The 144,179-nt window shown below is 40.8% G+C and overlaps 2 protein-coding genes and 3 long non-coding RNA genes across 11 annotated transcripts in view; 3 read left to right on the forward strand and 2 right to left on the reverse strand.

The window, feature by feature from the left end:
- Positions 1 to 7,668, reverse strand: part of LOC311580524 — a 228,725-nt gene extending 221,057 nt beyond the window's left edge. Inside the window, exon 1 of the long non-coding RNA XR_014773490.1 lies at positions 7,413 to 7,668. This is a non-coding gene — a long non-coding RNA (uncharacterized lncRNA). The remainder of the gene's footprint in view (positions 1 to 7,412) is intronic.
- A 15,136-nt stretch (positions 7,669 to 22,804) lies between these two features.
- Positions 22,805 to 46,071, reverse strand: ZIC4 (Zic family member 4). 6 transcript variants are annotated; one of them, XM_084754413.1, is made up of 7 exons: positions 45,974 to 46,071; positions 44,114 to 44,181; positions 43,155 to 43,220; positions 42,258 to 43,077; positions 39,258 to 39,342; positions 32,574 to 33,191; positions 26,469 to 28,073 (listed from the first exon to the last, which is right to left on the reverse strand). In XM_084754413.1, exons 4-7 carry the CDS (start codon positions 42,567 to 42,569, stop codon positions 27,640 to 27,642), a joined length of 1,449 nt encoding a protein of 482 aa, XP_084610539.1. In that variant the 5' UTR covers positions 42,570 to 43,077; positions 43,155 to 43,220; positions 44,114 to 44,181; positions 45,974 to 46,071; the 3' UTR covers positions 26,469 to 27,639. The 6 variants fall into 6 exon arrangements, with proteins under 6 accessions (XP_084610541.1, XP_084610539.1, XP_084610540.1 ...); XM_084754415.1 differs by lacking the exons at positions 44,114 to 44,181; positions 45,974 to 46,071 and adding an exon at positions 22,805 to 25,457 and having other exon boundaries at positions 27,755 to 28,073; positions 43,155 to 43,786; XM_084754414.1 differs by lacking the exons at positions 44,114 to 44,181; positions 45,974 to 46,071 and having other exon boundaries at positions 42,258 to 42,957; positions 43,155 to 43,787.
- LOC311581878 lies at positions 29,679 to 31,234 on the forward strand. The gene is made up of 2 exons (XR_014773913.1): positions 29,679 to 29,960; positions 30,629 to 31,234. It is a non-coding gene; the product is annotated as an uncharacterized lncRNA (long non-coding RNA).
- Positions 46,072 to 46,451: 380 nt separating the features above from the next.
- ZIC1 (Zic family member 1) lies at positions 46,452 to 53,919 on the forward strand. The gene is made up of 3 exons (XM_084754418.1): positions 46,452 to 47,933; positions 49,396 to 49,559; positions 50,248 to 53,919. The coding sequence occupies exons 1-3, from the start codon at positions 46,952 to 46,954 to the stop codon at positions 50,443 to 50,445; spliced, it is 1,344 nt and encodes a 447-aa protein (XP_084610544.1). The 5' UTR covers positions 46,452 to 46,951; the 3' UTR covers positions 50,446 to 53,919.
- A 161-nt stretch (positions 53,920 to 54,080) lies between these two features.
- LOC311581727 lies at positions 54,081 to 110,525 on the forward strand. Of its 2 annotated transcripts, XR_014773867.1 has the most exons (7): positions 54,081 to 57,806; positions 58,242 to 58,307; positions 59,950 to 60,156; positions 102,691 to 102,810; positions 104,045 to 104,064; positions 106,402 to 106,461; positions 109,298 to 110,525. It is a non-coding gene; the product is annotated as an uncharacterized lncRNA (long non-coding RNA). The 2 variants fall into 2 exon arrangements; XR_014773866.1 differs by having other exon boundaries at positions 54,081 to 58,307.
- Positions 110,526 to 144,179: the final 33,654 nt, after the last annotated feature.

Raw genomic sequence — 144,179 nt, forward strand, 5'->3', positions numbered from 1 at the left:
GAGTTATTTTAAATTTTAGATAACTGCCTTCATTTTCTAACATAAAGTCTACACTGCTACTTATCAAGACAGTGGTAATGCTGATGGTCCCCTAAAACCTATCAGTATCTAAATTTTCCAAGCTCTAAAACGCAGCTAACAAGATATGCTGGCAAATAGACATTTGGATAGATGATACACTTTTTCAAATCAAGGTAAAGTAGCTACATAGTGCTGGGAATAGACCTCAGGGCTTTGCACATGTTAGCTCTGTCATTTTAATAGCAAGATTGTATAAGAAGCATATTGAAGCAGATGAGTTTTTCTTCATGCTTATTAGGACAGCATGCTTATTTGTGGTATGAAGAGAGAGGAAAAGAGTTGGCAGGTGGAACTGTTGGCAGGAATTTGTGAACATAGTGTGTTTGCAAGCCCATACCAACTTCTCAGCACTCTCATCCGCTGATCCTAGTCTACAAAGGCTAGCTAGAAATATCTACCTTGGTGGTTGACAAAAGCGTTCTGGAAATGCACGTGACTATTATCAGCCCTGGGGATTTAAAATGAAAAATGTATATTGCTATGTAAACAAATATAAAATAGGATGTTTTTTTGTCTAATAGCATGAGTTCTTATATACTCTCTAATTTTTTTAATATGCCATAGACAGACACATTATTTAAGAAAGCTCACATTTTCTTTGTCTTGTTTTCTTTATATATTTGCTTTACAGCCCTAAATTGGGAAAACCATTCTCTAAACACTTGGCAGAAGGTTAAATTGCTGGAAGCTTTCAGCTCACCTTCTAGTGCAGCAAGAATTGAAGTTTTATTGGGTTCTCTTCATAGGCAGGTGGAAAGGAACAAGAAGTAACCATGGTAACAACTATTCAGTCTGGAAGAGGTAGTTCTGTAGAGCCTGTTTTGTTTTTTAACAGCAAAAACTAAATATCAAATCCTCTAAAGCACACACATGTACACACACACACACACACACACACACACACACACACACACACACACACACCAATGCTCATAAACAATACATCTATGCAGGATGACCACCACTTTAATGATTCAAGGCCCACTTTCTCCAGTTTGAAATCCATTAGTGTCATTTATGAAGGTTCAGGAAAATAAATCTCCTCTTTCTTACTCCTTTCTGTCTCACAGAACATGCCCTAATCTTGAAGATGAATTTGTAATTTTCAGTCTCGTGTACCAAACACTCATCAAGATATAGATAAACATTCAAAATAATTTCCAGTGTTTACAGCCAGATCTGATCAAGCCAGTGTCAACCTCTTCTTAAACTTTCAGGTCTTTGGATCTCCCTGTCTTTTAAATGCACAATTAAGATCACTTCATACTGCTACCATCGCCTTGATTGCTTCAAAATCCCCATCCCCAGAATAGGAACTGTGGCTACTACGCAGAAATGTATAAGACATGTCAGCTCAACCTTTCTGTGCTTTTGCTTTCATTGTCTTTAGTACACTTTAGTACAGTGAGCACTTTCGAAACTGGCCAAATCAGAGCAGCACCCATTTAAAAAGGAGCATCCCTTTCACCTGTGAGTCTCACCTACAGACGTCCAGAGACAAATCTGAAACAAGAGACAAGGTGAAATCCTGCAAAGCTGAGGGCCAGAACACAGACTCCCCATCTGCTGCTAACCCAGCCCAACAGGCTGTGACTATGAGAAAGGGAGAGGCAGCTAAGAGAGATCTAGAACTGGGGAGGAAATCCTGACAAACACCCTCACACCCGCCCCCCCCCCAAAAAAAAGAATCTGTAAGGAAGAAAGCATCAGAGGCAAGATGCCAGATGGGTTATAAATTCTTCTAAACCAATGGATAGAGTGGCTTAAATGCCACCTGGGAAAGGTGTGCAGAGGTGGGGGAGGGGGTAGTAAAGATTGGAGCAGAGCTGTTTGTGAGGGATTTCGGGATTGTGAACTTGAAGGTGTCAGAACTAAAGGAAAGGGGATACCTGGAGGTATTTAAGAGATGTAAAGGCTATACCTGATATGGAGAATGATAAAGGCGGACCTTTGGGGCTGAAACTTGAGGGTGTGGGGACAAAAAGGTGAGTAGGCAATGTATAAGAGGGGTGAGAGAAGTGAGAAAAATGGGGTAGGCCAGGGAGATCTGCGGAGTTCTGGTGGAGGAGTTGAGAGGAAAGGAAGGGGTCCAAAGTAGGAGAGGAGAGGAAAAGTTTATGACAGGAGGGAGTATGGAAGGCGGGTGAGGTTCGAGCCAGTAAGAGGACAGAAGGTGGTGGAGTGGGGGAAGGGAACCTACAGAAAGGTGAGAAACAAATGAAATGGGGACGTGATCTTCGGGAGCTAAGCTTTAGTAGTTTAGGAACCTGGTTAGGGAACCTTCCTCTGTACCAGCAAACCTTTAGATAAATCAGACAACAGCCCAGCCTGACTTTTTTTTTTTTTTCCGGTGCCTGACAAACTTACCCTCTCTGCATAGACAGACTTTTATTGATGACAGATTAGGCCAAGGCTAGTGACATTCCCCCATTGTCAGACTAAGGGGCTCCTGAACTGTCAGGTGCCTAGGGATGCCAAGCCTCTAACCAGGGGAAAGTGCTGGTCCTGCACTTCCTCTAAAGCCCGCCTTGCTGCTTTCCCGTCTTTAATTCTGAATTCATGACTTCTATACCAAATTGTTTTAAAGCATCTCCCTACCCTTGACTGGAACAGCTCCTAGCCTGAATTTTTATAAGACTTAGGTTTAGGATTAATTTCTACACACTGAAACCTTAACTCTCCATTTCGCTATGGAATCCATCCCTACCCGGCATCAGGGTCCCGGCTCCAAAGTCTCTGCCACAAATAATTAGGGGGCAGATAAAGAATGCAATACATAGTGGGAAATGATACACAGTAGATTTGGTCAGAGTCTGGGAATCAAAACGGGAGTGTCAAGAACTCTTCCTCTGTACGGAAAAAGCATAAACCAGTCACGTATCAGGGACTGCGTGTACATTTACGCATAAATAAGTCACCTGAGAATGACGTGTCTGGGCAATTTCAACTCAGGGGCAGTAATTGACAGTTAAATTCCTATGCCCTCAAAACATCTCAGAGTATAGGGAATTCGTTCTTTTATAAACTTCATTATTTTTCTTTTTAAAACGTGCAACTAGAAAAGCATCACACATCGAAATTAACCAAACCCAAAGTCTGTATGTCTCAATGAACTTCCATACAGTTAGAATAGTCATTCTGAACCTGTGCTGTTCAATAAAAGTGTGGGGTTATTAGGACAACCAAAGCCACACACATCAAAATTTTAAGGGTGATGTTCCTTTGAGGAAATGCAATGGAAAGAATTAGAGGGTTTCCTCTAGTCTTTCCTAGCCCTGAAGCCTAACTTGACTACCTATGGAAATGTCACATGTCATGGCAGGTACAAGTCATTTTATAATAAAGCCAATAAGGAAACCATTAATGTGGAGGGTAACATATGCTATGTAATTATCTAACATATACTGCACTTTGTTTTCAGTAAATATAAACACTGTAACTTTTAGCAACAGTGACTTCATATGCAAATAAATTTTGGCAGAGAATCAGCAAATATTTAAGTCTTAAAAATAAACTGTCTTATTAAAGTTTACTTAATATGAACTTAAATATTATCTTTTTAACTCTAAGAGGAATAAAGTTAGTATACCCAAATGCTTTTTAAAATAATACTTGCCACTTTTCTTTCCCATGATAGCCACTGCTCATATGAATAACAATTTTCTAAATCATATTGCCTACATCTATATCAATACAGTATTAAGAGTTAATTTTATTTTCTCTTTGGTCAGAAAAAAATGCACTAGACCTACATGCCTAACAGCATCGACTTGACCATCTCTCGTATTCAATTTGAGTCACCATAATTGAATAACTAAATGAATGAATGGATTAAGTATTTGAATTATTGATGGCTAGGATGTGTGTAAAATATTTTAGATAGTACAAAGATATTTTCTAAATTAATGCATTGCATCAAGATATTTCTACATCAAACTAAACAAATCAAAAATTTGTATTCAAAAATTAATTTATAGCAATTAAATACTTTTAAGTTCATAAATCACAGATTATGGATTTTAGCTTCATTCATTTTTAAATCCAAACAAATATTATCCACCACAAGCACAGAACCATAGAAACAAAGGCTGGAAACACATTGTTACTTTGTTTTCTTCATATCACTGTGGACTATGAAGCCTTAACATGTGCAGTTTGGAAGATGTTGAAACATGTGTATGTCAGAGAGAGAGAGAGAGAGAGAGAGAGAGAGAGAGAGAGAGAGAGAGAGATATGATCATTTTACTTTAAATTAAAATAATTTTAAGAAACAGTTAACTGCCAGTGTGTATGGTGGCATATGCATGCGTTTGATTCCAGTGCTCAGGAGGCAGAGGCAGGCAAATCTCTGTGAGTTCAAGATGAGCCTGATCTACATAGTGCCAGCCAAGGCTGCACAATGAGACCCTGTTTCAGAAAGAACCATTTATTTAAAAAAAAGGAAGGAAGGAAGGAAAAGAAACAGTTAACATTATTATTCAAGTAATCAAATGGACAGTCACCACTAAAAACAAAGTATATTTGGCTAGCTGCATTTCTAATTCTGACCCAAAATATAGAGGCTACCATTTATTTCTGCCCAGGAAACTTAATGACCGATTTCGAAGAGGAATGTACCTGTTGGGTTGCTAATTAGATAACAGGAGTAAACTAAAAGAAAATTCAGATCTGTTAATTAAGATGTATTCCGATCCTCGAGTGGGGAGGGGATTCTTTGGTGAGATTATTGAGAAATGAAGGTGGTCTCCTTAATTTTCTTCTGGATCAATTATATGTATTTTTCTTTTAAGCTCCCTGGTACTAGTTCTAAACATGCTACCATTAGCATTTCGGGGTGGTTGTCTTTAGCCTTTGCTGCTTTTGTGTGCTTCCTGCATTGGATCTAGAATGTGCTTTATGTTCTTTTGCTCTGAACTGTAGCCCAATAGAAAGGAGAATTCTTCCCCAGAGATCGGTTTAAAAAAAAAAAAAAGATATGCGAGGAAGGGCTGGCTAGCACTCGTTCTCCACCTAAAGGCAATTAAAGCAAACTTAAATGATCTTGGGAAGATTTCAAGAGACAGAAGTGGATATTGGGAGCATTCCCAGAATGCAAGCCAGTTAGTTCACTGACTTAGATGAACCCCCTCTTCTGAAGGAGGAACACCTCCTGAAGAAATATTAAACACTGTCTTGTCTTTTCTTAAGCTGTACTCCTGGTCTCATCCATCAGTTTTACTTGCCCTCAAAACTGATCCCTACAATTTGTACAGTTACCCATAACTACAGGAATGTAGAAATTAATGAGCCAGTTTAAAAGCCAAGGCTAAGGAAAGTTTGTTAATTATTTATTTGTTCCATATTTATTTTGTTGGGTCTAAGTGCAAGAAACAGAAACTCTGTCTTCTAAATCACTTCAAATCTACAGACTGAAGTTTAGAAGAGGATCTAAGTTAATTGTAGATATTTGTAAGGTGCTTTTTTTTTTTTTTTTTTTTTTTTTTTTTTTTTTTCTTTCTGTTAGAGTATTTTGGTATTTATAAAAGAAAGTGTTCAGACCCAGAAGCCTCAGGAACTGGAGAACTTCCCAAGTCCACTGGATTTGTGGGACTTCAAAAGCCTTTTCTCTGCCTAAGCTCAGTCAAATTCCCCAGCTAGTATCCCAAGCTCCCCGCTAAATACTGCTGTGCTAGGCAAGAGTCCCTCCCAAGGTTGTCCGCAGAGTTCCTCTCTCCTCTTCACCACCTCCCATCTTTGATGAAAAGTCTCTAAGGATGGCGTTCCTCTACCCATGTGACCAAACTGTTCACTCTTCAAATACAAACTTTCGTGCACTGTCAGTTTTATTTCAGGTTCATACTGACCATTTTTCAGGGAAGGATGAGAGAGAGAGAGAGAGAGAGAGAGAGAGAGAGAGAGAGAGAGAGAGGGAGAGAGAATCTCAGATGGGTATAGTCTATTTACCCAGCAACTAGCAATCATCCGACATTAATTTATAGGTTTATTACAAATACCTAAATTTACAAGCCCGCGCTGGGTCGTGTGTGGCGGGGAGCATCTATCTGGTGAATAGGCGGTGTCACACGGTAGCATGCTCCCTTGTCAGGCCTGATTGTGTTTTAGGCAAACATTTGCGCACACATAAAGGCAAAGGTCAGGGACTGTTCGGCCCCAGTGTGCGCCAATTCACCCAGCGAACCAATGCGCAGAAGTTGCATTTTATGCGCTGATCCCGCCAGGCTGAGGCGCAGGCGTCCCTGTCGCTACTAAACAAAATCGCCTCTGATCAGTTAGCTTGTCGATTTTTCTCTGTCTCCCTATTCAACTTCTTGGGCTTCCTTGGGAATACAACTCACAAACACTTGTTTGTCAACATCTGGATCGACTCTGCCCAACCACTGGTGCAGCCCTTGTTTGTTCAACATTTCTGGATAAGAGAAACTGATGTTAAACAACCCAGTTTACCACTGTAAACCTTTGCAGAAAGCTGACTTAAAGGAAAGCCCACTCCAAAATCTGAATATGCATACGTTGTACACACAGCAAACCAACTACTGTATTTAGATCACAGACCTGACTCCCAAAGCTGTGCACGGTGGGGCAGAAGTACAGGTGACTGCGTTTAGGTACTGCAGGTCTATGGAATCCTGCAGCGCCGAGAGCTGCCTTTGGGGCCACTTTGAAAGTAAAGGGCATCTCTTTCTGTAAAATACGTTTTCCATTCTAACATGTTTGTACCACCTCTCACGGATCACACCTAGTTGTTTTTCCCAGGCCCTAGAAATAGGATACAAATGATTTTAGAGTGGATGTCAACTTGAGTAACTCGGAAGAGAAATAGTTTCAGTGTTAAACAAACGCGAACCCAGGCTCCAACCCACAGGGCTTTGCATCAATAATAATCTGGCGAGAGCCAATGGCTGTTTTTCCAAATAGTCCATTTAAAGGAAGAGGCTTTTCCCCTGATAAACCAGAGTCGCAGCTGTGCGTGCTCACGAGCAAATAGTTTACACGTGCAAAATTCATTCCTACAAGTCAGGCGAGCCACAGGCTCAGCTGTGGAACAGCACTTGCCTGAGGCTAGAGCGTCCACAACTTGTTGCCTCTGTGGCTCCACCAAACACTGGACATCGGGGGTTTGGTGGGCCTCTGGGACTTGTTGACAGGGCTACAAAAATAAAAGGAAGGGTCACCCACAAAATCCGGGTAAAGTCGCAGGAGACAGTCGCCTCTGGAGGAAGAACCTCCTCGTAATTGCTCTCTAATCTCTACAAACAACAAGGAAACTCTGCTCACGTGCGATTCTACTGCATCTTAAAGCCAAAAGGAAAACAGAAGGAAAGGCGACTTACCCCGACCTGCCACAACGCTACATTTTGAGTGGCCTTTAAACACTTTGAGTCTTCCTTTCGGGCTGCAGACTTTCTTTCCTTTTGTCAAAACCAGCTATCAAACTCAAACTAAGTGCTATTAAAAGAGAAAAAGAAAAAGAAAAAAAAAAAGACAGAAAAAGGAAAAAAATCTAAAAGAAGAAAATAAAACCAGCTTCTATTAACTTGTGTTTCTAGCTACACTTTGTTTCAAATACTTCTTTCTCGCCTTACCAAATTTCTCCAAACACCACCTGGGAAGCTTCTCAAGCTTAAAGTTTGTGTGGTTTGTGCAAGCAAGTGTGCTAGTGTGTGAGAGTGAGTGCGGGTGTGGGACGTTAACTGCTTTAAAAAAGACATCGTTGCCTGTTGAAGGCCAAGCAATAAAAAAAAAAAAAACGTGGCCCCCATCTTTTGGGTGTGGAGACTTTTACATGCGACTCTCATTTCATTTAACTTTTTTCCCCCCAGAGCTGAGAAAAGCTGCTAGCTTACTCTCAGTGGACTTTGCTCGTTATTCATCTGCTGAGTCGCCTCAGAGGCACAAAAGCAGATCCAAGGCGTTATGAAAAATGGCCTGAGCTCGGAGAATGTCACAGTGGTCGGCGTATTATTTTAGCCTTCTTAAAAAAAAAAAAAAACTCAGGGAAAGTTTGCTTTTGATGAATTCAATAAAAGCAAAGCTGCAACGGAAGAGATTTTCAGCTAAAATTATACAGCATGGGGCAAAGCTTAGAGCAGCCAGATGGCCAAAAGTAGAGGGGTCCTCTCAGTTTCAAAACCCAGATCGAGAATTCCCTGGGTTGAGCCTCTTAGTTTATTTAATCCCATGTGTATCTTTAAATTTAGAGAGAGAGAGACAGAGAGAGAGAGAGAGAGAGAGAGACCCCCTTGCTCCCCTCGCTCCCTCCTTTCCCCTTCATTTTTTGTTCCCCTCCAGGCTCCCCATGGCAGATGTACTGGTTGCCTTGGAATTTGTAGGAGTCACTTCTCAATTTCTCCCTTGATTGTGGAGTTAAACTTTTGAGTAGCTAGCCTGGAGCACTGCTAACTCCAAAGGCAGTAAAGGGGTTCACTGAAGGTCATAGCTAGGGTCTAGGTGTAAATTCCTCAAACATCTGACATGGCAAGGAAGCTGCAGCTTTTAAATTCAATGAACAATACTTTCATTTTTAAAAAAATGATTTTTTTTAAAAGCCCTTCAGCTGTCATGGAAATGGTTTACCTTTCTGTACTACCCTGGGGAAACCTTTCATCATGGGTTTCAGCGTCAGCCCCAGAGTGCTGGATGCATTTTCCGGGTGCGTTTATTTGTATCCACCCCTTACAACTTTCTTAAGGACCCCAGTTGTAAAATTAGCATGTATTCTACTGTAGTCAAGCCCTTCCCCCTCGGGAGAAAGAAAATGTGAGGCACGGAGTGGTGGTTCAGTGAAGTGCAAGAGTCAGAAGTTTGCTTTTGGACTCGAAGCCGAAAGCTGGACACAGTCCTGAGGGCATTTCTTCTAGGGAAGGAATCATCCCAAATCAAGTGCCTAGCACCGCCCCACACTCAGCACACAGTGTAAGGAGGTTGAAAGAAGTCTTCACAGTTTAGCTTCCACCTCCAGGGAGGCTTCCAGGAAGGCATCCTCAACCGACTTTAATCTTTAGTTTAAGTCTATCAAGAAACAAGCAGGAAGAGGAGAACCTTCAGCCCAGGCCTGAATCCAGAGAATCACCATCCCCCCCCCCACCCCACGCCCCAACCCCCAACCCCCAATCCCCACCCCCACCCCGTTAAGGCCAAATTGAAAGAAGGGGGATGGGAGCAGTGTGGCAAGGACAGAGCAATTGAGGGAAGGAGAGAATGCCACTTGGGGGCTCTTGGCTTTCCAGAGCCAGGGGTTGGGGGTGAGGGCGTTAAGTGGAAGCCCTGAGCCTCAGTCTTTCCTCGGAGAGAAAGAACAGTGGGCCACACGCTTGGCGCTGCTCTGTTGCAGGGTCCTGCTCTGCCACTTCCGCACTGAGTAAGCCCTCGCCATGTCCCACTTCTCACCCTTCTCTTCCGTTTCCTCAGCTGTAGCTACGTAAGAAATATAATCTCTATATCAAATGAGGGTGCATGTTTGGTTTCTTTTCAATGAAACGGTGAGAACGGTGTATTTTGAAAGCACACTGTAAGCACTTTGCATTAGGGGTATCGAGTCTGTCTAGGATGATGGCGTCCTCCAGACCCTGCAGCTTCCGCTATGCGGATTCAAACTCCAGAAACCCGACAGAGATTTCTTCAGTCTTGTTGCCCCTCAAGCTTCGAGGCTCTTTTCCTGAGAGCAGGACCCACTCACTCCCCCACCTTCCTTTACCAGTAATAACAGCCAAAGACTTGAGTTACCCATATTTTTGTCCCCAATTGTTAAACAGACACTGAGAGAGACCTTCAAAGCTAAGTTTGAAAAGACTTAAAAAAAAAAAAATAGACTGAGCGATCTCTTCAAACTTTGGAAAGTAAAGTGAACAGCCTCTGTCTCTAATCCAAGGAGGAAGAAGAGGCATCTGAAAGTGAGCTCCTGGTTCCTATACTGACACTATCTCTATACCCTTCCCCGCGCACACACCCCCAAGTGTCTTTGTGTTGTAATAGTCCTGAGAATGAAACCCAGGGCCCACCGGTGCTGCATAAGCCTCTACCACTAAGCTTTTGGCTTGCCCCCCAGCTTAATTATTATTTTGCAGAGGATGCTGGGAGAAAACCTTTTCTCTGAGACAAGCTGCCATCAGCATGTTGGGTGAAGGCCCCAGGATGATAATCTAAACCCCCAGATATTATCTTCTGTAAGAAGTTCAAAATCCCGGACACCCCTGAAATATATAGCCAAACCCAGTGCCCTAGCGCCTTAAGAGGTGATCTGTGGCGCACATCAAGATGCCTTGGTGCTACAGGTCCTGGCTGCGGTGGTCTCCGCGGTGCTGTGTGCTGGGGGACACAGAACCGCTAAATCACTGAGCTACTATCCTCCCCGATTTGCGAAGTTCAGGGTCTCCACCCGATCTGAGGAGGGCTAGGCTTTGTCAATATTTTCATTCCTGGGTCCACACAAAGACTCCAGAGCAGTTTTTTTCCCCTGAGACTCCAAACCGAGCTATGCCTAATGGAAAAGGAACAAGAACCGTGGTCCCAAAGGAAGCAGGACAAAGAATCTAAACCCAGCTAAAGCTGGCTCTGGCACCCGCCTAGGCACTGGAGTCAAGTGCTGCTGGGTTTTGATTCACCCCACCCCCCACCCTCCACCCCACCCCCACCCCCGCTGCCAAGGCTCTGGAGCCTTCCAGAAACAATTTTTTTCCAGACGCTCTCACCTGGAATACTTCAACATCAAAGAATGAAATGGGATAGAGAGGGAAAATCCCAGATAGAATTTCCTGTCTTGGTCATTTGTAGTTAAAGAAAATTTACAGGTGACTATGAAGTTATCTTGTAGTTTAAATTCAGAAAGCCAAACTACTCCTGCTCCCCGAGACGATGTGTGTTGGATTTGGATGGAACAACAAATCTTTGATTTCTGGGCTGAAGGTTTCTTAGGAATATAATGACTGGGTTCTTTCTGCACTGGACAATCTTAAGGAAACTCTACATGTAGCAACAGCACCAGTTCAGGGAGTGGTGCTGAAAGCAGTTGATTTGCCTCAGCTTTTGCAGCACCCCATTTTACAGCCCTACCAGCCCCCAATAATTTATGTAGGACAAATCTTAGCCCCCCCACTCCCAAGCAGCTGCCTCTCTCTTAATTTTTATTTGCCGCTAGCTTTCTGTCTTAGGGAGTATCAATCACAAAGAACTTGGGTGTTAGGGGGTGAAGTCTCCACCTAAGGTGGGCCCCTGGTATTAATTGTCCCAATAAACTGAGATATAGTGTGCATAATGCAATGGTGCAATATGGCATATTCCACGTGTATGACTTAATTAAGCCATTTGCAGCTTGATGCTGCAAGTCAACGGGTGTGCAAGTGGATTAACAATTGCTGGCTCCCTTATCCTCAGGATGGCGCATAATTACTTTACTAGCAGTACACATCAATTTTTGATGATTGCAGAAGCCATGCTAGCTTCACCAAGAAGTTTCTTAAATAACTCTCCATTGTGTGTTTTTTTTAAAAGTAGCGCTTGGAAATATTTTTAAGTCATTCCCAATATTTCCATAGATTTTCACTGTCACTTTTCATAAACCATTGAATTCCTCATGCGTTATTTTATAAAGAGGCCGAGGCAAAATTGTAATTCCCTGTTTGATGAGGAAATTGGCAAGATCCCCATCCCTTCTTGTCATTCACCTGGACAATGCTATGTTCAAAGCAAAGGTGAAATAAAATGAAGAAAGTGTCCCTTATAAAGAAAATCTTATGGGTTGAGGGGGCAGCCACTTTAAAAAACGCACTTTCTGCAGCCCTCACTGTCCACATATGTCTACATATCTTGTTCCCTTTAAAATATAATTGAAAAGGACTGGAAGCATCCTGAAACTTTGAGTCACTGCCCCACCTATACCAACACAGAGAACGCCCTGAGTGATGAGTGCTTCTCAAGGACCTGCCTAAAGGAAAGCAGGGTGGTGTGCGGTGGCCCAGTGGGAGTTGTGTGTGCTAACATGGGTTGATGAAATCTGAAAAAAGACTAATAAAATTACGCAACTTGATGACAAAGACATGTGACACCCCTACTTCTTAGACTCTTTGTCCTTTATTTAGAGTCAGATGGCATTAAAGCTCCAACTCTTCTCCACTCTGGCTGGGATGGCTGGCAATGATATGCATTTGTTCCATGTGATTTACTACTTGAATCTTAAGTCAAAGCTGATCGTTTGACCTCTCTGCATTGAACTATATTCATCATCTATAATTTTATTAAAAAGCTGAATGACCATCAATCACAATGAAGGCATGGTGAGCCAATGTTTTTTTTTTCCTGAGAACTATGTTAACTTCATGGACCTATGATGCTTCTATGGTCTTTTTTTTTTTTTTTCCCTGTCTTTTCAATTTAATTAGATCCAGAGCAGAATGTGATGGCCTCTTGATTTAAGCACAGTTTTAGGGAATGCCCCAGCCTTTTTGATTCAAGAAATGGAATGACAAATGACAAACTGTATCTCAGCCTATCTAAAAATCGTACAAGATTCCATCAAGTAACATTGGATTAGGCCTTCTTGCCCCTGTTTCTAACCATGTCCTGTAGGTCATTTGACATCACTGCTCTTCGGAGGCTCCTTATGTCAGAGCATTGTGAAGTAGCAAAACAAGAATAAGTCATACCTCATTAGAACATTAAGGGCAGGTAAATTTTTCAAGTGGTCTTTGACATTGAACTTAACCTTAATTCTTCAAAAGAAAGGCTGAAGGGTCCCTGTTTGGAAGGGTCCCTTGTCAGAATAGATTTGTTCTCCTACCTGAAGCAGGTGACATTTCTGCAAAGACATCTGAATGGCAGCGGGAGTGGAGGACAAATCTAATAAAGCCTAATAAAGCCTGAGCATTGAAATGTCATTAAACTTACCAAGATGAGACTCAAAATCACCAAAAAGGTAAATGTCTTCATTAGTCTGATCTCTGAAGACTGTCGAACATTTCATTAATTTATAATTTATGATTGTTTGACAAATATTGAAAAGTATGTAAATATGAGTGGGATAATGTCTTTTCTGCGGGAGATGAGGAAATGACCCAAACTGTACGTGCCTGCAAGATTACACACAGGACCCAGCTCTCTGCTGTCAAACTGTGCCGCCCCTTCAGCCAACATATTGTGCAAGTGACAAGTGAAATAGTGCAGATAAACCAATGGCTTAAAACGTAATAAAGACAACAGCCATTTGCATTTTTTACATTTTATTACAAAGGTAATTTACTATGACACATTTCTGAATGTAATTTATGAAAACATGTTAAAGCAATTACATCGTGTATACAGCTCTCAGAGCTACAGACTTCAGATAAATAATGACATTATAGATCTTCAGAGATTTTCACTATTAAAAACATATCATAAAAGAGAAACCTTTATTTCAAAAACAGATTCTACATAAGAAGACGTCATTAAAATTTAAACTTAAGAATAAAATCTTGAAAAACAATATAAAATAGATGAATAATATTCTTTGTTGGAGTTGTGAAATTAAATCTTCATGGTGACAACTTACTCATTTCATAGGGTTTATTATCATTGTAGTTTTTCTTTCCTGAAGCCAGTATTAAGTGCAAAGTATTAAAGACTTCCTTGGTGGGAGATGCCAGAGGAATGTGTGTTCTTTCTCAGGACTCTGAGACCATTCTTTCTCTTTGGTAAGTCACAGCTTTTGAAAAGTAAAAGAAAATGTCATTTCCTGATGGCCTGTACTACCTGAGTCAATCCTTTGAGCACACCAACCTGTCAGGAGTTATCAAAATGACAGGATGTTCTATGAAGGGAAAGATAAGAAAAGTTTACATAATAAAGCATAAAATAAAAATTAGAGATATTTCCCTCCTTCTCTTACTACCCATACCTTAATTTATTCTGTGACATCATCGTCATATATTCTAAGCCTCCGGGTGCATGGTTAGTTATTTTTATATCCAGCCTTCAACTGTTTCATTGTTGTTGTTGTGTTTTGCTTTTATTGACTTTTTGAGGGGTTTTCATTTGTGTGTGTGTGTGTGTATGTGTGTGTGTGTAGGTGCAGAACTTTCTTTGAATGTGTTATCTTCAAAATGTATTCATAGTGCCAGTCTGAAATGGGTCCTGCTCTTGCTTATGAGGAAATATTCTGCATTTATTCCACAATTATCAAAGAATTTGCAAGGTTGAAGCTGCATCTTCACCTGCACCATCCCCAAAGAAGGCTCAACCACTGTGACAAGTTTATAGCCGCAATCCACAGACAGTCAAACTAAACAAACAGGCCACAGACATAACTTAGGGCCTACTTTGTGATCTGGAACAGGCAGTGGCAATTCCCAGTGCACTCCCTCAACTCAGAGATCCTGCTAACCCACACAGACTGGCCTCCAAAGCTTCAACTTCCTTCCCAGTCTGAATACCCTCAAGTAGCCTTTGCCAAAAGTAGACTATCACTAAAAAATGGTACAGTTGTCTGCCTTTTGAGGAGGCCAGCATTTTCTGAAAGGAGGCAACAGTAGACGGGTACCTGTTCCATTTGGCTTTCCGACAGATATCTGATGGTCAATCAAAGGGAATACACTAACACTCCTATCATCTTCAGACAAAGACAGCCGTCCTGTCCCTCCAAAGATTGTGTATATCAATTTTGGGTAAACAGGTCACTCAAGATTAGAATTTTAACACTGACCTCACCTTTAGGAACATGGATGCCTTCATCCTCTGTCCCAGCCTAGTTCCAAGTCTAAGTCCTGTGGGAAATTAGTCTTGGAGGTTTCCCTTTAGCCTCCAGACCTGGACTAGGCAAGGGGGTGGGCTGTTAGTTTTAAGCAAGGTTAAGTTGGCCCTTTGCTCCAGCCTTTTGTCTCTTCTGGAGTGTGTTTAGGGGTTGCATATGCTTTTGTGTTGCAAACAGCAAGCAGGGTCCCCAGGAGTCTTCCACCCCATGCTTGGTTGTGAACTCTGGTTTCCCTAGACAACTGCTGCCAACAGGAGGGACTCCCTCCCAGCTCCAGCTTAGTGCAGAGGGAAGTTGGAACACTCCAGGGCTCAAGTAAAGTTCTCTACTTCTCGAGGAAGAAAGGGAAAGACAGAGGAAGGGGAAGAAAGAAGAGGTTTAATTATCCATTTCACAAGTGGTAAACTACTTATACGTGAGGTCTATGAAAAAAACATGCAATATGAGAGAGAGAAAGAGAGAGAGTGTTGATTAGTTGATTCATCAATTCCAATGTGCAAGCACCCCCCCAATCAACAAGGAAACCACAAACAAACAAACAAAAAATCAAATTGGTTGCTACTTAGTTCTCTGAACACACATTGGGTTTCTATCTGCACAGACATCATTGCAAGGATTTACATTATATGCAAGTACCAACTTTTTATGTGCCATCTTTTTATTCCTTCTCCTCTGCTTCCTACACTTTTCTCTCCAGATAGTCAAATGACTTTAAAAGAAGGCAAAGGAGGAGAAAATACTCAACCGTTGCCACCCAAGAAATGATAAATAGCATCACATAGCTAATCGCTGGCGGGCGTGCTTATCAATTCATAATCATTTATTCTTGGTGATGTATGGCCCTTACTCTTAAATCTGAAAAGCTTCTATTTGAAGGTGTGAATAGCTTTCCCCCTTTCTTGCAGTAAACCTTCCTACATTAGCAGTGATTGATCTCATGTACAATTCGTCCCAGAGTGCTATTTTACAGGGGGAACACTGGCTTTTGGAGATTAACTGGGGAGTCTGTTACATATTAATGAAGCCTAGAGATATGCTAACGTTTTGGTAATTTAGTTATTTGTGTCTATAGCCATCGTCGTTATTTTCTTTTAGACCCCTGCGGTTGCTATCCATCGAATTAAAAAGTGGTCCTTAGAATTATTTTATCTGCTGGCAACTAAACGCCCTTTAATGTGGAAAACAAATGTTGACTTCTTTCTTGAAGGATTCATGCTTCCTGGCCAGGCGGCAATGGCAATGTACGCTAAACTGTATTAGTGGGAGACGTTACTTTTCATTCTGGGAGATTGCACTAAAGTAATAACTCACTAGAGGAAAGAAAAGAAGCCCAAAATCTTTACTCATGATAAATAAATAAATAAATAAATAAATAAATAAATAAATAAATAAAGGATTTAATCTAGATTTAGATAAGAGGGGTGAGTGAAACCCCTGATACTAAACGTATTCTAGCAAGAGGTTTCTCTGGTCTCCAGGATCTTGGGAAAACTAAGTTGGTCCGGTGTTAGGAGTCGGGCTGAAGAGGGAGGAGCAATAGGGTTGCCCACTGATCTACAGCGTAACAATTAATATGCCGCCAAATGAGCCGACGACAACGTCATTAATGCGTGTGTGCCCCCGTATAGATGTTGAATGACTTCCAATCCCAAAGAGAAGCAGCATCTCACGAGGAGATTGCTTTGTGACGCAGAATAAAACGCTAATCTGTTTTTCCTGCTAAGAATTTTCTGGGGGCTGTTCTTAGACTACTTTCTGGATTTCCAGGGGGAAAAAATATCCCGGGGAAAAAAAAAAGAGGAAGGTTTGTCTGAGGGTAGGGGACAGGAAGGAAGCCTCCCCCCCCCCCAAGCTCCGTGGGACGCAGAATGGCAGCTGGTTGAAGAAAAGGGCTAGAAGGGCAGAAAAGGTTATGAAACCAGTGGTCAGAGTGGAGTGAGAGTGTCCATGCCTGCTTTAAGAAGGAAAAAAATGAATTGCTCCTTTCTATTTCTACAAAGTCTGTGGACCCTGCTGAGTTAGGAAAGACCTAGAACTTCTGCGGAGGAAAGACAGCCCCACGGCTCTAGCAAAGGTGGATAGCTTGTACTCCTGGCCTGTCCACTCCGGGTCCTGGGGTCCTAGTCTTCACACTCTTTTTCCTCCTCTTACTCCTCCCACCCTGTTCCCTTCCAAAAAAGCCCAAAGCCCAGATCTGGAGTTTTGGACCACTGGGGCCTTCCAGCAATTGCAAGAACCTGCAGGAAGCACTGAAGAGAGACAGCGACAGTTAGACTGGGCGCGCCCCTTTTGTTTTCGGGGCGCGATTTATGTTCTTTATAAAGATGGGGGTTTGGAAAAATAGAAAGGGCCTTGAAAACGTTGTTACAATGAAAAAGGGACAAATTAGAAGACATTTTTCGGTGATCAAAGGCGAGAAGGAGAGCGCGCATGGGCATTCACAAAGCTTGACTTATTCACTCCCCTCTTTTGCACGCAGGGGCAACAAGCGTGTCCCCCATTGACAAGGAGCCCTATTCAGACTGCAGGTGCGAAGTGGGCCAGCGCGCCCGGCCACATTATGTCAAGGTTGTTGGAGATTAGTGTTCGGCCTTAATAACTAAAGCGCTTGATTTACATTGGAAAAAAAAGCCCCTTCAGCCGTGAAAACAAAATCGTTGAACGCGTGATCATTGCGAGGGCAGCTGATATCCTAATACTTGCATTGTTCTCGGTAGTGCCCAGGAGCGTCCTGGCCTCCTTCGGAAGGGCAAGGCCTCTGAGTTGCTGGCCCTGGACCAGGTCACCAGTCAGAGCTCCTGCCTGGGCAGGCCAGGCGAAAAGGCCGGCTATGGTGTTTCACCGGGGCCAGAACGAGGGAGAGAGTCCACGTGTGGGCTCTGGACTTTCGTAAAGCTCGGTACAAAGTGGACCCTCTGATGCAAATTAGGACCTTAAATAGTCTAGAGTCCTCCTAAAAGGCTTGGGGGGAGAAGGGGCGGGGCTCCAGCTTCACTGTCCAGAGAAGCTTGAAGAATTTTCCTCCAAGTGCTGTAGTAAGGACGGTTTTATTTAGAGGTGGAGTCAGTTAGCTTTGTGGTGACTGGGACAGAAGGAGCCAGGCACACCTACGGAGTGAGTGGAACTGGCCCCCAAGAAGGCTATGAAGTTTTGTGCAGACTTGCCTTTCTGTAAGAAAAACCTCAAGCAGAAAGCTCCTCAGCTGCTGCCTGGGCTTCTGTAACTTCTTTTTGATTTGTTCCCCACAGGATGGAGGAGGAGTCCACCTTGGCCATGGCACAGGGTGCCCTGTGTGGTTATTTCAGGGCAGATTCCATTAACCCACCTATTCTCGGTGCCTCCCACATAGTCTCCTCCCCCACCCATGAGAAGGGACCCAGAGAACAAGAGACCTGTAGTAAGGACCCAAGAGCAGGCATTTCAATCTAGACACATATCCGTTCTAACTGTCTATCTTTTGTGAAAGTCAAGCTACTTACGGCAATTTCCATAAGATCTGTCTGTGGGGACAAGGTGAGAAAGCTGTTAACTATTGTCTGGCCTTGAAAAGGTCGTAAGTCAGGGCCTCAGTGGCTGACCTGTCAGTGGAAGGTATAAAGGCTTTATTCATGCAGTCGTGGCAGTGCTCTCAGCTCTCACAAAAGTGTTTTTATGATTCAATTTTTCTTACCTCTTTTCTTAATTAAAAAGCCGAACCATTAGAACAGCACCTGCATCATGTCCTGACAGTGCCTGCATACTAATCCTGGAGCCTTTACAAGCAGTAATTATAACATAAAATCAGAGGTTGAATAAAACAGAAGGATTTTGCTCCCAAAGCCCAGCTAATCCCCTTTTAAAAGGGTCTGGTGAAATAATTCAGAACAGTTTCCGGAAGTTGGATTACCACTCCTTTTAAACAAAAAACAAAAAACTTTTTACAATGAAATGATATTTCACACTTAAAGGAGGCTGATTTTCCACAACAGTATTTTAGTTGAAAGAAAGTTGGCAGGCTTTTGAGAGCAATAGGAAACATTTCACTACTGATTTCTTACTCGCTAGACACAGCACCAGAATGCGTAGGGGGAGTTTTTTTTTTATAATATATTTGAAACATGTTTGTCAGGTGAAAGTGTCCATAGTGTGAGTAGCAATTACTTAGATGCATCAGAGAACTCTGCTTGTTGTTGTTATGTGTCTGTTTTTAATCTCAGAGGAAATAAATAAATGAAGCAGATGTACTTTTTATGGCAAAACCAAAATTCTCGTACTATTTTTTCAAACTTAAATTAATACATTGATGAGTACAAAACCTGGATGACTTTTAAACCGTGAGTAAATCCCTGGAAAGGCCAAACAAGGGACTTCACACTGTTTGTAGTTTCTTACTGGTTTTAGAAAAAACTGCCTGCCACCTCATCTGACTAACTTGAGGGTCCCAGGGCCAGTTAATCAAAAACAGTGGAAAACTCACCCATCCTACTGATAAGTTACAGACTTCACCTGGTGAGGTGGTAGATTAGCTTTCTCCCTGCTCTGTCACTAAAATTCTGTTTTCTTTTCATAGATGTTTCCCAAGGCTGTCTATCCATTGTAAGGTCAGAGCCATGTATTTCACTGTTACGTTTAGTTTGAATTGATTTATATTGTAACTTTACATTTCGGGTCTCATAAATGAGGGAAAAAAATAGGTGATACAAGTTTCAAAATCTATTGTACTGGACAAATTTACATTAAATTAACTTCCACCCTGAGGCATTTTCCTTTCTAATTTCTCTTTCAGAAAGCTACTTTGGATATTTGGGAAATCATTGGACTGTTGAGAGGGGCAAAACCTCCCTCCAATTGTCTAGTGAATTTCTCTTTTCTTAGGTGGTTCTTGAGTCTGAGCTCAATAACTTTCCGAGAAAATTCTCCTTTATTCTCCTCTCTGTCGATATTTGGGTGAAAAAGGCAGGCTGTCTGGACAACCAGACAAGAGGCCAAAGACAAGCAGAAAATAGTACTTTAGAGCAACTGGTCACTGGGTAGCTGAGATGCTGCCCATTTTTCCTGCGATGAAGATTGAGTAAAAAACAAATTATGATTGATAAAAAAAATGTGCTCATGCCTTATTGGCAAGAATATATTTGTGTCTGACTTTTGTCTCCAACTGACCTGTCCTCAGCTGGCCTCTCACTTCCCACTTGCATTTTCTCAGCCCCTCACAAAGTCTGGAGGAGCCCACATGGGATGCACAAAGACCTGCAGAGACTTACAATTTAAAAAATCACCACCTGGGCGCACGGGGCCATGGAGTTCAGTACAATGCCAAAGTCTTAACAAGCCATAAGAGTGACATTAAAATTATCAAGTTCTTCAGCTTTATTCTATACTAAAAGAAAAAGCTGTTCTCATTAATTTTTCTTATTCTTAGTCCTTTAAAAGATTATGTCTCTGCTTTAGTGCTTGCTGGGTTATTCCAGTATCTGAATTCTCTGAAAAGCCAAATTATAGTAGCCCCAGAATTCTAATCAATTCTCAGGGATGCCTAAGTATGGCACATTGTGTCATGAGGCTTAGGATAGCTAAGACTTCCACATTGTATAGAAACGTCCCCAAATAGCTATCTAATTCCATGAGGAACTATGGGACACTTGTGCAAAATGGAGTGAAAAAAAAAAAGCTACAGCTATAACTACCATTTATCTCCAAATGTTTCAGGGATTACCTTATTTAACAATCAAGCTTACTAAAGATGACACAGTATTAGGGAAAAAAAAACCTACTGAAAGATACTGGTCTGATTGTTTTTAAAGATACTGGAATTGAATCAGAGTGAATCTGTATCATTCATAAGGGCTAGTAAGCAACGAACAGACAGCCTCTTCTCTCTTAATATCACTAGGCTGCCAACAGAATCTGGGCCTGGTGCTCTCCTGTGGAATAACGAGAGGGAAGGCTGCGTTGGTGCAGAGAGGGATGTCATGACCATAATATGCCCCTAAGTTGCTTTAGCCATTTGTCACTGCAAAGTTGGTAACTGCCCTAGAAAATAAATGAAGTAGTTCTAGAGTGAGGCTTGCCAGGAACACCTGGAGACCAGAGAGTTCAATACTTGAACAGAGGCTGTACCGTTCTACTTTTCATGAAAAATAAAGAGATAGGTAGGTAGGTAGGTAGGTAGTAGGTAGACAGACAGATAGATGATAGATAGATAGATAGATAGATAGATAGATAGATCATAGATAGATAGATAGATAGATAGATAGATAAGTCATAGATAGATAGATAGATAGATAGATAGATAAGTCATAGATAGATAGATAGATAGATAGATAGATAGATAGATAGATAGATAAGTCATAGATAGATAGATATAGATGGGCAGATAGATAGATTTTTAACAAAGCTAAAATGAAGTAGTAATTCTCCCAGTAGCCTGGAGCTAAGTTCCTCTTTTCTCTGCTCCTACCCTCAGTTTTTTTGCTGGGACCAGGAAGTTTCAAAGGCAGGACTTTTCTTCTCCAAAAACCTTCTGGAGGATATCAAAGGCAGCCACCTTCCAAACATCCTCCTTCCTTTCCACTCTGCGCAGTGGCTCTGGCACAGAACAGGCAATGCTTTACCAGTCTGCTGCTACCCTGGGTAGGATAGGAAGGTATAGGTTGCATGAGTTAGGATCTCCTCTCCAGGCCTGGTTGGAAAACCCTAGAGTCTTGGAGGACCCCTGGCTCCCAAGACATAGTAGATACAGGACCTGGAGAGAGGGGATGTTGTTTCATCCCTAATCCTTTTCTAGGCCATACTGATTTTTCTTCTTGAGTTTTCTTTCGCAAAGAGGCCAGGGAGCCAAAGCAACAGAAGAGATACCTGTAATCTGTGCCTAAACCAGTGGACTGAGAGTTTCCTGGACAGAAACCAGAGGGGGCAGTGCCCAAGTATCTCCTCCTTTCCACTGCTTACCTATTCTACAAAATCTTTATTCTCTTGGAGGCTGCCCTTTCACCTTTCACAAATGCCTGTCTTCTTCTTCTTCTTCTTCTTTTTTTTTTTTTTTTTTTTTTTTTTTTAGTTCTGGCTCCTCTCCCTCTAGGAAGACAGTCCTTGAGGTACAAGTCCGTTGTCTAAGGTGTTCTGGAAAGAGACCCTACCATTCTCACCCTAGTCTCTATCATGGTCTCACTCCACCCAATGTTTTTACCCCAGCCACGATCATCTGCCCCAACTTCTCAGCCATTAGAAAGGAACCAGACATACATCTTCAGGCTGTGACATCTGTGAAGGGTTTGGAGTCCAGAAATGGCCCCGGCAAATGATTGATCTGGTGATTAAGATGATTCTGATGCGTTTGTGTAAGTCCTCCAGCAGCAAGCCAGACAAATACAAATGGAGTATGCTAAAATTCACCAAAAATCCCAAGAGCCAGTCATTGGGTGGTGAGCCTTTCAACCTTAATGTTGGGAACCTTCACATACACCTCAGGGGATCTCTGCCCACCTGAGATTCCTCAGCAAGGCCTCTCCCTGTGCAGGCTGCTCTGCCTAAGGTCCTGTGATGCCTAAACTGCTCCATGGCAGTTTAGGCTGGGTTTGGAGCCAATTCACTCTTTCTTTTTCTAAGTTTGTCCACTTCTTCCCAGTTCTCAGGATGAAGAGCTGCAGGAAGGCATCCTTACCAGACAGACCACTCAGCATCCATTTATCTTTTCTCTTCTGAAATGTAAATCAGTCGTTGCCATTGGTGTCCTTGGGGTTAGAGTGTAGCCAGAGAGGTCTGTCCTCTGATCATTGTTTTCTCAGGTCCCTTATTTTTTGCTATCTCAAGTGGCTAGGCCCCAAAGATAATCTTGCCACACCATGAAGAAAGTTAGGAAGAGGACGGACTGACTACAGGCTACAAGAGAGCCCCAAATCCCTCCTAAGGTTATGAAGAAGCAATAACTGGACACTGGGAGTTCAAGAAGAAAAGAAAACACCAACTCATTTATTTCCAAATAACACAACAAATAGAAGGTACATGCACACAAAGTCTTTTGGGGGAAAATTTTATTTTATTTGACTTTCATGTACATATTTTCACGAAGATTATGCCTCAGCTTTCAACTTTGTATTTATTCAAAAATCACTACTGAATACACACAACTTTTTTCTTTCAAATTAGTTCATAATTTTACTGCTGTTAAGGGGGGGGGATCTTTAAATCACAGTGTAGATAGGCAAGGTACCAATAATCTAAGGGTTGACTCAGACTTGTGTGTATGTTAGTCGGGGGTTATAGGAGATTTCCCTGACTTTATAACTCACTTTCACTGCAATCATTACATTTCCCCCCATAAATTAGCAATACAAACAGACATATGGAGAGTCAAGTAAGCAAACAACATCAATATAAGAGACTTTTGCAGCAAGTATAACCAATTACATGAGTACAACTTGGGGAAAAGTTCTTCACAAATCATTTAGTTAACACACAGAGTAGGGTGATGGGCACATCTTTTTTTTTTTTCCAAATCACCTTTCAATCTACAGTAGGAGGTTGAGAAACTCCCCCACCCCCAAACAGGGACAAAGTTTCTTTTTCTAGGCACACACTATAAGATGAAGAAGCACACACAGGGAAAAGGGCTGGCACGTGCATGCACTTTTTGGTCACTATCTTGTAAACCAAACCTTCAGAACTCTGAGATAATCAAGGGGAAAAAAAAGGAAAACATTAGAACAATTCTCTCCTTTATGCTACCATCCTTTAGATTAATGACATAAATGGTGATTGCTGATTGCCGCTAGTGGTGAGGAAAAACAATGGGTCTATTTATAGCAGAAGTTTCTTTGAAAACGGGAAAACTTTTAACATTACTTGTTTTCATTCAGGTGTACGTTCCAGAGAATTCATCTAGTAAGTAAACCTGGGTAGAGGGAATGCAGGCCAGGAAAGAAAGCACAGCCACAGGAGCACAGACTTGGGAGATTTACCCTCTGTCTCTGTCCTTGTATTACCTAATGCACTAGTTTTGGTGCAAAGGGCCCTCCAACATCTGAACATATCACCCAGAACTGAGATTACACAATGATTTTTTCCCCCTTAGCAAAACTTATTCCTAAAGTTATCTGCTGGTGGAGTGTAGGGATTTTTGTTGTTGTTGTTGTTGTTGTTGTTTAAGAAGTTTGATTTTTTTTTTTTATCTCTTTAGCAATGGTTTGAAACCAATGGGGGCAAAGTGAGTTTGACAGAGAGGAGAACAAATCGCTGACAAAGAACCTTTTACATTTCACCAGCGTTGTTAGGACGACGAGCAGGAATGTCTCAGATAATAACTCCCACTTCAAAGATTTCTCAGCTCAATAGAAGGCAGACCATCCTGTTTATTCAACCACAAGGACAGGCACTAAAGAAGACTCTACTGTTTGATTTTTTTTCCACCATGTTTATTTTTCCCCTATTCACCAGGGTACTTGGATAAAATAAACAACAAGACAATTAAGGGAACATGGACTTCTAACTTTGCTGCCATCTCCTCATCCCCTTGGCCTTGGGCTTTTCAGTTTGTACCCAAAGCCAGCCCAGACCTAAGGAGAGATACTACACAGTCGTTATATCAGAGAAAAAGTTTAAGGGACTTCAAGACTTCTAGGGTGAGGAAGCAGTAGGGCACCTCTGGGAAACCCAGTGAAACTAGCTGTCCCTGAGGCATAGTAGTTAGCAGCTCCCATACTTTCCCAGATTGGCCACCTTCATCTTAAGTCCCCATTCAACTCAGTGTTGCAGACAACTGAGCTAGGGATGGATGCTCCTTTGGTAAGCTTCTCAGGATGCCCTAATCATTTACTCTGCCTCTGGAGCCTATGGGCGCTGTCAACATTCTCCGAGTCCGGCTCCTCCTCCCTCTCTTGAAAGAATCCCGGGTGCCAAAGCCCGCTACCTCCTGGTGCAGGGTGAACCCCTAAACACTGGCAAGCCAGGTCCTGGGAGGAAGTATATACTGGAGAGCACAGTGACAGTATTAAATGGCGTGAAAGCAAAGGTCAACGCAAATGTATCTTAATAGAGTGTCCGCAGTGAAGTGTGCCGCCTTTGAAGCGGCCGCTCCCCGCGCGCATTTCCATGGCGAGCCTAACGCGGCATGCTGATGCACCGTCAAACTCACACTTTCAACCCCAAAACGCGACTCTTTGAACAACCCGAGCTTGATTGGACCTTTCTCCTTTTCTTTTCCTTCTTACAAACCATTTCCTCGCCTTTAGAAACTCGCCATCAAACCCAAATACGCCCTCTGATCACCGCAGAAAGCAGAAACAAAGAGGGCTGAGCGGCGATTCAAGCGGCCCTTTTCTTCCCTCGCGTTATTATCCATTTTTATTATGATCGGGAACAAGTGCCCATTCGCGTGGGTTTTGTTTACCGGAAATTAAATGAAAATGATTTAGTCCGCGTCAAACAAAAATATATACTTGTATACACAAGAAAAAAGGCCTGTTAGACGTAAATATTATGTCCTTAATGAAAAGCCTGGACGGGCTCCAGGCTTGGCCTTTCAGGATTTCAGTGAGACTTGCCCATTGCCATAGAAATCCTAACTTACCATGAAGATGCACCGTGGCGAAGAAACACTGCTTTGTGAGAGAGCCCTTTGATGTCGCAGGCGCAAGATGCGAGCGCTCAGCTGCGCAGGGCAAGATTACCTTGCAAGCAACATCTGTAACAAGCAAATGAAAAATTAAAGGCGATTAGTGATCGGCCAAACATTTTTTTTTATTTCGTTTCGTTATTTCGGACTGGGGTGGAAGGCAAAACGAGGTGTTTTGAAACAGAAGAAAAGAAAGGAGTCCTATATGAGGAGGAGCAGTTGTGAAATAGCAGCAGAGGCATCAAGTCCCTCAAATGTTCTATGTACAATGACAGAGACCTTAGTGCTCGCCCGCCCGTGGGAACAAGTTCTTTGCTTCTCCGTGTGGGCCAGGCTGCCTCTGGGCCAGGTTGTAACTCAACAAACAACAGGTTTACTGGAGATGCATTGGGAAAGTTCTGGGGTTTTAGTAGTAGCAAGAAAAAACCCCATTCTGGCCAAGATGGTTACTGTATTGGATAGAAGCTGTGGGGGTCTGTGGAACAGGAGTGAGACTTTTTTTTTTTAAACCAAATCCTGAGAAGGGGTAGTCTAAGACAATACAACAGGGTTCTCACGTTAAGCATTGCTAGTCCAGCTTTTATTGTATTCAATGTGTCTATTTTTGGTGGCACGGGGGATAATCCCAGAGCTTCATGGGAAGTGAGCAAGACTCTACCACAGAGTTACACCCCACCCCCACCCCAGATTCGGGGCTCAGGTTGTAAAGCTGAGTTTCTAGAGGCTTCCTCCCAGACAGAAACATTTCCCCTCTTCTACATATTTCCTTCAATTTTTTTTTTTTTTTTTTTTTTGGTAAGAACTGGACAGGCCTGACAATACTCCCCCTTTCTCCTTTTCGTTGCCATTCTCTTTCTTTTGTTTGTTTTCCTTTCTTTAAATCTCAGCTAGGATTTTGAGGCAGTTCCCTCCTCCATTTAGAGAGTTGCAGGCTAGGAGGAAGGCTTGTGTTTTTCCCCCTTCACAATAACTGCAGAGGCCTTGCTCTTCACCTCCAGTGACATCTGGAACACCTCGCTCCCCCCACCCCCCACCCCCTACCCCCCCCACCCCATCCCCCACCCACCCTCAGGTCTTCATATCCAGCACATGGAATACTTTCTCCTCTTCAGACCCACTAGGTGTTTGGCTGTATAATTACTTGTTACTGTCCTTCATTTCTCACATGCCCACAAACTTTTAAAACAAGGCTAACACTGCCATTTATTATTATTATTTTTTTTGACAAAAAGCTATTAGAGAATTGGTGCTGTTGTCTAAGGCACATCCTGGACTGCAGAGATCCTGATTCAAGATGCCATCAGCCAGCTCTGGGTCCCCTGCTTGAGTACCTAGGAGGTTCTATGATGGTTACCTAAACAGATGGGGGTTGGGTGAAAGGGTCCCGGAAGCTTCACAACTCAGAAGTCTTGAAAGCCTTCTAACGCCCCTTTGTCTATGCTTCCTATTGTTTTGGACTTACTCCCCACTGCAAGTATGGAGTTTGGGGTCTGACTGAGCTGACTTATCTATGTGCTCTGATAGGCATTGGGGTTGAAGGTATGTAACATCCCAAGAGAAGGGGACAGAATCCCCTTATTTATCTTCCTTATAAAGTGATTGGAAAAATGCAGGACTTCCGTGTGTTTCTTTGTTGGTAGTATTTGCTTATTTTGTTGTTGTTGGTGGTGGTGGTGGTTTTTTTTTTCAAGATTAGCTAAGGAACAGGCCAGCGTATGGGGGCAAAGGAAAAGATAAATAGTCTGCAAGAAAATGATTGTGGAATTCTGTCTGCCACCTCCTGGGCTCTGAACTCCCCTGGTTGGGATTGATGAGCGAGGGGGAGGGAAGGAAAAGGAGTCTGTGACTGGCATCAGTGGAGGCAATGGCCCAGGCCTCAAGGAAAATCTTTTCCACCCTCCCACACCCACTGGGAAAATTTATGGCTTTACTTTTGCCACCTGCAGTTGACAGAAGTGTGAATAAATTATAATAAGTTTTTGGTTTTTGTTGTTGTTATTGTTGTTTTGTTTTTGTCTGTCTCTTTATCCCGGACATTGGTTTCATGGGCAAAGGGGGTGCAGGATATGACTGTAGAAGGACTTCATTTATAGAGATCTAGTATCAGTATATTCAATAACTTTTAATGGTGGTCTATCTATTTGCTTGTCCTTCTACAATCCCTCCCTTTGTTCCTTGCCTACTCCTTGAAGCCTCAGTGGCCAGGCCTAAACTCTCGAAGTAGGCAAAAACCAGAGCAGCACTCTGGAAATCAGCCCTGATTCAGAAGGCGGCGGTGGCTGCGACTGGGCCCAAAGGTGTCGTCTGGCTGGGGTGGGGGCGCTGCAGAGTCAGCCACCACTGGCCCAGCGCCGGAGCACACGTACCATTCTCTCATGTCTGTGCCACGCACAACCACCGCCGCTGAGCAGGCTACCGGGGGCTCACGGCCGCTTTCTAAGGAGGGCGACGTGAGAGCAGACTGTATAGCCGAGTCGTAGGCAGAGCCGGGTGGCGGCGGCGAGCGACCATGAACTTTCATGTGCTTTCGCAGAGAGCTGGGGTGCGTGTAGCACTTGTCACACCCGCGCACCTTGCACATATAAGGCTTATCGCTCGTGTGCACGTGCGAATGCTTCTTGCGGTCACTGCTGTTGGCGAAACGCCTCTCACAGCCCTCGAACTCACATCTGAAGGGCTTCTCACCTAGGGGAGGTAACACAGAGACGTTAGTAGGGTGTGGACTGCGCGTCCCAATCTCCGGATTGTACCCTTTCCATTGCTCTTTTGTTTTTAGCAAAAGACCCACAAAAGATTTTTAGAAATTACTTTCCTCTGTGCGTTAGGTCTAACACCCCTCCCCCAGCCCGTGTGGAAAAGAAGCCCATTCCCAAAGACGGCTCTCCTCTCCAACCCCCCGCCCCCGCCCGCCACCTCCGACTTGGGCCTCGGGATGGGGGGTGGGGGGGGGTAGAGCCGGAGGAGGAGCGACAGTGACTCCATCAGAGTAATTTCCATTCTTGAGAATCCTTATCCAGGCACGTTGTTTTCCTCCAACTTTTTTATCTGTGTGGAGACAGAAGCGCCTTTGCCCAAAGAACCGAGTTGATTGAAGAGCTCACAGTTGCTGGATTTGAAGTTCCTGCCCAAGCCATCTGTCTCTGCCCTAGTGAGCCTTGCCCAGCAATCCGCCGGACACATACTCCATCCTGCTCCAAAGTGTTTTCTACAGTAGGTTTTGTGCAAGTGCCAAAGCAGTGAGAGGATTTGAGAGACTGAGCAGCAAAAGTTCATGCCTGTGCGTAGTGTGGGAAGCATTTTGAGCAATGATTCACCCCGAAGGCTATTTTTCCAGGAAACAGAGCCCTTTCTCCTTTCCACTTCACCCACTGAGGGCAGATATACTGCAACATTCTTCAAATCTTGACCAATCTATCAGAAAATTTTCAAGATAGTGTTCGCCGATTGTAATATTTATGATACGGATCCAGCTGTGTCGCCGAGACCTTGTCCAGTGTAGCTTAGTGGGGGCCCTCTCAGCCCAAACTGACAATTTCAGGTCTAAGATCCTCCCCCAGACAATTCCCTGGCCGCCTGTTCCACCTTGCAGGCCAGGAAATCCTGATAAAGAAAAGTCTGCTCCGGCCAGGCGATCTTAAGTCTGTTGAAATCGCGGCCCTGAGTGTGACAAGCTTCGGGTGAGTGCCTGCTACCGCAGGTCGGGCTTCGCGGACCTCTGGGTGTCCCGCAGGTCTAGATGTGCAGGAAGGCCTGAGCGCTCACAAATCTAGGAATACAGGGGAGAAAATGACCCCCACCCCCATCCTGCCAGAACCCAGAATTCTAAGTCTCCGGCTGAGCTGAGGTTGTTTCGAATAGCAAAGGGGGGAGTTATTTGTGCTTTAAGGAACTGAAGGTCTTGCGGGGTGACCAGGGGTGCAAGAACCTCCCTAGCTTCTGACTCGTGAGCGCGAAGACCTGCTGTTGGCTTTGCGATTGCTTCTCCCGCCCGTTTACAGGCAAGGCTTCCTGGTAAAACTAACAAAGCCCCTATTCCGCGACGGCGGCGTTGGCGCTCAGGTTGGGACAGAGGTTTGCAAGTAACCTGCCACGGGCAAACCCGGGTGAACCCGTTTCTTTCGCACTGCCCACAGATAGCGCCCACCCTTGCTGGAGCAGGACTGGTACACTAGGGTCCTCAGGAAGATGTTGCCCGCTGCCATTTTCACAGGACAAGGCACAGTCTTATGAAAAAATTAGAGGAAATGTATAACGAACAAATCGGTGTCCCCCATTTGTCCCCGGATTTCTCCTCTTTGATTCCACCAACGTTTACAAAACCCAGATTTCCCTCCCTCCCTCCTTCCCTCCTCTTCATAAAATAACTTGCATCTTTTTCAGTTGAAACTTAGAAAAGAAAATAAGCCTTTGTGGTGGTGAGGGAATAGAATTTGAGGATAAAATTCCCTCACCGGAGTCTGGGGGGGCGTAGTGGGGGGGAATTCTGCTGCCACATATCCCATCCCAATGTTTCATCATACGAACTAGAAAAGTATTACTCTCCAGATGAGAAACAAGAGAAGAAAAAAGCAGGTACGGAAACGCTTCAGTACTGGGGGTGGGGTGGGGGTAGGGGGCGAGGAGCAGGCCCCTAGAAGGCCAGGCGCAGCCGGGCCCTAGCGATCCCCAGCTACAGGAGGCGCCTTGGCCTCTGCGCTCCAGGGTCCTCCCACCCCCGCCACTCCGCCGCCCCTCGCCCTCCCCCTCCCCCTACGTCCCAGGGCGACGCCCTGGGTGGGAGGGTAGACCCCGCGGCGTCGTGCTGGGCCAGCCTCCTGCGGGACTACTGGAGTCTGGACTGCGCCGCCGAGGCCGCGAACCTCCGGCCCTAAGTCGGGGCCCTGGCCCTGCCTCTGGTCCCTGGCTCCGGCGGCCCCAGAGCGCGCAAGGTCTCCGTCCGCGCGGGCGCAAAGTTGGCCGGCCTACGGGCTGCCGGGCCAGCGCCATTTTCTCGCACTTGTGGCTGGGTCTCTTTCCGCGATGACTCCGCCCCGGAGCGGCCTGGGCGCCGGCCTGCAACCTACCCCCACCCCCCACGCCCCCCACCACGAAAGCTGACTGACTGCGGGGAAAGGTGGGGAAGAGCCCAGGGCAGGGGTTCCGGGAGGCGCGCCAGTTTGGGAGGTTGGCCAGGCGCGCGCTCCTGGCCTGCACCTCCCTCGCCGCCCGCCGCACCATTGTTTCCCCGGTCTCTGTCACAGCCGCAGAGTGAAACCTTTCTTCACCCGCCGCCTCCAGAGCCAGGCCTGGGAGTCACATTCGGGAGAATCTCAGCTAAGAAATCGGCTCCTGATCGCCGCTTCTGCGACTCGAGGAAATGAAACGCCATTAATATTTGAAAAGGCAATTATTTTCCTGTTGAATCGAAAACTGTCTTCATGAATAATTTGTAGAGAGTTCTATTGCCATTTGAGAAACATTTTGTTGCTGCTTTGCCTCCTCCTTTTCTTGCCATTACTTAGGAGATTTGAGGGAGACACCGGAACAGGGGCAGCTCTTGATTTTGTTTTGTTTCTTTTTTTCTTTTCTTTCTTTCTCTCTCTCTCTCTCTCTCTCTCTCTTTCTTTCTTTTTAACCCAAGCTGTAACGAATCAGGACAGAGACTGAAAAGAACGCTCAGAATTCTGTCTTGAGTCCATGTAAACCTGAGAGCCAGCCAAGCACACTTCTGCTTCTCTGATGTAGGTCGATTACGCTACGAATTTAACCAGTTTCTGCTTCACAGACTTCAAACAGTGGGCCGGCAAAGAGCAGTATAAGTTTGTTTGCTTCAAAATCCCTGCCATTAAAGATGAGTTCTTTCTCAAGCCCCGGACTGTGAATCCACCTTTCAGGTGCTGGCAGGCAGCCCCTGGAGCAGCAAGTCGGAGGGCTAGAATTATGCTCTTACTTGTTTCTCTGTCCCTGGGGGATATAACTCGAGGGGACAGAGAAAGAGGAGCAAATGGGTAAGAGAGTGGGGAAGATCTCAGACCATACGCTAGAAAACCATACAAGACGATTGCTGATTTGCTAGAGAGAAAAAGAACAAGATCCAAAGTGGATTTCGGTCTTTCCTCAGCCTGTGCCAGTGGTCTATCCCTAAACCTCATGGAAAGGGCAGTTTGGGGCAAGGTTTAAGCACACTTCTTCCCAGGTGCTGCAGCTATCAGGCACTTTGACATTTAAAACGGTTGCTGTTCTAACCAGAATGGTAGAAAGGATATAGCCTGCGGAACTGGAGTACCAAGCTGGAATTCTTCTGGTCTCAGCATCATTCTTCCCTTTTCCCGCCTCCAAGGTGGGGGAGGGGAGAAGACGCTGACTTCTTAAACTTCAAGCAAGGGGATGGGGGCGGGGGGGGGGAGTAAGGAGAGTCAAACGGTGGCTGCTAAACTAATTAATGTAACTTCACAGGCTGTTCTGGAAGTGTGAAAACTTTCTTCTTGCAATTGTATTAATTAGATGCTTCTGGCCAGAAGAGTTAGCTCGCAGGTTCCTTCACTGGGCTCCTTCTCTTTCCGTTAACTAGAGATAACAGATGTGGTTGACACATGTCCCTATTTCACTTAACAGCTCGGTAAATGACATTTAAGGCAGTGGGCCCCGTTGGGTCTCCACTAAAATAAGAACAGGGATTTAAAAAAAAAAAGTCCCTTCTGTGGAGCCAACAATACAAAAAAAAAAAAAAAAAAAAAAAAAAGCTCAAAAGTAAGCCACCACGTTTCAGGTGATGGGGAGGCTAAAAAGGAGAAAAGTTTCCAAAAGTGATCTGTAAATGTGAGACAACTGTTCCCATTTCCTTTAAGATTTTGGGGCAAGTCATGCTGTTTAAAAAAAAAAAAAGTCTTAAAACCAAACTCCAGATTCAGTGCCCAGGGTTCAATTTTCAAATCCTAAACCTAAATCAAATCAGATCTGTAAGCTAGGAGCGCCCACATGTTTACCAACAGGCATGGCAGAACTCTGGAGCCACTTCTGCCCAGACAGCCTCCTGAAGATGGCGAGTCTACAAGCAGAAGCTGTTAATTACCGTTTTCTAAATCTGCCTTGTGGAAAGGATAGCAAAATACCTCCCTCCTCCCCTCAGTTGGAACGTCAGGAAATTCAAACCCAAGGGTCTGTGTCCCATGGGATCTCACGAGACAGACAGCACTGAGTACTGACCTGTATGTGTTCGTTTGTGTATTTTGAGATTTTCTGATCTAGCAAAGACTTTCCCACACCCTGGGAAAGGACAAGGGAAGGGCTTCTCGCCCGTGTGCACGCGGATGTGATTTACAAGTTTGTATTTGGCTTTGAAGGGCTTGCCCTGCCGCGGACACTCCTCCCAGAAGCAAATATGGTTAGCCTGCTCTGGGCCACCGACGTGCTCCACGGTGACATGCGTGACCAGCTCGTGCATGGTGGTGAAAGTTTTGGAGCAGGGGCGCGGGGATAGCGCGCCTTCATCCCCCAGCCACTTGCAGATGAGCTCCTGTTTGATAGGCTGGCGCATGTAGCGGAAAAATGCTCCAGGGCCATGAGGTGCGGTGAGGTTCATGGTCAGGTTCATGCCTCCATAGCCGTGCAGGGCTGTGGCTGTTGCCAGAGTGTCGCTGCGGGCCGTAGGCCCCGGTGCAAAGGGTTCCGACCTCGCATACATCTCTCCAGGGAGCCCCAGACGCAGGAGTCCGTTCAAAGGACGGCTGTGGGAGGCCTGGGGAGGCTGCTCGTGAAGGCCCGGAAACACCGAGGGGTTCGAAGTAGCGGCGAGCTGGGGCCCATGGTGTCCACAGCTGCTACCTGTTGGCGAGACAAATAGCGTGTATGAGAACCGATGGGGTGGGCTTCGCACTTTCCCCGGCTCTCGAGGACAAGCCCTGCGCAGCGGCATCTAGGTTTTCTGGCGTCGGTGCTGGGATCTTCAGCCAGACCCGTACCCAGCACTGAACCCTGCGGACCAAGCAAAATCAAAAAGCCTCCGCCTTCGTCCGGTTGGGCTGCAGTTCTGCCGAGTCCCCTGCCGTGCCATGAGCTGGAGAGGGGTAGTGATAATGGGGTAGGTGGGAATTGAAGCCGGGCTGAATCTGTGGGTGCCCAGGGGCACGGCCTCTGCTGCAGAGGTGTAAGACCCGAATCTCAAGATTACTTTGTCCACCATCACCAAGGGGTGCTCCGGGCCAAAGATGGAGGTGATAGAAAGGGTCATTTCGGAGGTGGTGAAGTTGGAAGTGGCGGTGATTTTAAAGCATCCTTAGACATATATATTAATTTCAGGGTCCCACTGGGCCTAGAAAGGACCGCCTGCTGCAACTCGGTCTGGCAGCTGCCAATACTACTGCAGTCTGTCAGTGCAAAGAAAAGACAACCAGAAAAGGGGGAAAACTTATGCAAAGTGGTGGAGATTTTTTGTTTGTTTTGTTTTTCTTTAAGTCCTACCCCCCTTTTTTTTTTCTCCCCTGCCTTTAATGTCTCTGTGAAACCTGAGGCGCTATAGAGGCAGCAGCAGGGCGCTTAAGGAAATGAACGGATTCGGGCCGTGGCCCCAGGCCACCGTGAGAACAATCGCCAGTGTCGCCCATTGGCCGGTGGTCTAGCCCGACGTCAGTGATGACAGGCAGTCTCTCTCTCTCTCTCTCTCTCTCTCTCTCTCTCTCTCTCTCTCTCTCTCTCTCTCTCTCAATCTCTCTCTCTCTCTCTCTCTCTCTCTCTCTCTCTCTCTCCCTCTCTCTCTCCCCCTCTCCTCACCTCCTCCTCTCCCTCTCTCTTTGCCTTTGGCTCCCTCCCCCCAACTCCAATAGCATTTCACCCTTCTACTGCTCACGCGCTCTGACCTAGTCATGGATTCTTTTCTCTGTCCTATAACCCACCCACCTCACTCCGCCACCACCACCCCCTCCCCGGGGCTTCCAGAAAGCTGAGCTTTGCCACTTTGCTCCGGGGAGTGAGCAAGCAAGCGAGCAGTGTTAGTTTATACATCTACCCAGTACCATTGAGGGGGGACGCGGGGAAGGGGGAGGAGTTGAGCAGAGTCCCCACACGGTTGAGTATTCAGGCCCCTCAAAGTACTTGGGAAGTTTGTCTTTGAGCGGCAAAGGAGAGGGTCTGGATCAAGGCAGGAAAGTAGGCTGCAGACTGCCTGGGGCAGAGAAACTCCTAGGGTAGTGAACCTAGGGCCTAATTTTATTGTCTTTCAGTCTCTAACATTTCTCTCTCCACCCCCTACTCCCCGCCGCATCTTTCTCCCAACACCTTCCTCGCCCTACTCTCCTTTTCCCTAAACCTACCGCAGGGTGTCTGCTATACTTTGCTATTCTGTTCTGCTTCGCTCCTTTAGTCTCTAACGCTCCCTTCCCAATTACCCTTGCCTCCCCACCCCCACCCACCCCCCTTGGGTGACTGGCAGTGCTGGAGGTAGAACCCCAGCCTGACTGGAGAGATTGTGCCAGAGGAGGCTATGAAGAAGGGCAGAGGTCTTATTTCAAACTCACTCCAGGCTCTCCTGAAAGGGCTCCTTTCACCATAGCTCACATGTATCTACCCGAGGGAATTCTGGCTAAATAAATAAATAAATAAATAAATAAATAAATGGCTCCGGACAGACAAATACAAAAAATAGAAGGACTGGGTTCTTGCTCACGAGTCTATGGGCCAGGGGACTAGTCTGGGGGGGGGGGGCGGTTTCAGAATTCTGTGCCAGATGAAGGTTCCACGAATGGCAACTTCGATTGATTCCACTCTGTGTCCACTTGGTGCCAAAGCTTTAACCTTAGTCCTTGCTATCTTCAGGCCTCTACAGAATGGATGCCATAATTGACTGCACCCGTGGCCTTCGGTCTAGAGTTGCCACCATAGCCCATTGAGTAAGACCAGTTGAGGAGGATTTCAATTCCGGTTCAGAAACGTCTGTTGTGGGATCAGCGGCTTCCTGAGCCTAGCTCCTGACTCCTGATCCCCAAGACACAGAAACGTTTGGGTTTGTAAAAAAAAAAAAAAAAAAAAAAAAAAAAAGAGTTCTAAAGGTTGAGAAGGAAAAAAAAAAAGCATAGCTCTTTAAGAGAAGGGGCAAGTTTGAACAAACTGCACTGAACAGTAACTTAGAATTGGTGGAATTGACCCTCCTCAGGGATATTACATTCCACGCCTAGTAAATAAGGGTTTTTGCTTTATGTATTTTGTTTTATTTTGTTTTTGTTTTTTTAACAAGGTCTCATGTAGCCCAGGATGATCTAGAACTTGAATGAGTTTGAACTTCTGCTCCCACCCCCCCCCCTTCACGCCTTCATTTTCCAAGAGCTGAGTTCATAGATATTCACCACCACGTAAGAGTCAGTGATGCTAGCTAGAAAGGGAATCCAAGACTCCATGCATGCTGAACAAGGGACCTACTACATCCCTGCCCACTGAACAAGGCTCTAAAATTTTTAATAATTGACTTACTTTCTAAGACTTGGTACCATTCTTCATTCATCACTGCTTGGGGTGAGGGATTAATTTCTACAATAATTTCTCTAGCTTTGAATAGGCTGTATCTCTCTGTTCTGCATTAGGAAGGACTTAGGCAATTATAAATAGACTCTGTGAGCACAGGAGAACACACACACACACACACACACACACACACACACACACACACACACACGAGGGGAGACATTTGACTTCTGTCCCCTAAAAAGCCTTTCCTGATATTTAAAAAACTAGACTCTAGGAACTTATTTTCTTCCCTGCCTGTTTCTCCCTCTGAATGCTTCATTTCAATTCCATAGTCAGCCAGCCCTTTGATGAGAAATTCTTCTATGCAGTCCCCTAGCTTGTTTTCCCTTCCCTCATCTCTGGACAGCTACCAAATTTCAAGCCTGACCCCCCCCCCAAAAATGAAGCAAATATTCAGGTGAGTCTGAGCTGAACCCTGCCACCCAAAGGCCTCGGAACACAACATACAGGATAAGAGAAAACAAAAATATGTCCCTTCTTGTCCAACTATTTCTATCATCCAAACCTCAGAACTGAGATAGTAAATCTGTGCACAGGAATTAAAATTCCTTTCCTCTCACCTAAACCTAAGTTATGTACGATTAATTGTTCAGGGTATGTCAAATTCACAATCCACTTTAGCTTTGGTTAATTATTTGAATTGAACCAACGTGGGTTCTTAATATGCATACTGTGACCCACTCCCCCCATTAGAAGCTGTGAATAACAGTACAGGTTTTTGTTTGTTTGTTGTTTGCATTTTCAGCTATTTTCAGAACCATTTGGAAGTCTGGTGAGCATGCTGAACTCCTAACAGTCATGTGTTTGATTCTCATTTTCACAAGAGGAGAAAATGCTAACTTTCCATTAGCAGGCTGTAGAGGGAAAGATTTTAAAAAAGAAAATCCAAGTTTACAGAACTCCTGAACTGTAAGCACTGACCTATGTATCCAAAGGTTAGAAACAAAACAACAAAACAAAATACCCAGAGGTTTTTATACACACATCTTTCTAGAATACAGTCTGTCTGACTAACTTTGCCCTTGGAAAGGTATGAACATGTGTATGACTTTTTGTGCCAGCAGCAAAAGGGCAAACACATCTGATTCAGCCAAAATCACTGACAGTAGCCTGGCCCCATGGAGCGCCTTCCCAGATGCAGCCTTCCCTTGAAGCACTAAAAACATCTGGACCCATCCTGGGTAGACCTTTCTTGAGTAGCCAGGGGTCAGTTGACCTGCAGGTCACAGAGGCTGCCTGCTCCTTGCAAGGTTCTTGGAGCCATATGGCCCATACCTTGGTTGGCTAAACATAACAATGGGACCAGACATTCTTTTAAGGTCTATTTCCCCAGAGACAGAGATAGAGGGGAAAAAATGTTTTTGTATCCATTTATATTTACTGACATAGAACTTTGAGCAATTATGTGAGGCCATTCAAGGTGTATTTCTAAAATAAACTCCAAAGCAGCTTCAAGCTGATCAGAAATGACAAGCCCTAGAGCACCAATGTCCTAGAGGTGTATTTTAGTATTTCCAGAGGTCTTTTTGATGTCCTAGGATATAGACACCCCCAGTTTGAGAAACTGTCAATTGACCAGAAGTACTAATTTTCACTGGAGCTTGATTTGCTTTCAGGAGCTCCCTGCTTGGTTTGCAAAGAAATGGAGCATCCCAAGAGAAAGGGCACTAAAACTTTCATGAGAGCTCAAGCGAAGCAGATCCTATCAGTAGCCCCCAACATCCTTCCTTCTCTAGAGTCTCTGAATATTAATGCCCAGAATCATGACTTGAGCATATTTTGCTCACAATAGTCACTATCGTTAATGGCATAAACAAATGGTTTCTAGTTTACTTTCTAGAAATAGGGCAGTTGGTGGCTTTATCATCTGTCAGAGCTCCTTAGACCACTAGGTGAGACATCTGACCTCTCTTCTTGGAAAGGTGAAAGGAGGAAGACAAGGCATCAATAGCTGGGGCCATTTTTTTCTATTTTGATATTTAAGACAATGCTACATTGTGATTATCTATTCAGTTGAGGGAGTATGGTCCAGAGCCTGGCCAAGCAGCCTCTGTTGTCTGAATGGTCTACTTCTTCAGTTCTGCTTTTGCATCTTTGGCCATGATCGCCCTCAAAGTAAGGTGTGGATCTCTGAAGAAGTTATTCACTGACTTCAGGATTCCTGCAATGGAGGTATCTCAAGTCTTATGAAAAGAAATCACTTAAGCCCCAAAAGCCTGCCATATGTCCAGTCCCATATTATGCAAAGGAGATGGGGTCTGTTAGGATTTTTTTTTTAAAAAAAGGAAATATTTTCTAATTGTGGAAAATTTAGCTTTAATCATCATTAATGGAACTGAGAGTATGGAAAAATATACTTAGATGTAATATAATGTCTAAGAAATGCTTCTGTGAAATGACTTTTAACAAAATATTGGAGCAAATTGATAAAAGAACTTCCAAGGTAGCAGCATTAAGAGATCAAGACAACTGAATTCATATAATAGTTGCATCTCTCTTTTGACTTCTGTCATAAAATCATCCCAAATAGTAGAATAGAGTCATTTCCTAACTTACTTAACTTTTGTTTAAAAAAAAAACTTGTCTTGCATAACAATAAGAGAACATCTTTGGAGAAAACATGGAATTGTATCGTTGAAATGAGAAAAAAAATTTAAAAGATGCCTGAAAGGGGGGGGAGTCAACCTTAAATCCTATGCTTATTCTAAATGAAATATGAAATTAAGTTCTTCACAATGAAGGTATTTCTGGCAGAGTGGTTGTCAGTCACTCTTGGTTCAGACACCACATTGTGAGAACATAGTCTGTGCCACATTGCAGAAGGCTGGTGGCCCTGGTAAAGGTGGTGCATATCATGTAAACCCCATCGTCAAGATCAAAGTGCGCTTCTTTCATGGAAGCCAATACATGTCAAACCTCATCCCAATCAAATTGTCTGGAAATGAATTCAAGATGAATGTGTCATAGAATAATGTGACAGTGGAATTGCAGAAGGTCAAGGGTGGTTGTTTCAATGATCGAGTACTCAAATATTAATTCTAGAACACCCAGATGAAGTAAGCGTTGTGGACTAATCCTCGGGGCTGCTGGTGGGATGTTGTGTCATTGATTTGTGTGCAAATGTATCAAACACCAAGGTGCTATTCTAAGTTTCATTTGAACTCTACAGATGTGCCCAAACTCACATCCCACTATAACCAAAAGAGAAGCAATCAAATATGCTTTATACATAAACACACACACACACACACACACACACACAGAGAGAGAGAGAGAGAGAGAGAGAGAGAGAGAGAGAGAGAGAGAGAGAGAGAGAGAGAGAACCCAATCTTCACCAAATCTCTATAAATACTAAGATTTTTTTTTACTACTCACTTGATTCTTTCAGGGTGTTTCTGTAAAGCCGTAATCGTTTCCTCATCACCAAGGAAGTCTTGTATTTCATTTTCTGAGTTTGAGCCTGCTTGAGAAGAGAAGGATTGAGTAAAACAATACCATACACATTTCTATGGCAAGCATCTGTGACCTGAGTAATGTGAAAGAAAGATGTTAGTCTGAAAACAATCCTTTAGCCAGTCTTTGGTCATTCTCAAATTTGGAGACACAAGAAAAAAGATTGCCGGGGACTACTCACATTTCTTGTAAAATTATATGGGTTGGTAATAAAAACATTGAAAATTTCTAATTTCACAGCTAGAATTTTTAATCACTCATTTCTCTACCTTTTAGGTAGAAGTGCTCATTCAATGTTCAAAAATCTGTGGCTTCTAAAATTCAAAATTTTTGTTCCAGAAAATCCCATTATTTCTTTAAGTTAGTTATTTACATTTGATGAAGCGTGTCAGGGAGGGTCCTGTACTCTCAAGGGGTGTGCAATCATGCTTAGTTATGTTGTTGGAAAAAGACATTTTCAGATTTTCAAATTCTGTTCTTTCGTTAGTAGTGAATAGTCCTTTAACCTCACGTGTCCCTTCCCCTACTCCAGATCCACTTGAGAACTGTTACTGGTTCATTTTTTTCAAAGCTAATATTCAATCTACCAGATTAAAAATGTACCATGTTGTTGTTGTTGTTGTTGTTGCTGCTGCTGCTGCTGCTGCTGCTATTTGGTGGGAAGTTTTCCTGTTTTTATAGTTGAAAAGTTTAGAAATAATGCCTCTCTCTCAAAATTGCTTTTCAGAGGCTGGAGCTACTAAGCATCCGGCAAACATAAATCCTTGAAAGCATTCTGAGGACCTCTGCAGCTGTCAGGCAAGGCTGAAGGCAGTAGAGCAGCCAAACAGCAATCCACCTAGTGTTGACTCTAAATTTGGTGAGGAAGGACAAACAGTCATTGAAAAAGGTCTCAGGCTGGACAAACACAGCAAGACCTCAGTCAATGGGATGTCTGCCTGTCTTGACACTCTAGCCCACAGAACAAGTGCCTATTTAACTTGTTGACCCACGGGGCTAAACCCAAGTAGGGCTGCAGTATCACAGGGGCGCTCTAATTTCTTACGTTCCCCACACCTCTAACTCAGACCCAAAAGTTTTCATCCTTTCTTTTTTCTTTTCCAGGCACAGGCCTGAGTATACTCACCTCTTCCCAGAGGAAATTGTTTTCAATTCTTTCTAACAAAAACATCAAGATTCTTTCTTAAAGGTAACAAGCTCCTTCAAGGAGCACAGACCAAGAGAGAAGGGGGAGGGGGCAACTTTGCGTTCTTACAGAAGGGAAGTGAGCTGGGCGTCCTCACTCTGAATGTCCTCATGGCAGGATCTGGCACCCCAGTTCCTGGTTGGTTGGCAATCATAGAATTTACTTGTTTGCTTCTTAGGAAAGGGGGTATAAGTTTCCCCAGAAACTTCTCTCTTCCTACAGTGCTGGCACAGGTCAACTTCTAGAAGGTCTCAATTGCTTTTACCCTCATGCCCTATGTGCCTGTCCTTAGTGCACTACAAACGCTTCTATGGGCATGCAAGCAAATGCTTCAAAGGTTGGACCAAGTCAGACAAAAGGGACCTTAAATAGTTCGACAGGAGCTAAGTCATCCAGCCTGTGCAGGGAAACAGGGCCACCCTCTCTTTGGTTCAAAATTGAAACCACTTAGCCAGTGGTCTTGCTGAAAAGAACAGAATGAGGAGAGCATTTGGGAACTGTCTATGCACCCCCTGAATCTGAGGTCCTCAGAATAACAGGTCTGAAAAGCTCTTTGATTCCCCCCCCCTAAATTCTTGCCCCTGAGGCCTCCTCCATACCAAGTGGCTACCAACTCAATAAGAAGCACCCCAGGATATGTCAGAATCATACTTTATCCTGTACCTTGAGAGGAGAGGAAAGGGGTGGCAGGGAGCACCCTGATTGATAGTGACAAGAAGACAAGATGGTTGGTAGTGCAGAAGACACTATTTTTATTTGAGGTATCAGAGAGTCGGCCTCTTGTGAGGCCGACTTAGTCCACACACGCCTGTCTGAGGTCAGGGGTCAACCAAAGTTGGTGACTTCAGTTCCACACTGATTAACTATCAGGGTTGAATACTTGCGGGTGGGAGGGGGTTTGGGGAGGGGAGCTCAGTTCTGGCAGGCTCAGAGATACCAAGCCAAAGATGAAAGCCGTTGCTGGATTTTGCTCTAATCGATCGCCAGTTGCACTCCCACCTCCCTGGATACCTTCCACTAGCCCTGGAGCACCAGCGCCTGGGTTGTACGCGTCCCTTTTCTCACTCCTGTCCTCAAGAGGGGTAAAGATCGGAGCCCCCTAGCTCTAGGCAAGAAGGCTAGCAACCTTCGGATGCTCAGAGTCAAATCTAAACCAGTGGGGGTAATCTGCAGACAATCTGGCCTGGGCACGGTGGTAGCCTTACTTTAAATCCCTGCCCCAAAACACAGGAAGGGAAAAAAAAAGCAATGGCCCAGAATCAGAGGTTGGGGGTCACTGCCAACCTTTGACATCCAAAGGAAGTTTCTGTAGACTTTAATGAAGACCCAGAATGGCCCTCGCATGCCCCTGTCTTGATTTCTCAGAGTTCTCTGTTTCCCACCTGTCCCGGTAGGCCATTGTCAACTCCAAACTTTTTAGACTTCTAACTAAGCAGTTCTTTTACACCCAAATCGGTTCCCTTTTCTCTTGCTGGTAATTTGGTATATGCTCCTGGGTCTAGGTTTCGGCCTGCTCCCCAGAGCTAACCGCACCCCCCCCCATCCACATCCTGGAGAAAGAAAGCCAACTCGCCAACCCATGGCCCGCTGTGCACACAGAGCAGATCCTAGAGTTAGAGTCTTGAACCAGGACCAGGATTAGGACAGACAAGCATCCGGGGCCCGAGGAGGACCAAGACGGCATCCTCAGTGAGTATCCGGAGAAGTTCTATGGTGTACCCTCCCGCAGCACTAACTTGATTCTTTATCCCGCGCTCGCGAGGGTAAGCCGAAGCCCTCCCTTGCCATCCTTGCCGGAGGGAACAGCAGAAAGGCTGCCTGCAAAGACCCCCCTTCGGTGGACACCCTCTTGGTTTCCGCCACGAACAAGAAGGGCAAAACTTGGTCAGTTTTGTTCTTCTTGTGCCCACGGTCGGCACACTCAGGCAATTTACAAAAAAGAGGAGCGAAGACAAGAGGGCAACAAGCTGTTTTTGGTGCCATTGCCAGTAGGAGCCCCATCTGTCTTTCTTGCACCCACTCCTCCGGGAAGGAAAGAAAGGACTCATCCTCAACGCTGCCCCTCCCCACCCCCTTTAGAATCAGTGGGGTGGGGCCTGTACAGCGGTGTGTGTGTGTGTGTGTGTGTGTGTGTGTGTGTGTGTGTGTGTGTGAAGGTAGAGATGGAGGGGAAAAAAAAATCTGACTGGGCCAATTCTCCCAGCGTGGTTTGGGTGCCTTAAGGCCCCTATAAGGACATTTACTACAAGGCCGCTGGGGATACAGATCTTCCCCGTCTGACCCCCCTGGTTTCAAGCACTTACCCTGCTCCACCTGTTGCCAGGATCACCTCATTTCTGCACATCACTTTGGGGTGGATGAAGGGGGACCAGAAACCCCTCTAAGCCTCTTTTGTGGTTCCACCGAGGCGGTCATCCTTCATTTCTCCTTCTCCGGCTTTCGGGGAAGCGGTTGGGGAATGTATGATGAAGCAGAAATGAGCCGTCAGGATGATATTTTAATGGCTTATATGTCACGTTGGTGCATGTGGCTTTGAACTGGAGCCGCTTGCGTTTCCTGCAGAGAGCGCCGCAAATCCCACTTGATAACTTCTACAACCCACAACTTTTTCCCCCTCTCACATTTGCTCTTACCTTGTATATTTGGATGAGTTTCCTAAAATTACCCTCTGTCAATGTTCCCGGTGGATTTTCCACAGACTGGAGGAGAGAAGCCTGACTTTCTTTTCTGAAGAATTATTTTCCCTCCCCTCTCCCAACAGCCACCCTTCCCTCAGGTCCCCTCCCTATTTTTTTTTTTAAGCAGTCAAGGTGGGCTCAATATTTGTTCTCCCTGGTGAAAGAGCAGCACAGCCTCTAGGGAAAATATCTCCTAGAATATACGATTTTAATAATTCTAGGATCCAACGTCCCTTTGTTGGAGCAAAAAAACCTGAACCGGTCTGGTATATCATTTCCCCCCCGGAAAATATATGATAGGTCAAAAAGAAAGTAGCCCTTAACACTGTCTGCTCCAAATGTTTCTGTCACTCCTTAAGGAGTCCACTCAGATTAAGTGAGAAGGGCTGGACCACTGAACGCAGACTTGTTGCTGGGGGCAGAACAGTCTTTATCTTATCTTTTCTTTCTTTCTTTCTTTTTTCTTTTCTTTATATTCCCTAGCCCCACAAGCACAGATACTCAGCACAGTCTCTTCAGATAAAGGGAAATCATAGTCATCTACAAACTGACTTCAGAGCCAGAAGAAGTGTGTGTGTGTGTGTGTGTGTGTGTGTGTGTGTGTGTGTGTGTGTGTGTGTTGTAAAGGACAGTCCAGTTCACTGTATCCAAACCAGAATCTAGTTGGGGGGGGGGGTGGCGGGGGACTAAGGAAAAACAAAACAGAAAGGAGGCTAGAAATAGCCAGTACTGATCAGCATTCCTGCAGTCCTAGAAAGCTAGCTGGCACACACACACACACACACACACACACACACACACACACACACACGGGGGGGGGGGGGAGAGAGAGAGAGAGAGAGAGAGAGAGAGAGAGAGAGAGAGAGAGAGGTCGTATTTTCTTTTTGCTTGGAGAACTGGTTAAGTTTTCTAACCGGACATCACGTGAAAGGATGAGTTGAAGGTCCCTTTGTCTCGAAAGGAGTTTAGAGCCTTGATTCAGCTGCAAAGAAGCCAAATGAAGTTAGAAACAAAGGGCAAATTGAAGGATTCCGACTCTTGGCTTTTTGTGTTTTCCTTACTAGAAAATAATTAGACCTAATGAATATGCAGGCGCTAAGGCTAAATCCTGGGCCAAGCTGATGGGCTTAAAACTGAGCTAAGTAGAAACGCAACCTCCATCGCCCCGGGCTCCACATCCCCGTGCATTTTTTGAAATGTATAAATGTCGCTCGCTTTAATTGATTGAGTTACAGGGATTTTCCCCCCTGCTTTTGGGTGCCATACTCCTCTACCTTTCAACAATCATTTTAATATATAGTCAATGGTTCTTTGTGGATGGGACAAAAAGCAACTACGCGCAGTTGTTGAATAGACTTTGCGCTGGGCAAAGGCAGGTTAATCGAGGGCCGCATCGCGAAAACAAGCGAGTGTTGTATGTTTGCACGGAATCCAAATGTCTGCATTTTCCTAACTAAATCAAAGGGAGTGTTATTTCTTTTTCTGCTCACTCATCTGAAGGTAAGTAAATTTTCTCTGGCGATCAAAAGCCTGGTCGGCAACAAAGACCGCGCCCCGCTTTTTCCACCGTCTTGTTGTGGCAAGTTGCGGAATTTCAATAACTGTGACAAGGGTGACTGATTTGTGAACTGGAAAAGGTTTGAATGTCACAAAATTTACATTGGTCCTATCTACCAGGGATTTAAATACAAAAAAAAAAAAAAGTATTTCGAGATCTCTTGGGAGCTTTGGGAGATCCAGAGGAACAATGGCTCGTTGGGAAATTTACAGTTTTACCTGAATGAAAGGGCCCCGGGGATGGGAATTGGAGGGCAGAGTGAGTGGGTTGGGGGGGTAGGAGGCAACGCAGACAACGGATGGGCCCCGGAGAGAGAGGAGAGAGAGGAGGGAGAGAGAGAGAGAGAGAGAGAGGGAGGAGGGGTAAGGGAAATAATGCAACTAGGTTTCCAAACTACCATTAAAAACAAAAAACAAACAAACAAAACCCAATCCGACAAACCTCACGAACCGGGAAAAGTTTAAGAGCTCCATCCACCTGTGTTTGGGTGTGAGTGGGCGCGCAGGAAGGAAGTCTGGGAAACTGAGGCTATGGGAGACACCAAGAAATAACGTTTCTAGAGAAAAGAGAGTGGAGTGCTCTCACTCGCTCCCGAATCTTAAATTATAAACAGGAGTAGAGCCCCATCAGAAAGGAAGCGAACTTCAAAAGGAGCAAATAACAAAAGCTTCCTTTGCTGCCCCTGAAGGGAGGGGATGGGGAGGGTAGGAGAAAAGAAAGTTGCTGAGTCGGGACATTCTGGAAGTGCCTTTGGGGTGTTTCTGGGCTAGTCCCCGACTGCTGTTCTCCGGGACGCCGGGGGTCTCTGGTCTATAACCGCTCAGTGGAGGTTTGAAGGAGAGTGTCAGAGGGATGTGGAGGGGAAGAGGGAAAGAAGAGGGAGAGGGAAAAGGGGGAGGGAAAGAGAAAGAGGAAGGGGGAGAGTGGGAGGCATTAAAAAGGGGGAGAGAGGGGGGAATTTAGAAGAAGAGGGGGGAAACCAGGAGAGGGAGGGGTAGGAGACATGAGGGAGGGGAGGGAAGGGGGAAAGACAGAAGGGCGGAGGAAGGGAGGGAGGGAGGAAGAGGGGGGGCTATGGACTATGTGAGGGAAAAGGAATCATTGCATTTTTTTTTCCTTCCGTGAGAAGAGGGGGAAAAATTTGCCAGGGGGGAAAAAAGTTGCTACTCCTGGCAGCCCTGTTAGTCAAAAGGGGATGTCAAGCGCTTTACAATACCTGGGATTGATGAGGCGGGCGGGCCAATGAGCAGCGCGCGGCGCCACCGCGCGCCCTTCGTTGGCGCGGCGGCCCCAGGCGGGGTGTGTGGGGGGATTGCCGCCTCACCAATCCTCGCCCGCGTCGGTTGCACGTGACGCCTCCCCCTGCTCCCATTCATCAAGGGGGGGGGGGGGGAGACGGTGTCGTCCTTTCAATTCATTTATCTGCAGGAATGATTGCTGCTATCAGTCTCGCGCTCACCGCCCGGCTGAGGAGGTGAAAGTTTCTCCCCAGGAAGATAAACCGCAAAAGACAATATTGTGCATGATTTGCGCCTTTTCTTTGCTTTTTCTCTCCCACCCCCCGTTTTTTTTTCAAAAAGCAGAGAGGGGGGAAAAGGGAGAGTGAAGGAGAGAGGAGGAGAGCCTGAGAGAGAAAGACAGGAGAGGGAGAGCGAGAGAGAGAGAGAGAGAGAGAGAGAGAGAGAGAGAGAGAGAGAGAGAGAGAGAGAGAGACTAGTGGAGAAGTGAGGAGGGGCACGCTGCGCGCGGAGACAGGGCAAGCAGTGGCGGCTCTCGCGCTCACATTCCTCTATGCCACAAATCCGGGAAGAAGTTTTATTGGGGGGCTGAGATGTTCTATGCCTTTCCCCGGGCAGCCTTGACTCGAGGCCCACTCGGCAGAGACTGAGCGGCGAGAAAGTGAGAGCCGGGCCGGTGCGGTTCCAGCGGCAGGCGCCGGAGCCCGCCTTCTACCGGCCGGCAGTCATTCCGCTTGCCTTCCTTTGGCCGGGTGGGCGCCGGCTTGCGCCTCGCCGCTGCCTGCTGGCTAAGACTTCGTTAGGTGGGTCGACTCCCCCTCCCTCCTCCTCTTCTTCCTCCTCTTCCTCCGCCTCCCGTTCCTCCTCCTCCTCCTCCTCCTCCTCCTGATCTTCCCTCCTTGGCGGGCGAGGGTGGGGGGGGCGGGGGAGGCCGGGGCTTGCCCCGTGCAGCCACGATGCTCCTGGACGCCGGCCCCCAGTATCCCGCGATCGGTGTGACCACCTTTGGTGCATCCCGGCACCACTCGGCGGGCGACGTGGCCGAGCGAGACGTGGGCCTGGGTATCAACCCGTTCGCCGACGGCATGGGAGCCTTCAAGCTTAACCCCAGCTCGCACGAACTGGCCTCGGCCGGACAAACAGCCTTCACGTCGCAGGCTCCCGGCTACGCCGCTGCTGCGGCCCTAGGCCACCATCACCACCCGGGCCACGTCGGCTCCTACTCGAGCGCAGCATTCAATTCTACTCGGGACTTTCTGTTCCGCAACCGGGGCTTCGGCGACGCGGCGGCGGCAGCTAGCGCCCAGCACAGTCTCTTTGCAGCTTCAGCTGGCGGCTTCGGGGGCCCACACGGCCATACGGACGCCGCGGGCCACCTTCTTTTTTCTGGGCTTCACGAGCAGGCAGCGGGCCACGCTTCTCCCAACGTGGTCAACGGGCAGATGCGGCTAGGTTTCTCCGGGGACATGTACCCGCGGCCGGAGCAATACGGCCAGGTGACCAGCCCGCGATCCGAGCACTATGCCGCGCCACAGCTTCACGGCTACGGGCCCATGAACGTGAACATGGCTGCACATCACGGCGCTGGCGCCTTCTTCCGCTATATGCGCCAACCCATCAAGCAAGAGCTTATCTGTAAATGGATCGAGCCGGAGCAGCTGGCCAACCCCAAAAAGTCGTGCAACAAAACTTTCAGCACCATGCACGAGCTGGTCACACACGTCACGGTGGAGCACGTCGGCGGCCCAGAGCAGAGCAACCACATCTGCTTCTGGGAGGAGTGTCCGCGCGAGGGCAAGCCCTTCAAAGCCAAATACAAACTGGTCAACCACATCCGCGTGCACACGGGCGAAAAGCCTTTTCCCTGCCCGTTCCCTGGCTGCGGCAAGGTTTTCGCGCGTTCAGAAAACCTCAAGATACACAAAAGGACGCACACAGGTATGGAAACTAATGTAGGGCACTCTACCTCCCACCCGGGCCTGAGATTCGAATGTTGGGGGCTGAGACGCACAAGCTCGGCCTTGGTTGGGTCTGGGCCTCAGATTCCAAGAGACAGGCAGATCTGATTTTTAGTTTTTTAAGTATGGGAAAACAGAGAGCACGGACGAAAAAGATCCGAGCATACAGATTAAAAACAAAACCAAAACCAAAAATAAACAAACAAACAAACAAAAAAAAAAACAAGAAATAAAAAGAGGTGGAAACTGGGAAGCCGAGTCTGGCTTGGCCCAGCGCTTGAGAAGCTCGAATCCCGGAGAGGTGGCGCGCGTGGAGCAGCCGCGGAGGCGCCAGTTGCTCGGGCTACATACAAATCTAAAACTCTTTCTGGTGGCTATATTTTCTGGGACTTTGTTGAGTCCTTTCTACTGGGAAAAGGTGGAAGAAGTTGAGGTTGAGCTAAAGGATGCAGCAGCAAAATAGATAGAAATAGGCGGTAGGCGCAGTCAGAATAGGGAATGTAATTTGGATCCGAGGAGAACATTAGGTTTATGCAAATTTGAAGAGATACATTTTAGAAATCACTGGTTGGGATTGAGCTGTGTGGATAGTTGGTGAAAGGTGTAGAAATCCGGTCAGTTACCGTATATAGGGACTGTTCTTAAAATGCGGGGTCCCCGAGTTGGCCTTTAAAAACACTGACAAGTCGGAAGCTCAAAGAAGCAAAAACAACAGCAACAATAACAAAACAAGTACCAGGCAACTCAAGGCTTCGGGTAGGGGGCAGGCTGGAAATTATGGGCCACTTGGGGTTAAGAGTCAGGGCATCTGACCGCCCTCCGCAGTTGGTCATTGTCTGGTGGGACAGAACCCAACTTGAACTCTACGTTTAATGGTCTCGGGCAGGTAAGAACTTTCCGCATGGAAGCCCCCTCCCCCCCTTTCCAGATTACGCCAGAAAACGTGATGTGTGTAGGGGGTGGGGTGGAGTTGGGTGGAAGAGGCTACCAGGGGGTGCAGAGCGTCTGGGAGGGGAAAGAGCAAGGGGAAAGAGAATCAACCGGGTTCAAAAAACCTTAAACGAAGAGCTAAGCAGAAGCCGCTGGGTGACCTCTGTAAAGACCTGGGCAGAAAAACCAGCATCTAGAACTATTCTGGATTGAAAACAGACAAACAAACAAAAGTGCTCCTGCTTCTTCTAGTGATACTGCTATTACTACCATTACAAAGTAAAAATAAAATGTAGATATAATTGTCTCGGGTGTTAAAAAAAACATAGCTAAGTTATTCATAGTTTAACTACAGCTGCATGAATTTATGAAAGCCCCAGAGTTTAAGCTCGAAAGAGCCTACCCTTGGGCAGCCAGCATTTTTTAATTTACTAAAGTTTATCTATTACATTCTGAAAACAGCTACTGACTTATTGAAATAAGACCCATCTCTTTCTCAACTTTCACATTAGGGGAGAAGCCCTTCAAGTGCGAGTTCGAGGGCTGCGACCGGCGCTTCGCCAACAGCAGCGACCGCAAGAAGCACATGCACGTGCACACTAGCGACAAGCCCTACCTTTGCAAGATGTGCGATAAGTCCTACACGCACCCCAGCTCTCTGCGCAAACACATGAAGGTAACGCCGCGGTCTGGCCGCTCGCCTTCGAGCAGGAGTCCTTTCGGCGCTCGGGCCCGGGCCAGCCACCCTGGAGCGGCTTCTGGGCGGCCGCAGGAGCCGCGGAAGGCGGAGAGACAAACGGTTTCACTCTGTTGAGTGGAGCAGGGCAGAGGGAGCAGGGGAGGGAAAGATAGCAGCACCAGAGGCCAATTAAACTCACTGTTTCATAATGAAAGTAAAAATAAGTTAGGGGACTCCTAGGCCGCGCGGTTAGAGCTGGTGCGGTAAGCTCGGCCATTGCTCCCGGCAGCCAAGAGCAGGCAGGCGAGATGCGGTCCTGTGCACAGCTCTCAATATCTGCTTTCCTCAAAAGTGGGCAGGCAAACTTTAGGAAGCAAACTTTCCTAGACTCTGGCTTCAAAAGCAGCCTCCTCCTTCCCACCCCCCTCCCCCTTTTCTTTTGTGAGTACCTCGGGCACAGTTCCCCTCCTGGAGCGTGGCTGTGCAGGGCAAGGCCCGGAGAACCAAGCCCAAGTCCCATTGGTCCTGCCCGCGGAGAGTCTGGGAGATCCCTGGCTTTGAAAGAAGCGGGGAGGGGTAGGGGAGGGGGCGCGAGGCGGGAGGAGGGGGAGCACAGCCTCCATAGCCTTGGGTAGCCGCTGGGCCCACTCTTCATCTTCATTAAAACGCAACTTTATTCTCTCAGGTCCATGAGTCCTCTTCTCAGGGCTCACAGCCTTCACCCGCCGCCAGCTCCGGGTACGAGTCGTCCACGCCACCCACCATCGTGTCTCCCACCACAGACAACCCGACCACCAGCTCCATGTCGCCCTCTTCCTCCGCGGTCCACCACACAGCCGGCCACAGCGCTCTCTCTTCCAATTTTAACGAATGGTACGTTTAAAATCCGAAACAAAACATGCCAAACCTATTTAAGAGACTGAACACACACGTATACACAATATTATTGAAAGAATCCTGAAAACGAGAAACCCCTCGTCCCGATCCCGCAAACGTTGGTTGGTTTTGTTTTGCTTGTTTGTTTTTGTTTTTAAATCTGCCGGTAAAACTCCAGGACTGAGTAAAACAGAGGAAACAGCAAGCCTTACTTTTTTTTTTTTTTCAATTTTATTTCCCCCTCCCCCTTTGGAAAAGGCTTGGTAGCTGAAGGGCGGGAGGGGGTGGAAGAGAAGGCGGCTGCCTGACTGAACACCGCCAAAGGCCCTGAGGGGCAGTTTCTTGTTGGATCAGAACAAGCTCTCTGGGGCTGCAGCTTTTCTTTATCTTGTTTTGCTTTCTTGTAAATACAGAATTATTAGCTTAAATCTGTTCTGTTGGATTCTGTATATAGCTACACCTCGGTTGGAGTGGGTGGGTGGGATCGTGGCGTGGTGGTCTTTGCATTGGGGAGGGGAGGGCCGGTGGGAGGGGGGAGGGAAGGGGGGGTGGGCGTCCAAAAGCCAACTGTTTGTACTGAATGGCGAGAATGTTCTAGTAAGTGTGTACCAAAATGTGAACTACTTTGTACGATTACAGTCTCTACGTTGACCTAACAGAATATTGATATTAATGTGCTTTTTTTGTATAAAGTGCAAACATTTCGTCCCAAAGTCTGAGTGCTTTAGTGCAGTAAAAATGTTGTTTCATGTCCTGTCAATAATTCGTATAGTACGAGCCTGAATCTACGTGTCAAACTGTTCCATTTGTTTATGTAAAGTGATATTAAAAAAGATATAAACTATAGCTGTCCATTGCTTTTGGCAAAATATACAACCACACAATGTATATAATTCCTAGTTTCCATATTTATCCGCATGTAAAGGGCCCGGTTTATCCATGTTACAGCTATTCAATATTTATGGCTAGAAAAAAAAAACTCGTATGTACACTTTAGTTTCCAGAACTGTTTGGTAACCTTTCGTACCTTATTAAAGATTCTTAAATCTCAGTGATTGTGGTAGGAATTTCTTCTTCACATCCCCTCCCCCCAGCAACCTGTGCCAGCCTTAGTGCATCTTCCAGAAAGCTCTCCAGCTTCTCTTGCCTTCTTTTCTGTCATTGCAGGTCATATAAACTTGATAAATGAACGCTACCCTGCTGGCTTTCCGAGAGGGTGTAATTAGTATTTATATCAAAATTTATGAAACAAATTTTCGGCCTCGGTATAATTTAAATGACCTTTGCAGACATAGAATAACAACCATAAAAATAACGGAAATAGATTGCACAGACAACATCAATATTAATGTAAGCGAATTGTGAGAAGCTCGGGGGCTCTCTCTGTAGCCTTGCAAATGAACTTGCAGTCATTCAAGGGTTCAGCTGCCCCCCCAATTAAATCCCCTGATCTGAAACTGGATTGTAGATTTACAATATTATATTTTAAATTGCTGTCTTCAATTAAGCCATTATGGTCATAACTAATTTTCAGGATGCCGATGCATGCTTTTCCAGGCCTTCCATCTTTGTACAAAAGTAAATGTCCATAAAGCGTTTCACTTGTATTTTTTCAAACGTGATGCTAATTTAAATTAATTACTTCCTATGATATATTATTATTCCTATAATTTTACTACTGTCATTAGTTCTCTCAAAAATACATCTAGAAAAGAGAATTATTTTATGTAATGTGATCATCTTTCTATCTCTTTTATTTATTTCTCATTTACTTAAGAAATTTGTTCCATTGGCTGGCGTTGATACAGTAAATTTGTAAATGAGGAGACAATATAAAAAAATCTAAATTACTTGTGCTTAATGACTGTGGCAGAACGCCTTTTCTCTAAATCAGATTGTCTTTCTTGCAGTTTAGTTTGATAGATTTGCAAGCTATGCTGCCTCGGCAAAGTTAGGGTCTCTGGTAGGGATGCTGGTTTCTTTGTCTCTGGTTGTCGCTTGCATGATCGCCCCATTAGGCAGACAACGTAGCTAGAACTCACAAATCAGGCCCTTGGCTATGGCTGCAAGGGTGTGGGTGTGTTGGAAGTCAGAGGAAGCATCGCTCTGCTTCTCTACCATCCTCTGTATGTTCTGGAAGTTACAGGCCTAAGAAGGAGAACCTTCTAAGAGCTTTACATGTGTTTCACAGCCAGAGCAACTTAAGAAAGTATACCACTGGTTAATTAGAAAATAAAAATGTTATCCTGTTTAAAGCAACCGCTGGCTATTTGTATTTCTCATGTTTAGTCAACAAAGTCTTGTTTATAGATAAAAAAGACTTGGCTGCATTCATTTTTATCTTTTTTTTTTGTAAAAAAAATTGGGAATATTTATGTTTCACTGTAAAGAAAAAAAAGTTCTGTTTGTAGCAGCAGTATTGGCCTTTTATAAAAAGAGTGTCACCTTGCAAATTATGTTGAAATTTTAAAAAGTTGAATCCTAAGCAAGAGTTGCTGTTAACTCTACAAATTTGTGAGCTAAAACCCTGATCTCGGTAGGTTTGGAGATTTAAGACTGATGAGCAGTGTAGAATTTCAAGTGACACTGGACTTCGAGCCAAACTTTAAACACAGAATAAGGACTAGAGATAGCTCATTCTTCTAGGTAAAAGAGATCTCCCTCTCCTCCTTGTAAAGATGAGGTTTTTCTGGGTACCTGGTGTGACCATAATGATAGTTTTAAGAGCAATTTTGTGATTTTGTCAGAGCATTTAAGAAGACAGCATAGGAGTTTATCTTTGATTTGACTATTTCTAAATTACTAAAAGTTTACTTCAAATGTGAAATTCTGTCTGCTTGTTATGTGTGCAATGCTCCTTTGCTTTAATATCATAGTGCAATGATTAAATATCACACTATGGCATATGACTTATATAAACTATTTAAAATACATTTTAGAAGTATTTCTGTTTTCAAATTTCAAATATTCATGTAGATTTTAAAGTAAAATAATTTTATTACCATCTGAGAAGCCCTCTGTATGTATTTATGAATGATCTCACAGCAAAGAAAGTTTTATAGCAGAAGACAACATTTATGTCAGCCCCCCCCCTTTGCTTTGTTTTCCCCAATGCCCACCACAAAGAAAAAGTCATTAATGATGTAAGTTACCAAAATAATGCTTTAAACTAAAATGTAGTCTATTATTTTGCTGGCACCTTTAATGTCTGCTTCTTGAGATGTATTCTTTATACTTTTCTTCATGGGCTATTAGGTTTTGAAATACATGAATGTGAACAGAGAAATATATTGTTAGACTCTATTTAGCAGGAGCTGAAGATGCTGCAAATGGCTGGTTTCTATGTGTAGTTGTGGATTTTGATCTAGGGAGAAGGCCGTACTGGTTCATAGTGCATACATACTGCATTGTATTCTGGATCCAACCAAATGAATAGGACAGCTAACAAGTTATTAAAATGGTACTTTGTGTCAACAGAAAATGCCTGAGTACAAGCAATCATTTGAGAAATGAAGAGAAATGAGTTTGGGCTGTGTGTGTGTGTGTGTGTGTGTGTGTGTGTGTGTGTGTGTGTGCGCATTCAAAGAGCAAACATATAAACACACAAGCACCATTTATGTAGGGACTAAGTAATTCTCAAATATTTCAGATCCTTTGTTTTCTGCTTCAAAAGCTACCCCCAACTGCTTTAAGCAGTTGCAGCTGATGGTTTTGATTTTTTAAAGTCAAGCATTCAAGTTAACCTTTAAGAAGCAAACCACCTCCAAAAGAAATATGTAACCTTTCAATTGCCTTATATTTATTTATTTATTCATATATTTTTAACTGACAATGAAAATAGCACTAACCTTCTTTCCTGATGGGTTTGGCATTTAGACATTTTTATTTTTTGATTGTGAAGTTTTCTCAGAACTTTGAAAGGTTTGTCAATAACAGTGCACTCTCCAGCATCTTCCTCATCGCCCCAAATGTTTCTAAGGCCCCTAAATTGAAGCCAAGGTGTAATTAGTGCCCAGGCTATTAGTGAATCATCACTTATAGACTTGGTACCTGAACACATTACTGTCCAAGAAGTGACTTGGAGAAACTGTTGGCTCTTAAAGGTGGATTCAGTGTAAGCCATTCTGATGGGTAACTACATAGGACCTGGTATACTTAAAAGGATAGCACTGGCTTTATTCCGTTAGCTATTCCTGGTCTAGATGTAAAAACATCAGATTTTTATATATTTTCAGTTTCTGCTTCTCCTAGTTCTCCAATTTAAAATGCCAATCACTCCTCTTTAGGTACAGAGGCCTAGACTCCCAGTAACATCAATTGTAGTTCTCAGAACTGAGAATTCACACCAAGAATGTTTTTATGTTTTCATAAACATACACCATAAATGGTTTTTAAATAAACTTTCATAAGAATGTTTTTATGTTTTTATAAACATGGTCAGAGTTGATAGTATTCTTTACTTTTTGAATTCTTGAAAATAGAGCAAGCAGCAACAGCAAGACAGATCTTGGTTTTTGCCAGGCCAGTCATTAAAGGCCTGCCTAACTCATAATATTTTTTTCTTTTAATTTTTAAAGAACCTCACTAGCTGTAACACGTACCCACTTAAAATGGCTATAGAATGTAAGGTTGTTTGTTTGTTTTTTGGTGTGTGTGATCATGTAGAAGTCTTATTTACAAATGATAGTTACTAACTAATTTGAGGCAAGCAATAAAAATGTTAACTTATTGTATGGATTCAAGACTTTCAAAGTCTTGAAAATATGTTATTTTCATATTAATAATGTTGCTCTTCAATCTATCAGCAGCTGCTTGGCTTAGTTTCTTTGCCCCAGCAACAGGAAATACACTGTGCAAACTCGGGGCTGTTTTATCCTACAAGGTGGAATCGTCACCAGCTCCACACGAGGGGTTTCCGTATGATGAATTAGAGGTTGGTTTTTCAAGAAGAAAAAATAGAGTTTAGCTATCAGAAGAAAAAATGGAGTTTAGCTATCTAGCACGGAATCTATGTTTGCCAATGGTGATGTTAGAGACCTTGCTAGTCTGTACACTGAATTCTGAGAGTCTTCAATGGCCAAGGTGCTTCTCTGTAGCCGGCTCAGGAGAACACAGCAAGCTGAGAAAGTTATCCAGAGACGCACCCACCCACAGCACCAGCACAAGACAGCTCCTGAATATGGGCATGAACACACTGTAACCTTGCCTTCAACAACAGTAAACTCTCTATAAGGTATTAGAACCAGCAAACGTATAAAACAAAACGCTATCACCTGTTTATTTGTGCAACTATTTCCAATACAAGCCTCAAAAAATGTGGACGTAAACGCTGAGGAAAGCTCAGATCGCATGATTCTTTTTTTTTTTTTTTTAATTCTCCCTTCCGGAAAACTTTAAGCTTCTGAGAAAGAAACTGAACTTGTAAAAGAGGAGAAAAACAAGATTAAAAGATGGGATAGAGTTTGCTGACAGAAACATTTTTGCCTAGGAGGATATTTTGAAAGTATGAAAGTATGGAAACGGGCCTGGGGAATGAGTAGAGAGGACACTCTCTATTCAGCTAACCTTTCAGTTCTTGCTTAGAAGGTATGACCACACAAGACTGTGTGGGTAACCTAAGGGGCTCGCGGTGCCTCCGCCAGCTGGGAAGTGTTTCCAGCTCTCTTCCACACACACCCCCGCCCCCCTAGCCTCCAGCCGGACCAGCAGCGCGCATGCGCGGCATGCAGCCCAGGGTTCCACGTGCTAATGAATATGCATAGTGCCCCCGCCCTTGGCGAGCGGAGGAGGGAATCGCGGAAGCTCCCGCCTGTGAAAGTCTCTGGCCTGACTCCCAAAATAGTGCGGCGGGGAAGCCGCACGTGTTTGTTTTCAAACCGCGCTGGTTTAAGTGAGTTCACAATGCCAGCAGAGGCTCGGGCAACCTGCGGCCGCCACTACAAGAATTGAGTGGCTGGAGCGGTGCTGGGTTTTCCCCTTTCCCAAGGGCTGAAATGTTGGATTGCTTGGCTAGAGTGGGCCACACATCCTGTGCCCGGGCTCCTGGCTTACTCCCTGTTCACTCAGGGTTCCTCTATCTCCGATTCCTTCTAAAGCGGGTTCTGTCACTCTGGCAGTTCTCAGACACACGCCATTTCCACATTCCTCAGACACAAAGTCCTTTTGGGCTCAACTGGTCCCTAGGGCTCAGGATCGGCTTTTCAAGGGCCGGGAGATGGGAGGACTTCCCATTTTCCTTATTCAGAGCGGTTCCCCGTGTGTCGTGTCTATGTCTTTGCGTACCCCTCTAACCCTCCTCTAGCCTTTTGGCTTTCCCCCAAGAACCCAGTCCCCCTACCCCAATTTACTGCACTAGAAGGTATTTGCCTGAACAGCCACCGTAGGGTCTTTTACGAATCCCTCTCAAATACTAGTCAAGTTGTTGCAGTGCGACCTGCGACAGTCCCGTTGAGCTCAGGCGTGCTTCACGTGAGGATTTAGTGCACAGAACCGCTTGACCCAGAGACCAGGAAGTGTGGACTTCAGGTGCTGGGGAAGTGGTTTTCTCTCCTCGTGACGTTTGTGGAGTTCTGTACATTGTGTAGTATTTTAAGGCCTGTGGGTTATCTTCCGATCAATCGTATAACCTGTCTGACGCAGTGGCCAGCATTTCTTCACAAATAAATGGTTAGCGGCGGTCTCTGAGACAACTCTATCTTTTCATGGACTTATAGAATTACGCCTGTTAGGTGTTTTAATTAAAACCCTGTCCAATGATGGCAGAAATGGCCTCCAAGACCTCCAGTCCTCCTCTGAACCTCACTTTGAGCCGAACAGGTAGAGCCATTTTGTGGCGCTCACACTCTGTCAACAGTGAAAGTCACTGTCCAGTTCACAATGAAGTCTGCTTTAGGGCTAACACAACTTGTGTCGTTGATTCTTTCAGCTCGGGGCCATGACAGCCAAGCCCTCTTAGGCCTCGTACTTGACAGAGAGGTTTTGGATACGTCATTACCGGGACAAGGCCTTCCATCCTACAACGTAGCTTGCTTGGTAGCTCAATGCCATTTTCACTCAACCGATCTCGCAGCTCCATAATGGAGGTTGCATTTTGCTGTAGGCTCTTTGCATGCCTCTCCAGTCCTTGCTCCCCCATGAGGGTTAGGCCCACGGGGAAGCCTGTTCAAAGTCACTCACCCTGAACACTCAAAATAGTGGTTAGAACACAAAGGTTCGGTTAGTTCTTTCGAGGTGCTCACAGCTTCTGGTCGGTGCAGAATCCTTGAAACAGAAGCCATCCACTGGAGACTTGGGTTTTTCTGAGTTTGAATACCCAGGCCGGCTGAGAGCGACCCAGACTCCAGACTCGGACTCTAGCTAGTGATGAAGGTCTGTGAGTAGAAAGCTCAAAGCCAGCGTGTGTTCCTGCGTCTTTCCTCAAAGACCAAGGCCCAAAGAACCTTTTTCATTTGGCGCAGGCTGAAGGAAGGGAGGGGAGGGGGGGGATGGAGTTGGGAGGGGGGTAGGTACACTGTGGGGGATGGCGGGGGTCTCGGTTGAAAGCGGGACTCAGCTCGGCCGCCGCCTGGGAGCTGACACAGTGTAGCTGTGCTCTCCAGCCTGGAGCAGTAGAGGAGTCAGAGCCAGTGTCCGAGAGACTCAGGTTCCAGAAGGGCCAGCAGCTCCGTGCCAGGTCAAGTTCAGTCTACACTGGCGGCAGTTTGCGGGTGTGGGAGCTAGGAAAAGGGAGCCCCGACCTGCCTGCTGCTTTCTTTCCCTCACATTTGCGCCTTAGCCCCTTCCCAAATTGCTTGTCTCCGGTAGGAATGACTCTATTCACTCCGCTTCAATCAGCTGCCAAACCTGTCCGAAATCTAGACCCCAGATCTGGTAAGTCCAGTTTTTCCCGCGCCCCTAAACCACTTTCCCAGCCACGTTGGTTCACGGCAGCGAGTGCGCGCTCGTGACCCTAGGCGCGTTCCACCAAGTTGGGCGGTTTGGAGCACCATTCTCCACCGCCAGGCTGTCCCCACCCCCCCCTCCCCCACCCCCAGCGTAGCCCCAAGGGTTCTGGCTTCTATAGTGAGGCGTGAGATGCGAGTGTCAGCTTTGCGATCCTGGATCCTCTTCGGCCCTGTAGTCACCGTAGCTATCTTAAAAAAAGAAAAAAAAAAAAGAGAGAGAAAAGAGAAAAGAGGGAAAAGATGAAGAGAGAAAAAGAAAAAAAAAAGAAGAAAAGAAAAGAAAAAGAAAGAAAGCTTTCCTCAGGGGTGGGGTGGGGGTGGGGTAAGGCAATGGTACAGGAGACTTGCCTGACTTTCCCTAGACAGTTTTTAATCACAAAGGTGTCCAACAAAATTCACACATGTTTTTATTGGGATTCTGTGAAATTATCACTGTTAGTGTTTTAACATTTAACATGTGCGTCACTCATAGCTTCTCAAGTATACATGCCTCTTGGGGACATTTTTAACAATCGCTTTGTCCTCCCATACTGATTCCTTTCCTACAAGGAAGAAAAACTCGTAATTTAAAAAAAGTCAGCTGCGTTAGGACACATCGTTTACTAATGCGAAGAACGAGGTGAGGGATGGAGAAAAAAAAAAAAAAACCAGCCATGGTCTTTCTAGTGGGAGCTCCTGTGTGCACTATTACTGAAATGTGAGAGATGGATGGGGGTGGTGATGATCAGGGCGCTGGAAGGAAGGAGGCTTTTGAACTACTCTGCCCTGTTGCACAGGCCTGACCTTTGGCTGACACGGCCACGGAGCCGGCCGTTCGTTAACGAGGATTTGATACATTAGACATTCCAGCTGGGCGTGTAAACCCACGCTCTGAATCCAGATTTCGCTTAAATTAGTGTTCTAGGAAATGATCTTTCTAAGTCCTGAGGCTTAGCTGAGTGTCAGGCAGGGCCCTGAAAAGGGCAATGAAAGGATACCGGGTAAAAGGCACATTCCTAGCTCCTTAAATAAATAAATAACAAGAAGTAAAGCAAAATAAAAATCATTTTGAATAATTCCTGGAATCCTCCAGGGGTCCACTTTGAGGCAACCACTTATAAATAGGGCTGGTCTCATTCTAACGTGTTCGATCTGAGACATCTTCCCAGGCAACGCCAGAAAGCAGAGTTACAGTTACGGATACCCATAAGCTATGGCTATCTTAGGAGATATTAGTGTGTAACTATATATTCTCAGGAGATACCAGAGCGTAACCCAGGCAGCTAGACACATGGAGAAAATGTGACCATAGTTTTTTAAAAAGCCTTTTTTTTTTTTTTTACAAGTTGCACTCTCTTTAACTTGCTTCAACAACTTCGTGACGGGCCACGAAGTCCCAGAGAACCGTTAGCCTAATAGACTGAGCGTGCCCCTGGAGAAGTCTCAGGCCAGACCACTTGCTTGGTGGGCACCAAGGCTCTCTGGCATTTACAGACAGAAGTGTCTATTCATTTTACTAGAATCTCATCAACTCTGTTAGGGGGATGCCTGTCCAAGAAATGCTTTTCCTCCCCGCTTTCCATCAACAGATCCCGCCAGCGGATACTCATAATTGGGGGAAGAGATTCGCTCCTGCCGTAGTTCACGTACAAGACGGAAGCCAGTTGAAGCCAGGAAATGAAGTGGTAGAGCTCTGTCTGCTTGCCGACTTCCAACCACCCGCTTCTACGGCTGCCCGAAACCCTGCAGAGCCGCTCAGAGCCAGCTCTCAGCGCCCGGAGAGCAGTCTTTTCCAGGCAGGTTTTGCTGGAGCAGCTCAGGGCTGGTTCCAGAAACCAGAATTCACTACTGGAGAGAAAACAGTTAGCAGTATTCGGTTCAAGGAGTCTTTACCTCTGTTCCTCCACTCCTCCAGGTGTAGATGAAAAGACGGAAATTAAACGGAAAAAGGCAACTACTATCATTAAATATAAAACAAACAAAAATTTTAAAAGCAAGAACTCCTGGGGGGAAGAAACCATTCTTTCAAAACCGCGAGTTAAGAAATCCAGTCAGGACTGGCCTCTGATAGATTCAGAGTTTGTTTCGGCCCAGTATTGTCGGCTTAGATATCAGTCTTGTGTGTCTGGCAATATTTGGGTCCTACGTACCATGAAGGCCAAAGCTCCTTTGGGTAAAATATTTTTTTTCCCTATATTCTTAAGGAGTTTGCAGCTCTAGGGTCTCATAAACTCTGGCTTAGAGACTAGGCAGGCTAGGAAGGAGGCAAGCTCCTGGCTGGTTAGGTAGGAAGCCTAGTTCATTTTCGCCAGCCCTGGGTCCCAGCCACTTTCCAGTTCACTACTCCAGCCCGAAGTGCACTTGTACGTTATTTTCTCTTTAGGCCTATGTGTTTAAGTCAGTACAAACCGATGCTGACCCTCCTGAGACTAGAAAGAAGTAAAGTGGCCTGGCTTGGTTGGCTTTCTATGCTCCTCATCCCTCTGTGGCCTGGAAGGCTACCCTCACTTTTGTGTTTCCAGACAAGGTCTCAGTTTGTGTGCCGCTGGTAGTCCCCCCGGAGTAGCCAAACTCAGCTGTAACTTTTCTGGGGAACCACAAACTAAACTCCCTCTTACCTCCGGGGGTTAAAGGTGCCATTGCCCCAGGCCTCCCAGTACAATCCAGCCCCCCCCCTCCTTGTGGGGGAGGGGGCTGCTGGGGACCTGACGCAGGCAGAGTGGCCGCTGACGTCAGGGACTGTTGGCCACAGGACCCCAGCCTGGCCGCAGGAGCCGCGCTGGGGCCTCGTTAATTTTCCTCCCTGTACTGGGCATAGCAAAGAAAGCGCAGGCTGCTCTGGCCGCAGGTCTTATCCACCTTTTCCTTTGGGGGCATAGCGGGAAAGGAAAAAGAGGGAGATTAGTTTTTTTCAAAGCCTCGAAAACTTAACTTCTCACTTTACCCCCCTCATAAGTAGGGTTGAAACTCACTATCTACCTGATCTGAGGGCACGTCCTACCATTTCGCGATAAACCCAACATCTGAGACCTCAGCGTCTCTGTTAAACCCAGGCTCTCTGCCTCTTCTCTCCGGGTCCAGCTTCTTTGCCATTCGGCCAGAGCTTTAGCTGGATCGCCTACACTTTTATGGTTGATCAGTAAAAAGAATAGCCCCCTCCCGCTCCTCCAGAGACACAGCCAAGATAAACAGGCGAGCCTTACAGCCCGGCGTCAGGAATAAAACTCTCATTTGTAACATTCAAAGTAGTTTTTCTTTGTAAAAGCGCTTATAGGAGAAACTAGAAAAAAACAGAATTTTACACATGTTAAGCAGCAACTTGAAAAACTCCACCCTTTCTGGTCCTAGTACAGTTGCGTTTTCAACTTTGCAGTGGCGGTCACCGAGAGGGGATTCTCTCTTGGGCCTTTCCTCGAGGTAGGCAGGAGAAAGAAATCCATAATGCAGTTCCACAGGTGACAGTGACGGGATTTTCTGGAGAACCAACTAACTGAAATTAGAATAAAATATAAAAGCCCACTCCCCCAGCACACAGGAAAAGAAGCAATTTACAAATCCGAATGTTCTGAATATCATTTGCCATAACGAATTTCTTTGAAATTAGATAACTGAATGGAAAACTCATTTGGAAAATCTTGAATATAAAAGGGAAACTTACATGAATCTTTATGTATTGTTGAAAAATAGAGGGTCCTGACAATATAGAATCATCCTCATAATTAAGAATGTGAAATGAATTTACCCAGTACTCACTGGGTCAGAATACAAAGCCACTGTATTTATAGCAATGCCCAGAAAAGTACTATACAAGGCAAGTGACTCTAACACAGAGAAAGACAATAATCTGGGTTTTAATATTGTTTTGAAACTTTCACAGCAACTGTAAATTGGTTTTCCTTCAAAATTTTGATGATTTTATTACAAAATTAGTAAGTTACTTAGCCAGTAATTATATGGTGAGCACATGCATTGATCTACAGAAATATAATCAATTATTATTTTATAAAATGAAAATAACAGAACATTCATAAGATATATTTTTGAAGGAGGCTTTTGGCAAGTTTAAGTGGCCACATTAGTAAATATACAAAGTCCTACAAGCATGCTCTAAATGAAACAAATGTCTAGAACAGTGTACTTGAAATGCTAAAAAAAAGCTTTGAAAGAAACTTTATTTAGGGCAAATAATAATTGAGCAAAGGCTCCAGATGAAAACTATTTCCTTCAGTGATCATTGCATAATTTTATAGTTTGCAATACCTAATACCTAGACTTTTAATTAAAATTCCAAAGCCATGTTAACAGGATTGGGAAATACTTGGAGATGAGGACAGTAGTTCATCAGCATTCAGTAACTTTGGTGCCTTGTTGCTATTTTATGTACTTCTTTTATGTTCCATAAGCCTTTCCAGAGGGCTTTGCTATTTTTAGTGCAGTGGGCTGAAATTTATGGGCCTATTATATATTCCAGACTATGTGGGTAACATTATGGCTTGGGGAAAACTATGCTAAAAGTTAGCTAATATTATTAAGAGTTTTTAATCAATAATATTAGAGATATAAGGAAATAGTTTTATGAAAGTGATAAATTTCAAAGTCACTTTTGTTCTTGTTGCTGTCTCCAGTAAGGGATCTATATATGATTTGGAGTTGCAGTTTCTGACCTGGCAAAGCCGGTTGGTTCAGATGTTTCTCTGTGAACTTCAGTACTCTGGAGAAAATGACCTCTAGATTTTTATATGTCCCTCAAAACTGTGAGTTGGCTTACTACTGCTAAGTGAGTTAGAAGAAAAATAAGTCTAAACATAGAATTTGATTTATGAAACAAATTAAGTCAAGGTAAATGCTTAATCGATTCAAACATAAATACAGCTGACTGGCATTTCCATGTCACATACCACTTGTTCATACCCTTCATTTCTGAGAGTCACTTATCAGAAACATGAACATCATTAAACATGGAAAGACATAAAAAAATTGCTTCCCAGTTGGAAAGTAAAATAAAATACATTTCCAAAATGTTTTGTCTATATAAACTATAAGGCATACTATGGAAACTAGGGTCACGAATAGACGGGATATTAAAACTCGCATCCTCAAGGGTGCACATTGGCTAAAGCATTGATACGAAAATGGTTGCAAAATATATTTACTATACCTATTGAAGACTGTGAGATGCCACTTTGAAGAGAGAGAGAGAGAGAGAGAGAGAGAGAGAGAGAGAGAGAGAGAGAGAGGCACAACAGTTTTGCTGCATACTCTTTCATTTCTGGGTTAGTATGAGTATATATATTATAGTATTTAGTTTACAGATTCTGAAAACATTTCTTGTTACCTTCCTACTAGCTGACTGCACCTGAATGGATCAGTCCATCCATTAATTAATAAAACAAACAAGCTTTAAAGATAAAAATGGTCAAAACGATAGAGAGAATGACATCTCAGAAAAAGAGTCCAAACTCTGATGCCCCATACTTGACCACTTCCCCTTGGTGGGGAGGCCTGGTGGCACTCAGAGAAAGGATAAGCAGGCTACCAAGATGAGACGTGAAAGCCTATGACCATATAGTGGGGCAGGAGGTCCCCCTTAGTCACAGACATAGGGGAGGAGAATAGGGTGAAAGTGAGAGGGAGGGAGGAACAGGAGGATACCAGGAATGGGATAACAATTTAGATTTAATTTGAATAAATTAATTAAATACATTTTTAAAAAGATGCCAAATACTTTCTCCCCTCCAGGAATAAAATGGGAGAGGGAAGTAGGTTATAAGTATGATACTTTCCATAAGAAACACGTAAATAAAAATAAATAATACCTTTTTCATTCTCTTTGGGATATAATGGATACCATATGTTTTTGCTTTTCTTCCTTTGGTTCACTTCTCCCTTCCTTGCTTTTATTCTCATCTCCACCTCTTTCCATTTCCTGCACATTTGCTCTGGAACTACAGGCAATACACACTTTTGAAAAGGCCTTTCTCTGTGGGTGACAATGACATACTCAGTTTGCAGTGGAATCTTTGCCAGGATATCATCTGTTGGGAGCACTGTTGGAGTGCTCAGGTGAAGTAGGCTAGCACAAGCTCCCATGGATGGACTTAGGCAGTTTGAGTGTTAGACTTGGGGATGTTCTAAAGCTTTCAGATCTCTAAATTCTATTTTCACCATTGCGTCAGACCAACTAAAAACCCAGTTTTGACAATTCCTAGCAAATATTTGCGAAAGAATGCCCATCAGTGACGAGGATACCCACACCTGTAGAACTGTGCAGAATTGTGGAACATTATATTCTTCTGCTCCTGTTTTAAAACCTAAATAGAGATTCTTTTGTTATTGAGAACAACCCCTTTCTTGTTTTTATTATTGGTCTGTATTCGTTTTAAAGCGTTTCCTATAAAAGTGTCAGCATATTGACTTTTTTTATGTGTGTGAATTTCCAATTTGCTCTGAAATATTAAGGCATGATTTTCACATTCCTGAGATTGACTTGGTTCATTGACAGTGTTTCTTAGAATGATTTTAAGCTCTTTTTATCTAACAGTCACCTCATGAAACCAAGAAATAATTCACGCTCTTTGAAGCTGGCTGTACTTAATTTCTATGAAGTTCTAAATAGGACTCACCTATTCCTAATACAAGAAACAGAGAAAAACAGTTTAATATCCAGATCCTTGTTTTCCCTTCTCTGTTGGATTCTGGATTCACTGGGAGTGCTGCATGCAGCCCAGTTTGATCTCTACTGTCAAATAGCTCTTGGTATAAGAGACTTCTGGCAGGTGTGCCGTGTTTTTGAAGAACTGATTTTGTGAGTGTTTTAAATTATTTACGTGTCATGTGACTTATCCTATTTATTTATTTATTTATTTAAAAATGTATTTACATATTTTATTTTACGTGCACGGGCGGTGTTTTTCCTACATGTAGATCTGTGAACCACCTGTGTGCCTATGCCTATGGGACTGATTAGAGATGGTTGCAAGCTACTGTGGTGGTGCTGGGAATGGAACCCAGGTCTTCTAAAAAAAAAAAAAACCTAGTGATCTTACCACCAGAACCATTTCCCTACCTTATCTTCTCTTTAAAAAGAATACTTATGAACAAATGTCAATATATATGAAAGTAGAGAGAATAATGTAACAAAATATCATTCATTGGTAATATTTACCAACTTCTGGTCCATCTTTTATACTTCTGTGTTTATACTAGAGTGTTTATGCTTCCATTCAGTGCTCTACTTGAGGATTACTTCAATCATGTAATCTTAAATTTCATATTGTTTAAAATGAACATATTTGTTATTACCCGAACAGGCAGTTAATGTAAAACAGACTGTTTTTTGTGAAGACAATTTGTGTGTTTTTCAGAAACATTCCCATTTTGAGCTTCTAGATTCTTCTTCTTCTTTTTAAGCAAAGAACCACTTCCAGTACCAGAGACCTTATTAACCACTGGACTCAAGAATCATTGTGGTACTTCAAAGGAAAAGAATAATTTAGTTGATTCTCATCATAATAAAAATGGGAGCATAAGTCAGAGACTTTAATAGTACCCAGGGTCCAGTAGTCATAAAGGAATCAGAATTGTTCACCCAGTTTTAAAGTTTGAGATATGATGACTAAGCCTTTAAAAAAAAAACAGGAACATGTTCTGATATACAAAGAAGTATTGTATATGGAAAAACTTCTACTGAGGAACTGGTCGATTTCAGTATTCAAACATCTGTGGCAATATGTCAACTACCAATAAGATAGTAAACATGATTTTGTGTGATTCATATGTACTTTTAAAAACTGTTTAATTTTATTTATTTATTTATTTATTTATTTATTTATTTATTTATTTCCGTGGATTGCCATGTGCAGACCATAATGCACCCGTGGAGTTTAGAGGACAACTTGCTAGAGTTGGTTGGAACTGGGAATTGAACTGAGGTCTTCCACATGGCGGCATCCGGACCCTTACCTGTTGAGCTGCCTTGCTTTCCTCAATATTACGTTTCCTTAGATCACTAGGCTATCTAACACTGCATATTATGGCTACTCTTTAGAAAGAGAATATGTGATAGCTGTTGATTAAAATTAGAAATGGCGGGCCGCTCATTTTCTGGGTTGTGAAAGGTAGACCTTAGAAGTTGTGAGATAATTCTTGACACATGGTTCCTTCTCCCATAACCGAAATGCCTCTCACACTTCATTTAGAGCCTCTTCCTGGTGGAATATGAAAATGCATTAATCTTTTAAGCTATAATTCTTATAACTTTTGGGATCAAAGTACTTTTTTTTTCCAACCCTGGGATGTTGTTGTTAGATAACTTAAAAAAAAAAGCATTTTAATACTAAAGTGTGTGTGTGTGTGTGTGTGTGTGTGTGTGTGTGTGTGTGTGTGTGTGTGTACATCAGAGGACAACTTTTAGGAGTAAGTCCTTTTCTTTCATCATGACAGTGCTGGGGCTTGAACTCACAGCATCAGGTTTGGCAGCAGGCACCTTCATTGCCTGAGCCATCTAATCAGCCCCTTGTTTAATGTTCTTGAGCATTTGACTATACATTTTAGGCTAGCCTTGAGCTCATTTTGTAATCTAGGTTGCCTTGATCTCACAACTTCTGGGATTATAGGTATGTATCACCATGCCCAGTTTATCACAGACTTGAGTTTTAATAGTAAGCTTCAACGTTTCGTTTATGATATTCTTCTCATCTTCCAATTGGGTCTGAAATATCAGGAATGAGAACGCAAATCTTTTAAAATGGCAAAGTTATCTTTTCAAGGTTTGCCCTACTCACAACACTGACTTCTTAGTTCTTTTCCCTACATTCTAACCATGTTTTCCTGCCTAGAACCCTCATCTTGGCTAGAGAATGCCGTGGCCCTGGGTTCCTCCGTGAGATTTGGGCAGCAGAAACCTCTTAGTTTTTTAGTTTCTTGAAAGTATATTCTAGGAATGGAGGTATAACTCAGTGGTTTAGAACACTGGCTGCTCTTCCAGTTGACACAGGTTCAATTCCCAGAACCCACGTGGCAATTCATAACTGTCTGAAGTTCAAGTTCCAGTGGATCTGACTCCCTTGCACAGACATACATGCAGGCTAAACACTAGTGCACATTAGAAACAAATAAAGAGCTGGGTGGTGGTGGCAAACACCGTTGATCCCAGCATTCAGGAAGGAGAGGATGGTGGGTCTCTAAGTTCAAAGCCAGCCTAGACTACAGAGTGAGCTCCAGGACAGCCAAGACTACACAGGGAAACTCTATCTTGAAAACCAAAAGCAAACACATAAACCAATAAATCATAAAAATAATAAGCCTCAAGATTCTGACCCACCCAACCTGCTTCTTTTAATGTACTGAGAAAATAGGTCTATCTTCTCCTTGCATTGTGCCTGCTTTCACAAACCTTTGTCATAAAGTTATGTCTGAACATGCTAAGTTTGGAAGCTTAAAGTGACTGATCTTTGTAGTCAATGTGGGCTTCCTTTAGGTCTGAGTTTCTTAGACCATCTGTATCAGAAACATATAGGGGTGAATGGGAATGGGGAGTGGAGTGCTAAATATTCATGTTTCTGGATTTTACTTCAAGTGTAGTGAATCAGAATGTTCGAGTTAGGCATAGTAACTAGGCCTCTGCATTCTTAGCATAGGGAAATTTGAAAAAACATTGACTAAAATGCAGTAGGTGTCTAGATTTGTCTAGGTATCTTTTCTTTTTCCTTCTGTTTCTATTACTGAAACTTAAAGCTGAGAAATATGAGAATTCATATTTCTCCATGTCTGGAATCCTTAAAGGTCCACAGAAACAACCAGGCAATCAACTAAACAGCCAAAGGGCCATTTTTAAGCAAATAAAATTGCATTTCAAACACATCACTTAGAACCTCATTACAGGAAAACAGTCTTCTAGATTTGGCATTAGAATAGGAACTTGTTCATGATATTAGTAACAATAATGTAAATGAAAATGAATTTTAAAATGTTAAAACCTAACAAACTCATAGTTTATATTATAGCAGTGTACAATTGCTCACTGAATGCAGAACAAAGAAATTGAGAAACGTATTTCCAAAGGTTGTCCATATTGTGGATAACAGGAACATAAAACATTTCCAAAAAAAAAAAAAAAACAATTGAGAAAAATGTACCTGATTCAAATATGCTTTTTAAGTTATATAATTCTGACTGATCAAGGAGACTTAGGATATCTTTATATTTATGTAAAAATCATTGTTTTTTATGTATCTATTACTGACTCCATATATTCAACTTTATCATCTATTCATCACTTCCTTTGTATTTATCTATCTTTAATATGCAAATGTTATTAAATTAGAATCCAAGTTCCATGTGAGTGAAGGATGTTGTTCATTTTATTTATGAATTTTCTGGCCCAAACATGCTTGTTTCTATTATTATTATTATTATTATTATTATTATTATTATTATTATTATTGGTTTTTCAAGACAGGGTTTCTCTGTGTAGCCTTGGCTGTCCTGGACTCACTTTGTAGACCAGGCTGGCCTTGAATTCACAGCAATCCACCTGCCTCTGCCTCCTGAGTGCTGGGATTAAAGGCAAGGCATGCACCACCATGCCCAGAACACGGTTGTTTCTTGATGTATTTTCCTTGTATTTGTTGACTGATTTAATTAGCTGAATACAATTCATCAGCAAATATTTTCAAAAGAACATAAGTGTAATGGAGGTGTCACAGGTGTCAGAGATTCGTTGCGAATGGCTATGTGGACGCAAACTGCAGTATTAAAAGAATTTATTTTGAGGCTGGAGAGATGGCTCAGAGGTTAAGAGCACTGTCTGCTCTTCCAGAGGTCCTGAGTTCAATTCCCAGCAACCGCATGGTGACTCACAACCATCTACAATGAGATCTGGTGCCTTCTTCTGGCCTGCAGACACACATGCGGGCAGAATACTGTATACATAATAAATAAAATCTTAAAAAAGAAAAGAATTTATCTTAGTGTTGAATGTTACCACATTTAAAAGTATTTGTCATGGGCCCACATTTAGCCAATAGCTTGTGATAGTAATAATTGTGATGTCTTTTGTCTCAAAGATGTCTTTCTCTTTTAGATATAAGGCTTTTATGAAGGGCAACTTAAACCTATTTGAAAGGATTTTTGGATTAGATAGTTTCCCTTTTTAGAAATGATCTCTGTCTGCATATACAAGACAATGACACATACCGCTAGTGGTACACATTTGCTGTGTTTGAGGAGAGCTTCATTAGTAGCATAGCCTCCTTTAAATTTAATTTTTAAAATCTACGTGAGGAAAATTAATGTATTAGAAATTCATCTAGAAATACATTTAGTGACCGTTTGGCATGAACTTTCTGTGGAAAGATGTTAGCTATTTGTATATATAACAGTGTGATTTTTATTATCTGTATCCAAATGCTGTAGAATGGCAACACATGGGGTTTTATTTTCATGTTAAAACTTTCAACTCTTCCTTTACCTTTAAAAGAAATATCCATTAATGTTTTCTATATGTTAGCATGTCTTTTAGGATTGAGAGGCTGTCAAAGTCCCTTTATGGAGCTTGCCTTCTACTGACAACAACGAACTTTGGAAGGAAACATGAGAAAGCAAACTCTGGGTAGCTTTAGGTAGAAGTTATGTGTGGAAACTGAGCACAGCCATGAGAAAGAGAGGACCTTAGGCATGAATGGGCTGACGTAGCTAGCGGTGGCTTTTTATGAGGACAGGGTATTTAGCTAAGACTGACACAATCTGAAGAAACCAGGCAGGAAAAGAGCAAGGACTGAGTAAATCTAACTGTGGAAAAAGAAAGGTAGAAGCTTTCTTGACATGTTTTAGTTAAACAGTCAATTTATTAATCCAAAACAAATACTTGCTGAGAGTCTATTTTGTACCAGGTCCCCTGTATTTGAAGATGTTGACAAACAGAGAGCAAAATACCAGTTTTGAGTCCCAGATATCATAGAATTAATATTCTTGTGATACAAAGAAAAGAAGATGGAGGTGCAGGGAGAAGAAGGGATGGAGAGGAAAAAAGAAGAGCAAGGAAGAGGAGAGAATGAAGAGTAAAAGACAGGTAAAGTGTTAGACAATGGCAAATGAGTAACTAAGTGGTATCGAGTCATGTCATAGGCTTATTTTTGGTGGGCTATCTGAGCTTGAAGGACTAGAGAGTACCTTTCTGAATGACCAACCCATAGTAAAATAATAGGGTGACAACATGAGGCTTACACTTGTGTGACAATCCTTTAATAGTCCCAATTGTGGATTACAACATAGCAAACTAGACCAAGGAGAACATGTGACAAAGTAAAGCAGTCTTTGACTCTACTGTTTTTTCCCCAAACTCATTACTGTACATGTGAATAAAGGAAATAACATGTTTTATCGTTGGTAGCATATTTTCCATGGCTTTTCCCACCCCAGTTTTGGGATATTGAGACTGAAAACAACTGTTTTATAGATGGGAATGTAGGACAGAATTAAGAGCTTTTATTTGATATAGAATGGTTTAAATATTAACGAATCTCAAGATTAAATTATGCAGTATGCAAAATAATATCCATTTAAGCGACCTTACAATTGTCTTAGCCTTTTGTACCTTTTAATTAAAAACATGGCTCTACTATGGAGCATATATTATATTTTGCAATTTTAAAAAAATGCAAATATTTAAGTCAAGATTCTCAAACTACAAAGAATAGAGTTCTATTTAAATCCATTCAAGTTAAAGGTTGTTTCTTGAAAGGAAAGAGCATGAATAAAAAATAGTATACAGTTTCTAGGTGTTTTGCCATGAGAGGGCCCCTGAATTGTGGTCTCTGCATCTGCTCCTTTGGCGCTCCTGCTTTCCTGTCACATAGCTTTCTTTGCTCATTCATGGTCCGTCCTTCATTTACTGTCAATCATGACTCCATTATCCTTTCCATGCTTACGACTAAAACTAAACATGGCACTGTAATAATCAATTTCTCTATTTAATAAATATTAATTAAACTCATGGGAGATTAAACATGAATAAGTCAAACAAAATGCCTGCTAATGTGTACACTACACTCTAAGGGAACAAATATAAATCTAGTTAAGTTATATATAACATGATACCTGGAAAATCATAAAAATCTATGTAGACAATTGTGAAACTGAATAGGAAACAAACAGGAAGCTCTAGGGCAGCAGTAATCAACCCGTGGGTCACAACTCCTTTGAAAGTCAAATGATCCACTTACGGGGTTGTTCTTAGACTTCGGAAAATACAGCATCATGGTCTATAACAGTAGCAAAATTAGTTATGAATTAGCAATGAAAATAATTTTATGGTTGAGGGTCACCACCACAGGAGGAATTGTATTAAAGAGTCACAGCATTAAGGAAGGTTGAAACCTATAGTTCAAGGGATAGCTCAATGGAATGGGAACATTTGAGCTAAGATTTCTAAGAGGTCATTTAGAAAAAGGACTTTATACACAGACACATCAAAGTTGTGTGAACCTGAAGAAGAATGAACAAGGGGAAGGACAAGTCAGAAAAATTAAGGGATTTGGGCAGTTTGGAAATAGTTTGAGTATAAATATGAATCGTGCTACACAGTTTGATGTGTTGGGTCCTTGTTTCCAAGCTAATGGTACTATTCTAGGAGATGACCGATGGAAACATTAAGAAGTTGACGGACACAGTAGGTTACTGGGAGCATGTCTCTGACACATATAGCCGGTCTCCTGTTCCTTTCCCAATGCATCCGTGCTTCTGTGAATTAAGTCACCCCCGCCATGTGCTTTCACCGCCCTAATGTTCTTCCTCATCATCACAGGCACTGAGCTTTTTATTTGTTAGCCTGTATAGTCCAGTAGAGGTACCTTGTCCCATTATCGTCTCACTGTATAAAATTTTACTTTACATTTGCTTATTTTGTGGGTATGGGTGCTTTGCTTGTATGCATGTATGTGTACTATGTGTGCATCCAAAGAAATTAGAAACCAGCACCAGATCCCTCGAAACTGGAGTTACAGACTGTTGTGAGCTGCTGCTGTGAATTCAGCATCGTCTTTTGTAAGAGCAGCAAGTGCTCTTAACCACTGAAAAATTGTTCCATAACCTAAGTAATTACATTAATACCTATTATATATAATAGATGTTAGTATGGGATCTATATCTATATTTAGTATATATATGTATATATATATATATACATATATATATATATACATATATATACATATATACATACAAACCCACATATGGAAGCTTCTACAGTAGTAGGCAGGTTTTATCCTCTACCCTTTTTTTTTCCTCCTTTATTAATTTATTCTTGTTACATCTCAATGGTTATCCCATCCCTTGTATCCTCCCAATCTTCCCTCCCTCCCATTTTCCCCTTATTCCCCTCCCCTATGACTGTTCCTGAGGAGGATTACCTCCCCCTGTATATGCTCATAGGGTATCAAGTCTCTTCTTGGTAACCTGCTGTCCTTCCTCTGAGTGCCACCAGGTCTCCCCGTCCAGGGGACATGGTCAAAGGTGAGGCACCAGAGTATGTGAGAAGTAATATCCCACTCTCCACTCTACTGTGGAGAGTGTTCTGTCCATTGGCTAGATCTGGGTAGGGGCTTAAAGTTTACCACCTGTATTGTCCTTGGCTGGTGCCTTAGTCAATGTAATCCACCACATAAACAAAATGAAAATAAAAAACCACATGATCATCTCTTTGGATGCAGAGAAAGCATTTGATAAAATCCAACATCCATTCATGTTTAAAGTTTTAGAGAGATCGGGAATACAAGGCACTTTCCTCAACATAATAAAGGCTATATATAGGAAGCCAATAGCCAAAATCAAAGTAAATGGTGAGATACTCAAGGAAATTCCTCTAAAATCAGGAACAAGGCAAGGCTGCCCACTCTCTCCATATCTCTTCAATATAGTCCTCTACCCTTATTAATTCTCCCTGTATTCATTTTTCACTCCTATAACTGCCTCTAATTGAATGCTTTCTGTTCCATTATTCTCTGTTTAACCATTTATACCACTGTTTTCTATCTCCCTTCCTTGAAGCCTTCTGCCTCCACACCCCTTACTATTTTTTTGATCTCTATAGATATTTTAAAGAAACATACCTATCTGAAGATTCAAAGTTAATATCCATAAATGAGAGAAAACAGTTTATCTTTATCTTTCTAGCTCTGTGTTACCTCACTCAGGATGGCTGCTTTCATCTTCAGCTATTTACCAGAGAAATTCATACTTTCGTTTATTGTTTCTTTTTCTTGATAGCTGAATAGTATTACGTTATGTAAATATACTACATTTTCATCGTCCATTCATCAGTTGATGAGCATCTAGGCTATTATTAACAGCATAGTAATAGATAAGTATCCTTGTAGTGGAACTTTAGAATCTTTTGGCTACGTGCCCCAAAATGGTGGAGCTGTATCATGCAATGGAATTTTAATCCAGCAACATGGCTACCCTGGCAAGGGATTACATTCAAAGACCTAGGTCTGTGTGATCCAGCTGGAATGCAGACACACCTTTAATGTACACCTTTAATCCCTCTGATTGGAATACAAACCTTTAATCCCTCTGGATGCTATACCTTTAATCCCTGTAGCTGGAATACAGACATGCCTTTAGTGCATACCTTTAATCCCAAACAATGATGTCTAATTGAGGGGCATAAAAAGTGATGAATCAGAGAAAGATTTGACAGAACGAGTCAGAAGTAGATATGCCCAAATCTCAGGAGAACAGACAGGAAAGAGAGCAGAGCAGTTCAGTGAGAAGCTAGAAGAAGCCAGTTTGAATCAGTAAGCTTGGAGAGGAGATTTGAACCAGAACAGCTGGGTTGAAGCAGTCAGCCAGAGTTCATAAAGAACTAAAAAGGGTGAGCTTATTCAGCATTAAGTCTTGGAGGCTGAAAACATCCTAGGCCTAGGCTAGCAGATGAAGGCTTGAAGCTAAGGCCTTTAAGGTCCAGACTTGCAGAAGATTAAATTGTATGGATGCTAGAAGCTTCCAGGCCTAGGTCTAGGGATAGTTAGATAGAAATGCTCTGGGCTCAGGCCAAGCCATCTATTTGTAAAGTTGGTTAGGGCTCTCATCTCATTCCCTCATCTACAGAAATAAAGACATTTACAGGATCATGTGGTACAGCTACATGCTATGAGGACATTCCACGCTTATTCCCAAAGTGGATGTTTCAGTCTGTACTCCCACAGCAGTGAGTAAGTGTTCCCCTTTCCTGCTATACATGTCAGCATTCATTCATTTATTTGTTTTTTTAACCTTATTTATTCTGACCAGATTAAGATTAAATCTCAAAATAGTTTTAACTTGCATTTCCAGGATGGGCTAAAGATGTAGAAGATTAAAAAGTACTTTTTAGCCATGTATATTCCATCTTTTGAGAATTCTCTGTTTAGTTCCATGCCTCATTATTTTTCTTAGTTTTCTTGATGTTTGGTTTTAATTTTTTTTTTTTAGTACATTGTGTATTATAGATACTAACTTTCTGTCAGATGTGCAGCTGGGTAAGATTTTTGTCCCATTATATTGACTGCCTCTTCACTCAAGAGATGGTGTCCTTTGATGTACAGAAAACTTTAGTCTAAAGAGGTCACCCTTATTACTTGTGGATCTTAATGCCTGGGTGTCATATTCAGAAAGTCCTTTCCTATACCAATGAATTCAAGCATATCCTCTATTTTTCTCCTCTATCAGTTTCAAGGTATCAGGTCTAGGTTCTTTATCTATTATGAATTGAGTTTCTGAATTTAGCTATGATTTTCATTATTTATTGTCATCAACTGAGTTTGTATTTTTCCCCAAAATTTTGAAATGAATCATTATGCCATTTATTTGTACTTTTTATGGCTTATAATTGTAGGCAATTAGGACCGTAAATTTCCCTTGTAAGGATATTTTTTTTAACATTTCCCAGAGGTTTTGCTTTGTTATATTTTCACTTAGTTCCAAGAAATTTTTATTTTTTTTCTTTGATCCATTCATCACTCAGTAATGACTTTCTTAATATTCATCAGCCCATGTACTTACTAGAAATTTGTTTGCTGTCAACTTTAGTTTTAAATTGTATTATAGTGAGATGGGATACACAGAGTTATTTCAATCTTCTTGAATTTGTGAAGATTTCTAGGAAGTGGTTTATTTTTGAGAAACTCCTATGTGCTGCTGTGAATAATGTATGGTATATTATGTTTGTATGGTATATTATATAGATATTTGGTAAGTCCTTTTGATGTATTTTGTCATTTAATTATGATGTTTCTATGTTTAGTTTTATTCAGATGATCTGTCTAATGGAGAGAGGGTTTGAAATCACCTACTATTGATGGGTTGATGTTAGAATGTATCTTTATTTATTTATTTCAAAGAAAAAGTCATTTTTAATTTTTTACATTATATATATATATAAACTGCCTAGAAGATACACAAAACAATCAGGAATTATATTAATGTTACACTCATAGTGTGTTGGCTATTTGTATTTGGCAGCCTTGAAGAAAACATCTTTCCTATCTTGGTGCGTCTAAAATTCTGAATGTAAATCAATATCTATCATATCTTGTCACTATCAACTTAAAACAACTACCTAGACTAAAAACATTTTAACCCCTAAACAACTAAGCTTAGTTGTAAAACTAAACTATCTGGTCTTCAACCCCATCAGAGACTTGAGAAGGAATAAATTAATAAACTGAGTATACAGGGAGTGCAGGTTAGCAGCTTCCAAAATGAGAAGATGGCAGAGACAGTTTGCTACCTGAACAGTCACCCAAAACTCTCTATAATGTTGGCGCACCATCTTCAACCTTCTGGCCCTATGTCTCTGACAGACATATTTGTGAGGCAGGAGCTATTGAGGACTTGCTTATCCTGTCTTGGTAGAGTTTGTAGAATGTGCTTTTAATTTTAGTACTATTTTTTATTCCCCCAAGCCTCCATAGTGTGTGTGTGTGTGTGTGTGTGTGTGTGTGTGTGTGTGTGTGTGTGTGTGAAATTAGATGAACAATTTTTGGTGCATGTATAATTAGAATAAGAATGTCTTCCTTTAAAAAACCTCTTTCCTTGATTAGAATATAATGTCCTTTATCTCTTCTGATTAGCGTTAGTTTAAAGTCTATTATGTCAGATATTAGGACCTGGTCTCATTTGATTATTTTTGCACATCCTTTTACTCTAGGACTCTGCCTATCTTTAAAACTGTATTTTTTCTAGACAACATATAGATTTTGTTTCTTGTGTCTTTTTATTAGAGAACTGCGACCATTAATATTTATAGTATTATTGAAAAGTGTGAACCAATTGTAGTCATTGTGTTGTTTATTTCTGATGGTGTTGCTTATGTTCTCAATGACTATTTTTCAGTAATTAAAGATTTGTATTTCTTCATTTCTCTTTTCAGGCCAAAATATTACCTTCTATATTTTCTTTAGGTTTTGTTTGTTGGACATAAATATATTTTTAGACAGTTGTATTATTGAATGTTTTATTTTTCCTTTAATTATGTCAGATAGTTTTGCTGGATATAATAGTCTATGTTGGCTGCAGTGATCATTTAGGGATTAGAACGCATTGCTCTAGCCTCTTCTGGCTTTCAACATTTACATTGAGCTATTCTTTATTTATTTATTTTTATTTTTATTACTTTTATTTTTTATTTTTTTAATTTATTTTTATTTTTTTACATTGAGCTATTCTGACGTGCTTTTCTTTTTATGTAATTTATGTTTTATTCTCTTGTAGCCTCCATTACTCTATTCTGTATAATTAATGTTTTAACTATGTTTTGCTGTGGAGATTTTCTTTTCTGGTGTTATCTTTTTGGTATTCTGTGTGCTTCTTTCATCTGTATGGGTGTGTCTTTTCTGAGTTTCCTTTGGGGAAATTTTCTTCTATGATCTTGTTCAAGATCTGTTCTATGTCACTTGTCTGAGATTTTTCTCTCTAATCTAGTCCTATAATTTAAAGCTTTGGTCTTTTCATGTAATCTTACATATCCTGTTTCTTCTTTTCTTGTGTGTCTAAAAAACCTTTAATATTCTTTGCTTATTTCAAATAGAGACTCAATTTTATTTTCCAGTCCAGATATTCTCTCTCTAAGACTTTCCTTTGAGAGTTTCCAGTAACATTGAGTTATTGGATTTTAAAAATTGTTTTTATTTATATCAGTTTGCATATTTTTTCAGATTATGTTAGTCTTCTTATTAAATTATATCTTAAAATACTAGATTGTCATCATTAGTTCCATAAATCAGATGTTATAAAAGTTTTTTATTTGTTATTTTAGAATTGCATACAACATATTTTGCTTATATTTTTCCTTTGCTTCGATGTTTCCCAGATGCACCACCACTTCCCTCTTCTTCCAACTTTACATTCTTCCTCTCTTAAACCACACCCCCACAACACCCACCCACCCACCCACTCACCCAACCAACCAAAAAGCCACATGGACTCCGATTTATGTTGGGTATCTAGAATCAAACTTTCCTGGAGTGCGGTTCATACACCAAATGCCACTTCACTGAAGAAAACTGATTTTCAGCTATCAATTATGAATTACTCTTGGCTAAATGTGGAACTTTGTGTCATTCCCCTTCCTACCTGTTGAGACTTTTTTCTGGCTTGAACTTGTTTTGGTCTGCTTTCACAGTGTTTGTGAGTTTATCTGTTCTGGTTGTGTTCGGAAACTACTTTTCCCTTACCGTTATCTGTCATCTCTGCTTCTTCCAATCTTTCTAAGTCCTCGTCAGCGTAGATCCCTGACCTTTGAGGGGAGTGCTGTGATAAAGACATCCCACTTAGAGATGAGCACTCCAAATATTTCCTTCTCTGAGAATGGTCCCTTTGTCAGTCTCTGTGTTAATTACTATATCCTGAAAGAGGTAGCTTTTCTGATGAGGGATGCATTGGTCTATGGGTACAGCAAGATGTCAGGACTTCTTTTACTTTTATGCTCATTTAGCAGATTAATTGTAGTAGGTTTCCCCCTGGGGCCCATAGTCTATCTAGTCTCAGGTTCTTAACCTCAATAACAGTGTCTGGAATGGGTTCCAACATGACCAAAGTATATTGAATGCAAATGACTTAATTGTAAGACTTAAATATTGTAAGACGTAAATAAAACTTTAAAAAAGTTTTTTGTTCCATAACATTTGTGCCGCTGTTGTACCAGTGAGCATACATCACCAGGCAGACCATTATTGTAGTTTGCAGCATTTTGAACTCAGTGAGATTGACGATTAACCTTCTTCCTGGTAGCACGCATAGCATGTTACAGAACTATGAATGCTAGCCACTAAAGATGAAGCTTCCACTTGGGTACCACCTAGATTTCTCCATGTCCTATGCCATAGTGTGTACTTCCCTCAGCAACAGGGTTAATTTCTAACGTGAAGTGTAAGAGAATGGGCCGCATGCCCTATACTCTCATTATTTTAGCTCTTGCATTATATTATTTTGAAATCCTTTTAATCACTATAGTTTATTTTAAATTTAAATTTAATTTGAAAATGTTTTGTCTGCCTGTGTCTGTGCACCATGTGGCTGGATGGTACTCAAGGAGGCCAGAAGAGGATGTTAAATTCCCCTGGAACAGGAATTACAGGTGGTTGTGAGCCATTGTATAGGTGAGGGGAACTGAGGCAGGGCCTTCTGAAAGATTCAACAGCGCTCTTAACCACTGAGCCATCTCTCCAGCCTCCTATAGTTAATTTTAGAAGAAATTCTTTAAAATTATATAGTATATAGTTGATCAAAAGAAAGAGTTCTACAATGTAAAATAATGATTTTTTCCGGTTATTGATGAAAGTATCTACAACTTAAATGTACCTATAAACTACTGTCTACGTGGTACAGACATTGGTTAAAATTTAGAAACTTCTGAGTGCTATGGTACATGATGGTAATCCCAGAGCTCAGGAAGCTGAGGCAGGAGGCTCAAAAATGCATTGGTAGAGTGATATTCTTTCTTTCTTTTTATTTATTTTTATTTATATGTACATATTTTATTAATTTATTCATATTACATCTTAATTGTTAGCCTGTCCCTTGTATCCTCCCATTCCTTCCTCCCTCCTGCTTTCCCCCTACTCCCCTCCCCTATGACTGTGACTGAGGGGGACCTCCTGACCCTGTATATGCTCATAGGGTATCAAGTCTCTTCTTGGTAGCCTGCTGTCCTTCCTCTGAGTGCCACCAGGTCTCCCCATCCAGGGGACATGGTCACATATGAGGCACAAGAGTTCACGTGAAAATCAGACCCCATATTCTCCACTCAACTGTGGAGAATGTCCTGTCCATTGGCTAGATCTGAGTAGGGGTTTGAGGTTTACTGCATGTATTGTCCTTGGCGGGTGCCATAGTTTGAGCAGGACCCCTAGGCCCAGATCTGCCCGTCATAATGTTCTTCTTGTAGGTTTTTAGGATGCTCTGGGTCCTTCTATTTCCCCATTCTCCCATGTTCCTCTTACCTAGAGTCCCAATAGGATGTCCTCCCCTCTGTCTCACTTTCCTGGTAAGGTATATACTAACTTATATCTGGACACTAGCCCAAGGGGCATGTCTCACGGAAGTCTTCACTTCCTTTCTTTTTAAAAATTGATTTATTTATTCACTTTACACCCCAATGGTAGTCCCCTCCCTCCTCTCCTCCTGGTTCTACCTTCCTTCCCACTTCCTCCTCCCCATCCCCTACTCTTTCTTAGAAAAGCTTAGAGGGGTTGAGAGTTGGCTTAGTGGACAAAACAATAGCATACACGTGCATGTTGCACATGTATACACATCCACACACACTATGCTTTGTCTTTTCATACATACTTTAAAAAAATAAGAATTAGACACCTGCTGTGCCTACTGGTGCACATCTTTAATGCCAGCACTTGGGAGTCAGAGGGAGAAGGATCTCTGTGAGTTCAGCACCATCCTAGTTTATATAGTGAGTTCCAAGACAGCCAGGACTGCATAAAGAGGCACTGTTAAAAACACAAACAAACAACATATGCTAACAAAAAGAATTAGACATTCACAAAACTCATAGAAAATCTAAAACTGACGAAATATAGAAGTACTAACTTTAGCAACAGCAGGAGCAAATCTTCAATGATTAGGGAATACAAAAGCATTGACACATAAATAGGAAGCCAGAAGTTTAATGTATTGAAACTACTTTTGTCTCGAGAGTGATTGGGCAATAGGGCAGAGGTGTGACCTATCCTGACAGACAGAATAACATGACGCAAATGAATTAGTATTGAAGTGTAGGGGAAGTGAGTCGATTTGAAACAAGAGATCTCCATTGCCTACTGTTTTTGCTTGTTTGTTTGCTTGTTTTGTTTTTGTTTTTGTTTTTGTTTTGAGACGGGCTTTCTCTGTGTAGCCTTGGCTGTCCTGGATTCACTTTGTAGACCTCGAACTCACAGTGATCTGCCTGCCTCCAGGGGGATTACAGGCGTGCATCACTGCACCTGGTTCCTTCCAGTTGTTTTGTGTAATACCTACGTGTGTATGCACGTGGATTTGTGTATGAAAATATGTTTACATTTGTGTATCATCTTACTGCACAGTAGGAAGGAGGGGTTTATCGCCCAGGTTTTTATAGAATTCCATATCAGGGTGAGCTAAGGAGGAGCTCAGTACTTTTTGAACCTCTCTGAGTTCTCCGGTCCTGTCGAACGACGTTTGCTTGGGTAGATGGAGCGAGCAGAAGCTCGTTGTGCTCTCCTGTGAGCCCAACCTTTTATTTTTCCCAGGCAATTTGAATTAGACACCGTAGTCTTCAATCACTCAGTCACAATTCTTAGTCACGGACTGTGTCACAGCCAAACAGTCAGCCTCAGGGGATGGCCAAGTTCAAGTTCAGTTCATAAGTATCAACCCAGGACACAGCCTTTTGCTACTGTTACCGTAATTATGTAAGAAAAAAAAATCAGGATTTTAACTTTTCAAATACTGACCACGTAAAAATCAGAAAGGACTGAGCTCACCTGCCTGCTTGTGTGTACACACATATGTAATTATATATATACACACATATATATACATATGTATAGTATATTTTTCCTCTTATTTATTACTGAAAAAGAAGAGAATCGGTGTGATATTGAATCAACACAAGACTATGAAAAGGAAAATAAGGATTTTCCCTGGACTCAGGCTTCCATTCATTTCTCTTAGAGGCCACCACCATATGTCATTTTCCAATATTGTTTTCTTAAATTTACTATTTACAACAATCACATATTTGTTTTTTACATATTATATCCTATTAAATAGCACAGATATATATGAATTATTTTCACTTAAATTAGTTGTCTAAACAACGCATAAAGAAACACCTATTTCTAAATGCAGCATTTCACGTATTTATTTATTAACAAGATTAAATTTATTTAGTTTTAGCTTTCAACTATATTATTTTCAGCTGACAAGGGAAAATTGTATATGTTAATGGTGCATACAGAGTGCTTATATACATATATTGTGCTGTGATCTAATCAACCTAATTAATGTATCAACAATCTCATATACTTATCTATGGATTTAAGAATAGTTATGATCTAGCTTCTTAACAATTTTCTAATAAATGTACATATTTTATTGGGCTCATTTCCTATACAGGAATCCTCAATTATTTTCAGTTAAAATCAGTTTTGCTATTAAAAATAGTATTGCGGTGATCATTCCCAGAAATGTAAGATAATTACTAATCATTAAAGACACCCCTACTGTGGACTGCTATTTCTAAGCTTCCAAATTTTCATAGCTATTGTCTTTCCATGATGTTGCATCAACTTAATCTCCCACAATTAATGTTTCAAAGTGCCTGGTTTCATATTATATGCTATCAAACTTTTCGTCTTTGCAGTCAAAATCATTTGTCTTCAATAAACCGGAATCAAGCAATCTCTCTTCCTGTTTTCGGTCTTCAACTATCTCTAATCTTCTGAGTCTTAGCACAGAGTGAGGTACAGAAGCTTGTATCATATTAAGGTTAGCCATAGTGCCCAAATGTTGACCGTGTAGTCCCTCCCCGTAAGGAAGAAAGAGATGCTTCTCTGAGCCTGATTTCAATTTCCATGCTTCAGTCCCTCTTTGCTTTAAGTCTGCCCACATGCTGGTATGTGGCAGTGTTAATTGGGTCCTCTGCTTTTGGAATCTCGTGTAGAATGTTCATCCAACTCATTTACCACAAAATTAAAAAAAAAAAATGAAGTGAGTGAACATAGCCATTAGTGTTGTTGTGAATAATTCGAGTTAAATGTAAATGTAGAAAGAAAACAGGAAAACTACAAAGTACACCTTGCCATCCACAAGAGAATGCAATACATTTTTACAAGGTTGATTATCCCCACCATCTATCTATCTATTTAAAAGCTGTGCAATTGAAATATGAATATGTCAGGTATTTACATACTAACTTGCTTAAAAATGTACTTTATTAAAATAGCATTATGCATATTTTAAAGTTAAAATTCTGTGCCCTGTAGACGTAGAGGGAAAACTCCCATTTCTTGTCCACTGAATGTGAGGAAAATTGGATTTGTCAGGAAGCTGATTGATACCTCGAAGTGTTTTGTTTTCAGTGACTGGCACTGCCGAGTTACAACCATCTATCATCTAACAGGTAATTAGTCAGCTTTCTCATCATGAGCCTTCAATCCTGCTGTTTTATTATTGAAATACCACAAGCCAGTAGGCAATTTGAATGCAGATAAAGTTCTCTGTCATGGTCTTAAGGACAAAGACAACATTTTGCAATTTAGGAGTACTGAGTTTGAATAAAATTCACTGAAATGTAAGTTTGGGTCTTATATGAAAATAAATATGAAAGATTTAATTTGCTACTTCATTTTTTTTTCTTCACAGAGAAAACTGAGAAACTGGATGTTGATAAGAGCAACCTAGTGTTCTAACATACGCTTACCTTATTATAACATTTTACAAGTAAAAATGTTAAGTAACAAACACAGACTGCATGAAGAATAAAATTAGACAAAATAAATGAACCTGGCAGTCTTGGATAACTTTTACCCATTTTCTAAGGTATTTTGAGATGGTGGTGAAAGAAATTTGTAATTTACAACAGCTAATATTATTTTAAAAATTTACAGTTCAGAGAATTGTTTTTCAATAAGAAGTTCAGATATTAAAAATAACTGAAGACTCTCACAGTGACTGTGTTCACTTCGTCACATTCTTCAGGCTCCTGGAGGTGAGTTCAGGCACTTTGAGATTCTCCGAGAGTCCACCTGATTGATGACAAACAAATCATTTCTGTTCTATTGCATCAAGAATAGTAACTTCCTTCCATCCAGCAGTATTTCTTTGTTTATTTAAAAGTCATTTACTATCTTTCAGAAAAGTGGATCTCAAAATAATTTGCTTTTCCCAGTTACCCAGAGTAATGACCCACTGATGATGTATAGGTTTGGGCCGCTCTTTAAACTATTTTTACATGTGAATGAATATATTTATATATTTCCTCAAATCTGAGTTAAATGATATTTTGGTTTAGTCCATAAAATACTGTAGACACAACACATATGTACTATAAATTAAGTCAATTAATTTTTTTTCTTTGAGACAGAATTTCACTTGTAGCCAGGGTAGTGTGGAAATCAATATGTAGCTCAGACTGGCCTCAAACTCATGGCAATATTCCCGTCTTAGTCTCTCTAGTATTGAGATGACAAGCTTGATCCGTAACAAAACTATTCTTTTTTATATTTTAATCTTTTTTGTATTTAAATATTATTTATTTACCAATACTGGAGCTTACTTTTTCTCTTTAAAAATTATTATTTTATTTTGTTTTCTTTTTGTATTATTTAATTAATTTATTCAGATTACAACTCAATTGTTATCCCATCACTTGTATCCTCCCTGTCCTCCCTCCCTCCTGCTTTCACCCTATTCCCCCCACCTAGGTGTAAGACTGAGAGGAACCTCCTCCCCAACTATATGGTCATAGGCTATCAAGTCTCATCTTGGTAGCCTGTACTATACTGGAGTTTAAACCTAGGTCCTCAATGTATGCAAGGCAAATGTCCTCTCCTGGAAGTCTTTTTAAAAATTAATTTATTTATTCGCTTTATATCCCAATAGTAGCCCACTCCCTGCTTTCCTCCCAATCTCACCCTCACTCCATCTTCCCCATATCCCCCATCCCCTACCCCTCAGAAAAGGAGAACATCCCACCTACCCATCCCAGCACACCAAGTCACATCAGGATTCAGTGTCTCCTCTACCCTGGTGGCCTGGCAAGGCAGCCACACCAGGAAGAAGTGATTGAAAAGCATGCAAGATACTCCTTGTCAGAGACAGCCCCTGATTCGCTTACTAGGGGATCCACATGAAGACCAAGCTGCCCACTGGTACATATATGTATAGGGGGCCTAGGTCCAGTCCATACCCGGTCTTTGGTTGGTGGTTCAGGCCCAGGTAGTTGGCTCTGTTGATCTTGTGGAGCTCTTGTTCCCTCCTGGTCCTTTTATCCTTCCAGTCCACTCTTCCACAAGGCTCTCTGAGCTCTGCCCAATATCTAGCTGTGAGCCTCAGCATCTGTTTCTATCCCTTGTTGGGCAAGGCCTCTCAGAGGACAGGTATGCTAGGCTCCTGTCTGTGAGCACAGTAGTGTTGTTAGTAGTGTCATGGGTTAGCTCAATCTCTGCTCTTTCTTTATCCCTGCGCATCTTGTAGGCAGGGTGAATTTTGGGTTGAAGTTTTTGTGGGTGGCTTGGTGTTCCCCTCCCTCTACCAGGACCCCTGTCTGGTTAGAGGGTGGCCCCTTCAGTCTCCATGTCTGCCATTAGTAGGGGGGGTCTCAGCTAAAGTCATCCTCATACCCTCCCAGGAGCTGTTGGTCTCCAGCCTGTCCCAGAGATGCCCCAGGCCAAGGTTTCTCTTCTTTCTGCAGGCCCTCTGTCCTCCTGTCACCCGCCCCTCACTCTCCCCACATCTGATCCCTCAGCACTCCCTCTCCTATCCTGTTCTCTCTCCTCTAGCACTTCCTCTGTCTATTCTATTTCCTCCTCTCAGTGACATTCATGCAGCTTCCCGTGGGCCCTCCTTGTTACTTAGCTTCTTTGGGTCTGTGAATTATAGTATGGCTATCCTGTGCTGTATGGAAATCAATCTGGAGGGTTCTCAGAAAATTGGGAATAGCTCTACCTCAAGACCTAGAGATATACCACTCCTGGGCATACACCCAAATGATGTCCCGTCATACAACAAGGACATTTGCTCAACTATGTTCACACCAGCCTTATTTGTAATAGCCAGATACTGGGAACAACACAGATGTCCCTCAATAAAAAATGGATAAGGAAACTGTGGTACACTTACACAATGGAATGCTATTCAGCCATTACAAACAAGGAAATGATGAAATTTTCAGGCAAATGGATGGAAGTAGAAGAGACCATCCTGAGTGATGTAACCCAGACCCAGAAACACACACACACATGGTATGTACTTCTGGAAGTACTTTTAATTGTTTGAAAATTTCATACATGTGTATAATGCATTTTGATCTAGTCATTCTCCTGTGTCTTCCCCTCCAGTTCCTCTCCCATTTCCCAATCACTATTTCTTCTAAATTCCACATATTTTGTTTTTAAACCCACTGAACCCACTTAGTGCTACCATATGTGCACTGGTGCAGGGCCATCTACTGGGTCATGGGCAGCTTCTCAAGGACCTAAACCCTTGAAGAAAGCTGACTCTCCCTTTTCTAGACACCATCATTGCTGGGTGGGACTTTCTGACCATCTCTCCATTCCTTGCTGGAATTTTGTCTGCCTTGATCATGTGTAGGTTTTATGCACACTGTGCGTTCCAGTGTGCATAACCTTCAGCTTTATCCCATTTCTAATGTTTTAATTTTAGTTGTCAAGTTATATCAGTGGGTAGGTGAATAATGGACTTTACCAGAAAGAAAAATTCTTATGTAATTTACTTTAACTTTTTTTCTTTTACTTCATTTTGCTTCCTTTTGTGATTCTGGGGGAACAAACACTCATGCCTTGACAAGTACTTTTCACAGAGCTCTGCTCCTAGACTCTAGCAGTACCAGCCTTGCTTTGCATTACCTGAGTCCTATGTCTTGTATAATAAGGACAACACCTTCAAATGTTCTTACACTAAAGCTGTTTTTTTATTTTTTATTTTTTACTGTTAATTCAATTTTATTTTTTGTCTTTTTTTCTTTTTTTTTTCTTTTTTTTTTTCTTTCTTTTTTTTTTTTTTTTGAGACATGGTCTTGTTTTGTGGCTTTGGCTGGCCAGGTACTCATTGTGTTAGACCAGGCTGACCTTCAGCTCCTAGAGATATGCTTGCCTCTACATGCCAAGTTCTGGGATTAAAGGCATGCACTTCCATACCCAGCATCAACCTTGGTTTTTAAAACTAAATCTAACTTTCCATTTGTATGAGGATTGGATGCTTATTTTACATGTACATCATATGGTGGGTATAATGAAGCATGTGAGAATGAATGTAATACGTAGGCAATAGTGCCAATACTATAAAATTTCTTAGGTCAACTCAGAATCAACGGTGTACTTTTTATAATATGCTTACTGAAATACATCAATAACACATCAATAAATACATCAATAAACACACAGTATTTTTATTTCTTTATGCAGCACACACTTTTGGCTCTATCACTGATGTCTGTTAATTTCATGTATAAGGAAATACTAACTTATTATAAACCGTGACTGTTTGTGGTATTTTAAAGAACCTTTCAGATACAGTGTTGTGTGGAACAAAGATTTAAGAGTGAATATTAAGTGAGCAAGCTTGTCAAATAAGTGGGATCTTTTGAGCTGTAACTCCAAGTAGAGGGTATAAATAAGTTTCCAGCCTTGGATAAGAAAATGACAAATCTATAGTACACTTCTCAGCTTTCATCAGAAGAAATACTTTTCTTCAGTAGATGACATTTAAAACAAAGACACAGAAGGGGTCAGAGTGCAGAGAATAAGTGACTGTGGAGTGCTTGGTCCAGAACAGGGCGTCTATATCACCTCCCGCCAACTCCACGCCCAGGGAACTTCATGAAAGATGTGATGAAAAGAATGTAAGATTCAGAGGTTATGGAGGAGAACAACAAAAGTTTTCTGCTCATGGTGTAGGCGAGGAGCTCAGTGAAACTGTGGTTACATGCGCAACACATGCCCTTAACTGTGGAAGGGGAAAGGCCTCACAGTACCCTACCCCTCCTTAAAAAAATACTGACAGTTAACGGTGGCTGGTGGAAGGAATGTCACTGTTTTCAGTGGTGCAGCCACTGAGGAGCTGTTCATAATCCAGTAAAAAGCTTCCCACCGGTGCATGTGCAGATAATTATTAATTTAGCATCTCTCTCTCTCTCTCTCTCTCTCTCTCTCTCTCTCTCTCCTTCTCTCTCTCTCTCCCTCTCTCCTTCATCTTCCCCACTCTCTCATTTTTGGGAAGAATAAGGGTTTCAGCAAGAGAAAATGAGAGTGAGACATAATAACAGGGGCCGAAAAAACCTAAAATTCATTACATACATGCATTAAACTACCAAAAAAATAAAAAAAAATAAGAGGGAAATGTCACGTCCCAGTTGTCATACAAGACAAAAAGGTACTAGTCCTTTGAATGGATTCATAAGACAACCACACAATCTTCAGTAACTACAAGCTGAAACTTTAAGTCAGTTTCTAACCTTTCACAACCCCATCCTCTCATAAACTTGCTTGAATCAAGGTTCCCAAACTCAGTTGAGATTTGCTTCTGATTGTAAGACGATGAAAATTTGTATCTTTAAAGTGGGTGTTTGACTACACTGTGGTATAATAACATCGAATCAGAAACGGCTTGTGGCAGGTGAAAAACTGAGCACAGCATACTATTTGCTCACTTAATGGAATCCTGTTATCATTCTCACACTGTGGATGGGATACTGAGGTTGGGGAGTGTAAGTGCCTCGGCTTGTTTCAAAGCTGGGAAGGAGCGAGGATGTAAGCCCTCCACTTTTCATTGCTCTCAAACACCCATCTCCATTCTTGCTGGGACCAAGGAAATACGGCTTTCAATTGCATCTCTTTGTTTGCAATGTGGGAAAGATCAGGTCCGTAACAATTTGACTTTAGGGAGGTTGATGAGGAGCACACAGGAACATCACAATTTGTATACACTGATACTTCTTGTAGATCCTGCCTGCTGGTCTGATAGGCCAACTTTAGTTAGCCCTCGTTTTTGTCGACACATTACACTTAGCTCAGAGGTGCAGCAGCAACCCACAGGGGGGAAAAATCACACAACTGTTAGGTGGCAGGATTGGACTTGCTCACTTTAAGGAACGTGAATTTCAACCTGGCGTAGTGGCGCACCCTGTAATCCCAGCACTCAGGGAGGCAGAGGCTAGTGCCTCTATGTCTGTGAATTTGAGGTCACCCCCTCGAATCCAGGATAGCCAAGGCTACATAGAGAGACCCTGTCTGGAAAAACAAAATGGAGGGCTGGAGAGATGGCTCAGAGGTTAAGAGCACTGGCTGTACCTCCAGAGGTACTGAGTTCAATTCCCAGCAACCACACGTGGCTTACAACCATCTATAAAGAGATCTGGTGTCCTCTTCTGGCATGTAGTTGTGCATGCCTACACAACATTGTATACATAATAAATAAATATTTAAGAAAAGAAAAACAAAACAGAAAAAGAAACATGAATTTTTTATTTTTTTATTTTATTTTTTTTTTTTACGATCAATTACATTTTTGAAGTATTTGGAAGGCGTTTGGTACTTTGGAAAATATTATGTTTTTGATCCAGAAGAGCTATGTTAAAACCACAATTTCCATCAGTTACTATGAAGACACCTGGAGTGTCTTGACCACTGTTCACCATGGTTCTTACCTTTATAAAGTGGGGGTAGAACAAAAGCTTTATTCCAGCTATATCATGCTCCTGGTGGATTCAGGCACTGGGCAGCATGTTTTCTTCCTATAAGCCTGTTGCCACTCTTGAAAGGAGCATGAACTTTCATGAGGCATAGCATTAAAGGGACAGGTGTCTTCTCTATTAATTTGGCTTAAATGGGCTATATTGTAACCAGTGCATTCTTTATTTTTAAAAGTTTATTGAATCAGTTTATGATACTTAGGAGTGATTAAGAATATTAACTAGTTAGCCACACCAAAAATTTAAAAAAATTATTGTGAGCATAGTGTATAATAATATTTAAGGATATAATTCTGCAATGTTTGGCATTGGATACTTTCTCAAGTATTTCTTAGCAATATATTCATTAAAATATGTTCTATGGATTAATAAAGTTAGATCATTTGAAGTGCTGAATAACAATTCAGATTCCAGTGTTTTACTTGAGAGATAGTGAACTATAGTCTCTGGGAAACGTATCCAAGAATAAATGCTATCCATGCAAACAGGTGATAATTATTGATTAATTTATCTTGGCCAGCATTCTACCAAGACATGTTACAACTCTAGATTCTAAGAATTCATGGTATGCAAATGGAAATTATTCAAATATATAAATCAGAAGTCAACATGATAAAGTATGAATATATATTGTATGTTCTAGAAGGTTTTTTTTTTTTTTGAGGAAATGACCATAGGAACAAGAGTGGACTGATTACTTCTTGGGCATGACAGTTGAGTTCCTTTCTCCCTCTGTCTCCCTTTCTATCCCTCTGTCTCTTCCTCCCTCTTTCCTTCCCTTCCTTCCTTCCTTCTTCCCTCTTTTTCTTCTATCCCTAATTTTTTAATTAAAAAATTATTTATGAGCTGGGCATGGTGGTACACTCTTTTAATCCCAGCACTCGGGAGGCAGAGGCAGATCACTGTGAGTTTGAGGCCAGCCTGGTCTACAAAGTGAGTTCAAGACAGCCATGACTACACAGTGAAACTTTGTCTTGAAAAAGAAAAAATATCTTTTATTTAATTTATTTTTTTTTGTAATTGGTATTTATGCACTGGTGCTTTCCCTACATATATGTCTGTGTGAAGGTGTTGAATCTCCTGGGATTGGAGTTACAGACAATTGTGAATTGACATGTACATGCTGGAAACTAAACATAGGTCCTCTGAAAGAGATAGTGCTGTTAGTCACTGAGACTATCTCTAGCCCCCTTTAAAAAATTAGAGTAATAATCATACATAAATATGGGGTACAATGTGATTCAATGCATGCAAATATTGTGTAATGGCCAAATAGAGACCATTAATACTTTTATTTTCTTATTATTTTTGTGTGTTTGGAGGCCTTGCATGCCTTTCTTTTTCTTTTTAAGATTTATTTATTCATTATGTATAGTGTTCTGCCTGCATGTACACCTGTCGGCCAGAAGAGGGCACCAGATCTTACCATAGATGGTTGTGAACTCCCACGTGGTTACTGGGAATTGAACTCAGGACCTCTGGAAACACAGTCAGTGCTCTTAACCTCTGAGCCATTTCTCCAGCACCGCCCCCTGCATGCCTTTCTTTCAGTTTTTTATAGAATGTATAATAGTTTGATGTAAACTACAGCCATCCTACTTCATCGTCACATTTTAGGGCCTGCCCCTCTGTCAAACTGCACTTCTGCCCACATTGCTCTGCTTTCCTCCATGTTCTTTCTTCTTTGCCCTTTCCAGCCTTTAGATATTGCTCTTCTGTGGCGTTGGATTTTGAAAGGTGCATGGAATTTCGTCAAAAGAGACTGGAAATTGATGACAGAGGATTTTTTTTTTTTTTGAGGGAAAGAAACCACAGATTAAAAGGCTCAAGTACGGGATAGAACAGTCACGTGGTATTTGGGGGAGAGATCATTGAATACGAGTTCTCAAACTGAAAAGTCCCGTTGGCTGGTGATTTTAGAATAACAAGCCAGGTGAGCAGGGACGATAACTTGGAGAGAGGTTAGAGTGAGGTAGAGCTTGCAGTTGGCTTTGACTTTGACCCAATGTTGAGCCAGTGCAGGGTTGTGATGAAAGGAAAGACATGATATGGTTTGTGCTCAATGGAATCATCCAGGCTGATGCTCTGTGGAGAACAGATTGAATGGACCTAAGTTAGTCAATTATCACCAAAGCTGTTGTACCAAACCAGAGCAGGAGGATTGTAGCTTTGGTAATAGCTAACGTGAGAAGAGGTTGCCTGGTGCATGTTGGACATATATGTATGTGAGAGACAGGACAAAGGCATTCCTGTAAGGAACATAAGTCTTCCATAATGGCTCTGAGCTCTCTGTGTTCATCTTGTTAGGGATGCGTAGTAGTCAGTTTTATACATGGACCTGGAGTTCATAGGAAAAGTCCAGCCCAGAGACACAAGTCTGAGAACCATCACTTTGTGAATAGCACTTAAAATCGTGAAATGGAAGTGATCTCTTGGGATTTTAGCTGATACCTAATAATTCTAGAAATTAGAAAAAAAATTTCTGTAATTAAGAACAAGGGAGGAATTAAGTCTATAATACTCAGAAGCTAATATGTGTGTGTACACTCCCCCCCTCTCTCTCCCTCCCTACCCCCCCTCTCTCTGACACACATACACCCACTCACACACTTCATCTCAGACATCACACTGCTCTAGAAGATTTACATTTAAATATTTAAAGACTGGGAGGTGAAGTAACATGCCTGGGGTCATAGGTGTCAGGGGGAAGAGTGGGGCTGTGTCTCTCGAGTGTCTGTTCTTAGTCCCATAGAAGAGCAGTGAAGACTTTCAAAACATTATTTTCATTTATACTCATATTATGAACACAGACACTTCAGAACCAGGTGTGCTGGCCGGTTCCTGCAATCATAGCACTCAGAAGGCTGAGGCAGGGGGTTGGGCTAAATTTGAGAATAGCCTGGGCTATGTAGAGAGAACTTGTTTGGGAGAAAAAAGTTCTAAATATCTATGATTTATAAACAAAACAAAACAAAACAAAACTAGGTTTTAGTGTTGCACCCCTTTCTTTCTAGCACTTGGGGGTGGGGACCAGCCTTGGCTATGTGAGGTCCCATCTTAAAAATAACCTGCCATTTTTTCCTGTAAGTGCCCTGAGGAACCAATTGCAGATGAAATATTTGGAGATACACACACACACACACACACACACACACACACACACACACACACACACAAGACAACAAGAATTCTAGAATTAGTTCAAGGTTTGGAAAATCAAGACTCACCGGACCTTCTTCAGGTTTGACACTTAAGTGCCTTTCATTCCTACTTAGTTTGTTTTTCTTTGTTTTGTTTTTTGTTTGGTTGTTCAAGAAAGGTTTTCTCTGTGTAGCCTTGGCTCTCCTAGATTCACTTTGTACACCATGCTGGCCTTGAACTCACAGTGATCTGCCTGCCTCTGCCTCCTGAGTGCTCTGATTAAAGGCATGTGCCACCCATGCTTGGCCCTACTATCTTATCCTGAATAGTTTCTTACTTGAGATGGCTTCTTGGACATGAATTAAGAAAATAATGCTCAAATATATTGCTTTAAGTCAGAAGGTGCCAATTCCATTAGGTCTCACTTTAATTTAATTTTTGCTACAAGGAAATTCTTTTAAAAGAAAGTTTGTTGGCCTGAATGCAGTGGCACATGCCTTTAATCCCAGTACTCCAGAGGCAGAAACACATAGGTGTCTGTGAGTTCAAGGCCAGCCTGGTCTACATAGTGAATTCCAGGACAGCCAGAGCTACATAGTGAGATCCTGTCTTGGAAAAAAAGCAGTAAACAAACAAGCAAATAAAAATAAAACAGAGGTTGTCAGAGGTGGTCTTTAGCTTGTGTAAAGTATTGTGATATTGCTTTCTGCCTATTCACTGATTTATACTGGTAATAGCTCACAAAATTATAAAGGATTTCAAAAGGGAATTTTTTGGATTTCACTTCAATATGCTGTAGTGTACTAATATTTTAAACATATTTTGAAGGGAAATGCTAATTCAATCAAAGGACATTGTACTGCTTCAAAACCTTGCCCATGCAGATATCCTTGATTATTAATTCATTGACTCATAAATAAAATATAAGGTATATTAATTTTGACTTTGCATTCAGTTTCATCTTAAGGCCACATTCTGCCCTTTTGCATACCAGTTGGTGTTCCCAGAAAAGGTTTTTCAGGTGTTCCCATAATCACCACGGCAGAGACCCACCTGCCAGAGCTGAGTGGCACTGTTTATGCAACAAGACAACTGTGGTTTTTTTTTTTCCCTAAAACACTCTCATCACTCTACATGGTAAGGATGAGAAGGACAAAGAAAAGGGAGCAGATAAGAAGAAATGTTGAGCGTTCAGATAAATTGTCATGTGGTGGTATAGAGTTGTTAGATCAACTACTTGATAGATTAGTTGTATCAACTAGTCATCTGACCTCTATCGCAGAGTTTGAATAAAATCTCTTCATAGCAAAAGTTTCTGTGAGGTTTGGTACCTTCTGTACAAGGCTACAAGTTCAGTATTTGCTACTGCTATTACTACTACTACTACTTGGTATTGATACTATGAACTATGCTACTGAGGGAAAATAAAGCCAGATCTTTGCTAAGGCATGTACATCCCAAGCCTACAGGACAGAAACCATAGATAAGCTATATGTTATCGATGTAGTTAAAACAAACTCAGCATTTTAATGAGATCACAAACCTCACGTGGTAGCAGAGACTAAGTCTTTGGGGTAGACAGATCGGTTGGGAAAACTCATACGGAAAATGACACTTGAGGATATCAAGTTTCTAAGCCCAGGGGTGACCGACCAGAGTGTTACATAGGAATGGTAATTGTGATGGGTGCATTGAGGAATTTTGGTTAGGCTGTGGAATTCATGTGCATGGTTATTGTAATGATGCTCAGAGATAGAGTCAAGGGAGGGTGTGAGGCTGGACTTAGTCAACGAAAGGGAGATGTTTTTGGAGGTCTGTTCTCTGAAACAGGAAGGACAGTTGGCCATCGCTTTTGAGAAAGAAGGATTGAAAAGGAAGGGTTGAGGCTTTCTATCCAGTTCTTAGTGTAATCAGCAAATGGGCTTGAGAGGGTTGTAAAAGATGATTAAGGGGTTCAGGTTTGTGTTTGTAGAGTTTGGCTTTTCACTGGGGTTTTGCAGTGGAAACGCCCTGTAGGGAGCTCAGAGATGAGCCTGGAGCTTCGAACAGAAGCCTCAAATTTGGAATTATTCACACTGGGAGTCATCAGCATGTCTTCAGGGTGGTGGCTCTTGTCTCTGTCCTTCTTCCCCCCGGAAAGTAGCTGTGCTAAAAAGTCTAACTCAATAAGCTTCTTTTTTGTAGCACAGTTAACTCAAGTTCTGAAACATATATTTTTCACAAGCAACAGAAGAAAGTAGTGGTAATTACAATATAGGCTACAGGTGAAAGCTTGATGAACCATTGCATGAAAGATACAGTGCTGCACACTGCTAAGACCCCACTCCTACTTAGTTGTTACTATTGTGGTCATTACTGCTCTTCGTTTGCTTAACGACCAAGATATTTGACACTTGAGGACTGCCAATCTGAGCCAGTGCTTCAAGTCGCAGTCACATATATGGGTTGTGAGAAATGAGCAAACTTCAGAGGAAAAGTCTTTCAAAGTCTTCCTATTTTTGGAGCAATAAGAGAACCACATGCTAGGAGCACGCTCAGCAAATGTTTGCCAGTGAGCGACACCACAAACGCCTCGTTTGTTTGAGATATAGTTTGCTATATAGATTAGTCTGGCCTTGAACTTGCGTCTTTCTGCTTCTTGTCTCCTGAATTCTCGACTTAATAGGTTGTGAAGTTCTTTCCCTTTGTGATAAAGAAATCAGTGTATGTATAAATTTATGTAAGTAAATGGAGAGATGAAAGACGGAGATGAGAGCAGTTTTGAAGATAGAGTTTAGTACGCATAGCTCTAAGGCCCACATCAGGAGGAGTTAGGAATGGGTGCTTTGGGTTTTAAGGGCATGGGAAAGATTTAGAAATAGCTTCAGGAGGTAATAAGAAAAGGTAATTTACTGAGTCTCTTTTTTTTTTCTCTCACCAGTCTTTAAGATCCTACTGATTTTGTAAGAACTTAGATAATTTTCCTCCATTGATACCTTAGATCATTGCTATGGTATCGGATCCATATCATATCAAACCTCCTAAGGCAGTCTCCAGGTCTCTAAAGGACCAACTGATTTTATCTTTAAAATGTGTGCATTTGCTAATTTTGTAATTTAACATATCAAATATGCCTCTTCGTTCTCCCTGGGAAGAAAAATCTTAAAAATACTGTACTGTGCAATTCTATTCTCATTCATCTTTTTTTTCAGTATGGTATAATGCAATAATCCTGAACTATCATTCATGGAGGCCACACATGACAACGGGCTAACGAATAAATCTGACAGCGAATGGGGTGCTCTTAATTATAGTAACAGGAAAAATGGACCAAATCCCTGATTTCTCACACCGGTGTCACATAATCTATACTTTATTTAGTTTAGACGATCCCTGCTATCAATCTCGTTCTCTGGAACTTTCCATCCATCCTTCAATAGCAACGTCAAACTCTGAGAAACAGAGCAAACTGATCCCCTGGAATCCCTTTTGATGGTCGGTTAGCTGCTTTTCTTTTCCACCTTTATAGTGCATGTGTTGTATAACTCTGCTTGCATACTGATCGTGTTGTTCTTTAACAGGCTTCTTTATGTCTACCACTAGATCCCACAATCTAGACCAGCAATTGCTCTTGGCATCTGTTACAGGATTTGGCCCTTTGAATTGTTCATGTAAAATTGTATCCTCCCTTGAGCTGCCTTTGCCATCTGTGCTGATTTACTACTAGACTGTAAGCTTATGGGGACTTACATTACCTATAGTTTTCATAGCTTTCTTCTTTGTGGTACTAGCTCACTGTCTGACAAATAGAAGGTTCAGAGTCATAACTGTTGAGTGCTGAAAGGTTGTCTCTGAAGCTTCAAGGAAATAGTACATAAACTAAAGCTTTGTCCTAGGAGGAGTGTAGAGACCTTGTAGAGCCATTTTTATTAGACACATCTTCCCACCTAAATTTCCAGCTTTTGTTTAATTTTTTCAGAGACATTACATTTTTGGCAATGGTGAGTTACTCATAACATTGTTAATGTTTGGATAAACAGATCTTTTATGATGTCAACTTAAATTTAAATGCACAATGTCTTCTTTTTTTACTCTTTGATAAGTGTACAGTGATCTAAATCCTAGGACTGGCTTAGATCCCTGGATTGAGATTTACTGCTCCAGCAGAGGAAGGCCATGTAGAGTTTTCTGTGAAGCAAGCGAGAAAATATATGACTCCTATGTAGGAAGAACAGATGCTGCTTTGCAAACAGCACGCATCTTAGTTTCTCTCCAAAATCTGTCTTCCAAGAAGAAGCCAGAAGCCAGCTTCTTCCTTCTGATGGATGAAACAAACTGCTTGGTTGTCTGCCTGCCTGTTTGGGAGCTTCCAAAATGTTCTCTGGTGGTGTTTGGGGGAGTTTGCCTTTTAGCTTCTATGCTTTTTACTGGTTGTGGTATTCGGATAACATGAAACAGAAGAGGCAGGGTTTTGATTTTGAAGTAGTGACTGTGGAATCTTCAAACTATTTAGACTAGTGGTTAAGCGACACTCTTACTATTTGAAGTAATTGAAGCTGCCAAACGCTGAAGTTGTCCCATCCACACTCAGTTCCCTTTCTGCAGTGTCAGAGACCAAGGGAACTGGCATTTTTTTTTTATTGGTTTTATTTTTAGCTTGTGTCAGTGGGTCATGCTGACTGAGGGCTGACACTAAAGCCAGCATATAATGAGATGTCATGAGCTGTTGCTTTTATGCATTCACCTTGGGACAGTCATTATACCAAGTGAACAGCTCACAGCTTCTCTTCCTGTGGCTCCTAGTGCCATCTTTGCTCCCTGTGGTTCTGTCAGTCATCTTTACCCCTCTCCTGCCAGCACCATCTCTAGCCAGGCATTTTTACCTCCACTGCTGAAAATTCCAGATCCTCGGGACTCCACTCACGTCTGAAGTTAAAGACTGATTTCTCATTGAAGTGTTTCACAGAGAGTGCCAGAGAGCTGTGCACAAAGTTAATAGGAAAAGATGCCCCGGCTTTATGTACTGACATGCTCCCTCATTCACTTGAAGGCAACAGGTAGAGACCAGGAAAGCTGAGCATAGCAACACTCAATGGACTCCAATGTCTGGTAGTTCACCAAGCTTAGAGGTAGGATTTAAGGGCATTACCCAGTTCCTGAAGGGACTGTGCAGCATCAGAAAGAACCATGTCCCTAGTGTGACCTTTAGACTGCTAGCTACAGTGATTCGGTTGAATTGATTTCTATTCTGCATTTTGGGCTTAACAAGTTGCCATTAATCTATTTTTACATGAAAATTATTACAATAATAAAACAAGCATGAAAGGATGTCTCTTATTCTTCATGGCAGAACAGGTAAAAACAAACATTTCTGTGAAAACAATGTTGCTATGAAAATTTGTTTCTGTCTTTTAGTAAATATAGATATAAACATGTTTAATAAATGGTTTGTATAGTTCAAAGTAAAGTTATAAGGCATATGCATATTTAGTTCTAGTCCCCATTTATTTTTCATTTAGCTTTGTATATAATACCTTTTCATTGATACATAGACTTTAAAACTAAATATTGTAGTAGTTACATAACAGTTCACAAAATTATTTTAATGACGTTTACACAAAATTATTTGCCCACTGTTTCAGTCCTTTACTGGCCTATAATTTCAGTACCTCTTAAAAACAAGTTTATAATTTTAAAAACTAATTTTGGAAGTAATCAATTTGACTTTATTCATGGGTGATTCAAAATATGATTCAAAAGAAACATTCATAACATACACATGCACCCGTGTGCCACTCTATTTAAGTGGCCTTGAGACAGGTGCTGTGTTTATGAAGAGGGAATTACAAGGTCTTAGGCACTGAAGGAACCATCACCATGTGGTGAGGTCAGACATTTGCATGCTTTCCCTAGGTTTCAAGTCCAGACACTCTGTGCTTTTGACATTTTTTCCTTCAACAATATAATTAAAGATTGGTAACCCCGCCATTAGACACAGATTTACTTTTACTATGTCATTCCATTTTGTTTGTTTATTTGTTTGTTTGTTTTTGGAGCACAATCTTGCCATGTAGCCAAAGAACTCAGATTTGCATTCCTTCTGCCTCAGCATCCAAGTGCTTGGATCAAATATGGGTCTGAGTGCTCTGATTCATAATGGCACATGCCATTTGCATTTGCTGAATTATATATTAGCATGCTACTTAATTAAATTAACTATACTAATACTATTAAGATATAAAGACCTGGTGGCACTCACAGGAAGGATAGCAGGCTACCAAGAAGAGACTTGATACCCTATGAGTATATACAGGGGGAGGAGGTGCCCCTCAGTCACAGTCATAAGGGAGGGGAGTAAGGGGAAAATGGGAGGGAGGGAGGAATGCGAAGATACAAGGAATGGGATAACCATTGAGATGTAATATGAATAAATTAATAAAATAGGAAAACAGAAAAAAGATAAATGACCAATAACCAAAATATCTTCCACATTTTTGTTTGACATTTCTTTAGGAGACACCTTTTGTGGTAGCAAGGTCTATGTTCAGTAAACATGACATTATCTATAAATTTCACGACCACACAATGACCCAAAACACCTATACCTATTCATTTTTTTTTTTTTACCTAGCAACTAGACCCTTCACTGTTTATTTCTGTCAACAAACGAGGAGACAAAAATTCTACTATATTATTCAATTAAGCCAAAGACGCACAGCAAGAGGTGCTGAAGACAGGATTACTGTTCAGAGGCTCTCCTAGTTTCATGTACTGCTTATTAAGTCATGTTTCAATTAGGGCATCATTTCATATTCCCTGGTGCCTCATGCAAATGCAAAGCGCTTAAGTTAAGGAGATTAAGTTTTTAAGAACTCCAAATTGCTTTTGAACATAAATTCCAGGAAGTAGACTCACCTTCAGAATGAAAAAGGAGCTTATAAGGGAAGGGTTGTGTGTTTGGCTGTTTAATGCTTCCACTGACTGGATTTTTGTCCTTCATTTATGCATATTTAGAAGCTGGCCACAGATCCAGGCAATCCTCCTGCCTCAGCCTTCCATGTACAGCTCATTGTGTGAGAAACTCAAGCTTTATAAAAATGAGCTTAGAAGCTTTTTTTTAGATCTTAGGGCCACATTTGCTTCCTTTATTTCTTTTAAAAACATTTTTATTATATTTGCTTGCTTATGTGTATGTGGCAGAATGCAAATGTGGAGGGACAGTCTATAGAAGTCAGTTCTCTTTTGCCATGTGGGTCGCAAGGATCAAGCAGGCACCTTTACCTGATGAGTCATCTGACTGGCTCTTCTGGTATGATTATCATTATTATTATCATGTATTATTATTATTATTATTATTATTATTATTATTATTATTATTAATTTTGCCTTTCATTTTTGAGATAGAGTTTCATTATGTAGCCACAGATGGTCTAGCTTGCCTCAGCCTCCTGACTGTTGAGATGTTGGCAGGAACTTTTACTTTCTTTGCTGCTTGTTGTGCTGTGTACTGAGACCATCTACAGCCACAGAGCCTAAGCACCTAACACACCATATAAGTACTGCATCAAGTGAATTCTTACTCAGCTTTTTGCTGATTACAAGTTACTGTTTGTTAGGATTTCATGTTTTCAACATCCATTAGTGATTTTACTAAAAATAATTACAAAAGGTACAGTGTGTTAAGACAAATAATACTATTTAAATAATAAGTATACATTAAATAGCTAGTAGTTGACATGACAATGTATAAGAAATAATAAATGGCTATATTAGTATTTAAAAATATTGCATTAAGAAGTACAAAGCAGGACACATGGTAGTAAAAACGATTTTCCAGTGCATCTAGATCAATGCATACACAGGCAATATATGATGTAGCCTCATAAATACCACAAGAGCCTGTTAGCACTTGATTTCATTATTTGTTTGGTGCAGCAGTGACAGACAATAGTCCCACATCATTGGAAGACTAAGGCAAGAAGATGACTTGAGCCCAGGCCTTTTCAATGGCCATTCTGGCCAACATAACAAGACTCTGCTTCCAAAACCAAAAGTATCCCTCTCTGATGTTAAAGACAAACCAAAGTCATACTGAAATTAATTTTCTTACTAATTGGATGTGAGCAAGTATTCACATACAATATTTACTGTATACTGAAAAATAGGCTAATTTTCAGACATAGGAGAAAGGAGAAAGAGAGAGAGAGAGAGAGAGAGAGAGAGAGAGAGAGAGAGAGAAGAAAGAGACTGAGAAAGAGAGACAATAAGAGCAAATGAATCCTCTCATTTATTTATTATTTTTATAAATTAATTTATTTATTCACTTTACATCCCATTTGTAGCTCTTCCATCCTCTCCTCCCAGTCCTATCCTCCCTCCATCCTCCCTCCCCTATTCCTCAGAAGAGGGGAGCCCCCTTCCCACCTGCTCCAGTTCATCAAGTCACATTAGTACTGAGTGAATCCTCTTCCCCTGTGGCCTGGCAAGGCAGTCGAACCCCGGGGGAAGTGACCAAAAATCAGGCAACAGAGTCCACGTTAGAGACAGCCCCCTTACTAGGGGACTCACATGAAGCTTGAGTTGTCTATCATCTACATTTATGCAGGGGGCCTAAGTGCATTCCACGCACGGTCCTTGGTTGGTGCTTAAGTCTCCACAGGCCCCTTTGGGCCCTGGTTAGTTGGTTCTGTTGGTTTTCTTGTGGAGCTCCTGACACCTCCAGGTCCTTTTCTCCTCCTCCCCTGCCCCCACTTTCCCACAAGATTCACTACGCTTAACTCCATGTTTGGCTGTGAGTCTCAGTATCTGTTTTGATCCACTGCTGGGTGGAGCCTCTCAGATGACGGCCATGCTAAGCTCCTGTCTGCAAGCATAGCAGAATACCGTTAATAGTGTAAGGGTTGGCTCTCTTCCATGGAGTGGGTCCTGGTTTGGGCCAGGAATTGGTTTGACATTCCCTCTATCTCTACTCTATCTGTTCTATCTTTATCCCTACACATTTTATATGAAGGATACATTTTGGGTAGGAGTTCTTGTGGGTGTGTTAGTGTTTCCCTCCTTCCAGTAGGAGTTGTGTCTAGTTAGCTGGAGGCCTCTCCAGTCTCCATGGCCTTTTCTACTAGGAGTCTCAGCTAGAGTCCCCCTCATATCCTTCTTTGTTGGGGAAGGAGAGAGAGTACCAGTGAACTTGCTCAGATGCAGAGACTTTCTGAAGCCACTGTGTTGTTAACTTCATAAGACGGATGAATTTACAAGCAGGATGGAGTTTATCACCTCCTGTAACTCCCAAACATCACAGGCTATTTCCAAGGTATCGCTTACTCTCCATAACCTGATAGTAAGGTTCTATTTCTGAAGAAACAACTTATGGCTTGAAATAGGAGAAATGGTGCTGGTGGCTAACCAGACGTTTTACCCCTGACTGACTAGTGTTCATAATGCTGAAAGTTATTTTGAATATTGCTGGATGGATATAGTAACCATTAATATCACCCAGATATAAAACCTGTAACCCACAATAGCAACATGCTTACAAGATGCACAGGTGTATTATGGGAGTAACCAATTACATATCGCCTGGATTTAAGGCCCACTCCATGATAAATAACCCAAATCTGACACTGTTAAAGTGGCCAAGAGTTTGAGACAAGAGAGGTCATGGACTCCAGTGGAAACCTACTACTATTTGCCTGCTAAAGGAACATGCTGTGGAAGTTTTGCTTTCTTTAAAAGCTAGTTATGTTATGTAAACATGTTTTTGTTTTAATCTGTTGTGGGATGTGGGGGCTACTCCAGTTTGTCTACAGCTGGTAACAGTCTTGTGAGAGGGCAGGTAATTTTTGTCAGCAGGAAACTGCCTCATTCAGGGGGCATGATCTTTGGTATCTGGAAAATATCCTTGGGTGGACTCTGAAAGGATATAAATACATGAGCCTAGAGAGAGAAAGAAAGGAGGGCTGTGAGAAGAACACTTGGAGGAGGAAAAGAAGGCTACTGCTGCTGGCTGAATATCTTCAGGAATGGAGATTGATGTTTTCCCAAAGAACTTGATGACCCTAAACAGCAGGAAGTAGCCAAAGAGAGCTACACTACTCTCCTTCTCCCCATTAACCTTCTCTCCCTCCTGTTGGTATTGGGGTGTTAGAATAGACTGGGGTGGAGAAGGGAGAAAGAGATATAAGAAACCAAAATAAAATAAATTTAAAAATTGTGCCTTCAGGAACATGGGATTAAGATGATTCCTAATGACATGTTGTTTTACTTATAGAGCAGAGCATCACTAAACCATCATCAGAGAAGCTTCTTTCAGTAGATGACCCACACAATGACCCACAACTGAACAGTATGAAGAATGTGAGAAACATTGGAGCATTCAGCCATAGATGAGGTATCTTTACCAAGGCCTTCTCCTCAAGGCTCATTGTAAGAGCCAGAATGATGGATGACTCCAGGGAAGTAGGCCATACAGACATGACAGGACTGATGAACAGGACATATGAACTTATAGACAGCATGCACAAGACCTACATTGGTTCAAGCTAGACAAAATCCCAACACAGAGAAGAGGAAGTGGACCACTAATTCCCACCCCTAACAAATAAGCTATTTGTATACCTGCTGCCTAAGGAAAAAGCAGTATTAACCATTGGAATGTCACTGGAACTATCAACCACATTCCAAGGCAGACTCCAAACCTATGAGTAGTTGGCCAACACAGAAAGGACTGCTTTATTTTATTTTTTTCTTTTGTTTTGGCATTTTTTTCTTATAGGTTGTTGTTGTTGTTGTTTTATTTTGAGAGGGAGTGGGGAGAATATGAAATTGGGTAGGTAGAGAGGATCTGGGAGGAATTAGAGGAGGAGAAAGAATATGATTAAAGTATACTATATAAACCCTTTTAAAACAAAAAGAATAAAGTAGGCTTCCTGAATAAATAAATACCTTAAAAATCCATCATCTTTTCTTCTGTGGCTTTAGTGGAAGAGCACTATGAATGCTTTATCATATGTTAAATTATGTTGGAAAGTTAAATCTAGTCACAGGTTTCAAAAAACTTTTCCTCTCCAAGGACTGACCTGTCATCATTTGCATTTACACTGTGGGATTAAAAGCATGCACCAACACTACGCCACCATGCCCAGTTCAAGCACACTGTGATAGATAATCATTGGACATGTGAAATAAAGTTCAGTACTTCCAATTCAGTATATCTCACTGTCTTAGAAAGAGAACTACCTTTAATTTCCCATCAAATTAAAAAAATCTGTTACATTTATTTATTGACTTTGCACATGCGTGTATGCTGGTGTGTATATGTGTGTGTGTGTGTGTGTGTGTGTGTGTGTGTGTTTGTGTGTATGCATGCACATGTGAGAACACAACTGGTGGACTGGGGGAGTCAGTTTTTTCTTTCCACCACGCAGGTTGGTTCTGGGGATTGAACTCAGGCCGTGAGGCCTTGGTGGCATGTGCTCTAAGTTACTGAATTATCTTGAAGGCCTCACTGTTCTTCAGATCTTAGCTTGGGATAAGAAGGCGTGATCATTTTACGCTAATGTTGATGAGATTTCTTTTTCTTTTTTTTTTTTTTTTGTAACTGTTAACTATACTGAATCACTGAGGAATGTGGAGTGTTATGCAGGTGAGTCAATTGCCTTTGAACTCCTTTTACATAAAAAGTAAATGAAAATATGACACTGGTCAATTTATTGGTGAAGGTAAATGGATGAGTCATTGGTAGTTATTACACATTTGTCTTCCTAACTCTGAATGGTAGAACATGATTTCTACTAACTGACATTAAACACCCATGAAGTTTAAGTGAATACACAATGCTTGCTCAGAGACTAGTTAGTCTTGAGAGAAGAGTAACTGTGAATGCCACCATTTTGCAGCCAAGGAAGAGAGGCAGAAACTGGTTGAGAAATTCCTCAGGGCACATCACAAATTAGGGACAGAATTAGAATGAAAAATTTACAAGCACCGACGTTCCAGTCTGTTGCTTAGTCACAGAATCTTTCTTTTATTCAGCCTTCAGTCATGGTCTTCTTTCAGACTGAAAGACAGATTTCCTTATGAAAGTTGGTGCATATATTGTAATGGAGGGCATGGACAGAGTGAGAATTCAAGTGATGCTTCTAAATGTAGCTTTTGTTAACACTGCCAACTTTAGTCAGTAAATATTTTGTTCATTACTTAAGCTTATTTTTCATGCTTTTGAAAAAAAACCAGCATTATAGTAAAGGAAGAATTTTTAAAAATTAAACATTTTGCTATTTTTTATTTGAAGACATATACACTTATTAAAAGTAATGTTCATTAAATTCTAATTTTGCAATTCTTTAAGTAATGATTTGAAAATTTAAGAAAGTAATTATAGAAATATATATTTCTAAATAATAATTATTGCAAAATCATAATTTAATGGATATATTTGTAGTACTGAATATTACCTTGAAATTGAACACAATGTGATATAAATTTGTAGATTGTTTTATAGCAGTATAGATAGTTAATATGTGTTTACTGATAAATGAACATATATAATGAATAATTAGTACATGTAAATATATTAGTTTATGCAATATATATCCCATGTGTATTGTACATATAAAGAAATGAGACAGAATGAAAGATTTTTTTTCTCTATTTGTGTGCACATTCATAAATTATTCATTTGGGTGGAAAGAGACTAAAGAAATACTGTTTTTTTAACTGAGATTGCCTTAGCTAATATTTTGTAATATTGGCTACCATTTGTTTTATACCTACTTCATACATTGTACTTAACAAATATAAATTTTCTTCATTCAACACCTCCTTATAACACACACACACACACACACACACACACACACACACACACACACACTTTATTTTACAGAAGAGAAAATGAAATGGACACTTAGAGGATTTAAGTGAATTCTTAAAAAATCACACAGCTTTTAAGTAATCGAATTTGAACCAAATTCTATTTAATTCTAAAGCCTTCCATTATATGTCAATATCTTTGATAAAAAAATTGATTGAAGGGATGGTATTAAATAAGGTTTATTTAATAAAATGCTTGTCCTGCAAACTAAAGGACCTGAGTTCAGGTCTGTAAAACTCAATTAAAAGTAGGCACAGTTGCAGGAATCTGTAACTTTAGGACCGGGAGACATCAGATAAAGGAGATGGCTGGAGCTCACTGGCCAGGCAGTCTAGCTAAATCAGTGAGACCAGGTTCAATAAAAAGGCTTTGTCTCAAAAACATTGGTGGAGTGCCAATGGGGAAGACACCCTGCTATGGGCCTCTGGCACCCACATTCATGTCCACACACACACACACACACACACACACACACACACACACACACACACACACACATACACACACACACACAGAGCCAAAGAACATGCACACACACACATGCTAATGCACTCCCACAATGAAAAACTAATTAATCCCAATGATACAAAGGAACCTTTCAAATAGGGGAGTTGGACATTTATATAATATTTTATCTCTTGGTCCTTATCTTAAATGGTTGCAAATGGACTATAAAAGGTGCCTTTTTTGAACTTTCACATAGTTTCATAGATGAAAATAAGCAAGTCCCCATAGAGTTGGTGAATTCCTGGAGTTATTGCTCTGTGGATGTCTTTAGCAGGTGCAAGGCATAATAACACATTTTGGTGTCTAGATCTGGATAGTTTCACAAAAGGATGGATGCAATTAAAAGCCCATAATGAGGCAAATTAGTCTCTAGACTTTAGAGAAACTCAGTGACCTACTGAGTCTGTAGATTTTTTTTATATAAATGCATGACACAAAAATGTTTTTTTTTTAAAGAAAGTTTTTCTTTTAGGTAAAAAGTCAATAAAATAATCTTAGTATTTTGAGTGTTTTCAGGTTGGAAATACACATCTACTTTGCATGTCGCCTAAAAGCATTTGATTCTAAGCTGAGTATCATGTCTGATATCTTTAATCCTAGGATTTTGGGAGGCTGAAGGAGGAAGATCATTAAGAACAGCCTGCATCACACGGCAAGAAGGTATATAATTTTACAAGTTCGACATTAGATATATTTTCTTAAACCCATTGTTATATGTCTGCCACTGCTGCTGCTGCATCCTATTCCTAAATTTCATTCCTTTTTTTCTATCCCTAGGTGTTTGAGGACCTTCATTCTACCACTTACACCATCTATGCCTGAGCTTATAAATATATAGTTTATATGTTTTATGTTATTATTTTGGATTTTGTGTTGTTGTTTGAGCTAGGATCTTGCTATGTTGTCCAGGCTAGCTTAAAGTTCCTAATTATCCCCTCCCTCTTGCTCACTGGGTTACAGACATCACACTTGGTTATTTTATTATTTGGAATATTTCAGGAGAGTTATTTTTTTCTTTATCCAATGTTATGCAGCAGCAGTTAACTGGTGGTTCATTGCTATTTAATGTTGAGTACATACATTGTATATATTCACAATAATTTATCTGCATACCTAGTGACCAACATTTAGGTTAGTGCCATGGGTTGCCTGCTGTACTGAAATTGCTGATACTTTTCATACACATGCTGCTGCATAGACAATGACTTTCTTTTTGGGAAACACTTAGGCATGATATAGCTGGGGTGTATTGTGTATGCATGCTTAGCTTGTTAATAAACTGCCATGCTACTGTGCAATGCTGAACTGTTTTGAATTTTCATCAATTATACACAAAGAACACCAGTCTTCTTCTTCTTCTTCTTCTTCTTCTTCTTCTTCTTCTTCTTCTTCTTCTTCTTCTTCTTCTTCTTCTTCTTCTTCCTCCTCCTCCTCCTCCTCCTCCTCCTCCTCCTCCTCCTCTTCCTCCTCTTCTTCTTCTTCCTCCCCCTCTTTGTTTTTTCTTTCTTTTCTGTGTAGCCCTGGCTTTCCTGGAACTCACGCCAAAGACCAGGCTGGCCTCGAACTTAGAGATCAAACCTGTCTCTGCTTCCTGTGTTCTGGGATTAAGGCATGTACCACCATGTCCAGCTAGAACCAGTATTCTTGTAGGTTTTTATTTATAGGAAAATGTCTGTCTTTTTAAGTTTAACATTCTGGCCTATTTATCCTTTTAAAAAATATAGACAAGTTGAACAATGCTTGGGGGATGTTAATGTCTAAAAATGTCAAAAGGATTTATTGACTCTATTTTATGAGTCATCATTACTTTATATTTAATAATGCTATAAACATCCATTTACGTACTTACACTGAAAGTGACAATTCTTTTTTTTTTTTTTTGCTTTTTTTCTTTATTAATTTATTCTTGTTACATCTCAATGGTTATCCCATCCCTTGTATCCTCCCATTCTTCCCTCCCTCCTCTTTTCCCCTTATTCCCCTCCCCTATGACTGTTCCTGAGGGGGATTTCCTCCCCCTGTATATGCTCATAGGGTATCAAGTCTCTTCTTGGTAACCTGCTGTCCTTCCTCTGAGTGCCACCAGGTCTCCCCCTCCAGGGGACATGGTCAAAGGTGAGGCACCAGAGTATGTGAGAAAGTAATATCCCACTCTCCACTCTACTGTGGAGAGTGTTCTGTCCATTGGCTAGATCTGGGTAGGGGTTTAAGGTTTACCGCCTGTATTGTCCTTGGCTGGTGACAACTCTTAATTAAAGAAAATGTTAGTTTGAAATTTTATAGATTTTATAGCTTAGTTACCTTTCAAAGCTAGCTTCCTTGAACAGTTCTCATATAGTTTGTTGATCTAGTAGTAAGTGCTTTCTAATAATACTTTTGTTGTCCTATCCTAACACCCCAACCCCACCTTTTTGTTGTTGGTTTTTTTTCTGAGTCAGAGTTTCTCTGTGTAGCAAGCCATGACTGCCCTCGACTTGCTTTGAAGACCAGGCTGTCCTCAAACTCACAGAAATCCACCTGCCTCCCTCATGCTGGGATTAAAGGAGTGTGCCACCATGCTGGACCTTCCTAAACACATTTTAAAGTAGCATTTTTATAATATTATTTAAAAGGTTGTTGGCTGTATATATGAACTGTTTTATTTTATTAGTATTTTTAAACTTTTTTGATAATCTCATTTTTTTGATGGTTTATCTAGATTACTCTAGATTATCATGCAGGTGGTCATAGCTGCAAATAAAATTCTATACCTCCTTTTTTTTTCATAGTGTATGGAACTGAATGTAAATACTTGTTTGTTTGTTTCTTTTACAAAACAGGCTTTCTCTGTGTAGTCCTGGTTATCCTGAAACTTGCCTATAGAGTAGGCTGGCCTCACACTCAGAGATCTACTTGCCTCTGTCTCCTGAGTGCTGAGATTATAGGTGTGCATCACCACTGCCCAGATGAATGTAAATAATTCTTTTCAGAAACATTATTAAAGTTTGCTCATTAGCGTTCACTTCCAATCACACAAGCACATGACATGGTATGGTACACATACCGGAAGTCTAGTCTAAAATGTTTATTATGAGTATAAATGTGAGCAAGTAGTTATTTTACTTGAGTTTTAATTTTCTCACTTGATCATAGATATAATAAAAGTACTTAATGACCCACTCTATTAGGATGCTGTGCAGATCAAATTAGATAAAATATGCAAAACAAGTTCTAAATGTTCTAAATGATTCAGGGATTAAATTACATACCTGTTACAGAGCAGGCATATTATGCTATTAGATAGGATCATTTTAAGGGAGCTATTCACTGAATATGTTTACAAATTACTGGTAGATTGTAAAAGAGTTACTTTTATTCTGTGATAGACTTAGAACCTGGTAGCAGAAAATGTAGCATTAAAAATTATTGTAAATGAAGAGAAACTCTATAAAAAATTCTAACATAGCCAGATAGTATATTTGAGGTCATTTAATTTTTGTTTCTTTTTTTTTTATAGGAGAACATACAGCTACATACAGTTTACCCAGTGTAGAACTGTGGACTATAGTTAGTTGTGAATTACTCATCAGACTCGTCATCAAGAAATGGTTGTGATCTTTGAAGTAAGACTTTCATTCTGATCACTGATCATTCACTCTTCTTGATCAAAGGCAAACCAGTTATCAAAAGAAGAAAGAAGGAAAAAAGAAGAAAGAAAAACTGGGTCAAAGGTGAAAAACAAAATGAGGAACAAATTGAAAGAAAACACCTCTCATTTTTAGTTCCTTAGATTATCATGTACTATTAAAAACACTGAAAATGTCTTATTATTGCAAAATGCTGTGAGTTATACAAGTTTTCCGCAAACGTGGCTCTACAAGGAGAATTTAAAGTGACTTATTTTAGTGAATACCAATTTTTATTTCTCAGTCAAGTGAAGACGTACTTCATAATGGAAAAGCAGGATAATTCTTCCTACACAAATTACACTCAAAATTAGTAAATGGGTTTATTTTCAACTACTGTTTTATGTTCATGAAACATGGATAAATTAACCGATGTTAGGGAAAAGAGACTATTGAGTGTGCAGCAGAGGACTGCCAGGGTCTGAACTGTGGAGAGTTGTGTGTGTTGCACTTTGGATGGTGACTTCTAAGGCTTCTGGGTCGAATAGAACTGCTTCCTTCTAAAATATGTTAAGAGATTCTTAAGTAACGACTTAATGTAAAGGCCACAAAAATCTTGACTATCTTCCACATCCTCCATTATTTCTTCAAATTTAATGGAATGTAACTGCTTAGTCTTTCATTTACCTTGTTCCTCTTATATCTCACCACGTTGACAACTTTGGGTAGTGTTCACAACCTTTATTTCTCCCTTCTCATCACCATTTTTTTTTTTTTTGCTGGTCACAACAAATAATGGGCTCAGATTTTTAAAATCATTTCAGCTTTCTTAAGCTTAAGTTTTACTTAAGTTCAAATAAAGATCAACTACCATATGTGATTATTTTACATCAACATCTTTTGTAACTATAATTTCTTGGAGTCCTTCAGGCTGTCTGTCCCATGCCTTATGAAAATATTTATCCTTTCATTATGGCTTCTAATCTTTTGACCTCTTAATGTTTCTAAATTGTTTATATTCAATGCCTTTGTTTACACCAATCATCCTGTTTAAAAACATTTTCTTTCTATTAAAGTGTAAAAACAATTTAACCATCAAAAAACTGTCCTGGACTTGAACCATCCTCTTATTTCCTCAGTTACAATAAAAAACCTTTATGTTTCCTGTAATCATTTTCTTTTATTATCACAATTTACAAGTTCTGTTGTTATTTCTCCTGCTTTGTAGAGAGTATTTATCTGTCAAATCAACATACCAGAAGCAAATTCCCAGAATTCATTTAGCATCTAATTTGCAATATTTTGGGACATTTAACAAGCAATGGTTCACACTGAAGTTGGTTTTTTTATACCTGTAAGTGATCCTACTCCTATCTTTAAATTTTAAGATAATGTCTTAATTTATCTTAAAAGTCCAAGTGTCTGGGCTAGTGCTTTAAACACAGAAGATGTCCAATGTATATTTGTTGAATAGATGAACAAATTAATTAAAAGACACTACAAAAGACTGAGTGTTGGGAGCCAGAGCAAGGGTGCTGAGCAATATGGCTGACATAACACTATTTTGTAAGTAAAACAATTGAAGCTTAGAGAGGGCAAAGGGTTTCTTGGGGTCACATCACAAATTAGGAACAGAATTAAAAGGGAAATACGGAGACCCCGAGGTTCCACTCTGATGCCTTCCTCACTGCATCTTCCTTTCAGCTATCAGTCATGGCTCTCCTAACTTGAAAGGAGGACTCACTTATAGAGGCTGGTGCATGTAACGTGACAGGGAATGAGTGCCTGGGCCCCCAACATTTTCATATGCTCCCAACAAGATCTGCTGCTCTCAGCACGTTTGCTTTTCAAATTTTCCCAGTCCCCTATCTTTCATCTTAAAATACAATCCTCGTTTCAATTTAGTACCACAACCATGAGGATGTTTTAGAGATTTAGTGATGCAGGGCATGTGATATTCTGCAAGTGCCGTGAAGGAACAGTGTTACATAAACACAAAACATGATTATCTCTGCCGGGAGCAACAGGACGAGGATCTGACACACAGAGGCTATGGAGCCTCTAGCAAATGTATGTTCCTGCCTGGCATCTACAAGGCTTAAACTGGAAAATGTTCCCTTGGGATGTTTGGACCATTTATTCCTCTTAAGTGTTTTTTTTTTCTTTTGGGAGGTGTTAGAGAGAGAAGTTTTTTTTTTTTTTTTTTTTTTTTTTTTTTTTTTTTAAAGATTTACTTATTTTATTTATTGCATATGAGTGCTGTATCTGCAGAAGAGGGCATCAGATCACATTATAGGTGGTTGTGAGCCACTATGTGGTTGCTGGGAATTGAACTCAGGACCCCTGGAAGAGCAGGTGGTGCTCTTAACCACTGAGCCATCTCTCCAGCCCGAGAGAGAAGGTTTGAAGTGATATTAATTTTAGATTAAAACAAGCATGGGTATCTGAACAACGAAATTTGTACAAAAGGTTTAAAAAATTGACATATCCAATTGTGCTCTTGTTTGACCTTTGCTAGTATTTGTTTTGTATCATGAAGCTGCTTTCTGAAATGAAGCATTAGATTTGGCTGGAGATGTCATAAAAAAGAAGTTTTGGGAGAAGTCTTTGTATGAATGCAGAAATGAAAGACTTCAGAGCTTATTATAAGACACATTTTGAATCACTCATTCTTTTAACCTTTATACATTATATACCTTTACACATCATAATAAGATTCATATCACAAGACATTCCATTCAGAAACACTACAATTTTATACATCACCCAGAAGTCTATATCAGATTTAGTCACTTCACTTCATCATTAGAAAAAGTCAAGAAAACATCATCACTCCTTTAAGGCAATAATGTCTGAGGCAAGTATGTGATAACGGTGTCAACTTATATTACAAGAAAGTCATCAGATGCCCAGTAATCAAGATAGTATCATGATAACTTTATGATCTGACCTGTCTCCACTGCACTCGCTTCTATTTGGACAACTATTGAGAAGTACAACTTTAGGGCACTGGGAGCATTTTGGATGATGCTCTCAGCTACATAGAGCAGAGGCGAGGTGCGTTTGTGATACACCGAGGACAGCAGCATCCTCATTGCACATTTCCAGGGCTGCAGCAAGTTCCTTTTTGACTACTGTTAGTGCACTGAATGTCAAAAAGCTCATGCCACTCATGACTGGGCTCACATCTGGAGACACATTTGGGAACTCTTTCCTTTGTCACCTGCCACAGGAAACTGCAACTCTTTACTCTGTGCAGGAACCTTTGGAATAAAAGAGAGAAAGAAATAGGGCTTCAGCCTGCACATTTCTAACCAGGTAGAGGTCTAAAATAGCAGTGCATTATGGAGTTATTCTCTATAGCAGCGAGCCACCACCCACAGCATAGTTATTTTTACCACACTCCAGCCTTTATAAAGTCTGATAGCCTCCTCCCAAATTGATTCTCAGCATTCATTCACAGACACAAGGTCCACACTGGACAGAAGTCTCGCAGAGTGATCACTTCTCTACATACACACAAGGGTAAATTATTATATAGGGTTGGGAAGAGGCCTGTTCCTAACTAGAAATTAAATCCCACAAATTATCCATCCATTGATGACAGCAAATAACCGTTCAGAGCAGAATAAACCCAAACCAAATGCCACATAATGTAATGTTCAGTAATTACATATGTGGAGTTTAAAATGCATGCATGCACATTTCCACATGTATTCATATATAATAAAAAGTCTGGACCAACATGTGTTGCTAAAGTTTCAATATTTCTCATCTTTAACATTCTCCTGGAAGGCAGCTGGTTTTTGATCGAAGGTTTGATGCAGTGATAAAAGCAATCAGAAGCAGTTTTATATGAAAGTGCTCAAGGGATAAATAAGAAAGCATAGGTACAGGGAATGGAGGGTGTGAGGCTGGGGATTGAAAAGAATTGAGCAAGGTTGTTGTTAATCTCGGCTTTTTCAAAACAGCAGCAGCAGCACCAGCACCAGCAACAACAACAACAACAACTCCCCAAAACCCCAACCAACTAAACCAATCCTCCTGAGGACACACACCGTATATTGTAGTCCTTTCCCAGTTGCAGTAAAATTAAAGCGACTGATTTTTAAAAAGCCCTTCCTTTTGTTACTTTCAATAAAATATACAGTACAGTAAGAAGGCATTCAGGCACCTTTGGAGAAATGAAAACTGGGACATGAAATGAAGCCTTCAGCAGCTGAGTTTCTGTGTGAGGTCTGTCCATGACCAGCAGGGTGTGCTCAAACTGAGCAGATTGGTTTCACTCTCCTGTCCCTGCAGTCCAACCCATCTGTCCAGTTCCATCCTGCCATCCACCTTCACAAATCATTGCTTCAGCTGGAAGTATGTGGTGCGACTTCATCACAGCATCTCATTTTATTTCTGGCAGAGAGCACGGTACAACGAGGCCTGTATGGAACAGCACATGGATTCCATGCCTACATAGCTTTGAACTACTGAAAATCTATTTGGTTGGCCATGTCTCTGAACAGTGTTCCCCAGGTCTCTTTAGGAACACCCCCAGGTTTCATTTCACTGATGGCTTGCATAAGGTATTTGATTTAGCCTGAACTATTGCTGTGCTCCTTCATGAACACAGCCAACAAAAAGTTTTCACTTAGGTCACTATAATATCCATTTTTACAGCGATGTCAGGACATTAACAACATTGATTTTTTTTGCAAAGAATATCTGTCTGGAATTCCATCCGCTCTTCCCAGTTCTTCCTCCCTTCTCCCCCAGATTCACGACTCCTTTGTTTCCTTTCAGAAAAGAGCGAGCCTCCCAGGGGTATCCACTGAACACAGCAGAACAAGTTGCAGCAAGGCTGGGCACAAACCTTCACATCAAGTCCGGCCAAGGCAACCCAATAGAAGGAAAAGGGTCCCAAGGGAAAGCAAAGAGACAGAGACATCCACACTCTCATTGTTCAGAGTTACCATGGTCATGGTGTCCCTTCACACCAATAACACATTGATTAAGACACTGGGCCAAAAACTCACGGCAGGGTAGGTCATAGGCTTTCGTGGAGAACCTACTTTTATGGTTCTGTTAAGTGGGCACAGTATTAAACTGTACGACAAGTACCTATCCTTATAACCATACACTACTGCAGTGCTCAACCCTCATTAGGTCAATGCATGGATGAACACAGAGACCCACACTGGTCAATATGCCAGGACTTACAGACTATAGAACATTCAGTTCTAAATAGGATACCCACATCTACTCTTCCCTCCTTCAAGGCTGAGAGGTCATCACAGAAGCCAGGGAAGAAAGACTGTAAGAGCCAGAGGTAGTGGATGACTGCAGTGAAATGGTGCTCTCTGGATATGGCAGGGCTATTGTACACATGAATACACAGTGGTTGTGACAATGTGTACATACAGGTTGTGACCTGTGTGAGATCAAGAAAGCTAAAATGCCAGAATGGAGGACGGAGGTCTCAGGAAGTGCCATGCCACATTAGCAGTTGGTGGCCATTGGAAAAAGGAGCTGTTTTTTTTTTTTCAGTGATGTAGTCCATGGGAAGCTATCCATGCCAAAATTGATGTCCCTGTACTCATACCCCTACTGGCATTACCAAGTGGATTCAGTGGATTTAAAAAGAAAGAACACAAAGCTGAATGACAAAATTGGTGATGGGGATACTTGGCAAGAAATTGGAGGGGATGGATTTGGTGAAAACACACAATATATACACGTATGATAGATATTGATTTACATTCGGAATTTTAGATGCACCAAGATAGGAAAGATGTTTTCTTCAAGGCTGTCAAATACAAATAGATAAAACACTAAGAATGTAACATTTATGTAATTCCTGGTCGTGTCATTGTTCTTCTTGCTCTAGGTAGTTTATTGTATATATGTGTGATAATATAAATATATATGTAAAAGTAAAAAAAAATATTTAATAAAAAATTTAAAAAAGAAATAGAGATGGATACTAAATTTTTTTTTCAAACAATAAAAAGTATCTTTTGAAACACTGTCTCACTCTCTCACTATGGTCCTCTAGGTAGACCAGGCTGGCCTGTAACTTATAGAAATCGGCTTACCTTTGTCTCTCAAGTGCTAAGATTAAAGTTCTGCACAACCATGCCCAGATAGGCAATATTATCTTTTGAAATAATTTTATATCTATTCTTGAGTTGCTTTGAGTTGTTTTGCATCTCTTAAATCTGAAAAGAAATGTGATTCTATGACATTTAGTCATTAGAGAGACTGGCTGATAATTTCGTTGTTGTTGGATATTTGGTTTTAGAATCAGGGTAATTATGGCTTCATAAAAAAGAGTTTGGAAATGTTCCTTTCTTTTCTATTTTATGGAATAACTTGAGGAGTTATTGATGTTAACTCTTCTTTGAAGGTCTGGAAAAAAATCTATGCTGAATCTATGTAGACCTGGACTTATTCTTAGTAGGAAGATTTTTAAATTACTGTTTCTGTCTCATTGGTTGTTATGAATTGATTTAAATTATCCATTTCATCAAGATTTTATTTTGGTAGATTATATGTATAAAATAATTAAACAGTTTCTTTTAGGTTTTTCAGTTTAGGGGACTATAGATTTTTAAGAAGTATATCTGTAGGATTCTCTGAATTTTCTCAGTATCATTTGTTGTAATGGTTCGCCTTTCATCTATGATTTTATTGATTCAAGTCTTTTCTCTCTTTCTTTTGTTTAATTTAGCTAAATATGTGTAAATCTTGTTAATCTTTTCAAAGAACTGATTCTCGCTTTCATTGATTCTTTGTACTATTTCTTTTTTTCTAATTTATTCATTTCAGCATTAACTTGTATTGTCTTTTTTATATACTATTTGTGTGTTGCTAGTTTTCTTTTTTTTAACAAGACTTTCAAAAGCTTATTAATTATTAGGTTATTAATATTGGACCTCTGCAGTTTTGATATAGGTGTTTAATATTACAAAGTCTCCTCTTACTACTGCCTTCATTATGTTCCTTATATAAATATGTTGTGTTTCCATTTTAATTCTCTCAGAATTTTTAAATTCCCTTCTTAATTCCTCCCATGACACAATTTTTTTTTATTCAGTAATGTGTTGTTTGGTTTTCATGATTGTGTGAAACTTCTGCCATTTCTGTTGCAGTTTACATAGAACTTTATTCCTTTGCCTTCAGATAATGTGCAGGATGTTATTTCTATTTTCCTAAATTTGTTGAGACTTGCTTTGTGTTCTGATATACGGTTGATTTGGGAGAACATTCCATGGGCTGTTGAGAAGAAAATATGTTCTTTGGTGCTTGGGTGGAATTTCTTGTAGATGTCTATTAGGTCCATTTGATTCATGATGTAATTTAGCTCCCAGGTTTCTATTCAGTTTCTGTCTAGGTGATGCTTTTATTGATGACACTGTAGTATTGAAGCCACCCTTTACCATTGTGTTGGAGTCAATCTGTAGGTTTAGATTTAATGTTGTTTGTTTTATGAAACAGGCTGAATCTGTAGCTGGTGCATAAATGTTTAGAAGTGTAAACTTCTTCTTGGTGGATTTTTTTCTTTAACCAGTACAAAATGTCTTTTTCTGGTATCTTCTGATTAGTTTGATTTTAAATCTATTTTGTAAGATATTTTAAATAGCTAACTCTTTTTGGTTCTTTGTCCCATTTGCTTAGTTCCCTTGTCTTACCCTTTTACATTAAGGTAGTATCTATCATTGATGGTGAGGTGTTTCTTGGAGTTAGCAGAAAGATAGATCCTGTTTGCTAATCCAATCTCTTTAATTATGCCTTTTCCTTGGGAGAACTGGGGAAATTAATAGTCAGAATTATTACTAATGTTTATTTATTTTACATTTTTGTGGTATTGTTTAATTTCTTTCCTTTTTACTAACTGTTTTAGGATTATTTATTCCCTATTTTCTCTTGGGTTTAATCTTTCCTTTAGATTGAAGCATTCCTTCAAGTGTGCTCTGATGATTTAGAGACCATTAAATTCCTTAAGTCTGTTTTTATCATGAAACTTTTTCCATTTTCCTTTGATTATGACTTATAGTTTTACTCGGTATGGTGGTCTGAGCTGCCATCTGTGGTCTTTGAGAACTTGTAGAACATCAATTCAGGCCCTCTGGCTTTAAGTCTCCAATACAAAGTTAGGTGTTTTCCTAGGCCTGCCTTTGTATTTGACTTGGTCCTTCCTCTTGTCACTTGAATATCCTTTCTTTGTTCTCTACATTTAGTGTTTTGACTATTATGTGACGTAAGAATTGTACTTTCTTATCCTGTATGTATCCCTCTTGCACTTTAACATGCATGTCTTTCTAGACTCAGCCATACCACTCCTGAGCCTATACCCAAAAGATAATCCATCATACAACAAGGACATTTGCTCAACTATATTCATAGCAGCTTTATTCATGATAGCCAGAATCTGACAACAACTCAGATGTCCCTCAACCAAAGCATGGATAAAAAAAAAACTGTGGTACATGTACACAATAGAGCTATTATAAACTCAGCTATTATAAACAAGGAAATCTTGAAATTCACAGGCAAATGGACAGAAGTAGAAAAGATCATCCTGAGTGAGATAACCCAAACCTAGAAAGACACTCACGGTATATACTGATGTACAAGTGGATCTTAGCCTAACATAGATGCCCTCTGAGAGAATCCACCCAGTGGAGGATCAGGACAGATGTTGGGACTGGCTGCTGGACTCCGGGAGGAACGCTGAGAGTTGTAGGGAAGCTTTGGGGATGGAAGGACACACAGGGTTCAGGAACTCCACAAGGAGACCAACAAGGCTGGTGGATCTGGACGCAGGGTGCTGGCACAAACTGTTGTACCAATCAAGGACAACACAAGCAGTTAACCTAGACCCTCTGTTCAGATATAGCCAATGGACAGCTCATTCTCCAGGACTGTTAGGAGAGCAGGACTGCTCCCCTTGGTGGGAGGCTTGGCAGCACCCAGAGGAAGGGGAAGCAGGCTAGTCTGATGAAACCTGATAGGCTGTGGTCGTATGGTGTGTGTGTGTGGAGGGGGAAGACCCTTTTATAAGAGGTCTAGAAGATGGGAGAAGGGCAGAAGATGGAGGGCTGGTAGGAACGGGAAGATGCAAGTGAAGGAATAACAATTGGGATGTAATCTGAATAAATTGAAAAAAAAAAAGATCAACGAAAACCATTAAAAATCAACTAACTTTTCTAAAAAAAGATTTTAACTTTTTTCTTCTATTATTTTATTAGAAATGTTTTCATTGTCACTTCTCTGGATTTTTTTTTTTATGTATACCTATTTTCTTAGGCTCGATCTTTTGATTGTGTCCCAGATGTTTTGCTCCTTTTTTAAAAATTTAACATTTTCTTTGATTGATCCATTTCTTCTAGTTTGTTTTTGTTATGCTTTATTTATTTATTTTTATGTATACAGTGCTCTGCCTGCTTGTACACCTGCAGGCCAGAAGAATCTATCAGACCACATCATAGATGGCTGTGAGCCACCATGTGGTTGCTGGGAATTAACTCAGGGCCTCTGGAAGAGCAAACAGTGCTCTTAACCTCAGATCCATCTCTTCAGCCCCTAGAAATTATCTTTTTATTCAATTCTGTTTTTAGATCTTGAATTGCTTTCATTTTTTTATTCAACTCTGTTTTCATTCATGCATTTATTTATATTCTCTTTTAGCTTCTTGAATATAGTTATAATTACTATTTTGAAGTTCTTGTGCATCATCTAATTTGCTTATCTCAAGGACTATTGTGGTGGGGGGTGATAGTTTCTAGAAGAGATATATAGTCAGTGGTTTTTTTTTTTCATGTTTTACAGTGTGCTTTATGATGGGATGCTGGGATTTGGATTTAGGATAATTATGGCTATTCTTGGCATGGATATCTGGTCTCACCTTTGTTGAGTGTGTGCTTGGATGTTTGCTGCTCAACTTTTCAAGATTGTAGACCAGATTACTGATGCTCAGCTTTCAATCTTGTGACTGATCCGGGCTTCTGGCTTTAGAGTCCAAGTGGTCCCATGTAGGGTGGTGGATGGGATTGCTGACAGTTGAGCAAACATGGGAATGTACTGTCTCTGGGTGTTTCTAAGTAGGACTCGGGATTGAGATCCACATGGTTTTCTGGTCCCTCAGAAGGAGGGGTGGCTGAGAGTTGCATATTATGGTGCACTGGTTCTGGAAGTTTCTTCCTAGAGTTCTAATTTGGATTCATACAGTCCTGGGTAGGTAGGTGAATGGGATAAGTTTGACTCCACCTGTTTTTGGAGCCCAGTACTAGTTGTACACTTGTGTGTAAAGTGCCCATGGAGGCCACAGCAGGGTGTCAGGGCAACCAAAGCTGGAGGTGTAGGATGGCAAAGTCCACCTTAGGTGGGTGCTGGGAATCAATCCAGCATAGGTCCTCTGGAAGAGCAGCGTTCCCTTAATCACTGAGTCATTCTTGTAGCTCATCAATATGTAATCTTTCAAATGAGATATTTCTTCTTATATTTATTAGTGATAGTTTCCAGTGAGAAAACACCATGAGAACACAGAGTTTCTTATGTCACATCATAGACACTTCTTAAAGGACAACAGTGCACATTTTTTTTCAAGATTCACTGAAAGAGAGGATACCGAATGTGTTTTATGAATGTCAACATGACGTGTGAAAAAAGATCTGGCTTAATGGTTAATTGAAAGTTGCATTCTGATTCAGAATCAGAAAACCATTTCCAGAGAAACAAAAATTGCTGTGAAAATGATGTGTAAGGGGAAAAAAGCATTTAAAAGAGGATAGGAAAAGAGTAAGTTGGTAAGAGAATTCCAAGAAAACCAAACTATTGAATCAATAATTGGTTAGATCCAATGACTTTCAAAAAGGAGCCAAGAAACATTGTTTTTTTCCTAGGGTGAAATGGTAAGGTCCTGGTATACTACAGAACAAAACTTGTTTTAGAGGTAAATATATATGTCAGAATAACCTTTTCTATTGATAATAGCTCATTGAAATTGCTACCTCCTATTCTCCAGTACACATCTTTCTCTTTTTAAAAAAGATTTATTTATTATGGATACAATATCCTGCCTGCATATGCACCTTCCTGCCTGGAGGGGGCACCGGATCTCCTTGTAGATGGTTATGAGCCACAATGTGGTTGCTGGGAACTGAACTCAGAACCTTTGGAAGAGCAGCCAGTGCTCTTAACCTCCTAGCCATTTCTCCAGCTTCAGTACCATCTCTTTTAAGTCCCATGTCTCTTACCTTTTTATGTTCCATTTTTGCAGAGTGTTCCTATATTCTCCGTCTATGCTTGATGTTCTCCATCCCTGAGACTTTGTTTATAATCACTTTGTACTTGGGTCTTCTGCCCCATTATTTTTTTCCTACTGATTAATAAAGCTCATTACTAATTTTCAGATAAAAGTTTTCCTCTTCTAGGAAGCTTTCCTTTGTATTTTTATCACTGAACCTAATTTTTTTCTGGTTCATATTCAATGTTCAATAATAATTTTAGAAAAATACTTGGTTGAATGTCTTCAGCAATTTCTACATGTGCTCCTAGAAAGAATTAACTTGGAAAGAAAAGTATTGGCGGTACTGCTTTGTAACAGTTATGCACTATAATGAAAAGCCTTTGATTATTGGGTTAGGCAAAGCTATTCTAGAAAGACATTTTAGGAGCTGGAGAGATGGCTCAGTGGTTAAGAACATATCTTGCCCTCCCAGAGAACCTGCTTTGATTCCCAACATCTATATGGTGGTTTACAATTGTGTGGAATTCCAATTCTAGGGGGGATCCAGCACCCTCTTCTGGCCTCTGTGGACACCAGGAAAACACACACACACACACACACACACACACACACACACACACACACTCCATATGTATAACATAAAATGAAAAAATAAAAATCATGTTGTAAGTTAGTAGGAAATATTGAGGTTAGTATTCTAATGCAACAGCAACTAAAACTGGACTTACTACAATGAGACATTCAGAAATTGGAAATTTTATTTAATTTAATATGTTTTAAAGTAGAGCAGCTTCTGTCACTTTTTAAAAGTCATCCTTGTAATGATTTTTGAAGATTTACAGTAAAGTATGAGTAAAAAAAAAAAAAAAGAGTGATTGTAGCTCATATTTTGTCTTGAGGGATTACAGTCTGGTCCAAGGTAGATAATCTTAACGCATAAAGACAATCTTACAGGATGAAGACACTTGACTGAGTTGAATGTAACAGAATAAAAGCTGAAAAATATTCACCGCAAAAGTGATGTCGTAAGTCAAATCCACAGACTGAAATGGAGTGAGGTAGGCTGAGAAAGTGGCTAGGCAGAAGTTCTCAGGAGGCATCAAGCTAAGCAAGTCATTCATTTTCCTAGATCGAACATTCTTGGAGGGATGAGAAGAAAATGGCAAACTACCACTGACAGCGACTAATGTGCTGATAATGAAGTTATACCTCTATTTCTTATAACCTTAGGACACTAGCATGAACAGTCTTGGTTTCTGCATCCATAAGGTGAGAGTGGAGTAAGAGACCATAACATGTAAAGTCCTAATGCAGACAAAAAGGGAAGAGTGAGCAAGATACTATTATCTTTAAAATCATGACCATTTTTTTTAGGATGCTTTTGTGCAGTACCAATACTCTGAAATGATGAACACAGGGTTCAGCTTGAGGTGGGATGTCTCAGAGATTCTCTGGGGCACCCAATCCCAGCAAAGAAAGCTGAGGAAGATTGCACTGAGCTCTCTGTCTAACATTGCCTATCTTCTCTGCCTTCGTAGCTTGACGCTTTGCCCTTTTATCTTCATAATGATGGTTTTATGTTTAATTTAACTGTAAATCACATGAACCTCTGTTGTGACTGGCATGTCAGAAGGCTTAAAAACCATGCTAATGTCCAAGAGCAAAAGAGTTTATAATGTCGGATATATTTGTTAAGATGATGATCCAGTCAAGTATGGAGACATTGGAGAGATCGTATGGGATGTTAATTTAAATTTCTTCAGGATCTGAAGGGTGGAAACTGCTTTAGCAGAGAGCCTTTGCTTTGTATTAGTGATGATAAGGATTTATGGATGTTTAAAATAACGTTAGTCAAGCAATTAGTTAAATATTATGCTTACATTATTTTCAGGAACATGATTATACTAGAATATGTCATAATTTGGGACGCGTCAGTGAAATGATCTGTTTTCCCAACATTACACAAATGTGTAATGGAAATGTGTGGAGGAATATCTTGAGTGGATGTAACAACTGTCAATAAAGCACTGTTTAGCCAATCAGCTGAGCAGAAGGACAGGCAGTGGAAGGCGGAACTTCCTAGAGAGGGGGCAGAGGAAAGATTGACAGTTGAGAGGGGAAGACAGTTTACAGTTGAGGAGGAGGGAAGAGGGGAAGGGAGAAACAGCCCAAGGATCATAGTGGCAGGTGCTTGGGATATAAGTATATATGTAGGTTATGAGGTTTAGAGTAGTTCATGTTAGTTTATGAGTAGATTAGAATCAGTTTAGATTCTGCCCAGTGTAGTGTAGTGCTGGCAGCTTTACAGTACATTTCAGTCCCCCTGTGTCAGGTATTGGCTTGGTAGGCCTAAGAGATACAAATTACTGTAACAGCAATGACAGACAGGAATTAATTTCTCTGTACTGTAAATGATATCTATACCAGAGGGTGTGGTGTGTCACAAGGTAGAGTCATCAGACAGGAAAAGTCTACATGAGACCCAGGTGTAAGGCATTTTCTCAATTAGCAATCAGTGGGGGAAGGTCTAGCCAATTGTCCATGGTGCCATCCCTGGGGTGATGGCCCTAAGTTCTATAAAAAGGGAGGCTGAGCAAGCCATGGAAAGCAAGCAAATAGCACCCCTCCATGGCCTCTGCTTCAGTTCTTGCCTCCAGGTTCCTGTCCTGCTTGAGTTCTTGTCCTTACTCCCTTTGATGATGAGCAGTGAGGCAGAAGTGCAAGCTAAATAAATTCTTTCCTCCCCAATAGCTTTTTGCACATGGCATTTTGTTGCAGCAATGAAAATCCTAAGTAAGACAGTATCTTTTAAAGTCAATAAGATTTTCTTTTAAATTCTATCAAAGATTTTCTTTTCTTAAAATGTGGTCATTACAAAATTAACATGTACTTTATCAAGACAGATATAAAATTTAAAGCAGTTGCTACTACTGTTGATATTCTGATATGTGCATTTTTTTAATAATTTTCTAAACATAATATCTGTCATGGTATGATTACCATTGAAACAGACACCATCAAATATACTGGTTTTCTGCAGAAGTCTTGCTTATCTTTTCTCTGAGGGCCACCAGGCCTCCCTACCAAGGGGATGTGGTCAAATGTGGGGCACCAGAGTTCATGTCAGAGTCAGTCCCCTCTCTCCATACAGCTGTAGAGAATGTCTTGTCCATTGGCTAGATCTGAGTAGGGGTTCAATGTTTACTGCATGGATTGTCATTGGTTGGTGCAGTAGTTTAAGCAAACCACCCTGCATCCAGATCCACCAGTCTTGATGGTCTTCTTGTAGGTTTCTAGGACCCTCTGAATCCTTCTGTTTCCCCGTTCTCACATACTTCTCTCACCTACAGTCCCAATAGGAAGTTCCCGCATCTCTCCCAATCTCCTGGTGAGTGAAGACTTTCAAGGGCCATCACTTTTGGGTTAGTGCCCAATTATGAGTGAGTATATAGCATGAGAGTCTTTCTGGGTCCGGGTTAACTCACTCGGTATGATCCTTTGTAGTTCCATCCATTTGTCTGCAAATCTCTGGATTTCCTTGTTTTTAATAATAATAATAGCTGTTGCTCTGTAGTACAGCTAGAGATTAGGTATGGAGATTTGTGGGAACCCATGTCAAATTCTGCCATGTCAGAAATCCTGTGCTTAGGATGTACGCTGTGACCTTTGAGTTGCTGACCTTTACTTCACCGCGAGGTCTTGTGTTCTAGGCTATCCTTGGACTATTTACCTTTGAAAAAAGTAGAGAAGTCTCAACTTGGACCCACCCAGAGGATCTAGGAAGTTCTTACAAGGAACTACTCAGAGAACTAGGAAGTTCTACAGGAAGTGATTTAGGCTATTGGATTCTTGCCTGGGGGCTAGGATGAGTGAGATAAGAATAGATCCTATTGGCCTTGCCCTATATATATTCCTGCTAGTCGGCAATAAAGTGAACCTTGATCAAAAATTTCCTGACTTGATTAGTTATTTCTCACATCTCTGTATCCTACTTTCAATCTCCAATCCCTCTTTCAGGTGAACCCTGATTCAATTTTTCCCGTGGGCTGGGACCCAACAGAGATTCGTCCAGAGGATCTTTCACTGTACTGGATTGTTTCAGCTATTCTGGTTTTTTTCTTCTTCCATATGAAGTTGAGAATTGATCTTTCAATGTCTTTAAAAAATGTGTAGGTATTTTGATAGAGATTACATTGTATCTGTAAATTGCTTTTGGTAAGATGGCCATTTTTACTATGTTAATTCTCCTGATCCACGAACAAGGGAAATCTTTCCATCTTCTGATGTCATCTTCAATGTCCTTTTTCAGAGATTTGAAGTCTTTTCAAACAAGTCTTTCACTTTTTTGGTTAGAGTTACTCCTACATATTTTATGTTGCTTGTGGCTGTTGTCCCTCTAATTTCTTTCTCTGCACAATTGTCATTTGTATATAGGAAGGCTACTGACTTTTTAAAGTTAATTTTATATCCAGCCAATTTGCTGAAGGTGTTTATCAACTATAGTAGAAGTTCCCTGGTGGAATTTTGGGGGTCATTTATGTGTACTATCTTATCATCTGCAAATAGGGATAATGTGACTTCCTCCTTTCCCATTTGGATCTCCTTGATCTCCTTTTGTTGTCTTATTGCTCTAGCTAGAACTTCAAGAACAATATTGAAGAGATATGAAGAAAGTAGGTAGCCTTGCCTGGACCCCAATTTTAGAGGAATTTCCTTGAGTATCTCTCCATTTGATTTGACGTTGCTATTGGCTTGCTGTATATAGCCTTCATTATGTTTAGGTGTGTGCCTTGCATGCCTGATCTCTCAAAAACTTTAAACATGAATGGTGTTGGATTTTGTCAAATGCTCTTCCTGCATCTAAGGAGATGGTCATGTTGTGTTTTCCTTTCAATTTGCTTATATAGTGGATTACATTGATGTATTTCTGTATATTAAACTATCCCTTCATGCCTGGAATGAAGCCTACCTCGTCATGATGTATGATATCGTTGATGTGTTCTTGTATTCAGTTTGTGAGTATTTTATTGAGCATTTTTACATCAATGTTCATAAGAGAAATTGGTCTGAAATTGTCTTTCTTTGTTTGGTCTTTGTGAGGTTTAGGTATCAAAGTGACTGTAGCTTCATAGAATGAGCTTGTACTGTTCTATCTATTTCTATCTTTTGGAGTAGTTTAAAGAGTATCGTTATTAGCTCTTTGAAGGTCTAAGTAGAATTCTGCACTGAAACCATTTGGCCTTGGGCTTTTTTTTTTTTTGGTTGGGAGATTTTTAATGACTGATTCTATTTCTGTAGGAGAAATAGGACTATTTAGTTTGTTTATCTGATCTTGACTCAATTTTTAGCAAGTGGATTCAATCAAGAAAATTGTCCATTTCCCTTAGATTTTCAATTTTTGTGGCATATATGCCTTTGAAGTAGGATCTTATGATTTTTTTGTGTTTCTTCAGTGTCTGTGGTTATGTCTCCCCTTTCATTTCTGATTTTGTTAGTTTGGATAATGTCTCTCTGCCTTTTATTTAGTTTGGCTACTGGTTTGTCTATCTTGCTGATTTTCCCAAAGAACCAGATCCTTGTTTTGTTGAGTCTTTGAATTGTTCGCTTTGTTTCTAGTTTATTGATTTCAGCCCTGAGTTTTATTATTTCCAGATGTCTACTCCTCTTAGGTGTTTCTGCTTCTTTGTTTTCTTAGAGCTTCCAGATGTGTCATTAAGTTGTCTATATGGGATGTTTTCAATTTCTTTATAAAGCCACTTAGTGCTATGAATTTTCCTCAGCATCGCTTTCAATGTGTCCCACAAATTTGGATATGTTGTTCCATAATTTGTTTTAAAATCTGATTATTTCCCATAATCTCACTGATATGCATGTTTGTAGAAAAATTATTTTTACATAATGGAAATACATTCAGTCTGTTTTTACAATTGTAAGTTATAGGTATACACATGGAGACATCGACACATGTTACATGGAGATCTGAATGATTTCATATAGTACTGAAATTTCTAAATCTTAATAGTGAAGGTTGAATTTGGAAATCAAAAAACTGAAGGAGAAGGTTAGAGGTCAAGTGACTTCCATCTATATCAATTTTATTTTGAAGAACTCGATAATTCGTTAGCGTTGGAAGTTACACAGTGAGTTATCACCATTAATAAAGTCTCTTTTGACCATTCAAAGGGTGACATTCAGGCAGTTGTTTAAATAGCTACATAAGTATTACAAGGGGTTGGAGAGATGTCTCAGGGGTTAAGAGCACTGCCTGCTCTTTCAAAGGTCCTGAGTTCAATTCCCAGCAACCACGTGGTGGCTCACAACCATCTATAATGAAATCTGGTGCCCTATTGGTGGCAAAATAATCACTGGACAAAATGTCCTCATTGCTGCCACTAACAGAATCTGCCTAAAAATGGGCAACTTAGATGCAGGCAGAATCGATGGCTGCACTCTGCCAAGTCAGGGTAAGCAAGTCCTCAATAGCTCCTGCCCTGCAAACAAGCCTGGCAGAAATATTAGGACAGAAAGCCGAAGATGAGGCTCCAATGTTATAAAGTGTATTGGGTGACTACTGGTCAGGCAGTAAACTGTCTTAAGTCAATTTGTACATTTTGGAAACTGTTAACCCACACTGATGATTCACTCAGGAATTTAAGTTTTATTCCTTCTCAAGTCTCTGAGGGGCATTGAAGACAAGATAGTATAGTTCTATAACCAAGTTTAGCTGGTTAGGGGACAAGATCGTTTTAGATCAAGATAAAGAAGTTAAGCTATTAGAGTTGACATAAGATAGATACTGAATCTCATTTGGAAATCTAGACCCAACAAGACAGGAAAAAAACTTATTTCAAATGAGACAAATGCGGATGGCCAAGTCACTATGAATGTAACATATATAGAACTCATTATTCTCATGATTGTCCCATGGTTCTCCCTGCTGTATGTAGTTTGTTTTATACATGTGTAATAAAATAAAAGTATTTTAAAAAGTATTACACAACCAATGGAATGAAATCTACATGGAACTTTCAGAATGCCACTTTTGACAATGTTTCTGATAGTACCATTTTAGACAATGCTATTTGCAAATATCCGTAAGTTGCACGCATCCCAGAATCTAAGAAGGGTTGTGTGAGAAGTGCTTATTGTTTACATCCAATCTTATGATGCTATAAGTGACGACACCAGATTCAAATACAGTTGTGTTCGGGTGGCTTAGTTCCAGAGAGGTCTGAAGGTTCTGAGGGAGCAGATGGTTGAAGAGTGAGGAAGCAGCTTGCCGTCAGAGATACCTAAGTCAGAAAACCTCCCGGAAGGGGACTCTCCAAAGGAGACTCCCAGCAGCTGGGTTGTGAAGGGCTAGAGCAGGAGAAGGGGAAACTGGAAGGGCCCGACTTCATAAGAATGATGACAAAATGAGGTGTGCCTTACTCAAATCAATAACAGAGAAGCAGGAACAGCTGCAGGCTTTGGATCTGATGGGCACATCAGACCCGGTTGCCAAAGAGGCCTGAACCAAAGATCTACAGGAGACGTATATATATGCATGTCTGGGGATAAGAAACAAATGTTTATGAAGGATGAATGTGTCTTCAATGTTATCAGTGATCATTTGGAGCAATGAAGATTAAAAGCTAGAAAGAATTGTTTTGGTAGTCATTTGTCATTATAGAAATGTACTGTGTAAATCTACAGGAAGATATGCTCCGGTCTCTGAACTTGCTCCAGTTAGATGTGTTCTGAGCTTGGTGTATTTAAAACACTCCTTAGTCTATTTATATGCAGGCCAGAGGAAACCAATTTATTTGCCTTACAAATAGCTCTAAACTATGAAAATATTGCCACAATTTAAAGATATTTCTTGTAATTATAATGTACAGTGTTCAGTTAAGTTTCCCTTCATTGTGAACAATAGCTTTCAGGACATTACTGCTCTGTATAAGAATGCCTTTCTACCTTATGACCATTAGAGATGCTGATATGGATTTAAGGCAAAGTAATATTAATCCCTCAACTGCCTTTAAATTATGTAGCATTTTCTCTCTTTCTTTTCCCTTTTTGCACAGCATAATGTGATCTGACAAAAAGTAAGTGTGAATTTAATTGTTAGACTGTTTATTCCAGAGAGCACTTATGGTAATTAACATATTTTCTCTAGTCTTCTCATTTTGTTAATGATATCTTATTGAAGGCTGTGCAGTAATTACTGCCCACTGAGGTACATACACTGAAACAAATTAATGGCCAATGACCAATAATGATTACACTTGTAATTATCTATTGTGAAGTATAAGCAGAAAAAAAATGAAATTACAAACAATGCTCTTTGAAACTAAAATTAAACTGTTTTGTTAAATTGATAACAATTGTATTAATGATCCAATGGAGAAATGATATTCTATGACTTTATCATTTCTGTCAGTTTCATATACATTTTCAAAGACTTCGCCTTTTCTAGTGTTTTCCAGTTTCACCATGGGGAACAAAAGTAAATGTGTTAAGAGTAAAATACATTCCATATTTATATTTACGTATTGATGTACTTATGATAATTTTACCTCAATATTAACAACCTAATTTTTATTAAACTATGTGAGCTTAATTTCTCTTTTTATTTTTTTTTAGGAGGAATATTTTTCCCTTCACCTATCTACCCTGGAGAAGTCCAATGAAACCTTATGCAATTACAATGATCTTTAAGTCTCTACTTCATCTTATAGTCATAAGGTGTATCAGGATAGTGAGTGAATAGTGTACCCTCTCTCATACAACAGGCAAGAGAGGGTGGTGGTTAGATGGATACTCAGACAGTCTAATGTACATGATGCAGTTTGAGTGTATTGCCAAGTGGCTTGAAGCTCCTCTCCCTTCACACTAGTTAAGTGTACATATTCCACTTGTGGAAAATAATTATTATAAACTTTATCTGGGAACTAGTGTCATGGGTTATCGGCATTTACTGGACTGTAATGCAGAAGACCTGGAGCATAAATCTGTGTGGGTCCCTCACTGGATTCATTCCCTTTGGACCTTGGTTTTCTGACTGGAAGATCTGCAGCCTGTGCATGCTGCTACAGGTTACCCGCAGGCTTTGAGCTGTAATCGTATTCGAACAAGGCGCACAGAAGAGCTTATTGGTAACTAAACTGGGGTGAACAGGTGTCCTACTGAGATTTTCACTATTTGGAGTACGATTCATAGCCAAGATTTCTTATATGTAATCATCAGATCTTATTAAATACCTAGAATATGGGATAGAAAGATTTATTTTCCTGTACATGTAAAAGGTGATGATAGCACTTAAATCTGGATAAGTAGCTGTAATATACATATTTAAGACATTTCAAAATGTTTTAGTAACAATTTACTTCATGCTAGCATTTTATTTCTTTTTAAAGATTTTTATTATATTTCTTTTTTTTTTTACATACATACACACTTGTATTATTATACATGAATAAAATAAACTACATACAGTAGGAGGAACCACAAAACAATCAGGAATATATGAATGTTGCATTCATAGTAATTTGGCTATTTGTATTTGGTGATCTTGAAGAAAACATCTTTCCTATCTTGGTAAGTCTAAAATTCTGAACGGAAACCAATATCAATCAAATCTCATCTCTATCAACTTAAAAGGTCTATCTAGACCTAAAAACATGTTAACCCCTAAACAGCTGAGCTTAATTTTAAGACTAAACTCTCTGGTCTTCAATCCCATCAGAGACTTAGGAAGGAATAAAACTTGTTCCAGCATTTCAGACTGTCCCACACAGGACTTCTACTAAGCCTGGAATTTCTCACCATTTAGAAACTGGACCACAAATGTTATTCCTGGCTTGTTTAACCATCTTCCACAATTTTATTTGGGCAACTACATAGTTATTATTCACCCCAAATCATCCAGAAGGAACCTTAAAAGAATGATGCTCCATTTCCCCTAAGGGGGCATGGGTGGGTTTTTGTTTCCTCTCTTGGGCTACAGATGCTTATTTTCATTGGGAATTGTTTATAAGTTATTATTGGCCTTATACAGAGGGAAAATGAGGTTGACCTCAGGGATCTCTCTCTTTTCCTTTATCTTTCTTTTGTAAGTAGGGAGATAGGGGTTGAAAAGAAAGGAGGGGGTTATAAAAATATATAGGGAAGACAGGACAAAAGGTAGATTAGTGAATCTACTCCTCAACTTAAGACCTTAATTGTTACTCACAAATAAGGTTATTTTTAATACATTGGTATAGAACTTTTTATATTGATGCAAAATAAGTTTAACCTTGATACATTGGTATAGAATTCACATTTAAGATTATTCTTCACACACATTATACATATTTCCACTCTAAGGTATTGTACCCATATAACTTAATTATAATATTTAATTATAATACAAGGTTTACTTCCAATACCTTGAAAGTGGCATTTCATTTCTTACAAGAAATTGAGGCTCTATAAATCAGAATTAGTCTTTATGTATTTTTGTAAATTTGTTCATGAGTTTTCAGTATAAACTCTTTTAAAGGAAGATAAATGAATGTTAAAATATGTTTTTTGGTCATTTCACGCATTGTTGTGTTATTTTAAAATGTTTTGAGTGTAAAATATCTTGTTTTCAACAAATTTTATTGTACAATGAAGCAATTAAAGTTTGGCTCACTGTTATGAATTGAGTAACATATCCAAAGTATTCTCTTCACATGTAAGAAAGTTGAATGTAATAATAATGACATTTCTAGATTATTAATATCTAGAATCTCTTCCCTAGAGATTTTATTTTAGTAATTGAAGCTTAATTATGGCTAAGTAATACAAGATGAGAAAAGTTGCTCTTGAAATTGTTTAGGATTTCTGACTGATTTTGTTTTAATTTGTGTTTATAAGAACTTGTCTCAGAGGCCCAGGAATTTGGATCAGATATTTGACAGTTTATAAAAATTTGTTTTTCAATTCACAGCTGGGAGATAAATGAGGAGTATGAAATGGCCTAAGACAATGTAAAAAACAATATACTATTTTGATGTTGAGATAAGGAATTCAGTCTTTTGTGGATTTGACAATTTTTGTAATTATTTCATATTAATACATTTATGTACAAAACCCATATGTTAGAGGAAAGTATTATAATTAACTAAACCCTGCTTTGTTAGTTTAAAAAATTTTTGTTTTTGATTTGGATGCTTTTCAAAGTGTCCAAACCACTCATTATGTCTGAGTAAGAACTGTCCAGTTATTTATTCCAAATTTTCATGGTACCTCTAGTAAACAGTCTCAGTTTCTACAGGCTGTCTTGATAAAGCAGGGCTTTTCACATTGAGTTTATTAGGTAAGTTACAATATATTTCAAAAAGAAATGTTTTACAATAGATTTTGATGGCAAATTTGTTGTTTGTGTAAAACGAGGAATGGCAGAACAGAGGAGTTCTCTCCTGTAAGATATGAATCTCTTGTGATATAAACCTCAGTTGGAATGGCCTTCTGGTCCTGTCACTCTAGTTTCACCCAGGAGGCTGGCAAACTAAAGCTGATGCGGCATACATGTCACAGCTAAGTTAGCCTCACTAATTGTTATCAGTAGATTTTAATCATTTCCAACTTTAGTATACTGTCACCCAGTTCTAATTTTAAAAAGCCCAAGCAAATCTAAGAAAAGTATTATCTAGAATTATGATGAAAAAATACATTACATCTAGCACTGAAATAATAAAAAATGTTGATTTTTATTGTTCTGTTTATTTAAAAAAAAACCACTTAAAGAAAGTTATTTGGGAGGCAAATAAGAAAATATACTTAAGTTTTAAGATCAAGTTTGATAGAGATGAGATATGATAGATACTGATTTACATTCATAATTTTAGAATCGCCAAGGTAGTAATGATGTTTTCTTCAAGGTAGCCAAATACAAATAGCCAAAATGCTATGACTGTAACATTTATATAATTCCTGATTGTTTCATGGTTCTTCTTGCTGTATGTTGGTTATTATATATATGTATGTATAATAATATAAATATATATTTAAAAATAATTAATTTTTAAAAGTCAAGGACAACTGGGGCTACAAGGAAAAAAAGGTGGAGCTTGTGGAGAGGTCTGTAAGAGCTGCATCTGCCTTCCTTGGGAAGTCCTGAAAAGCAGATACTTTCATTCAAAAGTTTCCCATCTTCCACTGATGTGCTGTATTTTCCCATGTGGAACATCACTAAAGCCCTTTCAGAAACCATTTGCTGTCTTTAGATGTCATTATAAATGCCTCAGTTTATGTCTATTTAATTCCAAATAATCAGAATTATAGACATAGCCTTAATTTAAAAGTGTTATATGTGTATATCCTTTCCTTACTTTCTTCACATAGTCTTAAACATCTGATCCAGTTATTTCTCTCAGAGAATGGGATTGTGTCCACAGTAACACCACTTTTATTATTGATAGTTTTGGAAACATTTCAACGTCTCTGTTCGAAGACTAGCCGGATCATGTTTACACAGGGTTTTTAAGGCATCTGTACTTAGCTACAGCTGGAAATGAGGCCTATGGTGCAGACGGGAGAATCCACCAAGAATTTGTTGAATTAAGTTCTTGCACCTGGACGTAATTGTTGGGCCGCTGTGCTGGGGTTTTCTTAAGCTACTGGTAAAACAAATTAGCTCAATTTAAACTGGCATCCAGTAGAGCAGCAATACCTCACTTCGTATAATGTTTTTCAAATAATTATTTTTATATTACCAGTTTTACCTCATGGATATTTTCCTGGAGGCCAGGCAAGAAGAAAAAAAGTGGCTAAACAAGAGATGTGATAAAATTCTGCTGAAGTTGTGGACTGTGATGTTATTGCAGGGTAATTATGATATGGGTAAGTATATGGGTCTCGCTCCAATCAAGCTGGATTTTTCCTGTACTAAACATGGCATGAGTCATGTGTTTAGTTGTGAAGTGCATTTTAAGAAATAATCTCATATCTTTATGCAGATTTTATAACTGCTGCTACATTTTCTGCATATGCAATGCCGTGACTATTTTTGCAGGTAGATAAAAAGCACACAGGAAGCACGGTACACAGGATCCATGATTTACTTGTGTTTGACACTAGATTTTGTGCTCATTTGTTATGCATTTTTAAAAAGTTATTTATACTAGGCAATAACATTCACAAGCTTTCTGGAAATCCAACAGATTCAAAAATGTTAGTGATTGAGAAGAGTGGGACCAAGGTTTATAGGGTTAGGGGACCCATACACTTTTTTTTTTCTGTGCATTCATGCTTAGCCACCTAATGCAGATTTCACGGATACCAGATAGGTGCCCGGAAGGATTCTTAGCCTGGGGAACACAGCAGGGAAGCATGGGAAGTTTTTGGTTCCTTAAAGTTTTCGTTTTAACTAGGGAAGAAAAAACTACACCCCCAGAAAAGAAAATGAAGAAAGAATTATGTCATGCTAAGGAGTATGAGGAACATAGGGACACAAGAGGCTAGTTTAGAAGCATTTAGGTTTATTGGGAAGGTTTCATGTGATGCACGTGCTTATGACCATCTAGGCATCAATATGTATTTATGTTACCAGTGTTCACGGTGCTTTCCTCTTGTTCTTTTGTACGCTGAGTGCTTTGCGACTGCCTAACATAAAACAAAAAGAAAACGCTACACTTGGTTAAGGACGGCAGGTACCAGAGTTTACAAGTTAACACACGAGTGGGTGCTAATCACTAACCAAATACACAGAATGTAAAATACCAACTTTGTAAAATAATTAATTATGAATTATTTGGACTCAAATTCTTATTAAGCCTTTGATATTTATTTTTCTCCAAAAGTTGATCACTCATAAATCACAGTAATTTGTACATGCTTATTTTTACCATGTATTTCATATCACATTGCTTTTAGTAGCACACAGATGTGTTTCCCTTTTGGATTTTGCTCTCTGACAAATGCTTTCCTTTACAGCGTGTCTCGAAGTGAGTCTGTCTTCTTCCTGGTATGCAATGGAAGAGCTTGGTAATGCTCAGAACCAATAACACGGGAAAATTTCACTTGTACGCTGGTGTTTTGAGAGTAACAATGTATTTAAAGTCTTAGAACTCATTCTGAATTCCAAGACTAGAGATAGCTGTCTCGTGCTTACTGCTGGCAGCAAGCTTTACAGCTGGGTGTGGTTAGCAATGTTGCAGTTGCTGGAAATTGCTATTATTTAACAGCCCTTCCTGATGTTGGCAATTAGTCCACACGTGTATTGTTTTTTATCAAATACTGACAATTAGTGCATGAGCTTAGAATGAGTACTTGGCACTCAGAGAAGGTATCAATACGTGCTTTAGATTGAAATATACTGTAATGGTGTACTACCTTTTATTTTTGAAGTGTATGGCATTTAATAAGAAAACCTAAACTTCCAAACTAAACGTGTACTCCAAAGATGACAAAAATGATCAATATGAAAATGTGTTCAAGAACACTGATGGGCAGGGAAATGGAAACCTAAATCATTATGAGTTAGTCCCTCACATCTGTTAGGATAACTATCAACAGCAAAAGAAAAAGAAGGAAATAATCAGTGTGAGTTGGGAAAAAAGAAGCCCTATTTACTATTGGTGGGAATGATGATTAATGGAATTATGAGAAATATATAGAACTTACCAAAAATTAAAAAAAATAGAAGTACCAAAAGTCAATAATCAATGTTCTGGGTATATATCAAAAGGAAGTGAAATGATCTCATACAGAAAGCTGTACACTATGCTCACTGGAACTCTGAAATACCGTGTGTAATAGCCAAAAAAAGTGCTAATCACCTGGGTGTTCATCCCTGAAGGGGCAAAGAAACTATGCACACATGATAGAGGAGGAGGAGGAGGAGGAGGAGGAGGAGGAGGAGAAGAGGAGGAGAAGGAAGAAGAAGAGAGGGAGACACAGGCATAGTGGGATGTTATTGAGCCTTAGAAGAGAGATCATCTTTCCAGTTTTCAATGAGAAACAAATCTTCTATTCTCTTTCTTATATGTAGAAACTAAAAAGCAATGACATATATAAATACAGACTAAAACAGCGATTACTAGGGCTTAGGAGGTAGATGTGTTTCAAATTATATAACATAAACAGTACACAAGTAGAAATATTACATGTGTACTGTTAGAAATATAACTAATAAGACTGCATTGCATCCAGGATATTTTTTAAATGAGCAGGCATGAAGGGTATATTCATTTACTCTACCACAATAATCATGTTATATTTGCATCTATAATATTGTCATACTTTAAATATATTTATTAAAACCTATTTGAATCATAACATGCCTGGGCATATATACTCTGCTGTCTTTGGGATGGGAGGTGTGTATGTGCACTCTTGTCACCTGGATATGTATTTGCCTAGTTATGCAACCCTGTTAGCTTTGAATTAGCATGTCCTCATGATCGATGCATGCCTTCCTCTCTAGGAATGTACTTCAGGGTTCCAGGTCCACAGAGTGTTGACCTCTGTTTCCTAGGCACAGCTCACTATGCAGTACAACCAAAGTATTTGCTAGATACTTTCCAGAGAAACTGAATGTTTAATTGTGCAGTTCTATAGGCAAGGTAACCTATAGCATGAAAGCCTCCAGTGTTTTTACTTCTGGCACTCATAAACATTGCAGACATAAAAAATGGAAAACAATAACGAAATGCCCATTATTGCTTTTCATTACAAGAGCTCAGTGGATTTTTAAAATCACTTATAAGAATTAATATGAGCTGGGAGTGGCGGTTTGTGTCTGTAATTCCAGCATCTGGGAAGCTGAATCTGGAGGATTGTAGCAAGTTCCTGTCCGTATAGTAAATTCTATATTTTACAGTGATACTGAGTGAGTCCTTATGTCGTAAGTCTCAAAGGAGACTGTGATGGTATTATAATATTTTTCCCTTTTGATAGTGGGTCTCATGTATCCCAGGCAAATCTTAAACTTGGCATGGTGTTGAGGTTGACCTTGAACTCCCAATTCTTCTCATTCCACCTGCTGAACGCTGGTATTGTTGTCATGCACCACCATGCCCAGTTTATGTGGTGGTGGGTATTAAACCCAGGGCTTCATGCATGCGAGGCAAGCAATCTACTAGCTGAGCCAAACTCACAAACAGTACTGTGGTTCCAAGTTAGACAATATGGTTTGGAATGTAAAACTTGAAAACACACACACACACACACACACACACACACACACACACACGTAAAATGTAGCAATAGTTTCCCTTTTTAAAGTCTAACATTAGCTTCTAAGTAACAAGATAAACAGCTACATCTATTGAGGCAAAGGAATATGTTTTGAATTTAATATAACAATATTTACTGATATTCACATATTTAAGTTTGCCTATATATGTTTAGTGTATTATATTAGCCAATATATGCCATACTCCACATGGCTCAGGTGTTGACCCGATTAGAGTGACAGGAAGAAACAACAGCCATACAGACATGTAGAGAAAAGTTGTGATTAAGTGGGTAATACACTCTCTGATATAGATACATCAACAGCTAGCCTCAGCACATTTGTTTTAAAGATCGCAATCTAGGAAGTCAGCTTATTGTAAGCAGCCGAGTGAGAAGACAGAGTTATTATATACAGCTAAACAAGGTCTCTGTAGGGGAGCAGCTCAGGCTACAAACATCCAAGAGGAGAAAACTGATGTCCACAGGTGACATTTCTCGTACACTCTCAAACACTGGCCAGGGGAGTGCTGGGCCAGGTCCATGAGTCTGATCACTGGAGTTCTTGACATAGATGTGTTCCTGTCAAGACACATATTCACTCAGGACTCCATCTGCTCCAAACAAACATTTATGTGTTATTCTAATACATCATTACACATGTGTGCTCATGTTAAGCCTCTTCACAGCTTAACAAGATGCTACCACAACTATAGTGCTACTTATGAAGGCTCTCCAAAAATTAGCCTGTGTTTTTCAAGTTGGACATTCTTTTGTTAATAGAGAAAAGAACAGAAAAACAGGAAAAGACAAAAGTTTGTAATAGCAAAGTCAGGAAAAATACATATTCTTAGAACTAAATCTTTTCACAAATACAAAACTGCTATATATTTAAAACTGATAAAAATTAAATGAATAACAATGGCCATATTTCTCACTCAGAAATCAGCATCACCCATTACTCTCCTCAAAAAGCAACTTACTAAATTCACAATGTTCTCCAAGTAGAAATTAGAAACGTGGTCAAGGAACTGAAAGAGGACATGAAAAAAAAAACTGCTTCAATGAGGACTTTGAAATCACACACACACACACACACACACACAGACAGACACACACACACACACACAGACACACACACACACGCACACAGACACACACACACACACACACACACACACACACATACACACTTTAACGAAAGCTATTCTATCAATGAAAAATGGAATTTAACAAAGAGACAGAATCTCTTAAGGAAAACAATAATGAAATAAAAACAGAAGAAAAACTCAGGAAGTCCAAGAAAGAGCTCAAAGGAAATCATCAATAGACTGAATTAATTGGAAGAAAGAACATCTAGTCTCAAAGACAAGACAGAAGAAATAGATCCTCAAGATGTCTATATTTTTGAGTGCAGTCCATAAGACCCCTGGGATGGGACTGGCAAAGTTCAGACTCATTTGCATGTGATTTTTTGGGGGGTTTTCTTTGTTTATAATGATTGTGAGGCAAGCCAGCATTGTGATGTCCAAGATATCTTCAACCATCTTGCTCTTTACCTTGCCATAGGTCTTATCAGGTACCATGCTCATTGGAACATAGCCCTCTGCTTCCTGTTTTGTAACTGCTAAAATCCACATTATATAATGTATAATGTACCTTTCTTTAGCCTACTAGCTCTGTGGGAGTAGGTTTTAGGTACTATCATAATGATTGCAAATTAATATAAGTATTTAAACTTTCATCTTTCTAAGATCCATTTGGCTTCTCAGCTGAACTGAGGTTTACTCAGAACAGTTTGAGATGTCATAATCTTTTCTGGAGCATCTTTCATGGGTCTAAATAATTTATTTATTCACCATAACAGTCACAATAATCTATTTTGACATCATTTGGTTCTTTCTCCCTAAGAGAAGAGGTAGGGAATTTATTAAGATTATACAACTTGATTTTTTTTTGTTGTTAGTCTTTTTTTTCCTCCTTTATTAATTTATTCTTGTTACATCTCAATGGTTATCCCATCCCTTGTATCCTCCCTTTCTTCTCTCCCTCCCATTTTCCCCTTATTCCCCTCCCCTATGACTGTTCCTGAGGGGGATTACCTCCCCCTCTATATGTTCATAGGGTATCAAGTCTCTTCTTGGTAACCTGCTGTCCTTCCTCTGAGTGCCACCAGGTCTCCCCGTCCAGGGGACATGGTCAAAGGTGAGGCACCAGAGTATGTGAGAAAGTAATATCCCACAACTTGAGCTGGGTTTGGTGGCACATGCCTTTTATCCCAGAATTAGGGAGGCAGAGGCAGAGGCAGAGGCAGAGGCAGAAGGATCTCTGTGAGTTTGGGGCCAGTCTGGTGTACAAAGCAACTCCCAGGACAGTCAGGCTGCACAGAGAAGCCCTGTCTCAAAGAACAACAATAACAACAACAGTAACATCAGATTATCCTACTTTGGTCAAATTTATCCCATGAAACACAACACAGAAGACAAGTTTATGCTGTATTAATTACATTTTTTATATCTGCTATATATCAGGCAGGGTTTTATAATGATAAATGGTACATTTTACTTCATAATATTAAAGATTAAATTTCATTGTACAATATGCTTTTCTATTTTTATTTGAAATATATTAAGGTACAAATACCAGACCTTGAGCAGCAGTCACAAAATATAAAAAAGATGATGACTATAAAAGACGTATGCCCATACACACACATTCACTCAGTTCTAAGATAAATTATTCTTTGCTAGTAGAAGGAACATATTCATAAAGCTTTTGTAAATACATTAAAATACACAACGATTATTAAATTACATCATAAAATCCATCTCTGTCACCTGACAGAGGTCTCCAGCACATATGTCACCTTTAATATTACCACAGGAGCATGTTACAGATGTTCAGGTGCCTGGCCATTTCTCCTAGTGTAGGGCCACCCAAGCGAAACTCTAGCCTGTTACCCTAATTAAGAACCACTCTTCTTTGACATTATATCCTCTCAGGGAACTCCCAGTTTGAAGTTCTCTCAGGTTGTCTACTGAATCTTAAACTTCCCTGGCAAATTTGTGTGCCTGGATAGAAGAGGGAACACTAACAAAGAAATTTAAGTGAAGGCTGGAGTTTTTTCTCTCAGGTCTAGCTTGTGAGGATGTAATTGCTAGTCCCACTGCTGTCGGAATGAGTTTCTAAGCAGAACCCCGGAGGTAGCAGTTTTCTCATTTTTAGTAACACTGATGATAACAATAGTGGCAATACATATACAAGTGAAGTCCCCAGTGCAGTCTTGATGATTAATTAACATACTGTCTAGCACTGAGTAAATCTTAACTAAATGTTACTAGTGTTGCTGCTATCACTGCTCAATTGCTATCCTAAGCCTTAGTAGATAATTGGTCCATAGTATTGCAAATACTTGGATTTTCTTTTTTAAATTGACTGTATAAAGTTTTACAGTGTAGTTATGATGAATATATGTGTAGGAACCTAAGCACATTGTCACATTTTGAAATGGCTGTGGAGCTCTATTTAAGAAATATTTATACCCAGGCATAGTGGCACATGCCTTTAATATCAGCACTTGGGGAGGTAGAGGCAGGCAGCTTACTGGAGTTCAAGGCCAGCCTGGTCTACAAAGCTAGTCCAGGAGAGCAAAGGCCACCCAGAGAAATCATGTCTCAAAAAAAAAAAACCCCAACAAAAATTATAATTAGTTTTTAAGGAAATTAAAATGTTTTAAGTCAATTTACTCTATTTCAACTTTGCACAACATTTTCATTTCTTTGGTTTCACTTAGATATAATATTTAAGAGCATCAACATAATTTAAAGAAGAAAGCAGCTTCTGAAGTGAACCATCCAGTCTATATTTTCTAGACTAACTTTCTGTAAAAAATTAAGTTAGATGAAAATTTTTCTTAGTGCTACTTTAACATTTTGTAATCCTTTTTATCTTGTTTCTCTTCTTTGATATATTCTATGCCAGATATTGCAAGCTAGATATCACACATACATACATCTGATAAGCAAAACATTAGATGTGATTATTTTGAGTTAATTTTAAATCTGACACGAATTATTTATTTACTTATTTTTATATTTATTTATTCACTTTACATCCTGGTGGTAGCCACATCCGGCCTTTCTTCCCCGTCCCATCCTCCCTCTCCCCCTCCCCCTCCCTCATCCCCCAGAAACGCAGAGTCTCCCTATCCACTCACCCTAGCTCATCAAGTCACTTCAGAACTGAGCATGTATTCTTCCCCTGTGCCCTGGCAAGGCAGTCCCACCAGGGGAAGTAATGGAAAAGCTGGCAAGAGTCCATGCCAGAGAGTCCCAGCTCCCCTCAATAGAAGACCCATATGAAGCTACATGTACCCATTGGCAACATCTTTTGTAGGGCCATATGTCCAATTCGTGAACATCCTTGGTTGGTGCCTCAGCCTCAGCAGACCCCTCTGGGCCATCATCAGTTGGCTCTATTGGTCTTCTTGCGAAGCTCCTGGCACTTCCAGGTCCTTTTCTCCTCCAACCCTCTTATTTTCCACTAGACTCATTATGCTTTGTCCAATGCTTGGTTGTGAATATCAGCATCTCTTTCGAGGTACTGCTGGGTGGAGCCTCTCAGAGGACAACTCTGCTAGGCTCCTGTCTGCAAGCATAGCAGAGTGTCCTTAATAGTGTCAGGGGTTGGTTTTCTTCCATGGGGTGTGGGTCTTGGGTTAGGCCAGGCATTGCTTGGACATTCCCTCAATCTCTGCTCTATCTTTATCCCTGCACATCTCATAGGCAGGGTGAATCTTGAGTCAAAGTCTTCTGTGTGGGTTGGTGTTCCCTCTCCCTCTACTTGGAGACTTATGTAGTGAGAGGATATCCTTTTCAGTTTCTACGGACCCTCCTGCCGGGAGTCTCTGCTAGAGTCCCTCTCATATCCCTCCCAAGAGTCTACGCTGAGGTAGGTTTCCAGCTTGTCATAGAGATGCCCCCACCCACTGTTTTCCTGTCTCTACAGGATGGCGTCCTCCCTCCCCTAGTCCTCAAAGGTCTGATCTCCACCCTCATATCGCTCTGTGTTTCCTCTCTTACCTTGTTCCCTCTCTTCAACCATTACCTCTGTCTATTTTGCAGAGTGAGATTTAAGCATCCTCCCTTGGATCCTCTTTGTTACTTATTTTCTTTGGTTCTGTTCATTGTCGTATGTTTAATCTGCAGTATATGGCTAAAATCCACTTATAATTCAGTACATACCATGTGTATCTTTGGTTCTGGGTCACTTCTCTCAGGATCACCTCTCTCAGGATCACCTTTTCTAGGTCCATCTTTTTGCCGGCAAATTTCATGATTCTGTTTTGTTTTGTTTTTAAATAGCTGAGTTGTATTCCATTGTGTAAATGTACCAGTTTCTTTATTCTCCAGTTGAGGTACATCTAGGTTGTTTCCAGATGCTGGCTATGATTTATAAAGCTGCTATGAACATAGTTGAGCAAGTGTCCTTATTGTATGGTGGAGACCCATTGTATGGTAGAGACCCAGGCTAGGTCTTGAGGTAGAGCTATTCCCACTGACATGAATTTTTACAAAACCACTGAACATTATTTTCTACAATACCTTTTCATCTTATGCTTTATTTTCATTAATGTTATAATCACAACTCACAGAAATGATTTCTAAATACCAGCAAAACTGAGCAAAAGTTAAGTAATGTTAGTTTATTCAAATAAACTCCACTAGAAAGGCAGGAAGATATTTATGTATTATATGCATTATTTACATGGGTCATTTTTACCTGCTGAGAATTCCAGGCATTTAAATGATTATTACCCTTAATTGTCTCTTCCTGCATTTGGCCAAGCTAAAACAAAGATAAGAGACTCAGTCATCAAGAAAAGTGCAGTGGGCTATCTTTTCTGGGAGCCTGGAAGGCGCTCCACAGCATCACTCAGAAGAAGGAAATACTCCTGATAAATGTGTATTTGGCTTCTTGAACCATAGAAAGTTATTTACCCTTCTCCATGTCCCCCTGTGAAAGAGAGGACTTCCCCAAGCTTGTTAGTAGGGATGTTAGACACACAGGAGACAAGGACTGTAAAGTGTTTGGTAAATATAAAATACTATTTCAGATAAAGCTGTCATTGTAATTAAAAGAATAACTTTTAAATTCTGGTTCTCAAATGAGATTACTATTTCCCATTATTACTCTTTTAAGGCAGTTTAGAAAGAAACACTGTATATAAACCAGGTGGGATGATCATCCTACCAAGATTTTTTTTTTAAGTTTTAATTTTTTTTTTATAATTTACTCACATTACAACTCAATTGTTACCCTCTCATTCCTATATTCTTGTTCCCACCCGTCCTCCCTTTGTGCCCAATTCCCCTCCCCTAGTCCTTTGACAGAGGCAGGGCCCTACTCTCCTACCTTCTGACCACAACCTATCAAGTGTCATCAGGATAGCCTGCACGCCCTTCCTCGGTGGGCCCTCAAGGTCTCCCATCAAGGGGACATGATAAGTGATCAAATGGGGCACCAGAGTTTCCATCAGAGGCAGAATGAGCTGCCTCCCTCAACTATGGAGAATGAGCTGTTTATTGGCTATATCTGAACAGGGGATCTAGGTTCTCTGCATGCATTGTCCTCGGTTGGTGCAACAGTTTGTACAGCACCCTCTGAGTCCAGATCTGCCACCTGGGTCTGGATGGTCTCCTTGTGGGGGGCTCCTGACACTCTCACTCTTCCACATGAACTAGAGCCCTCCTCCCAGAGTCCAGCATCTGTTGCATCCCCCCGCCCCCCACTGAGTGGAGCCTCTCAAAGGACATTTATGTTGGGCCACTATCCACTTATAAGTGAATATATACCATGCGTGTCCTTCTTGGTCTGGTTACCTCACTCAAGATGACCTTTTCCAGTTCCATCCGTTTGTCTGCAAATTTCAAAATTTCCTTGTTTTTTAATAGCAGAATGGTATTCCATTGTATAAATGTACCACGTTTTCTTTATCCATTGTTTGGTTGAGGGACATCAGGTTGTTTCAAGATTCTGGCTATTACGAATAAGGCTGATATGAACATAGTTGAGCAAATGTCCTTGTGTATTGGAGCATTTTCCCAGTATAGCTGGGTTTTGAAGTAGCACTGTTCCCAATTTTCTGAGAGAGGTCTTGATTGATTTCCAAAGTGGTTGTACAAGTTTGCGCTCCCACCAGCAATGGAGGAGTGCTCCCCTTTCTCCACATCCTCTCTAGCATGTGCTTGTATTTGAGTTTTTGATCTTAGCCATTATGACGGGTGTAAGAATCTCAGAGTCATTTTGATTTGCATTTCTCTGATGACTAACGACGTTGAGCATTTCTTTAA

Source organism: Acomys minous (assembly GCF_964271855.1).
Source record: "Acomys minous genome assembly, chromosome: 13".
Taxonomy (NCBI): Eukaryota; Metazoa; Chordata; class Mammalia; order Rodentia; family Muridae; genus Acomys; species Acomys minous.

What these genes read in the sequence shown, in the direction of transcription:
- ZIC4 (XM_084754413.1), bottom strand. Translation starts at nt 42,569, where the DNA reads ATGAGTCCTTTCTTTCCTTCCCGGAGGAGTGGGTGCAAGAAAGACAGA. An exon ending in AAACACCCTGAAAGAATCAA is followed by an intron (nt 33,192 to 39,257) that starts GTGAGTAGTAAA and finishes TCTCGCCAACAG; the next exon opens with GTAGCAGCTGTGGACACCAT. An exon ending in ACACAAACGAACACATACAG is followed by an intron (nt 28,074 to 32,573) that starts GTCAGTACTCAG and finishes TACCTCCCCTAG; the next exon opens with GTGAGAAGCCCTTCAGATGT.
- ZIC1 (XM_084754418.1), top strand. Translation starts at nt 46,952, where the DNA reads ATGCTCCTGGACGCCGGCCCCCAGTATCCCGCGATCGGTGTGACCACC. An exon ending in ACACAAAAGGACGCACACAG is followed by an intron (nt 47,934 to 49,395) that starts GTATGGAAACTA and finishes CTTTCACATTAG; the next exon opens with GGGAGAAGCCCTTCAAGTGC. An exon ending in CTCTGCGCAAACACATGAAG is followed by an intron (nt 49,560 to 50,247) that starts GTAACGCCGCGG and finishes TTATTCTCTCAG; the next exon opens with GTCCATGAGTCCTCTTCTCA.